Source organism: Panthera pardus, unplaced genomic scaffold (assembly GCF_024362965.1).
Source record: "Panthera pardus isolate Hobbes unplaced genomic scaffold, ASM2436296v1 HiC_scaffold_3, whole genome shotgun sequence".
Lineage (NCBI taxonomy): Eukaryota > Metazoa > Chordata > Mammalia > Carnivora > Felidae > Panthera > Panthera pardus.
The window spans coordinates 13689418-13818394 of NW_026526876.1; the positions used below are offsets into that span (position 1 = coordinate 13689418).

Below are 128977 nucleotides of genomic sequence, written 5' to 3' on the forward strand. Positions count from 1 at the left end.
CAGTGAGCTCAAAACCGCCCCCCCCCCCCCCCGGGGACAGCGACACCACCAAACAGCAGCTTTCTTTTTTTTCACTGTTGATTCTGAGCGAGATCGTGCAAGCGGGGGAGGGGCAGAGAGCGAGAGGGAGAGAGGACCCCAAGCAGGCTCCTCGATGTCAGCGCAGAACTGGGGGATCATGACCTGAGCTAGGCCCCCAGGCCCCCCACAAAGTATGTGTTATAATGGACACACAGTAGATGTATAATCAGAAAAAGTTCAAAATTTTGTAAATTTTCGGAGTGTGCGGGGAGCGGCTGCCGATGGGGTGCGGGCCTTCTCGGGACAATGAGAACACGCGTTGGCAGATTCTGTGTTTGAAAGGTTGCTCGCGGGGCGCCTGGGTGGCGCAGTCGGTTGAGCGTCCGACTTCAGCCAGGTCACGATCTCGCGGTCCGTGAGTTCGAGCCCCGCGTCAGGCTCTGGGCTGATGGCTCGGAGCCTGGAGCCTGTTTCCGATTCTGTGTCTCCCTCTCTCTCTGCCCCTCCCCCGTTCATGCTCTGTCTCTCTCTGTCCCAAAAATAAATAAAAAAAAAACGTTGAAAAAAAAAAAAATTAAAAAAAAAAAAAAAAAAAGAAAGGTTGCTCGCTTCATGACATTTGGAATCCCAAAATCAGTGCTTGCTTTCCTGGTCAATTGAAGACGCGAATAATGACCGAGTCGCCAGGTTTGCGTGTGCCCGGCTGAGGTCCAGCCAGGCGAGGCCCCGGGATGGAGACAGCCTCGGTGCAGGGCGGGCGAGCGGCTCCGGCCAGGCGCACCAGCTGTGAATCCCCACTCCGGCACCTGTTGGCCGAGTGACAAGTTCACCCGAGGTTTCTGAACCTCACTTTCTCTTCTGTAAAATAGAATCCACCAGTAGGAGTTGTTTTTCTGAGTTACAGGGCTACCTACCATCTATGTAACGTGTGCCCGCAGGCACATGCCTGTATGTGCATGCATGTGCCCCTGCGTGTGTGCACTTCCTCTAAGAACAGTGGCTCAGTATTAGCTAACTCCGTATTTGTGGCGACTCCATCCCACCGTGCATAATGGGGATTAACCTTCTGGGATTAGACAGCGGTAGTGGTTACACAACTCTGCGAATATAATAAACACCACTGAATTGCACGCTTCGAAACCATACACTTTTTTTAAATGCTTATTTATTTTTGAGGGAGAGGGTGTGAGGAAGGAGCAGAAAGAGGGGGACAGAGGACCCAAAGCAGGCTCTGTGCCGACAGCAGCCAGCCCGAGGCAGGGCTCAAACTCACAAACCACAAGATCACAACCCGGGCCGAAGTCAGACGCTCAACCGGCTGAGTCACCCAGGTGCCCCAAACCATACACCTTTTGATACAAATGATATCTCAATAAAGACGTTATTTAGAAAGTGAGCCAATAAGATTCAAAATCGGAACAGCCCATATGTATTACGTAATTGCGATGTATTAACAAAGACATTCCCACAAGGAAATATCCAAGATCAGGTGCTTTCATTGGTGAGTTCTACCAAACATTCAAGGAAGGAGTAACATCAATATTATACAAAGTCTTCCGGGAAACAGAGAAGGGGATGTTTTCCCTTATTTTGTGAGGCCAGCGTGACTCTGGCCCCAAAATCAGACAAACACGACACAAAGACATTAATCGGCTGAATCTAAAGTCTGTGTGGAAACGCTCAGCACGTGGGATCCAGAGAGCAATCTGGGAACAGGACAAAGTGGAAGGACTCACACAGCCTGACTTCAAGGCCCAGGGCGGAGCCACAGAATCGAGACAGCATGGCCCTGGTGCAGGTGGACAGGCGGCCTCAGGAGGTGCGGAGCGAAGCCCAGACGCGGATGCTCCTGGGCACCGTCGTAAGGTTTCCAACACGGTCCCCAGAGCAGTCCGATGGGGACAAGGCTTCTCAACAACAAGTGCTAGAATTAGATTATTCGTTGCTTTTACTTAAAAAAACAAGAAGCCGTCATGGAGCATTGGTCAGGACGGGCTCGGCGCCGGGCAGAAATGACTGCACCCTGACCGTGCGTCTGTCCACACCACGCGGGGGCTTGTGCGAGTCAGGACCCGGCCCCTTACCCCTGGGCCCAGCAGCTGTGGTTTCCGAGCGGCCCAGCATCGGCCAGAACAGTGGCAGAGACAAGAGTGATGAGATGCCTGACGTGCCCACCAGGGGCCCAGAAGGGACACACATTCCTTTGCCCGCGTGCCACTGGCCTGAAGTCACACGGGAGCGTGGAGAAGCGCGGGCCTGGTGGGTACCGATTGCCGGTGACGCCGAGCGTGCCGAGGCCGGTCGCGTTCCTACTGAGCACTTGTGGCTGTGAGAGGAACATTCTGGCTGTCAGCCAGCACGTGCCAGTGCGTCTGCAGCTGGGAGTCCTCCCGACAGTCGGGAGATCATGACCCGAGCCAAGTGGAAATCAAGACTCGGGCGCTCAACCAACTGAGCCACCCAGGCGCCCCATAACGTTTTGAACATGTTTGTAATACCTGCTTTAAAGTCTTGTTTGATAGGGGGGCCTGGGTGGCTCAGTAGGTAGAGCATCTGACTCTTGATTTCAACTCAGGTCATGATCCCCTGGTTCATGGGATCGAGCCCTGTGTCGGGTTCTGCACTGGCAGCATGGAGCCTGCTTGGGGTTTTCTCTCTCCCTCGCTTTCCCTCTGCCCCTCCCCCACTTGCATTCACTCTCTCTCTCTCTCTCTCTCTCAAAATAAATAAACTTTAAAAGTTTTTAAAAAATAAACTCTTATTTGGTAAATCAAGACAGTCTTTTTTTTAACTGGCTGCTTTTTCCTTGCCTGTGGATAATATTTTCCTGTTTCTTTTCATTTCTTTTACTTTAAAAAAAAAATTATTTCTTTGAATAATGTCTACACCCAAAGTAGGGCTCGAGCTCATAATCCCAAGATCAAGAGTTGCATGCCCCTCTCACAGAGCCAGCCAGGTGCCCGTTTCTTTTCATTTCTAGAAAATTTTCACGTGTACTGGACATTGCAGATGATATGCCATAGAAAGTCTGGATTCTGTTATCTTCCTCTGAAGAGTGTTGATGTTTGTTCTGGTAGACAGTTTAATTACTGACTGATCATTTTAAACTCGTCTAGTTTTGGTTTTGTGCTTTTTTAGGGTTATCTGTGCAAAACTTATCGTGTTTCCCCAGGGCCTCTGACTTAGTGGGATTCGGTCTCCGAACTGTCACCCCTGTACATTTTATTAGGGCTTCAGAGAGAGAAGAGTAAGCTTGCCTCTAGTGGCCCTGACTTATAAGGATCAGACTTTCCAGGTCTTAGGCGGATGCCCAGGGAGTGAACGAGGTGTTGACAAGCCGTGTCTACTCTGGCTGGGCCAGAGTTCCCAGGTCCCCAACACTGGTCCACAACTACTCCTCTGTCTGTCTTTAACCCCTCTTGGGTAATCTTACCCTGCACATGTACAGCCCTATCCTCGGCCGTGGTCTAGAAGGGAACCAGACAGAGACCACCCACAGACCTCTGGGTGCAGCCTCCTCCTCTCTAACGCCAGGCCTGAAGATCCCAGCCCCTTCAATTGCCTCAAATCCTGATCTGCTTCCTCTGCTTGGCAGGATCATATGTTCTTCTTGGATTCTGGCTCCCTGCCCCTCAGGTGGAGGGGCTACCCCGGGCAGAGCATCCGTGGGTCTAATCTTAGGGGTTTCTATCCACCAGGGACGGAAGTCTTGTGCTGCCTATTATCCACTTCCGGAAAACAACTACTGGGCATATTTCGTCAGGCTCCACAGTTACTTACAGCGGGAAGGGTAGTCTGGAAACCTGTTAAAACATCACCAATGGAGGGGCGCCTGAGTGCCTCAGTCGGTTAAGCAACCGACTCTTGGTTTCGGCTCAGGTCATGACCTCATGGTTTTGTGAGTTTGAGCCCCGTGTTGGGCTCTGTGCTGACAGCGCGGAGCCTGCTTGGGATTCTCTCTCTGCCTCTCTCTCTGCCCCTCCCCAACTCGTGCTCTCTAAACCAATCGATCGATCCATCGATCACCCCTGGAGGCAAATGTCTGTGGTTGTTTGGCCCCACGTTTTTAGCTCATGGAGAGGACAGTGTGTTGTAAATCTCAGTCTGTTTTTCACCTATCCTACTCTGATCCGAGGGGCGAGTTATAGCTGTTCTTGAGGAAGCACTAGCTGGTGGAGGGTCTGCTGGGGCCTAAGAGACAGAAATTCACCTAAGCTGGGCCAGCTCCCAAGGAGGTCGTCGGACTCCCCAGGGACACCGTCATGTTGGGGGAAGGGACCATCCTCTCCATGCACTGAGCAAGGCCGCAGGATGGAGAACCCAGTGCCTGCTGGCAGGAAACTTGATGCCCCTCCCGAGCTCGGCATCCCTCGTCCTAACCCTGGGAGTAGGCAAGATGGCTTTTCCCAGGAGCATTGCCTTACCCTCACCCTGGCAGAGAGCCCTTGTGCCTCCGGCAAACCCGCCCGAACACTCCCCTACTGGAAAGAGCTTAGTCTCTTGGCAAAGGAGACCCGCGGCCAGGGCTCCCCATCTGCACCTTACACATTATGCTATCATCCCGTCATAGTGGGGGGAGCAGACGTCCTCAGGCCTTTTCCCACCAGAGAAGCTGTCAGCAGTCTGAAGGCAGGCAGTGTCCCCAGGACCCAGAAGCCTCCAGGGAACGGACCCCTGCCCAATAACCCTGACACCCAAGGTCTCCCTCTTATTTTCCAAAGCCCTGGTGCCAGGCTGTGAAAGAATCAGCTTCCGGGAGAGGGGAGACCCTCTACCCTCAGGAGCGGGGTCGGGGCTTTCGGGAGACGGCAGGTGCAGGCAGCGGTGGGAAGGCCGGAGAAGTCCCGAACCTCAGCTGTGATCGTTGCCTCCACGGCCGGCTGACTCGGCCAGTGCCACTGGCTGAGCGTGGCCCCTCCCCAGGTGTCCATCACTCTCCCTCTAAGGCTCCGGGCCCCAGCGACGTGGTGAGGACTGGCCACGGTGGGTGAAGATAAGAACAAGCCCACACAGGAAAGCTAGTGGGCTCGTCGACTGGCTTCTCGGGCTGTGGTTCGTGGCTCACGCTCCAACTTGGGGCGGTGCCTCCCACGTGGCCCGACGGAGGGTGCCGGCTCCAAGGCCCTCAAAGTAAACCTTGCAGGAACCCTTTCTCTATGGTGCCCACGAGCCTGAACACCTTTCCACAGGGGGGTGCTTGAGGCAGGAGAGGCCTGGCACTGAGCCCACAGACACCCCCGGAGGCAAAGCCTCCCTCAAACTGAGCTCCTGGGGTGACCTGAGCCCTGGATCCCACTCCCTGCTGGGGGCACAGAGGCCCAGGGGGAGAGATCTGACCTGGGTGCCCCGTGCGGTCGGCGTGGGACCGTCACCCCTGCCAGCTGCCGGCCACACAGACCTTCATGCCCAGAGATGATGGGGTCCTGGAGGGCTTAGGTCTTTTCTGTCCCCTCGGCGTCCAGAAGAAAACAAAATGCGCTGTTGAGGCGGCCCTCGGCTTCCGCCCCAGTGAGGCGAGCATCCCCAGTCTTACCTCTGGGTGTATTCAAAGGCTCCAAGACCAGGCTGAGCTCCTGGCCCAGGTGCAAATCTGGCTTAGCAGCGTCCCCGGAGGCACCTGACCCAGAGCCGGTCAGAGCAGCCAACGTGCCTTGGCCCGTCCTCCCCTGAGACCGGCCTGTGTGACCGGCCATGGGGAGTGCCAGAGTGGACCCTAAACACAGTGACAGGATGTGGCTAAGCCTGACTCCTGGCTCAGCCCGGCGTCACGGATGAACCTCCGTCCCTCTGGCCAGACGTGAGCACACGCGAGTGCTGCCACACGTGTGCCTGTGTGCGCACACACGTGTCCGTGTGTGTCCCCGTGTGAGTGCCCGAGCACACGTGCTCACATTCACATGTGGTGGTGCATGTGTGCACACACGACCAGTGAGGGAGGAGTGGGGGCCTGTGTCCAGTGACCTGGACAGGTTTTCTCCCCCTCCCAGCTTTCTCTCAGCTGCGCCTGCCTCTTGCCTCCTCCAGGAAGCCCCCTCGTGCTGCCTTCAGCCTGATGCTGCTCTGGGTGGTTTGTGTTTTGTTGATCTCCACTTACGGATTCCGGGGCCCTATGTCCAGGACAGGTCACCGTCGACGGTGCTGTCCTGATAACTGTCCTATTGACTGTGACACAGTACTCCCCCCAGTCTCGGACGCGGGCCAGCTGTGGAGGCAGAGGTCTCTCCTGTGGTCATCTTGTACGTGCCCGTGCCTGTCCTTCCCTACCAGCTCGGCCACAAGCGTCCCGTGCCGGCACCCACAGCCTGTGCTCTTTGCAGCCACAAGCTGGCAGTCCCTTGTCTTAGAACGTGCCATCCATTCGCTCACTCATCGTTCCTTCGCTACGCAGCGTAGTGCTAGGGAAATAATGGCGGAGCACCCTGTCGTGCTGGGGTCCTGCCTGTCGCAAGTCACAGAGTGGATGCGGTGGGGGCGGGAGCCACAGCGGGGGTGCGGGGACCCAGAGGGACGACCCTCAGAGAAGCTGACGTGCCAGCTCGGCTTCCTGGGCCCACATTTGAGAAGGTGGACGGAGCAGCTGCGGCGAGTGGGGAGAGAGCCCGGGCCTCTACCGGCTGACGCGGCTGGGAGCCAGCGAGAGTGCGGGTGACCCGGCCTCGGGGAGAGGGAAGTGGGGGCACGGGCAGATCAAGAACTCCTCCTGAAGTAGAACCAGCGGGTCCTGGTGGGCAGCAGGTGGCCAGTGGCGCTGAGGAAAGGTCTGGAACAGATGCAGGCTCTGGCCTGAGCCGTGGGTGACGACCGGGCTGTGGCTCTGGCTCTGGGGCAGGGCCGGGTCCCACAGCGGGAGGCTGCCACTTGCTCAGCGCGACCAGCACAAGGGCACCTGCACCCCCCGTGGCACCGAAATGCCCTTCGGGAGACGGCCTTGGTTTCTAAGCACTGTGTCCACATTCTGTAGGTGTAGAGACCGTGCCCGCCCGCACCTCCCAGCCATGGAATTTTCCAGGCCCTCCCAACGAAAAACCTTCCAGCCCAGACAGCAGGGTGGGATCCGGACTGCGGGTGGCCTCCTTACAGGCCTGTCCGGTGCCCAAGCCTCCCGGAGGCCTCCATACCCTGCCTGAGCACAGCCTGGAGCCCAGCCTTTTCTAGTGGGCCTCGCAGGGGCTGGCCCTTCGGTGGGAAGTCCCTTCCCCCCACCGGGAGCCCACCTGTCCCTGATCCGAGCCAGCTCTGACTCAGTTCCGCCCCACCCCGCTCAAGTGTCCTCTTTGCAGTTCAAGTGGCCAGGTCTGGTTTCAGGCAGGTCTACTCAAGGGTGCTCTCCTCAAAGTCAACTAAAACCTCCCTCCCTCTCGAGGACCTCAAGGACAGAGCCTGAGAAGCAAGCCCAGAGGCCTGGGAACGACCTTTGTCCAGCTGCAGCCAGGCTTTTCATGTGGTGCCCCTGGGCACCCGAGGCCTCTCCCTGCCCTCCCCCCTGCCCCCCATCTCACAGCACCTGCTGCGTGATCCAGACGAAGTCCTCCTCCCAGGCCTTCTCACCACAGGGAGAGACCGAGGTAGAGCTTGGGCAGGGGTGGGGGGCAGCTTCCCACTGTCTCCTCCCCTCAGAGTCCTGACATGTGACAACGCGCGCAAAACACTGCCAGCCAGGGAGGCTTGCCTGAGCCCTCGGTGTCCAGGGTTTTTACCGCCTGTGTGGCTGGCCGACCTTTAGACCCCAGCCGTCCCCAGAGGCTGGGCCTGATACTACGTCTCCTGAAGCCCCCCGCGCAAGTCGCACCTGAGACCACCCCGTGGCCAAGGCCCCCAGGCGAGCCAAGACATGCCTGGCAGGCGGGACCCTGCAGAGGCCTGGAGGTCGCGTCCCAGGAGCAGAGGTGAGGGCGGACCTCTCTGGGCCGCGAATTCTCTACCACCCGCAATACTAGAGGCCTGGCGTTTTGCCAAGCAGGTGGGCGCCCGCTCCTCGCCCCGGCCCCGGGTGGGGGCTCCCTGCACGGGCGCCCCCGCCACAGCCTGGGTCACACCCTTCTTGTGGCCCGTTTCATCGTCCCCGTCCCCGGTGGGTCCGCCACACGCACCTCCAGTGCAGAGCACAGGCCGGCCTGCGGTGGGTGGGTGGTCATGCGGTTCGTGACCTTCCTCTCGGAGACTCTGATGAGCCTGAGTCGGGCACCGGGGCAGGTGTGAGGGCCCCTGGCAAACCTTTGCTCCACAGCCCTGCTCCGGGCATGGACGCCCCTTCCGCTGTTGCCCTGGGGTGCAAGTGCCCTCACCCTCTTGACTCAGGGCCGTATCCCTGGGAAGACAGCCTCCGCAGTCTGCCTGAGGCGAGAGGGCAGAGGGCAGAGGCCCAAGGCCGGAAGCCAGAAGGCAGAGGCAGGCCCCCGGAGGGCTGATTTGGTGAGCTGAAGAACTCAGAATCTCAGGGGTAGAAAACAGTCAGTAAAGCAGGCGTGGGGGCAAGTATATGTGTGTGTGGTGCGCCTAGGGGTGGGGAACGCGTGCGGGTGGGTGTGTACGTGTGTGAGCTGGGGCAGGTGTGCGTGGGGCTGTGCGAGGCCCCCAGGCCGCCTCGTCCCTCTGCCCGGTCTCCGGCCCCCGGGGGTCTGCCCGGCCTGCACATTGTCACCTCTGCCCCCCGACGCGGGCCCCGTCACTCACCCTCGTGGTCTCGGCCCGGCTCTGAGAGACCCCGGCGGAAGCTGGGATGCTGGGGCACATGGGGTGTGGCAGGTGGCCACTCCCGGCACAGGTCCCAAGGGCCTCCTGGTGCTGCGGGTGCGGGGGGAGGGGTCGTCCCAGCCCCAGGCCCACAGGAGGGACCTGAGTCCTAGAAGACACGCCGCCCCTCTGCGGCCGCACAAAGCCTCACCCTTACAGTGCAAACAGACCCCTCACTCCCCAGGGACCCTGTGTCAACGCTACAGCAACAGTTGGTGAAGAGCGGGGCCCGGAAGTCTCGGACCGGACACACGGACGCACGCGGTGAACCCCTAAGTGTCCCAGGAGCTCAGCGTCTCTTTGCCTGAAGAAGCGGTCACGGCGGCCCCAGAGAGGGTCCCCTGCGGAGCCTGCTGGTCCTCGCAGGTGCACGCCCCTCCCACCCCCCCTGCTCTAACCCCTCGGCAGACTCGATGGACGTGAGGTCCCGGTGGGACGTGAGAAGAGGCGGGAGGCTCACCAGAGCAATCGCCCGGGTTTGCCGATTCAGATGCACAGGAGCGGGGACACATCTGTGTGCAATGGGCGCCAGGGTGTGGGGCCGGTGCGGAAGGAGCAGGAAGCTCCACGCAGACGTGCACGTGGCTCCCTGGGCAGAGCCTGCCCGCCGCACGCGTGGCAGCCTGTGGGTCTGCCCGCGCTTGCCCGGAGGACGGGGACCGGGCACAAGGGTGGCCGCCAGAACCCTCTGGAAATGCGGGCTCCGTGGCACGCTGTGCGGGAAGGTGCCCACGGGCGCAGAGAGACTGGAACGTTCCCGCGGGAGCGACTTTGCCGGACCCGGAGCCCGGGGGACGCCCTTCTCAGCACCCTTTTGGGACATAAATTCCCATCGGGCTCTTCTCTGCGGCCGCGCTCGGTCGGAACGGTGGCCGTCCAGCCGGGCTTCCGGAGTTCAACGGGGGCAGGGATTCCGAGCGACGCTTAGTCCCCAGAGACGACGCGATAGTGATCGCCACAGAGGTAGCAGGGCCGGGGCGCAGTCAGAGCCGTGCGAGTGCTGGGCTCTTCCTCCAGCAGGCGAGGAGCCCGGGTCAGCCGAGGGCAAAGAAGCGCGGGCTGGTGGCGGGTGCACAGTAGTTGTGACCGTGTGGCCACGTGGCCGGTTGCAGGAAAGAGCGCCACGGCCATTCCGTTGTGATTTGTGTGCGCTTTCGCGTGCCTGTCAGCCCGTTTGCTTGCTCTCCCCTCCTCCTGGTCCCACCCCATCTGCCACCCTCTGAGCCAGCAGTGGCCCGCCTTCCGTGTCAGTTACAGGGTGGCTGAGCCACAAGAAGGGATGCGCCGCCCGTGCGGTCCAGGGCAGCACGTGTCCAGCGTGGGCTGTTGGCTGAATGACGTCAGGCACATCTTGCTCCTGGCTTTCCCCGGAAGCGAAGCGCTCCGTGGCGAGTTCGCACCGGTGGGTGCGTGCTGCGCACGGCCGCCCCTGGACCCAGAACTCCTTTCCCTGTGTACTTCCGAGTCCGTGTGACCACAGGGACAGTTTGCCCGCGATTCAGAGGACACACGAAGCTGCAGCAGCCACGTTCTTCTTAGTGTGAAGGACCAAGCTGTGAGGTCTAGTGCCGTCACCTTCCACCCCTGGGTGGGAGCTAACGGCACCGGTGGTGACACAGGTCACCAGCTGACGGCGCCCTGTGAGACAGGGCGCCGCCTCCCTGGCGCTCCTGACCAGAGACACGCAGCATCTAATCGCGATGGACCCCGGGCAAGGCAGAGCTGAGGGACTTTCCGCAAAAGAACCGACCTCCAGTCTCCAAAAGGTCATAAAGGCCAAGGAAAGACTGAAGAGTGTCCTGGAGTGAGGGAGACAAGAGGGATGAGCCAGCCCCAACAACGGTGACCTTGGATTGGGCCCTTTCACTACCCAGAACTGAAATGGGGCGTTTCCGGTCAGCCAGGAGAGTTAAGTTCCGGGGATGCGCTGAGTGGGGGGGGCGGGGGGCAATGGGGAGCAGTCTTCCCACGCTGGGGCGCTTGGGGGCAGGGGCTTGGGCCACGTGTTGCCACCACAAGCACAGAAGCGGCTGGACACGAGGAAGCCTGGGGAGCCGATCGGTCTGTTTATGACCCCGGTTGTGGTGATGATTTCGCGGGGCTGGGCCCCAGCTGCTCTCACTGTACGTTAAATCTGTGCAGTTTAGTATTGGTAAAAAGGAAACCGCGAGGCCCCAAATGTAGTCACTCACGTCAGGGACCCGTTAGCCAGTCAACCGGGGAATGCCCTGGTCAGCACCAGGACATGTACTGAGGGACCCCTTCTGTTCCCCTTAGGAGGGCCACCTGGCCTAAAACAATGCACTTTGCTACTAATTTCCTTTTTTCCATTCCCTCTCTTCCTTAAAAACCCTTCCTTTTCTGCAGCTCAACGGAGTTCCTCTCTGCTTGGGGATGAGATGATGCCTAATCCACGAACTGATTAATAAAGTCAGATGTTCAATATTTGCTCAGTTGAATTTCTGATTATCTATCGACTGTACCTCAATGAAGCCGTTCTTTACGACAAGAACGTCACTGGGACAATTTTTAAGACCTGAAAGGGAGCTGAGGACACATGGTGGGGACATGTGGTGTTAGTCCCTTGGCTGGTGTGTGTGTGTGTGTGTGTGTGCAGGATAATGTCCATTTGAAGGAAACAGACACTAAGCTACTTGCGGGCGATAGGGTGCTAGTTTTTCAAACTACTCTCAAAACGGTTCAGAGCAAACGGTTGTACTATCCTTGCAATCCTGAATGATTTCAGAATAAAAATGATCCGTAGCACTTGAATGTGTCTGGAATGTCGTGGTGGCCTCGGTGGAGTGGGGCAGGTGCTGCCGGGTGTCCTGATTCGGGGTGTGGGTTGAGGGATGTAGGGAGGCAATTTGAAGCTGTGGGTGTTTGGGAGAACACTCCCCAGAGGGATCTGCTAGCAGATCAGGCAAAGGGTGGGCAGGGGGCTGGGGACTGTCCCCCAGGCCACGTGGAAGCCGGACCCCAGGGCTCAGAGAGGGGCGGAAGCAGGTGTGCTCTCTCCTGGGGATCTCAGAGACCTGCGGGTGGGTCCCGCAGATGAGAGCTCAGCCCCGCGCTGCAGAAAGGCGCTTCCCAGGCACCTGGCTAACGTGCTCTCTGGAGCCTCATTCGCACACGGGACCGGCTCCTTGTCCCACCCCCACAGGTGGCACCGTGAGTCCCTCTTGGGAACAAATGTCCAACGGGTGTCTGGGAAGAAAGCCAGACCGCATGAGTTACCTGTGTCAGGGCAAGGAGTCCCTCCATTTCACTCGCCGACGATTCGCCAGCCAAGGACGCGCCCAGAGGGCAAGCCCAGCTGGGTCTGCAGGACTGAGGGGGTCTCCGAGAGGCAGGATGGGCTTTAGGACGGGAGCCTCTCTTCCTGGGGCGCTGGCCGGGTCTGAGTGAGGGGGCGACGGTGGGGCACACCTCTGGATCGGGAGGGCCTGGTAGACCTGTCACGTGCCCTGCCCTGACCCCCGACCCTGTGGACAGCGGCATGGGTCCCGTGAGGCCCGGGACCGGGGACCAGAAGGTGCTCAGGACAGGCCTGGGGCTTGCTGCCAGAAGTGGAATCGCCATCAGAACCCACAGGTAGCAGTGGCACAGAGGAGAAGCCCGGTGAGGCCTCTGGTGCCCAGAGGGGTCCACCGATTTGTGCCAAGATGAAGTTTCAGAGTGGGGGGAGGGAGCCAAAACAGGACGGCCGGGAGAACCACCCCCTCCCCGAGCCACACCTGAGAGGGAATGAGGCCGGTAGGGAGGCCACACCTGTGGATAGGATTGGGCTCTGGGCTTGGAAGCCAGGGGGCGGGTGTCCTAGGCCGGCCAGGGGCCAGTGAGGAAGACTCTGGAGGCCACAGACTAGGGCCGTGGTGGAGTCGGGGTCAGCAGGGCAGGAGAACGGCCTCAAACCCAGTATGCCTGGGCTATAATCCAGGGGCGCCTGCTCGAGGCTTCCAGGGGCCAGCTCCAGCCCATCCGTCCCCACCATCCAAGAAGGGCCACATTCCTTCTCCACGGTTAATTTTTTTTCTGTTTTTGTTGCTGTTGTTAATTTTTTTAATCTTTATTTTTATTTTTGAGAGAGAGACAGACAGAGCGTGAGTGGGGGAAGGGCAGAGAGAGGGAGACACAGGATCGGAAGCAGGCTCCAGGCTCCGAGGTGTCAGCACAGAGCCCGACACGGGGCTCGAACTCATGAACTGCGAGATCATGACCTGAGCCGAAGTCGACGCTTAAGTGACTGAGCCATCCAGGCGCCCCTATTTTTCTTTTCTGTTTTTTTTTTTAAATATTTATTTATTTGGAGAGAAAGTGCAAGTCGGGGAGAAGGGCAGAGGGAGGAGGAGAAAATCCCACACAGGCTCCAAGCTCAGCATGGAATCTGATGCACGATCGCAACCTGAGCCGGTCTCAAGAGTCAGACACTTCGACTGAGCCACCCACAAGCCCCTTTATTTCCTTTTCCAAACCTTGTGGTGCAGCTTTTGACCAGCACCTTTGGGTTGTGCTGGGGAGGGCAGAAGATTCCTGTAAACAAGGAAGTAGAGACTGCAATGATGCCCCGCCCCTGCCCTGTGCCTCCAGCCCCCCCCCCTTCCTTCACAGCACCCCAATGGCCCCGCCACAGGCCTTTAAAACCTCCTTGCCCTCCTCTCCTGCTGCACACAGGCTCAGAGTCAGCACCATGCAACTGAATTTCAGAGGACTGCCGGCCCTGGTGACAGGGGCAGGGAAAGGTACATATGAGCAAGTGGGTGTGCGGGAGGGGCCGAGGTGGAGAGTAAGGTGGCCAGACTTGAAGCCTCACAGGCCTGTGCTGGGGTCTGTGAGTCCCTCCATGCCTGTCACGGCCCTCCCCGCCAGTGCCTGCCTCCCTACCACACCCCGGCCCCTGGTGACGTCCACCACCCAGCAGGCTGCCCTGGGACAGGACACTGCCTCTACTTGGTCAGTGCAAGACGCCCCACCCGAGACAGTGGCCTTCAGGTTCAGGCTACGCAGACGGGGACATCCAGACAGGGTCTCTTCCCTGGGCTCAGTGGAAAGGAGCTGTTCTCTGGGGCCTCCCTTGGCCAGATCCTGGCCGGCCGAGCCTCTGACTCTGGCTGGCACCCCCTCACTGCTCTTTCCTGAGTGGAAGAGGCTGCAGCCTCAGTCCTCAGCCTTGACCCAGATGTACTGGGGTATCTGCCCACCCGGTGCCCCCCTGCAGGGATCGGGAGGGACACTGTGAAGGCCCTGCATGCCCTGGGAGCCAAAGTGGTAGCCGTGAGCCGCACCGACGCTGACCTAGTCAGCCTCTCCGAGGAGGTGAGCAGCCCGGTCACGGCCCAAGCCTGACCCCACACGCTCCGGGTGCCTCATGAGCCTGCTGGGACCACCTCCTTGATCACTGACCACTGCCTCTCCACAGTGTCCCGGGATACAGACCGTGTGTGTGGACCTGGGTGACTGGGACGCCACGGAGCGGGCACTGGGCAACGTGGGCCCCGTGGACCTGCTGGTGAACAACGCTGCCGTGGTGCCACTGCAGCCCTTCCTGGAGGTCACCAAGGAGGTCTTCGACAGGTGGGGAGTAGGAGAGCAGGTGGACTGGGGAGTGGTTGCTGAGGACAGGGGCCGATGTGGCCGTGGACGCTCTGTCTGCCCTCTGCAGGACCTTCAGTGTGAACCTGCGCTCACTGGTGCAGGTGTCCCAGGTGAGCCGGTGGGGGAGCAAGGCCCAAGGATGACCAGGCCCGGCCGGGAGTACAGTGAGATCAGGCTGCCCCTCTCCTGGTTTCTAGATCGTGGCCCGGGGAATGATCCACCGCGGAGTGCCTGGCTCCATTGTCCATGTCTCCAGCATGGTGGCCCATGTCACTTTCCCCAACCTATCTGTCTACAGTGAGTCCCTCTGCCCAGCCCGTACCCCATCCATCCATGAGGAGATCCTGGGCGCTGGGGCTTAGCGTCTGTGCAGAGAGGGCTAAGGGGTCCTCAGTGCTGCCCTCCCTCCACAGGCTCCACCAAGGGCGCAATAAGTGTATTCACCAGAGCCATGGCCGCAGAGCTGGGGCCGTACAAGGTGGGCATGGGAGGGGAGGACCTGGGGATCACACAAAGGTGGGCTGGGGAGCAGGGGTAGGGGCTGGCAATGGTAAGGGGCGGCAGACGGCATGGGAGAGGCCCGAGGACCATCCAAGGCTCTGGGCAGCGACTGACTGAACACAGTAAGCAAGTTCCGCAGGTGGTGGGGGGAGCACAGAGGCTCATCTACTCGCTGAGGCCGCCGTCTTCGCCCCTTGGCCCTAGATCCGGGTAAACTCCGTGAACCCCACGGTGGTGCTGACGGCCATGGGCCAGAAAGTCTTGACGGACCCCGAGATCGCCCGGAAACTGAAGGAGCGTCACCCCCTGCGGAAGTTTGCAGGTCAGCGGGGCTTCGGGGAGCGGAGGGCGCGAGCAGGGCGGCCGGGACACACCGCGCTGATCCCGCCGGTCCCCCGCCGATCCCCGCAGAGACGGAGGACGTGGTCAACAGCATCCTCTTCCTGCTCAGCGACCGCAGCGCCTCCACCAGCGGCTCGGGCATACTCGTGGACGCCGGGTACCTGGCTTCCTAGAGCGCCCGGCGCGGGGGAGCCGGCGCTCAGGGCACCAGGCCCGCCCCCCGCCCGCCCACGCCCCGCACCGCCCACCGCCCAGCCACGCCCCGGTCACGCCCACCGCCCCACCACGCCTTCACCACCAGGCCGCTCGCGCACGCATCTCCCACCCAGACTCTGCATCTGGGCACACACCGCATCCACACTCGTGCTGCCATGAAACCCTCCCCTGTCGCCCCCACCCACTGTGTCCTCCGCTGTGCCGGCTGGATTTCCCTAAATAAATGGAGGCCATTCTCTGGAACCATTGCGTGCCGGGGTTTGGGAGGGGAGGGTCAGGGAGGGGGAGCACACATTTCACTTGCCATGAAATGAGGGCGCAGATCCTAAAGCCAGCCGGACTCTACGGCGACCCTGTCTTGTAGCTGAAGGGCAGCGATTTCTTACACAGAGACTTTTGTCCGTGCCCCGCCCCCTCCCCCAGCCCCCCAATCAGCCCTGGGCAGAGGGCAGCCACGTTCCCTCCCCTTGAGGCTCTGGCCCCGCCCTTCAGCCCAGCACTGCTGCTCCGAGCTCCGCCGGTCAGAGAGGTTAGAGGGTCTGGGATCTGGGGAAGATGCCATGTACCCCCGGGTCACATCTATCTGTAAATGACCCTAAAGGCTCAGGAAGCAATGCTGGTTGCTCTTGCCGGCCACCGTGAACCCCGGATGACCCCGATCCTCCTATCCCATCCTGTGCAAGTTTTTTTACAGTGCTGGTGGTCTGCTAACCGGCCTGGATGATAGGGGTTCCTCTCCCTTCCAGTGTAGCAAGATTCTCACACAGAGAGTGGTGACACCGCACCCAGGCTTTTCTTTCCAGGAAGCAACTTTATTTGTGCCGCATTGCTCAGTTGGGTTCCTACCCAAAGAATTGAGCCCCGAATGCCACGTGGTGTGTTTTTTTTTTGTTGTTGTTTTTTTTGTTTTTTATGTATTTTCTACTTCTTTGTCTCCCATATATGGTAACACACACAAACATGCAGTCTGATTAAGTGGTCTCCTGTTATAGGGTCGTGAGCAATGTTGTCATGTATGCTCATAGCCAGGTTACCTTGAGGGTTTTTTTGTTTGTTTTCCTTAGGGAGGGAACCCTACCACATTCCCCTCTTTGATGCTTGGACCCCTCTATTTTGGGTTAAAGAGCACCATCTTGGTTTAAAGGCTTATATTTCTATAGCATCATTTCATGTATGGCTGTCCTCTTTTTTTTTTTAAATCATGGCCTCAGTGAGACTGGAAGCAGACCGTACAACCAAGGGAGCTAAGCACCGTAGGATTAAGCAACCTCCCAGAATTAGGAGGATAATTTTTATGAGAGTTTTGAATCCCCTGAAAGTTAGTTTCCAAATAACTCTCCGGGGTTTTAACCACTCCAGGTCTGGACAGGGACATGAGTAATCCTTTTGATTTGATCTGTGATCTTTTCTATGACTTTTTCCTCATTATCTATAGGCAGCAGTTGCTGAGGCTAAACTTTTCACAAACTTCTTCCTCAGAAGCAAGCAGGCAATCTAAGGCCCAGCGATTTTGATAGATAGCACTGAGCATTTCGGTTTGCTGCTTGGCTAGTGAGTGCTAACAGAAACCTCTCCCCCCATTCCTAGCCGGCCCGGGGCGGCCTCAGCCAATCCTATGGTGAAAAGGAGACCAAGAATCATAGTAACAGTGAAAAACAAGGCGGAAACATATAGAAAATAAGGACAGTCTTGTTTCATCGGACCGTCGGTTCCTCAAGCGTCTGCCGTGCGTAGGTCAGTCGGCTTCCAAGTGACTAAAGCAGGGCTGCAGTCTCCCGGGGCCGGAGCCTCTGGAGTTGCAGATTGCTTCTTCCTGTGGTCAGCTTGCACGGCGTTGATGAATCAGGAAGGCACTCCCAGTTTCGAGATGCCGGCTTCACTCTGTCGTAGTGAACCCAGGGACCCGCTTCAGCTACTTTCCTGCATAGGGGTGCACAAAATGACAATGAACAGTCCTCTCCAGAGGGGTTTTAGGGGTTGGACACTCTGCTCCTTCACCCATACAGCATCTCCTGGTTTAAAAGGGTGAGCCTCTGTGGTCAGACTCACAGGTAATCGCTCCCTGACCCAGTGGTATAAGGTGGTTAGGGTAGACGCAAGGGCTCACATCTGTTGTCTTAGGGTTAGATTGCCTGTCTCATTTAGATCCCCCCCTTATGCCCTTGATAATGGGGGGGGAGGGTGCCCATAAGGGATTTCACAAGGAGAGAACCCCATCTGCTTCTTCAGCTTCCCACCTGCAGCTGTAGTCTGCCTCCCTGAGGTCCCTTGTCTCTCTCTGCCTCATGTTCACCCTTTCCCTATTCATTCCTCCCCTGGAACAGGGCCTGTGTCTGCTGTGAGGGAACAGGGATGATGACCGTTCTGGCTTCTTCAAGCTTACAAGGGATGGTGTAGGGGTACAGCAGTTAGAATCTACCCAAGGGTCGGTCAAGTGGCCCACAGTGTATATTTAATGAGAGCCTCCCTTAACCTTTCCAGGAAGGCCACCGGGGTTTGATTTTGTGTCTGTAAGATAGTGGCTAATTTAGCGTAGTTTAAAGATTTGACCTTAGACCTCCTGACCATATGTACAATTTTTTAAAGATTTTTCTTCATAAACCTTTTTATAACTGTCCTTTGCTTTTAGATTTTGACCTGAGCCATTTTTTCCCCCAAACAACCAGTCTTATTTAGAACAAAATTACTTTTTTTTTGTTTACCTTTAACAAAAAATGTATTTCCATACCTTATATTTATTTATATGTCTAGTTTTCTACATGTAGAGTTACTTTCCTTATTTCCATCAGTCTCAACTACATTTAGCAGAATTTTAACTCTTAGAAACCTTAGTCTCCAGTGAAAACTAAGTAGTAATCAATTATGAACTGTTACATCAGAATTTCTTAGATGTCAAACTTACGAATCAATTAAGCACAAAGCATGTTTTTTAACAGATCCAACTATCTTTAGTTTTTCTGCAACAAGTCAAAAGCGCAAACCTACATCTAGTAATTAGTGCTTTAGCGGCGCCTGGGTGGCTCAGTCGGTTAAGCGTCCGACTTCGGCTCAGGTCATGATCTCACGGTCCGTGAGTTCGAGCCCCGCGTCGGGGTCTGTGCTGACTGCTCAGAGCCTGGAGCCTGTTTCAGATTCTGTGTCTCCCTCTCTCTGACCCTCCCCTGTTCATGCTCTGTCTCTCCCTGTCTCAAAAACAAATAAAATGTTAAAAAAAAAATTTAGTAATTAGTGCTTTAGCCTCTTGTCTCGTTAGATAGCCAATGAATTAAAACCCAATTTATCATGCAAGCAAAAACTTTAACGTTTTTGTTAGGGTCAGGCGTAAGGCAGGGTAAAGGTAGGAGTCAGAGGCTAAAAAATTTTAGCAAAGGCTTTATTTGGGAACTAAGGTCTCGGGCGAGGTTCTGTGACTCAAGGAGAGAGAGAGAGGAGCCAGGGAAGCCGCACCCAGGTGTGGTGGGGTGGGGTTTTTAAGCTGCAGCTCCTCTGGGTTTAGGTCCGGGTGGGCCTTTTTCATGTCAGGTCATGCTGTCGCTCGGTGATTGGTTGACCTCCAGTTCGTTCTGGCACCCTACTAGGGGCTTTTTGTTGGATTACACTGGCAAGATGGCCGTCCCCTCTACTGTGGTTCCAAGGACATCATAACAGTTTTAAGTTACCAAAGACTTTGAAAGCTATCTTAACAATTACTCACGAAAACTATGAGACAAAGTTAACCATTACTTTAAGTCACCCTTTTGTTAAATTGGAACAGAGATCACATGAGCTTGTTTGCAAATCTAGGTAGAGTAAAAGTTGTTTTTTTTTTTTTTAATGTTGATAAACATTGTCTCTATCAAACCAACAAACTTAAATTAACTTAAACACTGAATACGTTTTACTTGGGTCCACCGAAGACAATTTGTTTCCCGTGATTAATTGCTACTTAGAGTCCTGGTGGGGAAATCTGAAGTGTGTGGTCTCCACTCTAGGACCTCTGGGGTGGGATGGTTATGTGCCTGAGGCATTGGGGAGCCCGTTCTGCAGGCCGCCCCCAAGTGGTGCAGAAACGGGGGGGGGGGGGGGGGGGAGGGGAAGGCAGAAGAGGCGAGGTGCCAGCAGAAGGCAGAGAAAGAGAATTCCCAGTTTTAAGTCTTGTCGGCTCAGACAGAGGAGCAGACCCCAGGTTTCTTTTGTTTTGTTTTGTTTTTCACTGGTGCAATAAGGCAGTGCCTGTCAGTCCGGAGAAGACAGGGAATTTCCCTGAAACAAAGGGAGTTTTGGCCCCTTGGGAGTATTCCTTAAAGCTCCCATTCTGAGGTAAGCTAACCAGAGACAGTTGGCTCTAACTATCATAGTCATTGACCCAGGAAATGAATGAGAGACCAGTCCCCACACACGGTCACACACACGGTGACTCCAACCCGCCGCCGAGCGCCCTGGAGTTGCGGCTTTGTGCCCAGTCCCCTCGCGGAACTACTAAGGCAGCCCTGGGGGGTGACCAGGCTCCCCTTCTGCCTCTTAGGGGCAGGTCTGCCAAAACGAACCTGGGTTCATACTAGTCTGATGGGCGCTCCCTGAGCTGGTCCCTGGGCCTCACGGGCTCCGCTGGCGCACACGGGGTCCTCACCCCCAGCCGGGAGGGGTAGCCTCCTGCGGGTCAAGTGGTCCCCCGGCGCCCGGAGGTTCTATCCCAGCAGCAAAGGAGGTGGAAACGCACTGTGTCTGAATCCCGGACGAGTTCCCAAGTAATGTAGCAGGATTCTCACAGAGTCCCGACACTGAGGTTTTACTTCCCAGGAAGCAACTTTATTCCTGCCAGCACAGCTCAGTTGGGTTCGTACCCAAAGAACTGAGCCCCAAGCACCACGTGGCATAGTTTTTCAAATGTGTTTTCTACTTCTTTGTCCCCCATATGTGGTAACACACAAACATGCAGTCTGATTAAGTGATCTCATGTTACAAGGTCCTGAGGGATGTTGTCATGTATGCGCACAGCCAGGTTACCTTGAGGTTTTTGTTTTTGTTTTTTTTCCTTCCTTAGGGAGGGGACTCTACCTCACCAAGTTAAGGTGGGGCTTTGTTGGCATTGGCTTCTTCAGGCTGATTTAGTTGTCCAAACTCTTTCCCTTTGGGCACTATGAGAGAACCTGCGTCAGCCATGGGGTAGGGTGGGGGTGCGGGTCATGCGATCCCTTTTGCCAAACTTTTCTTCCCAGAAACAAAGCAAGATATGTTGGCGCTGAGTTCTGCATTTCACGTGTAGCTACACGTTCTTTCTGGTATTAACCAGCACATCTTTTCTGGAACAATCTTGGCAGGGAACCGGTGCTCTCCGGGGCTCTGCTTTCGGAAGCCGCTAAACAGCTTTCAGGCTCAGGTGACCCGCCGCCCCCACTCCCTTGCGCCTGCGGCGCCCGCCTGGGCGGTGCTATTTCCATGTCCCCGCCCCTGACCCGGACACCAGCCTGTGATTGGCCCCTCCGCGCCCCGCCTCTCCGCCGTCCCGCCCCGCGCCCTCCGACGGCCGCCACACTCAGACACTGAACGCCAGTCATGGACCTGGGGCTCGCGGGCCGCCGTGCGCTCGTCACCGGGGCGGGCAAAGGTGGGCCTGCGGGGCGGCCTGGGGCGGCGGGCGGCCGCGGCGGGGGACGCACGCACTGAGCCGCGCTCCCCGCAGGCATCGGGCGCGGCACTGTCAAGGCGCTGCACGCGGCGGGGGTGCAGGTGGTGGCCTTGAGCCGGACCCGGGCCGACCTGGACAGCCTGGTCGTCGAGGTAGGCGCAGCTCTGTCCCGGCCCCGGGGGCGGCGGGAGGCGGGCGGGGCGGGGGTGGGGGTGGCGAGAGGGCCGGGACGCGCAGGCGCGGGGCGCAGGGGCTGACCCAGGACCCTGAGCAGCCCCTCCCAGGGCGCGCGGCCTCCGGTGGAACGGCAACGCCCCCTGGGCTTGGAAGGAGGCAGAAATGGCTGCTTTGCCGGCCCGGGGCCTTGGGACGCAGGAAGTGGACCGGCCGGAGGCGGGGCCAGCCTCCAGGTCACCAAGCCCGGAGATGCCCAGGGACCGCGTTAGGTCCTCTACCACCTCCCTCAGCAGCCTGCGTTCTGAACCCCAAGAAGGTATCCTCTGGGACCTCTAGCCCCGCCCCCTGTCAGGCTGAAAGATCGGCGAGGCAGCGCCCCTTTTGGGGCGGGGAGCCGCTGGTAGCTGTCCCTCCCCCCGCTACGCACAGTGTCCTGGGGTGGAGCCCGTGTGTGTGGACCTGGGTGACTGGGACGCCACGGAGCGGGCACTGGGCAGTGTGGGCCCCGTGGACCTGCTGGTGAACAACGCCGCCGTGGCGCTGCTGCAGCCCTTCCTGGAGGTCACCAAGGAGGCGTGTGACACGTGAGCTGACCAGGGTAGACGCCCCCGGGGACAGGGCTGTCCCCTGCAGCAGCAGCCCCAGTCCCTGACCGGGGTCTCTCCATCTGCCTCCAGATCCTTCGATGTGAACCTGCGGGCTGTCATCCAGGTGTCTCAGGTGAGCCGCCTTCAGGGCTGGGGTGGGAACTAGTGGGTGACGAGTGCTGCCTCACGCTCCCTCTGCAATTCCAGATCGTGGCGAGGGGCCTGATAGCTAGGGGGGCCCCGGGGGCCATCGTGAATATCTCCAGCCAGGCCTCACAGCGCGCAATAACCAACCACAGCGTCTACTGTGAGTAAGCCCCAGACGTGCTCCCGCCCGAACCCCACCGACCCCCAAGCCTGCAGCCGTCGGGCTCCAGGCACGCCACTCCTCACAGGTTCTACCAAGGGTGCCATGGACATGCTGACCAGGGTGATGGCTCTGGAGCTGGGGCCACACAAGGTGAGCCCCCCTGGGACGCCTCCCAACACCCAGCCCTCATGCCCTGGGCGCCTAGCCTGCCTTGCTGACCTCCTGTCTGTCCTGGTGCAGATCCGCGTGAATGCGGTGAACCCCACAGTGGTGATGACCCCCATGGGCCAGGCCAACTGGAGCGACCCCCAGAAGGCCAAGGCCATGCTGGATCGAATCCCACTTGGCAGGTTCGCTGGTGAGTCAGGCAGGAGCCCAGCCGGGGGGTGCACCAGTAGCCCCCATACCCGCCTAGGTGAGAAGTGAGAGGGAAGGATGAGGGCAGCGCCCTCCACCTGTGCCCTGACTTCCACCCTGCCCACAGAGGTGGAGAATGTGGTGGACGTCATCCTTTTCCTTCTGAGTGACCGGAGCAGCATGACCACAGGTTCCACCGTGCCGGTGGACGGAGGCTTCCTGGCCACCTGAGTCTCCCCTGCCTAACGTAACCCCTGCTTCGTGCTGAGCCCACCCCTGTCCCCATCTCTCCAATAAACATGATTCTTCTGCCTGGTTTGCACACTGACTGCTAGGCCGCTGGCAAGGGGTCGGGAGGTGCAGGACCCAGTGCTGGGGGGTGGGAATGAGTCCCAGGTGGGCAGGCACCCGTTCAACTCACAGCCCAGGCCAGGTGGCAGCCTGGCTCCCGCGCCTGAGATTTTTCAGACCTGGCCAAGTTCCTGGCAGGGCCTGGGAGGCGAGGCCATCCAGGAGGCCAGCTCCTAAGCGCGGCGGTGAATTTGACCAAGGGTGGCCTTTGGCTCCGTCCGGAGGCTTGTGGGCTGGAAGCAGCGGCGTTCTGACAACCAGCTCCATGGGTGTAACCGCACGGAGACACCGGTTGATGCTTATCGGCATTAATGAACGAGTCAGAAGTGGAACAAGGAAGACGGATGTTGGAACTTCGCTAATTTGTCAGCGACCTGATCGACCTCTTTGCCAGATCAGGTGACAGTTTTCAAATACTGGAAGGACATCGTCCCACTTTTGTGGCTCACAAAGGACTCCCCACGTGAGAGCTGGCCCATGTGTCACCCGCGTGTCTTCCTGCCTTAGGCCTGAACGATTCGATCCGCCAGGCCCTGCTCGAACTTGCCGGTCTCCACAGGGTAGGGACACCCCCCCCAATCTGATGTTACTGAGGGCGGGGCTGGGCGCAGATGTGTGGGGACGGATGTGCAGTGTCCCACCTTCATGTGGCGTCCGCACCACACAGATGCCACGGGCACGAGTAACCCCACACACCTAGACGATAGCATTGTGTACAAAAACGGGTGTTTGGAGTATTTGCTCATTTTCTGATATGACTCATTGTAAGTGTATATAATTATTAATAAAGGCGGTTTAGCAACTGGCTAGCGAAACTCCTGAAAACTCTCACGGTTGGCTCTTCTGAGCCCGCGGGAGCCTGTTGTGCACACCATGGGGAGGCCTGGTGTCGTAAGCACCTGCCTGGACTGGCACCCTGTGGCCTCGGGTGAAGTCCGAGCTCCTGCACTGTGGTCCCCCGCGGCGCTCCCCGGCTGACCTTCACCTTCCCTCCCACCATTTCTGACTCTGGCACTGACACACGGCCCCCTTGCCGCTCCAGAGGAACCACACTCGACCACCACGCTTTGTCTAGACTGGCCGCTTCTCCTCCTGACCACTTCTCTTCTTGAATACTTAGTTCAGTGTGGCCCAGCCCTGGTGGGTGCGGGGCGCTGCGGAGCCCTGCCAGGGACTCCATGGGCCCTGACCGCAGGCTGTCCCCTCCCCACACCTGAGAGCTGCTGCACCGAAGCCCGCCTCCCCAGCGCGTGCCCCTCCCCGAGGCCTGAAGTCAGCACGAGGGGGGCTTTCCTCACCCCAAAGGGGCTACATGTCCTTGCTCCCATTCTGATCTGGGTCACATCCTTTGGGGACTGACACAGCTGAGCAAGGTCGTTCTCTCCTCTTGCCCAGGGTGTGGGGTCAAGCTCACCCCTCTGTACTCTCGATGGGGGAAGTGAGGGGCCAGGCACCCCAGGACAGAGAGGCAAGTAGCCAGACAGGCGGGAGATGGTGGTGGAGAATGTTTATTGTATAAAAGAAGAAAGGGCTGCCCCATCCTGGGGCGCATGAACCGGACCCATCCCCCCAACCTCCCCCACCAGGAAGCCCATCCTGGGGCTGCCCTGGACCTGCCCCTGCAGCCCGAGGGAGACCCTGCTCCCTTCCAGCCTCCCGTGGGGGCCAGGTAAAGCTGGAGCTGTACCCCAGAAGGACAAGACAGAGCAGACAGGACTCCACGGCCCCAGCCCTGTCCCCATGCTTCTTCCCCCTCCCCACCCACACCACTCCCCCACAGCAGACTCAGGGACACCAAACATCTCGACACGACAGCAAGCACGGGCCCGGGCGGGGTCGCTCCTCCAGAAGCTGGCTCTAGAAGACCGTGCACTTCTTCCCGGGCTTTTTCACAGGGGGTGGGCAGAGCACAGCCCGGATGGCCTCGTCAAACACGGTCTTCAGGCCCCGCTGAGTGAGGGCTGAGCACTCCAGGTACTTGACAGAGCCTGAGGGCAGCGAGGGAGGGGACAGTGATGAGGGGACAGCGAGAGTAGGGGACGCTGAGGATGGGACTCAGCGAGGGGGAGGACAGCAAGGGAGGCGGCAGCGGGGCGGTGGGGGGGGGGGGTGGTGTGTGCAAGTAAGGGGTGAGCACAGGTGGGGGCCCACAGGGGGCAGCACTGTGCCCTCCAGAGCAGGCTTCCTGTCCCTTTCCCGCCGGCATCCCAAGGCCCTGCAGGGCCCACTCACCGATCTCCCGGGCCATGGCCAGGCCCTGGGGGTAGGTGATGGGCGCCAGCTTCTTGTCCCGCAGCCGCTCAATGGTGTCCTTGTCGTCACGGAGGTCCAGCTTGGTGCCCACCAGGAGGATGGGCGTGTGGGGGCAGTGGTGTCGCACCTCGGGGTACCACTGCGGGGATGGAGGCTCTGACCCCTACCCCTTGAGGGCTTCTCCTCCAGCCATGCCCGTAGCAGGCCGTGGCTCCCAAGAGTCCCCTCCTCTTGGTCCCTGGATCTACCCTCAGCCCTTCCTGGAGCCGTCACTGGGATTAGTGGGAAAGTGACCCAGGACAAAATGCCTACCGGGAAGTTTCAAGGGCCTAGCGGCCCTCCCTTCTCTGAGAGCTTCACCCCCAACCCCTACCTCACCGCAGCCCCTCGTCACTGTCCCGGGTCACCTTCAGACCCCGTGCCAAGACCTCGCCTGCCTCCGAAGGACAAGCTGCCTAAGGTCTTCAGGCAAGAGCCCCCACCCTGCCAGGGCAAATCCTCTGAACAACCCCTCTCCCGCAGACAAGCCCTCCCTGCGACACTGCCCTACCTTGGCTCGAACATTCTCAAAGGACGCCGGGCTCACGAGAGAGAAGCAGATCAGAAAGACGTCCTTGGGAGAAAAGGTGAGGGGGCCCTGGTGGGAGTGGTCAAGGACCTCCAAATGGCAACCCCCCCACATATCCCGACGAGGACCCCACCCAAGCCACCCAGCTCCCGGGGCGGCCCTGTCGTCACCTACAGTTTGGGGATAGGACAGTGGCCTCAGCCGGTCGTAGTCCTCCTGCCCGGCGGTGTCCCACAGCCCCAGGTTGACCGGCTTCCCGTCCACCATCACGTTCGCAGAATAGTTGTCGAAACTGCCAGGCAGAGCGGGAAGGTCGGTCCAGGCCCGCACAGAACGCGAGGTGTGGCAGCGCCCCGGCCCCACCCGAGCAGCCCAGACCGGGGCCTCCCGCGCCTGACCTCGAAGCCCGGGGTTGGGGGGTTGGGGGGTTGGGGGGGGGGTGGGCCCACGACACCGAGACCGCGCCCGAGGCCCTGACCGGCCAGCTCCAGACCCGCCCGCCCGGAGCGCTCACACGGTGGGGATGTACTCTCCCGGGAAGGCGTTGGTCGTGTAGCTGATCAGCAAGCAGGTCTTCCCCACGGCGCTGTGGACAGAGGGCGAGCCCACGTTGCTCCCAGGCCAGGCTTCAGCCCTCCGCCCAGCAAGGGCAGCCCCTCCCGTGCAGCCAGAGGCGAACACAGGGGTCCCGGCCCGGCAGATCCGCAGCTGCCCGGAGCTGGAGGAGGACCAGCGCGGGCCGGCCTCCCCAGGGCAGGGCTGGGGCTGGGGGTGGGGGTGGGGCGAGCCGTCTCAGAGATTCCGGCACCCGGGCGGGTGGGCCCGGCGGAGGGCGCAGCCCAGGTGGGAGGCCCGGCCCCACCCACCCGGCGGCCGGGCGGCGGCAGGGCAGCATCAGGTGGGCCCGGGCCGGAGGCCCGCGGCCCGGCGGCCAGCGGGGACCTCGCCCCAGCGCGCCCTCCCGCTCCGGCCCGACCCCGGGGCGCGCGCGGGAGGGGCGTCGGGGCGTGAGGGCCGCCCCGCCCGGCCCCCCGCACCCCCGCCGCTCCCGCGCCCCGGAGCCTTGCGCCCAGCCCGGGCGGGGTCCCCGGGGCCGCCCCCGCCCGGCCCGCGGCCCCCGCGCGGCGCACTCACCCGTCGCCGACCACCACGCACTTGATGGCCTGCATGGGCGCGGGCCGGGCGGGCGCGGCCGCGAGCCGAGCTGCGGAGAAATGCCCGGCGCCGCAGCGGCCGCGGACCCGAGCCGAGCGCGGAGCCGAGCGGCCGGAGACAGCCGAGCGCCGCCGAGCGCCGGGCGCGGAGACAGCCGAGCGCGGCCGGCGGGGGGCGCGGGGGGCGCGGGCCCGCCCCGAGCCCGGCACTCGCCCGGTCCCGGAGAACTCCGGTGAGGCGTGGGGACACGGCGATCCCCAGCCAGTCCCCGAAGCCCCTGGGACCCATGCCACGGGCCGGGGGTCAGCGCAGGCAGGCGATGCCCCCCAACCAGGCCGTGTGTGGGGCCCTCTGTGTGCCTGTGGCTTCTTCCAGGAAGCGCCTGCCCCAGGGACCGCGGACAGAGGGGCTGAGATGCACTCGCCCCGCGACCAGGAGACAGCTGGTGCTGGCAGTCACCGGTCCCCCCACCCCGCCCCCGCAGCCCCACGTCCCCACAGGGCAACAGCCACGCCCGAGAGCGTCTCCTGGGTGGCTGGGGGCACAGACACATGTGGGGAAAGGCACCGGCCCAAAATGTATCACAAAGTGTAAAAGTTCTGTATTTCAAAAGAACCAGGACTCCTGGTTACATTGGGAAAGGAGCGTTTGTGGGCACACCGGAAAAGGCGATTGTGAGGGGTAGGGGGTGCAGGTCTTCTGGATTTTCTTCCCCTGTGGCTGCTGCTTCTGAAACACATCTCAGGCATGTTCCCTGGGACCCGCCCGAAGGACTGGGGTTGGGGCCCACGGTGTGTCCGCTGGGGACGTCTTGGCTGACTAGCTCCGTGCCTGCCTAGCAGGGCACCCCAGCGCTGGGCAGCAGTGGCCCCGCTCGCCGGTCCGCCTTGGCACCGATTTTCCAAGTCTCCAGCTGTAGACCCTGCCTTAAACTGCCAGCCTGATGGGCTGTCCCTTGAGAGGAAGGGACGGGCAGGGATGGGGCACAGATGTCCGGGAGATGCTGCCTTCCTGCCACTCTAGGAGTCCCCCTGCTTCCCTTCACTTCTGGGGACTCATGGCCCTCAGGGGAGACCCCTGCACATAAGCCAGGACGGCATTTTGCAGGAAGCTGGCCCTCTGGGCCTCCTCCTCCCGGATCCGGGCGATCTCAGCCTCCTTGAGCCGAAGCTTCTCCCGGAGAGAGGCGTTCTCACTCTCCCTGTCCAGCAGCGCCTCCCGGTGGTCACCTGTGATCACTGCAGGGGAAGAACCTCAGGGAGGTCGGCAGCGGGGGAGAGGGCCTGGGGGGCCCTGGCCGGGGTCCCACAGAGGCAGACCCCATCCAGCGCCCCTGGGAGCTGAGACCCAGGCCAGGCTCAGCTCTGCAGCCCGGCCGGCTGTCGTCGGGTGGCCCGCTGAGGACAGGCTGGGCTGCGAGGGCACCGGGGCTGGGGGCTCAGCTCACCTTTCAGCTGGCGCTCCAGCGCCGCCACCTTCTCTCTCAGAGCCTCCTGGGCCGTCAGTTCGGCCTGCAGGCGGCCGTTCTGCTCCTGCAGCTCCACCCGCACCCTGGTCACCTCTGCCACCTTTTCTTGGTCCTTGTTGCTCAGTTCCTGCCAGACGTGGGGGTGAGTGTGTGGCGGGGGAAGGGCACGGGGGGGGGGGCCTCAAAGTCCGAGTTACCTGCTGCAGCTCCTGTAGGCGCCGCCTCAGGCCCTCCACCTGCAGGCCCAGCTGGCCGGCCTGCGCCTGCGCCTCGGCCACCGTCTGCCTCTGCTGCAGGCAGGCGCTCTGGGCCTCGTCCCGCGCCTGAGCCAGCAGCCGCAGCTTCTCCTCCAGGTGAGCCAGGCGCTGCTGCTGTGGGCACCCAGGGGGGCTGCTGAGCCCAGGGGCGAAGGGCCGAGGCCTGCCAGCCGCTTCCTGCCCTGGCCCTGGGCCTCCCTGTGGAGTAGCCGCCTCGGCCCCAGGGTAACTTTTCCTTGCAGCGTGAAGACTGCTCGTAACTGAAGTCACTCTGTGTGTGTGTTCCGAGCAGGCTCCACCTGAACTAGCCCACACAGAGTACCCTTCCCGCTCCCCCTCCCCACCCCCAGGCTGACCACTCTGCCCTCTGGGTCCTGGCTGTGGCCATGCGATCACAGGCTGCACGGGGGCAGACCGCTTCCCCCATCCCAGGGTGGCACGACAGTGGCTCTTGGTGGGGGAGGGGGTGGGATGTGTCCCGCACCTGTCCTGTTCTGACTCTTCCCTGCCCCCGTACCTCTGGAGCTCCCCGGTGGGCACCGTAAGCTGTGGAATCCAGGCGTGTCTGGCCACGGGCTTACCTCCTCCAGACGGACTTGGTTCTTGGCCTTGATGAGCTCCTCCTCAGCCTGGCCACGCTCACTGAGAGCCGCCGCCTTCACTCGGCTCAGCTCCTGCCCCACAGACAGCGACCCACTGGGCCTATTCTCCTGCCCCTAGCCAGGACCCCTGTGGCCCCACCCGGCCACTGGGCCGGGGGTGCCCTGCACCAGCCTCCTGAGAGTGTCCCGGGAGTTGCCACGGCCAAGAGGTCCCACGTCCCACCGTAGGAAAGTCCCTCTGGCCTCACGGAGATACTGGTCCTGAACGCGGGGGGAGAGGGGGCGGGGGGGGGGGGCGGGCCTGAAGAGGTTCTGACCGACGGAAGGGGTGTCCCAGAGAAAGGCAGAGTCTAGCACCCAACTGGCATGTGCTCACCTCCTCTAGGGACAGCCGTGAGGCCTCCAGCCTCTGCACCCTCTCCTGCATGGCCTTCTCACTCTCTTCCAAGCGGCGAGTCAGGTGCTCTACCTGCCCAGGCACAGGGTGGGGGCAGGGCTGGGAGACCAACCCCCCGGGCGGGCATCCCCCGACCCCCTGCCGTGGAAGGAGGCTTCCCTCCCCACCCCAGGAGGCAGGCAAATCTTGGGGACGCTGCTCCTCCCGAGAATGGGCTGCCCCACGCGGCTTTGCAGGAAGGGTGGAGGACACAGTCCAGTGCCACACAGGGTGGCACAGGGCACACGGCAGCCTGTGCCGGGGTCCTTTCTACAGCCTGGTCGGAGTCCCTGGGTGTTATATCTGCTAGGGCTGGCCAAGAACTGCCAGGCACCCCCAAGGTAGTCAAGGGGAGCACGGCCAGGGGTGTGCTTCGGGGACACCGTGCCACCCTGAGGCTTCTGCAGGCCCCGGGCAGACAGCGGGGACAGCAGGAGGCCTGATGGGGTCACTGACAAGCACCTCCTTGGCACGCAGCCGCTCCAAGTCCTCCAAGCTCTGCCGGGACCTCTTCTTCTCTAGTTCCAGACGCTCTGCAAGCCCAGGCGGGGAGAGCATGGGTGGGACTCGCTGGGGGCGCCTCGTTCCCGGCGCTCCCCACCCACCCACCCACCCACCCCTCTCCGGGCCCCTCGGCTGTGGGCCCGCGTGCGCCTACCCTCAGCCTGGATGGCCCTGGTCTTCAGCTCGGCCGCCGTGTTGGTCAGCTCCTGCCTGGCCAGGAACAGCTGCTCTTGCTGAGATCCCACCTTCCGCTCCAACTCGTCCACCTGGGAAGCAGCACCGTGGGTGGGAAGCTTGGGTCCCGGCCCCGGGGCCCCGCCCGTTTCCTCAGGGGGCCCGGCCCCTCACCCCCACACCTGGTTTCGCAGGAGGAGGGTCTTCTCGTTGGCAGCAGATAAGTCTCTGAGGAGCTTGGACTCCCTCTCCGCAGCTTCCTGCGGGGGAGGCAGGGCAAGGGCGCCCCCGTCACCCCTGCCCGGCACCGCCTGCCCGCCCTGCGCCCAGCCCTCCCCTGCTCACCTGCTGCTCTAGCCTGTGTTCTTTTGCCTGCCTCTGCGCCAAGCTTCGCTGCTCCTGCTCCGCGGTAGCCAAGAGCTCCCCCAGGCCTTGGGCCTTTTGCTCCGACAGGGCCAGGGCGGCCTCGGCCATCTGCAGCCTGTTCGGAGGGAGACGCCAGCCCCGCCCCTGCCTCACCTCGGGCCTCGCAAAGGCCTTGCTGTTCTCACTCCTGCTGGCCACTGTTCACCTCAGCTAGAGCTGACGTCCTCCGAGAAGCCTTCCAGGATTTCCAGCCCAGCCGTTCCCCACCTCCACTCTGCACACTGAGGACTCGGGTTCCTGTCTGTCCCACTCTTTTCTGCCCGTGGGCACATCACTGAAGCGCTTTGAAGCCACCCTCCAACCACACTCGTGCCCCCCACGCCTGCTTACTTGGCCTTGAGGGCATTGATGATGGAATGTCTCTCATTCAGGGCTTCCTGCAGTTGCCCCACGCGTATAGCTGACGCCCTACGAACAGAAGGAAGGTCCAAGAAGCCCAAACCTCAGGGCCCTCCCGGGCCCCCTGGGCTCTGGAGGCAGCTGCCGTTCCCGATGCTCCCACCACGCCCCAGGTGCCGGGCCGGGAAGTTCTCGGTGCCGCCCCTCATCCTGCAGCCAGCTCCCCCCGGGGAGCACGCCACCCCCTCGTCGGTGGGCAGGTGCCGAGCATCCAAGTCTCGGGCGCCCCAGGTGAGCTGCGGTCCCGGGGCGGCGCTCACCTGCTGCTCCTGGCCATCTCCTTCCGCTGCTTCTCAATCGTCTCCATCAAGTCTAGAAACTGGGGACAGAGCCAGCCAGAGCCGTGTCAGGACCTGGAGCCTGCCCGCTCCCTTTGGTCAAGCAGGAAGGAGAGCAGACGCCCGCCGAAGCAGCAGAACAGGAAAGCACTGGCCTCATCCAAAGGGAGGCTGGGACTCCTGCACAGGGGAAGCCCGCCCGCCTGCCCGCCCACCTGACAGAGGAGGTCAGACCAAGAGGCTGCCTCTCGGGCCTAAGTGTTGGCCGCCCTGGGGGAGCACTGGTGTCTGCGAGAAGGAAAGACGGCCATGGCATGGGGACCAAGGGGAGCTCTGTCCATGCAGCTGGGGGGAGGCTCTGCAGAACTCACCTGCTTGGATTTCTCTTCCTGGAGGTGCTGCACCTCCTTGCTGAGCACATGGGTGCGGGCCTGGTTCTCTCGGAAGGTGGTCTGCCGGTCCCGGTTGTGGTCCATGGCTTGCTCTATTGGAAAGAGCCAAGTTATCCACCGGGGGGGGGGGTGGGGGGGGAGGAGGCTGCTCAGCCCAGGAGCGGCCAGCAGCCAGCCCGGCCCCGCACCCAGAAGCCAGTCATCTGGGAATCGACACTGTGTGAGGCAGCCTTACCCCACAAATCAGAGAGACCTCCCCGCAATGCACCAGAGGCAGAGGCGTGGGTAGCAGTGGGGCCGGGAGCCCGGGAGGCACCCAGTGCAAGGGGCATGCACGTGGGGAGACTGCCCAGCTGCCACAGATGGACGCTCTCCTGGGCACTTGGGCTCCACCCCAGAGGTCAGAATCCACAGCGTGACTCCCCAGAATCGAATACCACACTCCTCTCCTGTGTTCCAGAAAGATTCCGGCAAGATTTGGAGAGGAGCCAGCCCAAAGTGGCACTGAGGGTAATCATAATGGCTGAGGGACCAGGAGAAGTTCGGGACAACACCGGCCGGGTGGGCCCAGCAGGAGGTGGTGGCCCCACCCAGGATTCCAGCCCAAGTTCAGGCCCTTGGGTGGCCAGTGCTGCTGGCAGGACAAGTAACCATGGGGAGTGGCAGACTGTCCAACCGGGCCCGGGGTTGAGTTGTTGGGGTCACTGATGGGAGGGGGCCACAAAGTCTGGGTGGCTGTGCTTATACACAGCTTACATGTGTAGCCACGAACTCTGGGGTGACTCCTTCCCATCTGTGGCTGGGCCACCAAGGCAGTGGTATGGCCATCGGGGCAAGACCCCACGCCCCAGGTGACCCCGTGCCTCACAGGCCTAAGGAGCGAGCGCACATCCCGAGGCAGGCTTGGAGCAGCACAAGGCAGCAGGCTCTCCGCGGGCTCACTGCCACTGTCTCCTTCCCTTGAACCTTCTCCCTCTACTTCATTTCTGATTTAGGCTAATCTCACGATGCTTCTACGCGTCCCTGCCCCAAGCCCCGAGCTGCCCCTCCCTCAGTGGCTGGGCCCGTCCAAGGGAATCAGCTTTATTCCCGGCTCCAAACAGGGCGAGCTGTCGGCAGCCCGGAGTGCCCGTACCCACAGCTCTGAGAATGTCCCCGGGGACGTTATTCCCCGCCAGCTCCAACCTCCACAGGGTCTTGTTGCGGGGGAGACAGTTCACCAGGGCCCGGCCCCCCAGGAGGCCGATGTCATTCCAGCGCAGGTCTGGAAGGAAATCCACTGTCACCACACGTGCCTGGAGATGGCTGGCCCAGCCTGGGATGCTTTCTCTGGGGGAAGGGCACTCCCTGTGGTCGCCAACTGAGCAGGAGCCCAGCAAACCGGGCCCCTCCCCGCAGCACCTTTCCACCCACTTGCTTCCAGAACAGGACAGAAGCGGCAGGAGGGCCGAGGGAGCAGCAGGCGACAGCCCCAGACCTCAGACCTTCGGGAGAAGGCCAGTGCAGAGAGGCCTCACCCAGCTGCTGGAGGCTGGCATTGCGCGTCAAGGCCAGGGCCAGCTCCTCTGCGCCCTTGTGGCTGATCTGGTTGTTGCGGAGATCCAGCTGCCGCAGGGCCCCGTTGTCCGCCAGGGCCCTGCAGAAGGTGGCGAAGGCGTCTTCCCACGCACCCATGTTGTTCCACTCCAGCGTGAGACTGCAGGAGAGGCGGACGTGAGGCGTGTGGCCCCAAGGAGCACCCTGCTGCCACAGGGTCTGGAGGGGCTGGAGGGGAGGTGCAGGCTTCAGGGTCTCTAGCAGAAAAGCTGCAGCCACGTGAGTAACTTAAACTTGTCAGCTCCCTACCAACGGATACGAAATGCAAACAATGGGCCACGAGGGCTCAAGAGAACTCTCTCAGGCCTCAGAACGTGCCCTCTGGGGCCGACCCGAGGACCATATCTCACCTCTGAATGGACTTGTTCTGCCGGAGGAGTTTTCCCAGAGCCTCGGCCCCTGCAGCTCGAAGGTTATTGCCCTAGGGCAGGAAAAGACAGCCTGGTAATTCCCCATCGTCACACGCTGGGCTCCAAATGCCATGTCCATACCCCACAGGGCCCTGGTCAGACAGTGGATGAGGCCAGGTGGCCGGCTGTGGGCGGGAGGTGCTTTCCTTGACCAGAGTGGGCCTCCTGGAGCGGTTTGTTGAACGAACACTCTGGAACTCACATTCCTAACCTCAAATCACACACCACCCCCCAATCAAGACCACCAGAAGATGGTAGGGAGCCCTGTGTGCCGAGAGCACTTACAGATACTGTATCCAGCCACCATCCACATTTTCAGGTTGCTAGGACACTCAAATCTCCACACACACACACCCCGCCCACACCCCCCCTCCCCTCCCCTCCGGGTCTCAAGTCCCACGCCCGAGTGCAGACTTGCTCACCTTTAGATCCAGAAACCGCACAACAGTGTTGGCACACAACCCCTGGAGCAGCAGTGTGGCCCCTGTAAGGCAGCAGGACGGTCACTCTGTGCCCCTGAGCTCCTCCCCGTGGGCTCCAGCTTGGGACAGCTCAGCTTCCCAGACATAAGGGAGAAACGACTGTCCCAGTGGCCCCCACTGGTCAGGATCCATGCCCGAATTGAGTTGCCCTGCTTGCTGTGTCAGGTCTGAGACATCTGTAACCTCTGCTAGGCACAGAGCCAGGCTCCTGACCTCATGCTCACCAGCACCCTGGGATTCTCCTAAGGGGAACCTAGGACTTCTCTGTTGCAAAGAGAAACTGCCCTCTGCTGCCAGGTTTCAATTGCCAGCAGCTGTCAGGGGCGCTGCCTCTTGCTTCAACTGCCTGCAGCACAGAGTAGAAACCTCACAAAGATGAAGTGTGACGGTCGGGACGGAAGACCTCTGAGCCAGAGGCTGCCAAGGAACGTGGACCACGCGCAGCAAACCGTGAGAAACAAAGCAAGTCCAGGCTGCCCTGAGGCAAAGGGCTTGACCCCAACCCCAACCTTGCAAGGGCTGCCCTGGCCCCTGCGGGCCCTCGGGTGCCCACCTTCCTCGCTCAGCATGCAGTCGCTCAGGATGAGCTCCGTCGGCAGTGTCTCTTTCTGCAGCAACTCGCCCAAGGCCCTGCAGGTGTCCACGGTCAGGCTCTGAGTGGCCAGGTCCAGCCGACCCCGTGGCAGCCCCTGCAGTTGCTGCAGGACAGTTTCCTGGGGCTCGGCCCCACTCTCCTTGCACAGCCGGCTGTAGGAGTGCCGGAACTCTTCCATGGCACACTCCTGGGGACAGGCCTCACCATGAGCCGGCTGGGGCTGGGAAGCAGAGGGAAGGCGACTGCTTGCTCCTGCTACCCGGCTCTTCTCCCTGAGGACAAGAGGGCAGGGCCCGTCCCCTGGGGGCCTACGGTGCCGGACCGCTCAGTGCGGAGCACAGGCACTCCTAAGTTCTCGGGAGCCGAGGAAAGAGGAACAAAGTGAGTTGGTTCTACAGGAGGGAGACCCCATGAGGGCAGGGCCGGGGAGTGAGCAGGGGGCCGCTCCAGGCGGCGGGGGTGAGGACCCCTCGTCGACGGCACCTCCCGCGGCGAGGCCGGTCCGCGAGCCCCAGGCCCCAGCCCTCACGCTCCGGACCGTCCCCGTGCAGACGCCAGTCCGCGCGGCCGCCGCGAACCTCAGTATCCAGGAAGAGCAAGGCGCGCCGGGAACGGCGAGCGCAAACTGCAACTCCCAGGAGGCTTTGCGGAGGAGGAGGAGCGATCTTCGCGGGCCAATAGGGACGAAGGGGTGGGCACGCGCTTCTGGCCCAGGGGGCGGGGATGCGGAGGGCGCGCTCCGGACTGATTGGCTGGAGGGGCGGAGGCGGGACTTCGGAGGCTGCGCCCGGGACAGACTGACCTGGGGCTCCCAGGACCCTGTAGCGCGCGTGTCCCGGCGGCTGTCATGGAAGGAACTAGCGGCGGCTTCCGGAAAGTGAGCGCACCGGCGGAGCAGGGGGCGGGGACCGGGCGGGGGACCCCAGGGTGGCTCACGTGCGGGCCCCGAGCCGCCCCCGCTACGCCCGCTGGTGCTTTGTGGGGCAGGCCCGTTCCCAGAACCCGACCGCGACCCCCGCCCCGCGCGCCCTTGGCTCTCCGCGGGTGGGGTCCTGCAGCCGAGTAGCCTAGGGTGGAGTAGGCAGCCTGGTTGGCGGCCAGAGGGAGAGGGTCTGCGGGAACCAGGCAGAGGCGTGTGCCCCCAACCCTCGCCGCCCGCGGAGCCACGGGAGCTCCGGGATCCGGCGACCACCTTGCGTAGTGGTTGCGCCGGGCTCGCAGGTAGTCCCGCGGCCTGCATCCTCTAAAGCTTCCCTTTGGCCTGCTCCCTATCAAGAGTCCTGGGCTTTGTGTCTCACCTGAGTCAAGCTGAAACTTACTTTATTTTATTTTTTTATTTACTTATTTACTTATACTTATTTTTGAGAGAGCGAGAGCGAGAGAGAGAGCGCATGAGCAGGGGAGGGGCAGAGAGAGAAGGAAACACAGAATCCGAAGCGGGCTCCAGGATCAGAGCTGTCAGCACAGAGCCCCCACCCGGGGCTTGCACTGAGGTTCTGCGAGATCATGACCTGAGCTGAAGTTGGCCCCCCAGGTGCCCCAAGCTGAAACCATTTCTGTTTGTGTTCCATCCGGGGTGTGCGTGTGGCTCTGCAGTCAGTGTCATTGGGTCAGGCTCGGTTACAGGCCCTTGACTCAGATGAGTCCGTTTAGGAATTGGGTACTGGGACCCTCCTCACCTACTGGTGGAGAAACTGAGGCAGAACTAGGGTTACACTCAGGCCATTCCACTCAGGGCCTCACCCTTTGCCCTGGTAAGGGCGGTTCTGGGTAGCTGGGTGGGTACGGAGGCCCCGCTGGCTCCCGCCCCCTGCCCGCTATGAGTGGTTTCTGAGCCCCTGATAGCAGAAGGGAGGTCTGCCAGTCCCGGGGGGTAGGAGTCACTCCCTTGCACAGACACAGGGATCCTCTGTGGCTCACTTTCTGCTTCAGCCCCCTCTTCGTCACCCGGGCTTGTGGTTCAGCCCTGGCCACCCCAGGAGGGGTTGTGACCTAACAGGGAAAGTCACTGAGGCTGGAATGACTTGGCAGAGTGGTGGTCATGAGAGTGCTCCCCCGCAATTATAACTGGAGAGCTGGGGGTACGATCATTACCCTTGAGCAGGGCTGTCCCAGGTGAGGGCCAGAGGGCACCATAGTGCCTACAGGCTGTCCTGCCCAACGCGAGTATGAGTTACTTGTTTGTTTAGGGAACCACCGTGTTCAGCTGGTGCCGACCCCTTCAGTGGTCTGGACAGCACCGTCCCCCCCCCCCCCCCCACCCCGGGTGCAGCAGCCTTGCTGATGTAGGTCTTCCTGGGGTCCCCCCCCCCGGGGTCCCCCCCCCCCCCCTCCCCGGCAGGTGGGGCAGCAGGGCCTTCTGGGCCTTTCCTGGTACCTTCTTGGTTAAGCAGCAAGAAGGACCAGCAGGTGGCGCCAAGCTCTCACAGTCACTGCTGGAGGGACCCTGTGGCAAGTTCTTACCCTCCTGAGCCTGGGCCCCAAGGCATCCACTCCCTGTCCTCCCTCTGCTCTGCCCTCAGGCTCTGCCGAGTGGCACCGGGTGGAGCAGCGCCACCTCCTGTGGCTAAAGTCAAGGGCTGGCCAGCCCCCAACTCACCTTCCCTGCATGACACCCCATTTCTGGCTGCCCCTCCTCCCACCTCCCCCAGCTCTGCAGAGAGGTGCCATCCTTCGGGGGCTCAAGTCCCCTACCTTGAGGAGTCTCAGCTTGGACCCGCCCTCGCCCCACCCTCCTGTCTGGAGGCCCTGCAGACACGCCCAGGCTCCGCTCCCCTCCGCCCCTGTCCACCCTGACCCCCTATTGATGGAGCAGCCCGGCCCCCGCACAGCCGTGTGGCTCACGGCACCCGTGCCCGTACAGGAAGATTCCCCTGTGCGCTGCAGCCCCTGCACGCGGTAGACCCCAGGGAGGGACCCCAGATGGAGCTGACCTGGCGCCGAGAGCAGGGTCTGGAACAAGCTAGGCAGTGTTGGTGGTGCGGACACTCCTGCCAAGGGGCCCCTCGAGGAGAGTGCCTCGGGCCCAGGGGTGGGAGCACAGGACTGTCCTGGAGCCCAGGGAGCGGCGGGTTGGCACCCGGGCCGCTCCCACCTGTCGGCCGCGTGTCTGATTCTCCCCTGGAGGCCTCTCCCCACCCAGTCTCCCAGCTTTCAAAAGGCTCCCGGACAGAGGGTCTTGCCAGCAGCCGGAACCGAATGCCTAAGGGGTCTGCCGCAGGCAGGGCACGGTGCTGGGCCACTGACCCACCATTGATGCCTTTCCGTCCCCCGTCCCCCCCCCAGGAGCTGGTGGGCAAGCTGCTGCAGCTGCATTTTAAGGATGACAAGACCAAAGGTTCGTGGGCACTGGCTGGGAGGCGGGGCCAGACTCAGGGACCGCCAGGCACAGGGCCAGCGCCTTGGGGAGGCCGGGGTCGGGGTGGGGGTGCAGGGTGGGGCCACGGCCCCTGACAGGGGTGGCCAGAGGGACACGGATCCTGTGACTCACTCCCCTCCACCTTGCAGTCAGCGGGGATGCACTGCGGCTCGTGGCGGAGCTGCTGAAGATCTTCGTTGTGGGTGAGCCAAGGGGCCCCGGCAGCGTCCTCTGGTGTCCCCCAGGCCGGTCCCGACCATTCACTGCTCCCCTCATGTTTCTCAGCTGGGAAACCACACACACACACCTCTTTCCCATTTTCCCACCAGCCCCTAAGTTCTGTGTTCCTGGAAAGCCCCATGTTTCTGAGCTGCCAGCCGCGCACAGGGTTGGGGGGAGGTGCACCCCGTCCTCCACCCCTGCACACTCTCCTCCCGTGTCACGGCAGAAGCAGCCATCCGCAGCGTCCGGCAGGCCCAGGCGGAGGACCTGGCTCTCGTGGACGTGGACCAGCTGGAAAAGGTGTTGCCTCAGCTGGTAGGTGGCCCCCACTGGGGCCTGCGCCCTGCCCTTCCGGGAGCAGGAGCGGGGCTGGCACCTGTGGGTTCTGAGTGCTCCTCTCCCCCCCCCACAGCTCCTGGACTTCTAGGGGCTTCCACCCCCACTGCGGCCTGCTGTCCAAGTCAAGGCTAAAGCCCCGTGCCCACGTTTCGGTGGCCTCTGGCTACAGACAAGCAGCTCCTGATACCCGAGATTCTCCGCCGGCCCCAAGGGCTGAGCTGGGTCCTGGCAGACACCCCACCCTTCCTGGTGTCTCCTTTGCCTCGCTGCTGACTGCCTGGACACAGCAGACGGCGTGGGGAAGGTCGCCGAGGGGACGGGGAGGCAGGCGTCTCCCCCTCACGCCCACGGGTGTCAGGGAAGCGCCCGGTCCTCCGAATGCAGGTGCCAGGAAGCAGCGGGCTGCTGCTGGAGCAGGTGGCCTGTGCGCCTTCGAGTGAGCGGAGGTGCGCACGGTCCCGACACCCCGACATCAAAGCTGCCGTGTACCCTTTTAACCATTTGATATTCCCCTCAGAAGGTGCTTCCCTGAGCCATAAATTTGCTCTCACAAGGCAACGTCAATAAATCAAAGCCGCCTCTCGGGCACGCCTCCCTGATGCATTAATCACCCAAAGTCAAGTTGCTTCAAAGCCTGCTGGGCCGCCCCTCTCCGTGCTGGCAGGAAGGCAGCCCAGCCCTGAGAAAGGAGGACACCAAACCGCGCCTGTGAGCACCCTGCCGCGGGCCACAGCGAGGGGCAGTGAAATCCGAGCCCTCACGCATGTGGCCGCTTGCCGGACAGTGCTCCCGGCGGGGCGCGTGGCTGTGGGGCTGCCACGGCCCAGCAATGTTGCCATGGGCAGGGTCTGCCGGCAGGAGGGACCCGGAGCTAGGTCAGGGTGGCTCCGTGGCCTCAGGCCGTGCCCCGCCGGAGACTGAGCTGCATGGGACCCGTCCAGAGCCCGTCTGGGTGGTGCGGCTGCCCCCAGGCGCTCGGGGGCCTGGGCACCCCACGGCACCCACCTCCCTGGGGCTCCCACACCTGAGCTGCAGGGTGTCCCCTGGGGAGGGACAACAGCCGCCCCGCCTGCCACGCGGATCTGCGCCTTTGCGGGCAGCCTGCACCTGAGGAGGGCCCGGGCTGGACAGCAAGCCCGTCCTCCCTAATTTAGCCCCGCTGGCTCCCTCCTGCACCCCTTCCCATGATGGCCCCCCAACTTTCCTCCCCCACCCCTCTCCTCAGGGAGCGTTAGGGGCTTCAAAGCGCCGGGAGCATGTGGAAGTGATTAGACCCGAAGAGGAGGCTGGCGGGAGCCCGTGCCCCGCGGCCACTGCGCTCAGACAGGCGGCCAGGCAGTGAACGCCTGGGGCCGCTGGGGTCCTCACAGGAGGGGTAATTAACGGTGTCAGTGAGGTCAAGTCGGCGGCTCAGGGAGGACACCTGTCTGTGCCTCTGTTCACAAGAGTGAGGTCCCGGCAAGCGGCATCCCCCAGGTCCACGCGGGTCCAGGCCGGCTGCAGAATCGATGAGCCCAGGGTGGGGAGCTGCACGCAGGGCGCGGTGGGGTCCCTTTCTGAAGAAAGGACGACAGAAGCACCCCGAGAGAAGCTCACACCTTTATTCCCGCTCAGGGTGGGGAGGGGTCCCGCAGCTGGCAGACAGGGCACCTCCAGGCTGGTGGCTCTCACCTCTTGCCGGCTGCAATGCCAACACCAAGATGACCCGAGGGCCCCGGGTCGGCAGGCAGCCCCTCCCTCCGCTGCACCCTGCCACGGTACCTGGCAGCTTCAGCCACTTGGGCACCTTGCCCAGATCCCTCTTGACCGGCTGGGCCGTCTCGGGGCGGGATTCAGGGAGCCCCGCTGCCCCCGCCTCAGCCGTTGGCTCCAAGTCACGGGGTGCAGGGTCAGGGGCTGGCATCGGGGGCGGGGCCCCAGCAGCCCTGGGCATGCACCTGGGGGGCAGGAGGCCGAGATGCAGGAGGGCCGATGCGCCACAGCAGGGACTCGCCCCTCCCCGCCGCGGGCACTCACCTGGCCACCAGCAAGTCAGCCGCAGACGGGGAGACGGTGCGTTCCAGCAGCCTGGGCTCCAGGAAGAGGCCTGCGGGACACCCAGCCCACCTCAGGCCATGGAGGGCCCCCCTCCCCCTGCTGCTGCTCTGCTCCGGGAGGGGACGCGGCCTGGGAACAGGGTACTGGGCACACATCTCCCTCCCGGATCTCCTCCCCGCCCACCTGTTGGTTCCTCAGCTCCAAAGTGCACGAGGGCAGCAGGGAAGAGATCTGCCTGCAGGGAGAACAGAAGGGGGCTCGGGGCATCAGGTGGGCACCGTGGGCAGAGGCCGCGGCGGGTGGGCAGGGCGGGCCGCATCCACTTTCGTGGTGGCCTCTTGGGGGCTGCATGGGAAGCTAAGCGCCACACACCGGGCCCAGGGCTCTGCCGACCAGGGCCACGCCCCGGCCAGGTCCCCACCGCAAGCGCAGTCCGCTGCCCTGTTCCCGGGAACTGCCCCCCACCCCTCCCGGCTCTACTGGGTCCCGCTGTGCCACCCCCCACCCCCAGCACGAGCCGGGCTGGCTGTGAGACCACAGGGGTCCCTCCGGGAGCCAGCCCCAACACCAGCAGGACGTTCTCGCGGCACATGCATTCGGCATTCCTGATGACCCAGGAGAACAGGCCTAGAAGCCCCCACCCTCAGCGGAGCCTGTAAGAGGCCGACGGGTCAGGGGAGATGAAAACAGATACACGGGACTGGTGTGGAGGAAGAGAACAGGCAGTGTTGCTCAGAGGACCCAGAGCGCGGGGGTCTGTGCAGCAGCCGGTGGGCTGCCGTCAGGGGGAGGGGGAGCCCCCATACCCGCTGAGCGGGGGCCCCTCAGCCGGCCCAGGCCCAGCCATGGCGAGCGGGGGCTCTGGGAGCCAAGGCGCTTTGAAAGTCCTGGGCGGGGAGGTACCGGGTCGGCTACCTTTGAGTGTCCGCCACCCAGAACCCCAAAGCTCAGGCTCGAGGTCCCTGACTCCGCACCGGGCGGCCACCTGCAAGTGACTGGTGTGGAGCCCTGGCCACAGGGAGGGCGCCGCACCGGGGCCCCCACACCCCACCCTGGGCGTCCAGGAACTGCCTCTCCAGAGTCTCCTCCCACGCGGGGTAGTGGTGCGGGGCTCTCGCTCAGGTGCAGGACAGGGATGGGTCACATAGGCCCTGACGTGCTCCCTGGAGGCAGGGGCTAATCGGAGGGGCAGATTCAGGGCCGCCCACAAAGGGGCCCCACGGTCTACCGCTCGGGTCTCTGTACCCGAGGACCATGGCTGCAAGCCCCAAAGCTGGCCAGAGGGTCCTGGTCCTCAGCCCTCAGTGGAAAGGGCAGCCACAGGTGAGAGCGCCCCCTCTGCTCTCCGGGAGGAAGTTTCAAAGGCCAAGCCTGGGGACGCTGAGACCAAGGCCAAAGACGAGGCTGATGTGAAGGCCCCATCACTCTGTCAGGACACCTGGGGTCACAGGGACAGCCTGTGGGGCGTACAGGGGGCTGCCCCAGGGCCCGGGAGGCACAGAAGCTGGGGCCGGGAGGGGGGCAGAGACAACAGGGCTCCGAGCTTCCCTGGGAGCCTCAGCCTGACCGGACCCTGACTTGGCTGACCTCCCAGGCACCTGGACCACTCTCGGCACATTCCCAAGACCCCGCCGGAACCCACCTGGCAGGACAGCCGGGGGCCGTGGAGCTGAAAGCCCTGAAGGACCCCTCTCACCCAGCTGGGAGTCCTTCGGGCCCTTGGGGCAACTCCTCCTGAACCCAGCCTCCCTGCCTCCCCGCTCAGCACCCACCAGAAGCATCCCACTAGCTTGCTCGCGTCTCTGCGATCCCAACCAGACAAAGGGTGAAGGGACAGCACAGAAGGCCGCTGTGACCACCAGGAAGGAGTCTATGCCTCTGTTCAGGCTGAGGTCTACGCAGCTCACGGCAGTCTTCAGGACCGGCTAAGGCTGCTACTCGGGCCCTAAGCGAGGTGGTGGGAGAGGTGCCGGGGCCCAGGGCAGCACCAGGACTAAAAAGGAAGCCCATCCAATGGGCACTGGGGGCGCCTGTGCCTGCCAACCGCAAAACCCCCCCCCACATCCTCCCAGGCCTCGTCCTCAGCCCCACCTCTCCCAGCACTCAGTGCCCTGGCCCAGTGGCCAAAAAGGGCAGCTGGGCCACCGTCCCTCTCACCTACCCCAAGCTGCCACTCTCTGGAGCTTGGGACCGGCCTCCCGGCAGCCTCCCAGGCAGCCAGCAGCCGGAGCACAGCCGTGCCAGGGACATGAAAGCCGGCGGCTTCCGCGCCCACGCCCGCTCACCCACATGAGGGAGGAAGGCTTCCTTCCCCAAGCCCTGCCAGCTCTCTGATGGCGGGCGGGCGGGGACGCCACCCCGCGCGGAGGCCCCCACAGCTCCAGGCTGAGCTGACAGATGAAAGGAGACAGCTGCTGGTAGCAGGGGGCAGGGTGTCACCAGGAATCAGGCCGCTTGGACAGAACAGACAGCACCCCAGGGCTCCTAATCGGGGCGTGGGCGGGGGGGGGGGGGGGGGCGGGACCGGCGTTGGTCCCCCTCCATTCCAAAGCATCTCCTAAATTCAATGTTTATCAACAGGCTGGCCAGCGAGGGAGGGAGGGAAGGTGGGAGGGCGGGTTGGAGGAAGAGGCCCGGTGCCTCTGGGGCTCCCGAGGGCTGAGAAAGGGGAGCTGGGGGCGGGGGGCACAGCTCCCTGCTCCCGCCTGCCCTGACTTCACCCTGACTCCTTTCCTCCTTTCCTCGGAGAGCTTCCAGCCCCTGCCCCGCCCTCCTGACAATGGTGGCAGCCCCAGGCAGCAAGCACACCCCCTCGGCCCAACTCAGACCTCTGCAGGGCCTGCCAGCCACTTAACAAGGGCCGGCCTCTGTTACTAATTAAAATATCTGAAAAGACTTTGAAGAGGAAACCATTAGGCCAGAGGGCTGGGGAGGCCCCAGGCTACGTTCCCAGGGGCAAAGGGACGGGACATTCCTCCTGGCTCTGGAAGGCAGCCCAGCAGGGCACAGGATCAACACTCCTCACCTTACCTTCAGGAGCTCTGGGGGCCGTGGGGAGGGTCGGCCGAAGCAGACACCAGCTAGCGGGGAGGGCCCATCACGGCCCTGCCAGCAGAGGCAGGGAAGCAGGCCGGGCAGCCGGGTGCCACACTAGCCCCACAGCTGCCACCCCAGGGGACCTGCCACAGGCGGGTGAGGCCTCTGACCCTCCATCCGCCCCCGCCAGCCCCTTCTCACCCAGACCCCGGGGCAGGATGCAGGCGGTCCCGGCTCGGGAAGGCTGGCAGCCAGCCGGGTAGGCCCATCCCCGCCAGGGCAGGAAGCGGGGGAGGCTGGAAAGGCCCGGCACCAGCTTCAGAGGCACTCGTCTCCCTCTGGTGCACCCCCCCCCCAACGTCTACAGAGCCAGCCCAGCCACACCTGCACCCCTGGCCCCCCGCATCCCCGCCAGGGTGCCAGTACCTGAAAGAGGGTCAGCCTGTGGTCATCCAGGATGGTTTTTGGAGGAGTGATGACTGTGAAAAGATAAGTGTCTGGGCCCAGAGCCACCTCGCCCCCCACCCATCCCCGGACCCCCACAGGAGGACAGGCCTGAGGGGGAGGGGCAGGCCCCGGGCCCAAGGCCTTAGCTGGGGTATCTCCAAGGAGCCCCCTCAGCTTGTAGCCCTCTGCCTGCCTCTCTGCTACTACTACAACCCGGGCAAGGGGCTTGGGGGGTGGGTGACCCAGGGCGGGCCCACCTACAAGGAGCCCCAGCCCCACACAACTCCCCGCGAAGCCCAGTGGTCTGACCCCTCCCTACCCAGACGCCCTTGGGAGGGGAGGTCAGGGAGAGGGGGCAGGGCAGGGGTGCTGAGGGGGCAAAAGCCAACCTCCCCTTGCCTTTCCCCTCTCCTCGGACTTGTCCTCAGACACCAGCGGGGCTTACACAGTAGGCGGGCTACTGCATGACCAGCCCAGCCCACCCCACGATGTTGTTTTCTAGAGGAAAATCTCTCCAAGCCCCAGCTGGGACGGGTCGGGGGTCACCAAGATCCGGACGTTGCCGGGACGTGTCCAGCAGGAGGACTCACACAAATAGAATGGCAGCTCAGGATTCCCCAGGTGGCTTCTCACGAAGTCCCGCAGATCCCCCACTGGAGGAGGGAGGACGGGATTAAGCCGAGAGCCCCCATGGGACGGGCACGGTCCGCGTTCTGGGACGGGACAAGCCACGTCCCGCTTCTGTGCAGAGCCCCCTACACCCCATGGGACGGGCAGCCCCGGGCAGCTCAGCCGCCTCCACCCCAGGGGTGAAAAGCCAAGCATGGTCCTTCCACAGGACTCTGAGACCCTCAGCCTGGCTAGGCCCCCAGCTTGCTGCGGGAGCATCCCTCCCTTTACCACTTACCCTGCCCACCCGAGCTCTGCCCTATGGGGGCCCCGGGTACAAAGGTTTGGTTACACAGCATCCCAGGGACCGTGGGGGCCTGCCTGCCACCCTCACTGACCTGGGCACAGGTCACCAAGGAGGTCGCTGACCTCATTCAGAACTGGCAGCGTTGCTGCCTTCCTTCCAGGGGAGCCGCAGCTCCAAGCCAGAGACTCCCACGTTAGGGGGGCGGGGGCCCACCCTTCCTCTGGGTACCCCTCCATCACACCCGTGCCCTGAACAGGTGGGCGCGCGGGGGCACCACCAGGCTGGCCAGGTACACATCCGACACGAGCTGGCCCCCCGGCCCTGTGCCCACACCCCCAACACTCTCTGCAAGCTCACAGGCTGCCCCACAGATACAACCAACAACCCGGAAACGCCCGTCTCCCCCAAAGGCCCAGCAGCCGCAGTCCCATGGCCTGGAAGGAAGCCAGGCGGGACTCAGAGGGCCCCCCCCCCCCCAGACACCCCGGTGGGGCCACTGACCTGTCTCATTAGGGCGGAAAAAGCCCTGCAGGATGTAGCGGTCAGGGAACAGGACCCTCAGGACCACCTGGGCCAGGACAAGGCAACTTGTCAGCAGGAACGGCCAAAGTCCCCATCGGCTGTACCCTGGGCCCACGATGGCCGGTCCCCCAACCCGGGCCAGAAGACACCAGGCCCAGGGCAGGTGGAAGTGCCAGCCAGCACCCGCTCCCGGCTGTCCCCACCATGCTACTGGCCAGGGCTGTGGCCTCGGCTCACTGTACCGCGGGCTGCACACGAGGACTGGTCAAGCCCCACCACGCGCGTTTGTAAAAACACGTCAGCGTGTTTTCATCACGAACAGGGCTGACTGGTTACGAGCCGTGGCCGTGCAAGCCTGCAATGAGGCGGTGACCACAGCCAGCGGCGTGGTCAGACGCCCCCCGAGCCCTTCTACGCACCTTGGGGTACCGCTCCAGCTTCTCCCTCTTCTGAGCCTCCCTGAAAGCCTTGGTCACTAAGGGCGCTTCCTCCAGGCGCTTCCTGCAGGGGGTGGCGAGTCTGCGTGTGAAGGTCGGGGGTCTCCCTGGCCAGCCAGTGAGGAGGAGCCACACCCACCACCCCCGGGCTCCGAGGGACCAGGAGGCGCCGACACAGCTGGGGCACACCCACCGCTCGCTCCTGAGCTGGGCCAGGCGCCTCCTCACGTCGTCCACGGTCACCTCGAAGAAGTCATCCGGCAGCTCCGCAGGGCAAGCCTGGAGCAGCTCTCCCAGGTCCGGGTGGCACACCACGGGGTCCCGATCCACCGGCTGGGTGGGCAGAGGGCTCGGCTGCCACAGGCCCCCAGGAGCCTGGTCTCCTGACTCCGTGGGGCCGGGTCACCCAGGCCCCACAGCTGGAGCCAAGCCCATACCCTCACCGGCCCCACCCGTCAGCCCGTGACCGGGGCCAGGTGTCCAGGACTGGAGACCCTCCTTCCATGCCTCCTGCTCAGGTACACTGACATGGAGACCCCCATTCACCAGCAGAGGACGCGGCCCTGGAGTCTCGGCTCAGCCATGCCAGGCAGGCACCCTCACTGCCGGGGGACTTGGGGGTTGGGGTGACAGGCTCCCCTAGTAGCTACTTGGCTCACTTCCCGTCTCTGGAAGCCCCAGCGCCGAGAGGCCTCCGGAGCTGCCAGTTATCAGGGTCCCCCGAATAGAGAGCAAACTCAGGGAACAGCACCCCGGGCGAGGCCACATCGGGGGCTCCACAAGAGGGCAGGGGAAGTGACAGCCCCCAAATTAGAGGTTTGGCAAAAACCTGCCAGCCACTGGCCACGTGGCCAGGCTGACCCCCCCTCCCCTCTCTAGGGGAGCAGCCCAGCCCACCCACTGACCACCCTGGGGACGCAGAAAGGGACGGCATCACTCCTAATTGGCAGCAGCGACGATGGAAATTGCGAGGCAGAGCTCGCTTGGCCGGAGGCGCCTCCGGGTGGGTAATTGCCAGTGTGACCCCTCTCGGCGCCAAGGCGGCCTTGGAGCCGGGCCCGACCGAGCCGCGCAGGTCCCGGCCCTCTGGCCCTGCCCCTGAGGGGGAACCTCACCTCTTCTCCACACCCAGGCACGGGCCGGGCAGGCTCTAGGAGCACACCTCCCCAGAGGTCCCTCCTGAGAGCCCTCTACACGGTCCAGCCTGCCCCGAAGGCCAGGCTCACCGCCCGGGGGACGACCACGCTCAGGCCAATCGAGGGCTAGGGCCGCCCAGCATCTGGGGACCAGCGCACCTGCTGGGCGTCTCCGGGGCTAACTCTCCAGCCACACGTGAGGACTGTCGGCCCGGGCAGTCTCAGGTCGAGTGCCCAGCGACGCCACGCCTCGTGATACGGCTCTCCCCCGCTGAAGGGGGGGGTGGGCTCTCACCAGGAAGCCCCCCCCTGACCTTGAAGCACCGGGGCAGAGCAGCCAAGCAGGGCTGGCCAGAGCCTGGGTAGCAGGGCCCGTAGGTGGCTGGCTGAGGCCCCTGGGGGCTGCCCCTTCGCAGCCACAGGATCCTGTGCCACTGTGGGCAGTCTTCACCAGAGCTTTTTATAACAAGATGCCAGGCGCCAGGCTGCCCCCCACAGCCACGGCGCCTGCATTCCAGAAGGGCCAAGAGCCGGCCGGGGCGCCTGGGGCAGGGTGTTGGGGGGAGTGAGGGCAGGACGCGGATAGGCCTGAGCCAGGAACCGCCAGGGCACGAGCGCCAGGCCCCCAGGCACTCAAGCACGAAGCCTGCAGGCTAATGAGCAGCTCTAAGGCCACCGTGTCACAGTCTCTCCCTTGGAGGACCCAGCCCTGGGCATGAGTTGGCCCGAGAATCCAGCGGTCCGGGGCACCGAATGGAGTCTGAGCGCTTCCCCTGCGGAAAAGCCAGCCCCAGGGAGCCCTGCCCACTCGGGCCTCCCCTCCTCCTGGCACTTCCGGGGCACAGCCTGGGGCAGCCAAAAGGACTGCAGGCCCCCGGCAGTGCCGATAAGCCCAAGGCCCACAGCACGCTCCTCAGACCGCTCCCAGAATGGGGGACACAGAGGACACCAGCCTCCGGCTTCGTGCCGCTCAGGGGCCACTGACTTTTGGTCAGAAAATAAACCTGACAAAATCCCTCTCAGTGTTGGATTTACCCTTGATTCCTTCTCTCCTCCGGCGTCTCACTCTGCTCCAAAAACCTATCTGGTCAAGCAGAAGCCAAAAGCTGGGAACGAGCCACCCCGCAGAGCTCGGGGCCAAACCTCCTGAGTCTCAGGGCGGCCACCATGTCCTGGCCCAGGAGGCCCTGGCCCACGAGAATGGACCAAAGTACCATCCCACTGTCAAATGATGGAGAGAGAAGCCGGGGGGCTTCGAACACCTCCCCTTGGCCTTCCCCAGGAGAGCATTTCCCCCGCAGACAGGAGGGGCCGGCGGGGACGGGGAGGCGCAGTGGGGCTGGGGAGGCCAGAGCCGGGCGGACTCCAGGCCGAGCCCTCGTCCTGCTCACGGCCGACGCTCGGCCAGCAAGCCGCCCTCCTCTACTATTCCCTGGTCCCAGCAGTTATACGCACGGCTCCCATCCGAGGCGGGTTTACGGATGTTTCTAGACAGAGAGTGCAGCTCTGAGATGAGACATCCTCAGGGAGAAAGCGTACGTGGGATCCAGTGTGACGGGGGCTGTGGCCCTCACCTTCAGCACAGGGCGCCAAGCTCCCAGGCGCTGGCTGAGGGCCGTGGGGTCCAGGAGAAGCTGCTGGGGCCACAGGCTCGGGGGCTGAGAACAATGGAGCCCAGAACCTTCTCAGGAACCCTGACAGCTGGCCTTCAGGGCCCGAATCTCCAGGTCAGCTCCAGAGCCTGTGGGGGAGCCATGCAAAGGACAGCGGCTCCAAAGAGCATGACATCACTGGGCCCGGGTCACCCTTGCAGAGGTGCTGGTTGCCTGCCTCATGGGCTCAAGGCCTGACCCGTCTTCCTCACCCCTACCCCTTATCCTGGAAGTGCCTGGGGAGGGGCCGGGCAGAACGATGGGGGCACAGCCCGAGGGCCGAGGGTCTGTCCCGAGTGTGCGTGACAGATGGGACAACTGAGGTGCAGGTGTGACCCTGAGGGAGGAGGTGCCGACGCGCCCCAGCCCAGGGCTCTCCTGTCTGGCAAACGCAGGACCCGGCAGGTTCTAGGACTTGGCCTCCACCCAGGGTCCTACAGACAAGAGGACGTCCGGAAAAGGACAACGGAGGACAGATCAGAGAACATAAAGCTGTCCGCACAGCCGCGAACGCCGGCCAGGCGCCCCTGCAGTGGGTGACAGCCCAGCTCCCCGGCCACACGGAAAGCGCCCTGCTTCGCCAGGACGGATCGAGTGAGGGAGGCTGCAGAGGGGGCCGAGGGGGCCTCGCCCACCCCCAGCCCCACGCCAGGCTCAGCGCGGCTGAAGGCCCAGCCCGGCACCAGGCATGGAGGGCCAGGCGGGCCGGGCGCCAGCCTCCAGCAGCTGCCTCCCCGGTGGCGGAGCGGCCACCACGCACACGGGTCCCCTCCTGTCGGAAGTGGCCATGCCGCGGCTGAGGCTTCATTTTCTTGACAGTAATTTTCCGGGACGCGATGACACACAGAGAAAAAATGTAAAAACTATTTGGGGGTGACCTCAACCCCAGATTTTCCAGCTTTCCCGTGAGGGCTCTTGGTTTTCTCCCCGCTCCCGGCCCAGACTGTCCTCTGACAATGGTCTTTGGTCAGAGGGAATGTGAAGCGTCTCCCCTTGAGGCTTGGAGCTTAAATGAATCCGTACACAGGGCCGCGGGCCAAACCTCCCGAGTTACTCACAGAGCCGGCGCCCTCCGCCCTCCGCAGGGCCGAGCCGGCGCGAGGCCAGGCCTGGTCCCGGCGGGGCTGCTCGAGGGAACCGCCGAGGACACCCGAGGCCGCGGGCAGGCGGTGCCTTCCCCAGGCCGCCCACCCTGAGCACAAGAAATGGGGGGACGGGCCGAGGCTCCCACACGCCCGTGGCGTGACCAGACGCTTGCCACCGCGAAGGAGGCGCACGAACGCCCCACGGTACGGAGATACACAAATGTAAGGTGTGGTGCGGGGTCCCCTCCGCCTCCCAGCTGCCCCTGGGAGGACACGTGGCCCGAGGTCAGCAAGTACAGGGGGGCGGACGCCCACGCGGTGGGGACACACGTGCCACGCCAGAGGGCCGGGAACGGTCCCACAGAGAGCGCCCCTCGGGTCCATTCAGGATGGGGGCCTGCCAACGAAACCCCCCGGCCCATCCACAGAAGGCCACCTGGCCCTGCCGGAGCTCTGCGGACCAGGGCACCCCGCGTACCCATTCTCCACTATGGTTCGAAGGCCGGCATCTCCCCCCCCACATTCAGCTGTGGCAGAGACGGCTGGAGGGCCCTTGGCAGCCCTCGAAACCGCTGCAAGACTGGGCCAGCACCTTCCGGGCCGCCGCCCCATCTGCCGACCAACCTCAGCGGCGTTCCCGTTAAGGCCGCCGCTGTGCCTCTGGGGACAGCTGGGCCCCTGGGCTGCTGCCGGAGCCCGGGCGGCCACAGCACCGAACGCACACGCCGGACGCAGGCTCGAACCGTGCCCTGGACCCATACGCGGGGGACAGTGGGGTGTGCTCAGGGGAGGATGCTAGGAGAGGCGCCCCAGCACGAGAGGAGGGGGGCCTGCTCGGACCCCCAGGTCCTGGCTGGGCTCCTCCCAGCCCCACGTGCTCTCGCTCAACCTGCCCATAAAGCAGGGGGCAGGGCCGGCCAGGGCCAGCTGCCTGGAGACGCAGGTAGGAAGCCCCAAGGAGGCACCAAGGAGGCACCAAGGAGACACCAAGGAAGCCCCAGGTCCGCCTCTGAGGGCGGAGAGTCAGGCAAGGGAAGACTGCTGCCAGCCGCCTGTCCTGCCCGGGGCATCGGGGCCTTTGATCAGAGACCCCCGGACCGGCTGGGGGTGGGGGGCGCCTGCTGGGATTGTGGCCCAGCCGCGCACAGGGCTGTGGGGCGGCCTCCTGGGCCGGCGGAAGGACTTCAAAGGACAGGCCAGGGGCCGCCGGGCAGCCCCAGCCTCTCCCCGAGCCCGGCTCTGATGGCCAGTAAAACTACCTTCTAATAATTAATGTTCTGACATCAAAGGCAAGAGCCGCCCGGGTCTGTAAACCATCCCAGTTCTCAGCCGAGGACCTGCCTATATTTTATCCTGTCTCTTCTGACTCTTTATTTAAATCCAAAACCACACACAGGCAAAACATTAATGGAAAACTTGGAAACTCGTTTTGATTACCAAAGTGTACCTTTGAAGTTCCCCCAAAAGTTCTGTTTTGTTCCCTTCTGCCCTCCCCCCCCAGGGCTGACGTGGCCGGCCAGCCCTCCGGGTGTGGGGCTGTTAGTGACAGGAGGCACGAGGCGGGCGGGCAAGCTGTGGGGGACGCTCCACAATCAACCAGCTGCTGGGGCCCCCAGATCAAAGGCACACGCTGCTGGCGGCCAGGCGCACCCTGCCTGGGACCTCTCCTGCCTGGGGGCCCCAGGTTCAGTGCTTGGGGGTACACTGGGATCCTGTGCCCAGACAGTCACCCGCTACAGGACAGCATAAGCCAGCACCCGCCCCCTGCCCCCCAGGTGCCCACAGGGCCATGCGTGGCTTCGTAAGGGACCCAGAGAGCCAGGGAGTGCCTGGGCCCAGCCAGCCGTCCACAAGCCCCACTCACCAGTCCTCTGTGACTTCAGGATGGGAGAAAGGGACAGCCCGCCCTGGCCCCAGCGTCCAGCTCCCAAACCCAGAGATCCCCAGGAAGAGCCGGCCCACTGGGAGTCAGAACCCCAGGATGCGCTCACCCCAACCACACGGGTCTGCTTTTGGCCACTGATTCTGGGCCCAAGTCACAAAGGCCAGGAGAGCGGGGACTGCGGATGGGTTTCTAACACGGCCCAAATATCAGCACAAGGGCCGGGGCGGCAGCACCACCACCTCTCCAGGGTGGACGTCCATGAGCCTCGGGACTGGCTCGGCCCCCATCCACTCAGGTGAGCAAGCCCCAGCCTCCCGGCCCTCTGAAAGGACGCAGGCTCGATCCTGTGGCCGAGCCGTCCCCTGCCCACGACCCCCACAAGCACAGGTGCAACTGCCCCTCCGCCCTCCCCAGGTGTGCGGCCTGGAAGAACGACAAGGGCCCCAGAGGAGACAGGAACGCAGGTAGGGGTGCCAGGGCCCCACGATGCCCACGGGATGCTCTGCTTACGAACGACAGACACTACAAACGCTAACCCTCCACTGAAATGCTAACTCCCACCAACAGAGAAGCTAGCAGGGACGCAGAGCATCACAACTAGACGGGTCCCTGCAACACAAGGATGGCTCGGCGGGGAATCAACCCCAAACCTCACCAGGCGAACGCGCCGGAGGAGGAGGCCCGCCCCGCACACCGGCTAGCAGCAGCAGACCGAGGGGACTGCCAGCGCCACAGCTGCCCGCGAGGCGGTACCGGCCAGGGCCCGGGGCCCAGGCAGAGGGCGCGGGACGACGGCTCCGAGGCACGCAGGGCGGGAGCGTCGGAAGCCCGCACACGGCCAGAGAGGCCACCAGGCAGGTGGGCTCCCCCGGCTGTGACGCGGTCCCAGGGGCACGAGTTGGTCCAAACCCACCAGACCGAACATCTAAAACGGGGCCTCGGCGCAACTGATCTGAGGCCAAACAGAACCCGAACCACGGCTTCCCAGGAGAGCCGACCACGCGCCCTCCTGCCCGCCGGCCATGGCCTGGGGCTCCTTACCGGCTCCGGCTCTGACCCGGGCTCCTGGCCAGGCCTCGACTTCTTCGGTTTGGAGGGGCCTCCCGGGCTGGAGAAAGACTTCGGTGGTTTGGCTGAAGGCGACGTCAGAGACCTGGCAGACCCGGAAGAGCCCCCCAGTCGCTGTCCCCCACCTGAGAAAGGAACAAAGGGGGCGGGGGCAGGCTCCTTCGAGATCTGCTTCGCTGGAGCGTCCACGCGGCTGGCCCCCGAGGTGCCCACTTCGTCCTGATGGCTCACGTCACCCTGGCTGAGCCCCACCGAATTCAGCGGGAGCAGAGGGCCGCCGGTGGCCTGGTCGGCCGACAGGGAGGGGGCCGGGCTCCCTGGGGTCTTGGTCCGGGAGACCCCAGGCTCCTGATCGCGTCGCTTCATGGCGAACCTGGGGGCGCAGACCCGGAAAGCAAGTGAAACGCCACACGGAGCCCTCCCTTTCCTGGGGCTCACGGCCCTGAGGGACGTCCTCTGGCAAGGACCAAACCGGTTTCGGCGCCTTCCGCAGCTCCCACCCGGCTCGCCGTCCAGGGGCCACCACGCTGGCCGTACACAGCGACAAGCCACTCCCCGTGGCACCAAGCCCCCCAGGTCCCCGGGCAGGACGAGCCAGCAGGCAGTGGCCTCAGATCAAGGGGAGAGGACCAAGATGGGGCACATCTTCTCTTTCACTTTTCCACCTTTTCTTTCAGACCCCACTCTTCAGTGAACAAGACAGGAGGGCTCCCCCACCTGATGATGGCGCTGCCCCCGGTGAGACCTAGAGACTTGAGCGTCGTGCTCTGCAAGGAGGCTCTGCCGGTCACCTGTGAGGAGGAAGCAGGACTCGCTGACAGTGCTCACCCACCTGGCCGCCCGGACACGGGCACCGTGAGCCCCACCCGCCAAGCCCTCCTCACAGCAGCTCCCTCGGCCTGAGCACAGGCACCACGGGGGCCCCCAGCCAGACACCTGAGCATATGCTCACTGGTCTGCGGCCTGGGTGGGCAGGCTCAGGCCGGAGTCAGCCACATCCGGCCCGCCGACCCCCTCCGTGGGCTGACCCGACCACGACGGCCTCAACCCAGGCCCAGGTGCCCGGGGCCCCGTGGTCTGTCTCCTCTAGGGGAGGATGGGTCCCACCAGGTCCCTCCCACTAACAGCCCTGGGACCCCCGCCCTTCACGGCCCTGCGTCAGGGGACCTCGAACTGGGATAAATAAACCCCAGCATCCTCCCGGGGCCCCTTGGGGACAGTGGCCACCCCGGGCCAGAAAAGGGCACTTGGCCAGGCTCAAAACAAAAAGCCCCTGTGAGGCAGGGGACTAAGCAGCAGGAGGGTGCCCCCGTCACGGACGGGCGGGTGGGGACGGGCAGGGCCTCGGAGCCGGGCTACGCCCGCACTATGCTGCCCTTGGTTTTGAAAAAGATCAAAACACGGAGCAAAGCAAATATTTATTAAAATGAAACCACTTTTGTGACTCTCGGGCTTTGAGAAACGCTGAGAAAACAAACAGGGCGTTGAGGAGGCTTGGGGAGCAGCCCGGGCGGCCCGTGGTTAGTGCCAGCGGAGCCGGCACTCCGCTTTTTTCCATGGAACACATCACGCTTTCAGAGGCCGTCTCCCCGCTCGCTGCTTTGAAGGCGGGTCTGAGAGAGTGAATTTTCCAGATTGGAAAGTGGGGCCGGGCCCGTGTGGTGACTTGGGGCCAGGCGGGTGGGGCCGGGCCGCTCACCTACCTCGTCCCGCATGTACACACAGACCGGGCTCGCCTCGCTCGGCTGCTCCAGGCACTCCCTGCGGGGGGGGGGAGGGGAGGCAACGGAGACGTCACAGGCCAGCCGCAGGCACACCCGGTGCCCTCAGACGGCGCCCCCTGGGCACCCGGGCAGGACCCCGGGGCCGGGCCCACCCTGGCCGCCTCGGGGCCACCAGGAGGCGGCGGCCAACGCCTGGCGGGGAGCCACCGGCCCAAAGGGCGTGGGGGTGTTTCCCAGCCTCACAGCCCAGAGCAGCACCAGCCACCTCCCAGACAAGCCTCAGATCACGGTCAGCTGAGCAGGTCAACGACGAGAAAGGATCCCGGAGCCCTGGGAAGCCATCCTCTAAGAGGACTGCTGACCCCAGAGCCCCAGGAGCAGCTCAGGGCCTGCACCCACTAAGTGGACTCCAAGGAGAGAGGCCAGGCCCCCGAGGCCATGAGCAAAGGCACGCTGCCCCCTCTGCCCAGACCCCGGGGCAAGCGTGACCTCGGGCCGTGAGGCGGGAGGACAGGGAGGGGCCTCCCTGTGGAGCACACCCACTGGCCGCAGCCCAGCGGTCACACCGCACAGGGCTGGGCTCACGACAGCCACTGAAACCACAGTCACCAAAAAGGTGAAGACCGGGGCAGGGCACGGGTGCTGGCGCACAGGGCGATACAGGCGCCCCAGCCGCTGTCACACGCACAGGCTGGGCCAGCGCAACGCAGGGGCAAAGGCACCAGGTGTCCCCACCCCTCACCGCCGTCCTCCAGGTTGCCATGCCACCCTCCCCTCCATCCTCCCTCCTCTCCTCGAGGCCGTGCTCACCGGTAAGATGGCGGCGGGCACCCACCTGCACCAGACCGAGCCACTGACGTAAACGGGACCCATACACGGGAGGGAACAGGCCCAGGAAGCACAGCTGCACGCGCTCACAGGACAGCAGGACGCACACATGCTGCCCCCACCCCCCCCACGCACCTGTGCACCACCACCTGTGCTAGGGGCCCTGTGCTGACCGTGGAGGTCAGGGGGCAAGCGGGCAGGCCGAGGCCTGGCTTTGGAGCCCTCCCACTGCAGGCAGCAAAGCGTGTCTCCTACACGTCACTGAAATAAGCCCTCACAGACACCCACTGGAGACCACGCCTGCGGTGTCCTGTCCAGGCCCTCTCCCATGAGAAGGGTGAGTCGGAGGGGCAGGGCCCGCCAGAGCGGGAGACCTGGGGTGACGTCAGGCCAGGCTGCACGGCCCCACCAGGGCTCAGGGCTTCACATGCAGCCTCGGCCGAGACGACTCGGCAGCCGAGCTGGTGACCACAAGCAGCAGGGCCTCCAGCCGCACACGGACACTCTGAGCGCACGGCTGCCCAGGACCGTCCCCAAGACCCGTGATCCCATCCTCTGGGTGGGTTTTTTCTCTCTGTTCCTCCTGTTTGCTTTCCTCTGCCTGTTGCCCAGAGCTGGGACCCACAGTCCAGAGCTAGATGTTGGGACCCCCGGAGGAGTCCCTGCCCAAGCCTGACCAGCCCTCCCAACGTCCCCAAAGGAAGGTGGGAGGCCCATTAGCCCCCACGGAACTCACCCGTGGTCTCCCCACACCCACAGCTGTGAAGAAGCTGGTCCCCAGAGAAGGCTGCCAGCCTCAACCAGAGCCACGCAGGGGGCTGGCCACAAAAGGTGTAATCTCACGTGCACAGCAGGGCCAGGGAGCACCCCTGCAGACCTGGGACTGGCCCAAGACTCAGTGAGCCCAGGCCTCAGAAAAATACAGGACCCCAAAAGTGTCGGTGACGTCCCCCGGCCAGGCTCACGCACTTTTCTTACTGAAGACGAGACAGGGGAAGTGAAGGGACCTCAGCCAAGGAAGGTGCGTTCTAGCAAACCAGATCCCAGGGCCAGCGAGGGCGAGTGGGGACATGGGGTCCTGGACCACCTGGACTCAGAAAACCGGCCACACGCTGGCTGAGCCGACGCCCACCAGGTCCGAGTGGGCCCTCGCTGCTCCCTCAGGAGCCCCGGCCAGGCATGCCGTCTCCGGGACCTTCCTCTGGCACCTGACGTCGTGGTGGGGACGGATGAGCGGAGCGGAACAGGAACGGTGCCCGGGGAAGGCCTGCTCATCTCTGTGCCCTCAAGGCCCCTGGACATCAAACGCCAGCCCGGCTTTGATGTGCGGCTCCTCCAGAGGGATCCGATTCCCATTCCCATGTGGGGATCTGACGGAGAGGCCAGTAGACGTGCCAGGGGAGGGGCGCCGCGACGGCTTCCAGACCCCCCGGGCCAATGAGCGGGGCTCTCCCTCCAGAACGGCAGGCGGGGGGGGGGGGGGGGGGGGGTTGTTCCAGAGCAGCAGACCTCGGCAGCCCCAGGACTCTCTTGGAGGGAGCTGGGCCCCCAACCCAGGCAGCACTGTCATTCAAGGCCGGGCGTCACGCAGACCTTCCGCGGAGGCCCACCCGCCCCTCCTCGCACATCGCCTCGGTCGGCAGGACGGCTCTAGCCCCGCGGAAGATCTGCAAAGCCGCTCCCACTTGGGCCACGGGGCGGCGGGAGGGCCGGGCGGGGCAGAGACTCTGTTGCTACTGGCTTCACTCGCCACAAACATGCTGTCCCCACGGACACGGGATGTCTGTCCACCCAGGGCCAGCTCCTGGCAGGACGCCATGCGGGAGGCAAGCCAGACATCCGGACCCTTCTATTTACATCACCTATTTGGGACTGACAGAGCTGTGACTTCAGCCTCGGCTGCCACGAGGAGGCAAGGCCACATCCCGAGGGGCCGGGCCACTCGTATCCCAACACGGAGGTGAGGTCAGGGCCGCAGGGAGCCGCGGGGCCCCCTCCTCCAGGGCAGACCGAGCAGGGTCAGTTTCAAGAGGGAAGTTTCCTTTTCTTCCCAAGGAAAGATGGGGGACGGTGCCCCAGAGCTCTGAACGAACACCCCGGCATCCACACCTCTGGCCGCCCGCAAGCTCTGGGGCGTGGCTCATGCATCCCCTCAGTGTGACCGCAGGCTGGTCCCCAAACTCGCGGGCAGCCCCTCTCGAGGATGTTCGAGGCCCTGCTGCTTTGACCGGTCAGACGCACCTCAGAGACAGAGTCACGGGCTGGAGCAGGGGACACGGGGCACCGGGACAGAGCCCCTCTCCTGGTGGCCCTCCCTGCAGCACGTGCCCGAGGAGGCGGCGGGGGGAGGGCCGGTCAGGCCAAGCAGAGGCGGCGGCGGCGACCAGGCCCACGTGGGCACTGAGCACGGACACGGCTGCAGCCGTAGGAAGGCCGGTCCAAGTGTGAGACGCGCCAGATGTCAAAGTTCTCCATCCAACAAAGAATGTAAAAATGTCTCATTTTCCCGTTAATCACATGTTCAAAGCACAGTACTTTGGGCACACTGAGTCAAGTCCGCCATAACCTGAAATTAATTTCACCTGTTCTTTTGATGTGGCCACCAGAAAAGTCTGAATTACCTCTGCAGCCCACACGTGTGGCACATGTGGCACGTCCCGTGGCCGGTTAGGTGATCCAGACGCTGGCGGTCAGGGCAGAGCCACCGTGCACAGGAGCCACGACCTGACCCACAGCGGACCCAGGACGCGCACTCACCTGACGGCTCCCTGACAAGCCTGTTGCTCAGAGGCTTACCTCCTCCTGAAAAACCCGCTTCCCGCTCATCCTGTCCTGTGAAGACTTAGAATTCCCAGAGCTGCCCCCCCCCCCCCCCCCCCCCGCGAGCACGGGAGCTGCCGTGAGCCCTGGCGCGTCGTCCCCGCTGCGCAAGGATCCATCCCGGGACCACGCACACGTCCGCACCAGCAGTGTCCCACAGTGGCAGGCACAGCCCCTGCAAGATCCTAGCTCGGCCCCGCCAAGCCCTGTGAATCAGGCGTGGGGCCGTGACTGTGGCCACAGATGCCGCCTGCCCTCCCTCTTGTGGACCCTGCTCCGTGGTCAGTGGGCGCCAGCTTCCCAGGAAAGCGTGAGCGGAGAAGCGCCCCCCTGCCTGGAGCCGATGGGACACAGATGGGGCAGCAGCCACACGGCTGGGGCAAGGGTGCCGGGAGGAAACTTCTAGAGACGTTACGGTACCTTCGTAAGCAGCACGTAGAGGAGGCAAATTGCTCTGCTCCCACTCACACACGTTCACGGACACCCCGCGGCCAACTAAACCGACCCGAGGGGCCCAGCTCCTCCTGAAGCCACCCAGCTTCTCCCAAGAGCTGTCTCCACCCCCCCGTTGCGCTCCTCGCACTCCATCAACAGCTGACCCCACCGGCTGGTCCTGAAAGGCCAGTCCCAGAGCCCCCGGCACCCTCCACCGGAACCCTGTCTAGTTCCAGCCACCACCGGCCGAGGGACCAGATCCTACGCATTGCCGCAGGGGACAGGATCCGTCGCAGGGGACCGGGGTCTTTTGGAAACACCGGTTTCCAGGTTTCCGACGCCGTTCGGTTTTATTTGCACATACGTACTGCTGCCCGACTCTGAGCTACTCCTCGCCGCCAGCCCCAGCCTCAAGAGCAGGGAGCCAACGCATCCCTCCGTCAGGCGGGACTCTCGGCGCGCGTGTCCAGCTCCTCCCGGGTGGACCCTGCCTGCCCTTCGCTGCGGTGGCCTCGGCAGCGTCCTCAGAGCACGTGCAAGGGGAGACCGTGCGACCTTTCAGGCCTAGACACCGCTTGGTTCCATCCACGCCTCCGATATCCTGACAGATAATTCTAGGATAAACACTTTTCCTGCAGCAGGTGAAGGCACCGGTCAGCCGCCCTCCTGGTGGTGCAGCCGGGAGCCTGGGGCCTCTCCGCAGGCCTGCGGTGTCCCTTCGTCCGGCTCCAGTGCTCACGGTGGTGCACCGCAGTCTGGAAATGCGGCGTCCGGTCCTGGCACCGTTTTCCACTGCACTGCCACGATTCCCGCCCCCCCCCCCCCCACCCCCCGCTTCTCTTTCCCGGAGCCAGCTGCCTGGGCCCCAGATCTCCCTCTGCCTGTCCCATCCTGACGCTCAGCCGCCTGGCTCTGTCTCTTCCTCCCGCAGAGGAGGTGAGCTCCCTCCCGAGCCTCGGCCAAAACGGCCAGGACCCCGTACCCTCAATTCCAGGGGCGGCCGCCGACCAGCCCCGCCCCGCCGAGCCTCAGGCAACTGAGCAGGATGGTGGGTCCTCAGACCCACGAGCTTCCTCACGCGCAGCAAGGATTGTGGCCACTTGAGCCACGGGTGCGGCTGACCCATACACCTCCCTACCTGCTTCCAAGGGCTCCTCCTGGTCTCTGCACTTGCCTGTTCAACCGCACCCAGCTCTCGTTCCACCTGCCTCTCCGTCCTGAGAACGCGAACAGAGGCTGTCACTCTGTCCCCGCAGTTCACGGTCTCCTCCTCATACGCCAAAGGCTTGCTCAGACATCTGGGCTCCGAGGGGCAGTGCAGTCGGCTGTCGGTGCCCAGGCAGTGGTCCGGGGAGCCACCCACACCTCCTATAGTGGGAGCTGCGAGTGTTCTGGGAGCTACCCAGGGGGGTCATGCTCCTGCAACAGCCTGAACAGTAAGGGCACCCCTGTCCAGAGAGCCCTGAGGCTCCACACCCAGGACCACCTCCAGGGCCGGCAGCATAAAGCGGAAGGCAGCTAAGGCCCCGTGGCTCCTTACACCTCATCTACCACCTGCCTTCCCACTCTGGCCTCCTTGCCCAGCCATCGTCCGCCTCACCCATGACCCAGTGCTGCCATCGCCCGGGCTCTGAGTAATACCTTTGTAAAATCCTCTCCTATCGTTTTAGTTGCCTTTTGGGAGGGAGAATGACACCTGTATTCCAGGAATTCTTCCTGTTCCTTGTTCCTGCCACAGGGCCTTTGCACTTAATGTCCCCTAGACCCAGAGGGCTCCCTCCCAGATCCTGGTACAGCTGCTCCTGAGACCTCCCCCGCCACGCAGAAAATGCTGCCCCACCACGTCCCAAGGTGCCCTGCCTTCTCCTTTGCGAAGTCTTCCTGTGGCTCTGCAGGACTGCCTGTTAGCTCCTCACAGAGGTCAGCTCTGCGAGGCCAGGCCCCGGCTCCCTGCTTCAGCCCCGCCCGGCCTGAGCCGGACGAACGAAAGGACAAAGGAGAGACAGATACGGAGGCCTCATCTTCCCAGCAGCACGGAGCAGCAGCAGAGAGGGCAGGTGCCGGCGGCACAGGGCTCTGAGCTGCAGAAGCACCCCCACCCCCTTGGGAAAGCAAGACAGCAGGCGCCACGGGCGGCACAGTGAGGCGGCCCGCGGACTGCGTCGGGCGTGCCACGTGCTTCTACTAGCAAAGACCCCCGAGCAGGGGCTGCCAAGGCCCCCAGGAGCGCCCGCGGAGGATGTCGAGGCTGGCTGGAGGGGAGGCAGGCCCGGCCGCAGGGGCCCAGGCCCGTAGGAGCGGAGGGGAGCCCCCTGCTCTCGGCACAGCCGCCCCCACGGCCCCGTGGGAAGAAGGTCCGACACAGGAGACACGGGAAGAGGAAGCCCGCACGGGACGACGCCGGCGGGGAGCAGGAGTCCGGGTGCGGTGACGGCAGGGGCGGCGGGCACTGCAGTCAGACTAGATGGGCTTTCCTAGGCGACCCCGTCCCCGTGCGGGCCCAGACTCCCCTCTGCCGCACAGACAAACCTCAGGGCCAGGCCCTGCTCTCCCGTCCTCACACCGCCCCTGACGGCAAGCAACTTGTCCGGGGCCACACAGTGACCACTGCGCCCTCCCACGGTCCCTTCTATGCCGCGGGCCAAGACCTTCAAAAGAGAACAAAGACTTCCATGCCAAAATGAAAGACAGAAAAGTAAAACGCTACCACGTTGACGCATTCAGGACTAAGATTTAAACCATTAATTACCAGATGGAAACCGACACCTGTCAAATATCGTTAACGGTTTCTTTTCAAACGTGACCCATTTTCCTAAGGAAGTTTTATACCTAAAGCCTCTATCCACCGAGAAGCCCAGAAGCTCCCTGTTCCCCTCACCGCTCACCAAGCCCCCCACGAGGACAGAAGCATGGCTTTGTCTTCCGGGAGGGCAAGGCGCCACCGTCACGACAGGAAACCCAGGAAAAAGGATGAGCTGCGGTGGCCAGCACCTGCTGGGGGCAGCTGATGAAGGCGGCCCCCTTATCTCAAACCCGTCCTCTCAGCAAGATCGGAGAGCCCTAAGGCACACCCTCCGGCCGCGGCGAACCTCGGGCTGTGGCTCCAGACCAGCCCCGCCGACCCAGCAGCAGCCTCGCCATAGAGGGCAGGGCCCAGAACCTGCTCGCTGACGCTCACCTGGTCTGTGCAAAATGGTTGAGAAGCTCCCAGAGCGTCTGGCCTGAACAGAAAGTGTCTTGCAACCTGGAGCCATCGTCCAGCTGCAGAGCGATGCGAACCTGAGGGGTGCAGATTGGGAAACCGAGTCAGGAAGAGAAGCAGCCGCCCAGGGCACAGGTCAGAGAGCACACACCTCTCCTTCGGGGCCTCGGGATCCCGTGGGCGGCAGGACGCGGACTCTTGGGGGTAAGGAAGCGCTGTCCCCCCCGCACACCCCACACACGTTCGTCGCTGTGTCTTCAGTCGTCACAGTTTGGGCTAACTTGTTCCGCAGAGACAAATGACAAGCGTGTTACGTCTTCTGAGCGTTTTTCACAAACGAACACACTGTTCTTGAAGCTCCGTGTGCAACAACTGTTGCACCGAGTGGGGACGTAAGTCTACAGCCCCAGAGAAGACACTCCTTTCGGGTCCTTCCACTGAGTGACAGACACACCGGAGGACGCGCGCGCAGAGCCGGGGCGAGCATGTGTCCCTACGCCCACGAGCACCTCCCTGAGGCCCGTGTGTCACGGTGAGTGCTGGGTGCCCATGCCGGCATCCCTGCCACTTTGGCCAAGACACTCTTTTCTTCAAGCGTGCCTTTACATGGAGTCCCAGTAACAGAGGACGAGCCGCTCTGTGTGAAAGCGCGAGAGAAGCTCCCTACCACCCCCGGCAGCCCCAAGGAATCCCCAAGGGAAGTCAGGGTTCCTTCCATGTGAAAAGAGGGGTGTTGGGGCCGGTCCCCGCCGCCCGACTCCCGATGGGCTCCAGAGTGCTAACTGATGTCCGCAGGCCCGAGCCGCCTTGTCTCTCGACAGGGATGAACTACCTCCCCTGCGGTGTCTGGGGGGCTTGCAGAGATACACCAGCACTGTGGTTATTGTTTCCACCCACGGTAACTGTGCTGTCGTCTGCTCAATCTCTAGGTCCTAAGTAATTGATCTGGTAGGAAGCAGGCCACGGTCAAAGACTCGGGCTGTGGTCCCAGCAAGGCCTGTGAGGAGGCCCAGGGTGAAGCCTGAGCCCCTGGGCCACGTGTGCTCCCGCCAGAAGCGAGGCTGCACCACGTCCACAGGAAACCGCAGGCTCCGAGGTGCTTGGCTGACAGCACAGGTAGCCCCCCGCCCCCCAAGACCAATTCAGAGCAGAGACCGAAAGACTCGTTTCCAATCAACCACCGACCCTGAGAAAGTGGTGAGGGTGTGAGGACACGAGCCTCGCCCGGCACATCCCTCCATTCGCCGCCCCCTCCTACAATCACGGCAACAGCTCGTCCCACCCATTCAGCCTGCTACAGCATCCTGTCGTCCCAACAGCCCGGACTCGAGAGCCACAGGCAGCGCTGCCGGGCCCCTCCAGGGGAGCCACCTACCATGTTCTCGGGCCCCTCGCGGCTCCGGGAGACAGGCACCATCTCCAGCTTGGCGTTATTGGGCAGGTTGGCAAATCTCCACTGGAGAGAGAGGTCAAGAACATTCCTCTGAAACCTGCAAAACAGGCCACAGCTCACGGGCTGCCCTGCAGATCCTAATACAGCCCAGCTTGCACACAGTGCCCAGCACAGCCCTGCTGGGAGCAGGGACTAAGCCGAGCGGTGTTCGCGTCCACGTGGCGATTCCCCAGCCAGTGCCCCCAAGGCTGCAGGAACACAGGTACAGCCTGCCAGCTTGCAGAGACAGAGTGGATGCCTGTCTGCGGCGGATCTTTCAAAGGAAAGGAAAAGTAGACACTGACTCAGCTTTGAGCTAACAAGGACAGAGCAAGAAGGAGAAACCAGAAATGGGTCACCCTCGTGGACAGACCAGGGGGCGCCCCAGTCCCCTCCCCAGGCATGAAGCAGCAGCAGGCCCAGAAGATTCAGAAAATAAAAATGCACCCCAGAGCTACTGAGGGGTGTATGTGCCTAGCTCTGCTCGGGAAAGTTCTAACCTGCTTCTGGCAGGTCGGGGAAACCAGAAAGAGCTCGAAGCTCTGTGAGTGGATGCCAGGGCACAGCCCGGAGCCTGGAGCAGGGCCCTGGGATTCTCAGTGGCAGCACAGGCTCTCCTCTGTCTGAGGTGAGGACAGCCACACCAAGACAAGTCACTAAGGGGAGAAGTTCCTCAGGTGGGACAGAAACCCACAGGCCACCAAGGAAGGGTGCTGATTCCTTTGTTGTTTTAGACCACTTGAGGGGCGCCTGGGTGGCTCGGTCGGTTAAGCGTCCGACTTCGGCTCAAGTCATGATCTCGCGGTCCGTGAGTTCAAGCCCCGCGTCGGGCTCTGGCTGACAGCTCGGAGCCTGGAGCCTGTTTCAGATTCTGTATCTCCCTCTCTCTGACCCTCCCCCGTTCATGCTCTGTCTCTGTCTCAAAAATAAATAAACGTTAAAAAAAAATTTTTTTTTTAATAATAAAAAAAAAAATAGACCACTTGAGGACGTGCCAAGAGCCCTCTCCTTAGAAACACGCCCGCACGCTAAGACCCAGGCATGCAACTCCGGGGCACCGCGAGGCCACCAGGATCCACACAGTTGTTTGCGGGGGAAAGTTTGCAGGTTTGCCCACATCTGCACGACCACTTCCTCTTCCCTCAGAGCCCCACCAAGAACAGATACAAACAAACACACGGAAACCCTCCGCAGAGACCCCTAAAAAGACACATCCCCATCCTAACCCCCAAAACCCATGAATGGGACCTTACTTGGAAATAGGAACTTTGCAGATAAAACTGAGTTAGGGATCTCGAGATGAGGTCATCCTGGATTTGGGTGGGCCCTAAATCCAATGACAAGTGTCCTTATAAGAGACAGAAGAGGAAAAGACACACGACACACAGGGAGAAGGCCACGTGAGGAGGAGGAAGAGGCCGAGTGCAGCCACAAACCAGGGAGCAGCTGGAGGCCCCGGAAGCTGGGACAGGGAAGGAAGCTGCTCTCTTAGAGCCTCAGAGGGAGTGTGGCCCTGCCCCACACCTGGACTTGAGGTTTCTGTGAGACAGTAGGTTTCTGCTGGTTTACACCCCGAGGCAGGGTCCTGGGAGGGGCGGATGGCCCCGACAGACCCGGACCGGACCCTAGCACACTCACTTCAGATCGTACTCGCTGGGGTTGAAGTTCTGCCGCTGGCATGTGTCCTCCAGAACCTAGGAGTCAGACGACAGGACTGTGAGCCACTGGGTCTGGCCTGGTGACTTGGTCGGCAGGCACAGAGTCCAACTCTTGATTAACTGGCTTCCAGGCCAAGCCTAGTACAAACCACATGAGGGACTGTCCACTCAACGGATCCACACGCCTCACCTGCAACCCGTGTTCACTCTCCCTCTCCTCACTGGGCCTGCCTCGTCACCCAGCTCCCGGGACAGCCTCCACCCTGGGTCTCCAACAGTCCACCGCCACAAACCTTTCCCTCCGCACTTTGGGACACTCGCCCCACGCAGAGAGAGTAAAGTTCAAATTTGGGCCCCACTGCCTGCAGTGCTTCACCGTCCTCTCCATGAGCCACCCGCACACACGGCCAGCGCAGGTGGGTCTTGGGGCGCCCGTCTGGCCCGGGAGATCCCCGCTTCCGGGCCCGGCAGACACACTGAGTTATTCGGGTCGGCTCAGACCGCCACCGCCCCACAATGGGGGCTCCTCCCGGCAGACCGTAGGGCGAGCACTGGCCCCTGAACCGCGGGGCCCGATAAGCCTTTTTTAATGCAACAGCTGCCCCGGAGGGAAGTGCAGCGAGTGACTCAGCAAATCAGTTTCCAGACGCCACGGCCGCACATCCAATGGACACCTGGCCGAAGGACGCCCCAGGATGGGGACACGGCTCGAGGCTCTGCGGCGGACTCGGAGGGGTGGAAGGACGTGCCTCCCCCCGACTCCAGCCAGCCCAGACCCCGGCCCCCGCTGGGACCCGCGGAGTCCCGGAGGCAGGAGCCCGGGGCTGAAGGGGGCGGGCCCGCCGCGCCAGAAGGAAGCTCATTGGCCCCCTCAGGCCCCGCCCCTGAAGGCCCCGCCCCCGCAGCGCTCCAGAGCCAACCGCAGGAGCGGACCCGGCGCCGCGCCCCCGCCGCCCGCCGCCACCGCCCGCCGCCGCCGCCGCAGCCGCCGCCGCCGCACCTGCAGCAGCACGGTGCTCGGCGTCACCTTCACCGTGTGGCGCCGCCCGTTCGGAGCCAGTACCGACACCGCGGAGCCCCCGCCGCCTGCTGGGGCCGCCATCTTCCGCTCACGTGATCCGCCGCCGCCGGCTCGGCGTCAAACCACTTTATCGCCAACAGCCCGGACGCAGAGCCACGCGGCCGCGGGGCGGGGCCTGGGGGCGGGGCCTGCGCACGCTTCCGGGCCCGCCCCGGCGTCCGGGCTCCGCCCCTCGGCCCTGGCCCCGCCCCGACGCCGCCGCTGAGCGCGGGAGCGCTGGGATACCGCGTGGCCCCGCGCGGGCACCCCAACGGGCGCAGCGTGGCTCTTGGGCCCGGCCCGGCCCTGCGGGCTGCGAGCTCGCCAGGCTTGGGCTCCCGGTCCCGCAGGGTCACCGCGCCCAGGCCGGCCTGGGCCTCGCTTGCCCTTCAACCCTGGCTCCTCCACCCCAGTGCCCGCCTACCTGCCCCCCTTCCTGCCCACTGTCCCCCAGTCCCCAATGGTCACCTACGCCTGCGGCCCTGGGGGGTGGTGTGAAGGCCAGGGACCGGCTCAGGGTAAAGGCCGGCCACGAGCTCAAGAGCAGAGCAAGTCTGACACCAACATTCTATGTGTTAGGTGCTTGCCCTGATTGCAGCCCGGCGCAGTGGGAGTCTGGAAGGTTGCAGAGGAGGGGCGTGTCGGGTCCTACTGTCCCACCTGTGTGGGTGCTGTCTCACCTTCATGTGGGTGACACATTCATCTCACACGTACCCGTATACTGACAAATACACATGTGCATGCATATGTAAGAAAACGGGGCAACTCCAGGGACACCCCTGATGGTCCTGCCTGACTGTCCAGGCAGCAGTCCTTTATGTTCAGTGTGACCTGAGTGTCCCACTGAGCCCTCAGTACGCCCCTCCCCTGAGGCCAGGGAGCATCACAGGACATTGGAGGTTTCACATGGGAGGCACTTGGGAGGTCTTCTGGTCAAGCCCGGTTACCAGCCACTGCCAGGTCTTTGCTGGCTAAGAGACAACGTCTCTTGCTATCACCTCGTGCTGTCCACTCCAGCCTGCTCACATCGGCCTCACTGTCTGTGAGCAGACACTTTTGGGGCATTTCTAATCACTGCCTGGCCAAGCTCTCCACCCCCACTCTTTAACCCATCGGAGCCCCAACGGCAGTAATGTGGCGGCCAAGCCCGTACACCCCAAGTCTCCCTGAGCCCAGCCTTTTCAGCATGTCAGCCTACAGGCATCCCCTCGGGATCCCCTGTCTCCAAGGGACAGGACTTTGCTGCTTGCTCACTGGTTTGCTGCTGTCCCGACCCGGAGCAGGCCCGGCCCTGGGGCCCTGCCCTGTGCAGGGACTCAGAGCAGAGTGCGTGGAGCAGAGCCTGGCATGGGACAGGTTCTTGGCAAATATCCGTTTGACCATTGATAGTACAACAGACACATAGTCCCCTGCAACTGTGCCTGCCCCTCCGGCAGCCCATCCTCACCTGGCAGAGGCAGGGGACCCCAGACTCAGTGACATCTACACTGGGGCACTGGCCATGGGAGGTAGGAGAGTCAGGGCAGACCACCTCCCCTTAGTAGCCTGGCTGGGCCGGACCTGATGCAGACCAGGCAGGACAGACCAGGTATACATCGAGGCACCTATGGAAACAAGCCCCGGGGATGAGCACTGGATGCTGGCTCAGAGCCCTGGTCTGCCAGACCCACGCTTGACAAGCCTCTGAAGGCAGGAAACACCCAAAACTCCAGGTCCTGCACGTGCTAGCTCACCACCCCAGTAGGAAGACCCCTCACCTGCCTTTGGCGTGTGTGCACGCTCAGGGTTGAACACACACATTAGGGCCGTGTATTTGCTCTACTGGGAGGGAGGCTGCTTCTTTCTCTGTGCCTGCCGCCCTCAGCTCGTCTCTGCACCTCAGCACACTTATCTAGGGCTCCGTCACCTCCTACGGGCACTTCAGACACAGCCTTGAGCTACCCAGATTCCAGGGAGCAGTCACGGCGGAGGCCGTGGAGGAGACTGCGGGGTCAAAGGGCATCTTTGGGAGGTATGCGAGGCCATGAAGGGGAGTCTTTACTTAGGTCTCTGTCGGGCATCTTTTTACAGTTCGTGTTTTTCTTTCCAAATCTGTTATCTCAGAAAAGGGCAGGTCTGTACCTCAGTGTTCACAGCAGCTTTATGTGTGGTGGCCCAAACCTAGACCCAGATGTCTGTCAGGGGGTGAGCGGCTGAGCACGTGGAGGCCCGGCCGCGCCACGGAACACCACCCCTCAATCCGGAAGAACGAGCTCCGGGTACAGCCACCTGGGCGACTCCCCAGGGCAGTGTGCTGCGTGAGAAAAAGCCGGTCCCCTAAGGCTACGGGCATCCCAGTTCCGTGGATGCAGCTCTATGGAAAGGGCAGCATCTTAGAAATGGTAGACAAACGAAGGGTCGCCAGACGTTAGGGCCACTGGGTTGGGGGAGGGAACGAAGCCGGTGTAGATCTAGGGAGACAATGCCAGGGACCCTCGTGGAAATGGGAAGGGGGGGTACACAGTACCCACGTCCCCGTCCCGGCTGTGATCTCGTCCATGGTTTTTGCCAAATGCCGTGATGGTGGGAAAGCAGGCAAAGTGCACGAGGGATAGCTCTGTATTATCTCTTACGATTCCACATGACTCTCTAATCACCTCAGTAAAATGCTCAATTAAAAAATGACATCTGCGGGTGCCTGGGGGGCTCAGTAAGTTAAGCGTCCGAGTTCAGCTCAGGTCATGATCTCACAGTTCCTGGGTTCGAGCCCCACATCGAGCTCTGTGCTGACAGCTCAGAGCCTGGAGCCTGCTTCGGATTCTGTGTCTCCCTCTCTCTGCCCCTCCCCCCCTCTCAAATATAAACAAAACATTAAAAAATAATAAATAATAAATAATTTTAATGACCTCTAGGGGCACCCAGCTGGCTCAGTCATGCAACTCTTGATCAGAGTCATGAGTTCAAGCCTCACATTCGGTGTAGAGATTACTTAAATAAATGAAAACTGAAAAAAAAGGACATCTATAGACAAGCTAAACACTTAATAAAGCACTGCTCTCCAGCCCTTCTCTACGCGTCCCTCTAGATGCATCACTGCTAACATCATGTCACGTTTGCCTTCTTTCTGTGCATTTATATTTGCATATGTGCTGGGGCTCCCGGGTGGCTCAGTCACTTGAGCGTCCGACTCTGGATTTCAGCTCAGGTCATGATCCCGGGGTCGGGGGATCGAGCCCCGCATCAGACTCCGCACTGAGTGTGGAGCCTGCTTAAGATTCTCAATCTCTCCCTCTGTCCCTCTCCCCATGTGCTCTCTCTCCCCACCCCCTCTTCAAATAAATAAATAAATAAATAAATAAATAAATAAATAAATGTATATATCTGCATATTTGTTTATATTGAAAGTAAGTTGACAATATCCAGGCACTTTCCCTCCAAACAACTCAGCAGCACCCCCTAAGAAGCAGGACCTTCCCCTACTTAACAACAACCCACCCCTGCGCCCGCCAAGCAGACAGTCATGGACAGAAGGATATTGTCTAATACACATCTCACTGTAGAATTACCCTTGTCCCCAAATAGTCCCGTACTGCTGGCTGTCACATTGTGTCTGTTCATCACATCTGCCTACACTCTTTTAATCCACAACAGACCCTCGATCTTTTGTTTTGCTTGTTTTAATTTTTCATGACACTTGCATTTGGTAAGAACCCAGACCCGTTTCCTTTGGACTGTTCAATAGTCTGGTCCTGCCTCAGCCCTTCCGGGATTAAATGTTCGGATCAGTGAGGCAGCAAAGGCGACAGCCCATCAGGAGGTCCAGGACATCAGCTTGTCCTGTTAGTGGGGAGTGAAGTCTGAACACTCAGCCAGGGTGGGTTCTGCCAGCTTCCTCCGTGGCCAAGGTCCCTCACAGAGTGAATAAACCATGTGTGGGGTAGTTCCTTGAGACTGTACATATGTTTTTCAATGACCTTTTACCCAATGGTTCTAGCATCAGTCGACGGTTAGTGTCTGAATCCATCGTTACGTTTATGATTGCAAAATCATGACTTTCTAACTTTATCATTTCCTTCACATTTACTAGGCATTTTCTTGGTCAAGAAATGCCAAAAAAATTCTTAAGCGTTGGGGCGCCTGCATGGCTCAGTCGTTTGGGCTTGTGACTTTGGCTCAGGTCATGATCTCGCTGGGCTCATGGGTTCGGGCCCCACGTCGGGCTCTGTGCTGACAGCCGGGAGCCTGGAGCCTGCTTCGGATTGTGTCTCCTTCTCTCTCTGCCCCTCCCCACTCATGCTCTGTCTATCTGTCTCTCTCTGTCTCTAAAATAAACATTAAAAAAAGTAAAAACAAATTCTTAAATGTTAATATGAATTCATAGATTCTTTTTCCATTCAATTACTCTTTTCGATGGTCAAATTGATCCAAATTTAGCCAGTGAGACCTCCTTAAAGCTGGCTCCTATGTTCCCATTTTATTTATTTATTTTTTTTTTGAAGGGGGATGACTTTTATTTTTATATTATTTCAACTTAGAAGAAAGTTGCAAGGGGGCACCTGGGTGGCTCAGTTGATTAGTGTCCAACTCTTGATTTCAGCTCAGGTCACGATCTCACGGTTGGTGAGTTCCAGCCCCGCGTCAGGCTCTCTGCTCACCGTGAGGAGCCAGCTTGGGATTCTCTCTCTCCCTCTCTCTCTCTCTCTCTGCCCCTCCCCCACTCATTCCCTCTCTCTCAAAATAAATAAAACACTTTTTAAAGAAGAAGGAGGGGGGGCGCCTGGGTGGCTCAGCTGGTTGAGTGTCCGGCTTCAGCTCAGGTCACGATCTCACGGTTCATGAGTTTGAGCCCCGCATCAGGCGCCGTGCTGACGGCTCAGAGCCCGGAGCCTGCTTCGGATTCTGTGTCTCCCTCTCTCTCTGCTCCTCCTCCGCTCATGCTCTGTCTCTCTCTCTCTCTCCTTCAAAAATAAATGAAAACATTTTTTTAAAAATTAAAAAGAAAAAAAAGAAGGAGGAGGAGGAGGAGGGGGAGGAGGAGGGAGGGGAGAAGGAGGAGGAAGAGGAGAAGACAGTTGCAAGAACAACACAAGGAGCTCCTGTGTGTCTCTTAGACTCACCAATTATAACATGCCGGCCACTTGTTTTATGATCTCTCTCTCTCTCTGTAGATACAGATACGTAAGTTTTTGATGAACTATTTGAGAATAAATTGGAGATACCGTGCACCTTTGCCGCTCAGTGCTTCGGTGTGTGTTTCCCGAGAGCCAAGCCAATCTCTTACAAATCACCGAACTTCTACACACCATTGGGAGACCTAACATGGATACCATACTCTGAGCTGGTCTGCAGGCACCTTTCTCAGTGACATCTTCCCTGCATCCTTTTGAGTGTTTCCATTCTGCTCTGAGCACTTCACTTCTGCCACTCAAGATGTCCTAGGTTCACCCAGGATGTTCCCTGCCCCAGCCATTTAAATCTGCCATCTCTCAAGGAAGCCCCAGTCTCCATGAGAAGGGAGTGGGCTTTAGAAGCCAAGGCCTGGAGCTGAACGTGCTCAGCGTTATGGAGCCCCTCTGCCTTCTACGACCTCGCCAGGGACAGAGCTGGCGTCCTGATGGCATAGAATGTCTCTCCCTCCAAACCACACCTCAGGCTTCTTCCTCTCCCCTCATTCCATATTTATATTTGGTTGAACAATATGAAATTACCAATATTCAACCATTTTTTATTCTACAAAAGAAAAAAAAAAAGCAAATCTACATGGTTCAACCAGGTATCCCTTTCCCCACAGTGACAATGCTTGTTTTCAGTAACATCAGTGTGTTTACTAACGTTCTCTGTTCCAGGGCACCTGGCTGGCTCAGTCACCAGAGCATGTGACTCTTGATCTTGGGGTCATGAGTTCAAGCCCCACATAGGGCATGGAGCCTACTTTAAAAAACAAAACAAGGGGCGCCTGGGTGGCTTGGCCAGTTAAGCGGCCCACTCTTGATTTCGGCTCATGATCTCACAGTCCGCGAGTTCGAGCCCCACGTAGGACTTTGCAGTCACAGCACACATCGAGCTTCGGATCTTCTGTCTCCCTCTCTCTACTCCTCCATCCCCACTCTCTCTCGAAAATAAATAATGTTAAATTAAAAAAAATTTAAAACAGCAACAAACAAACAAACAAACAAAAAACCCATTCTGTCACAAAATTCCCTCCAAATAGCTTCGGCATCACCACAGCAATCTGGCTATTAACTACCGACCTACTAAGGAAATTTCAAGATCTCTTTGTAGTTATTTTTGTCCTCAGAACAGATACCGCTAGAGAAGTACAGAGAATAGTGTTCAAATTTTATTTGAATTAATTCTCTTTTTCTGTGCAGTTACGGTCATCCGGTACATAGGTTCATTTATTTCTGAATCTTAGGGTCTTTTTTTCATCTTTTTTGATTGAATGCTATGTTTGGTTATACAAGATATTTATGGGCATCAAAAGTTGCAAGTTTAACACAAGACAGCCAGAAAGGATCACTCCCTCTTGGTCCGTTCCTACTCACCCCATAGAAAACCATCCTCTTTCAGTTCTGGGGTAGCCGTCCCGTGTTTCTTTTTGCAAAGATAAGCAAGTGCATGTATCGGAATGCTAAGGGACATGGGTGTAAATTCTTCCCCTCCTTCCTTCTCACCCAGCGGGTGGCACGGATGTCCCCTTGTGTGTTATTTTCACCGCAGCCCACATGACCCTGTTCGAGGACCAGTTTGACCTCCATACACCGCACCCAGAGTGTTGAGCGTCCCCAAGAGGATGTGGTAGGGGAGGTCACAAGCTGGACAGCCTAGGGAGGGGTCGGGGCATGAACTCCGGGCTGCATGGAGGGTGGGGGTTGGTTCTTCACTTGTAAAAGGACAGCGGCAGCAGCCCTGACTGCCGAGGAGACGGGGCCAAGCCATAGAGCACATCACAGGCAGTGAGTGCCCCACAGTGGGCCTCCGCTGGCCCTGAGCCAGGCCGCAAGACCGGGTTGGGGTCCTCGCCCCAGGCGGACAGAATCTCCTGGCCTGGCCCAACCCAAATGCTGAGGGAAGAGGAGAGCCATACAGGTTACCTTCCTGGGCATTGCAAATGGGGCCAAGGCTGTATTTTCCAGAGAAATGATGGCTCAAAGAAATGATGTGGTTTTATTAGGACCTCAGGTCATATGTTGTAGGTTACAAGCGCCTGGCTGGCCTGGGAAACAAAGCTCCTGTTACCTCTAGGAGCAAGTAGTTTTTGAGGGTTCACCTTGTGCTGGGCCCCTGGGGGAGGCCCTGCCCGGTGCCATACTTACAATTCAGCAAAATGCATTTAAAAGATACGTATAAGGGCACCTGTGTGGCTCAGCCGATCAGATGTCCGACTCTTGGTTTCAACTCAGGTCATGATCTCACAGTTTGTGAGTTTGAGCCCGCATCAGGCTCTGCTTGGGGGCCGTGGAGCCTGCTTGGGATCCTCTCTCTCCCCCTCTCTCTGCCCCTTCTGTTCTCTCTCTCAATATAAATAAGTAAAAAAAAAAAAACTTTAAAAAATATATGTACATATGTGTGTGTGTTTACGTGCACATACACACACGATCGTGGTTACATGGCATTTTTAACTTAACCAGCCTCATCTATTTTCCAACATAGATCTTTCTGGAAATTATCTGTGTTATCGTTAAGGCAGTGACTTCTCACTGCCAGAGAATGAAACAGTGACTCCGGGCGACCTCCACACTTACCACTCTGCTCTGAGTCATGAGGGTCCTGGGGCAGCTGTTTTCCTATCATCTGCCCCATCCCCCAGAAGACAGCCTAGGGACAGGGCTCAGGTGAGCCAACAGGGTCCCTGCCGCCCCCCCCCCCCCCCCCCCGCATGGAGCAAGGTGGGTGGTCCCCAGGCACTAAGAACGTCACACACACACGCACACGCGCACACACACACACACACACACACACACACACACACGTGTTAGAATGATCAGAGTATTGATTTCATGAAACAGTTGAGTTTCTAAGTCGCCACCCTGCCGGCTGGCAAAGTGACATACTCAGCTCCAGTGCCCTCTTCTGAAATCTGGAGGGGCCCCAGCACCGTCCCTACCTACCCTCTCACGGGTTCTGAGCAGCGAATGCCGTGGGCTGGGAGGGCAGGGATCGCTGCCTCCCCGCTCCTTCTGGCCCCTGTCCTCCCTCCTCCGACAACGAGGACGCGGTAGCTAGACAGCTGTTCCCAGAATCTGCTTTGAATTAAAAAGTGGTGTGGCCCTTTAAGAGAAGCATCTGCCGCCCCCGCCCCCGCTGCCCCCTTTGATGTCGCTGGCGCTGAAAGGTTCCCAGTGATGAGATCTGAGGGTTTGTTTCTGCCTCCCTAGAGGCCACGTGCAGATCACAGGGTGGGAGGGAGGACGGGCCGAAGGTCACATGGCCCGGCCTCCCTGGCCTCCAGCCGCTATTGCAGCCGGCACTGGGGACCAGCAGGCTGCACGGATGGGGACCAGCTGGCCTGGAGCTCATTAGGGTGCAAAGAAGCCAGCAGCTGGCAGGGCCGAGGGGGAGCCGGCTCTGGCCCTCCCCATGGGGCCTGACCTCCCCAGGCCCCTCCTCACCTGTACGGCAGGGGTGGGGCACGTGCTGGCGCCCTGGGGACACCTGCGACACCCTGGGAAGCCCCATCTCCACAGATCTTCCAGAAGCACCTCCCATCCCCATCCCCTTCCTCCTGCCAGCTTTGGAGGGTGGCCGTTCCCAGGTGGGCCCTGACACTCCAGTTAGCCCAGGGGGCAGCCACAGGCCGGCGTCCGGGAGGGTCCTCCAGCCAGGACCATCCACCAGGCAGCTGAGGCTTTGCAGGGAGGTGGTGGGGGGGGGGGCAGGATGGGGGAGGGGCGCAGAGAGGCAATCAGGTCTTGCCAAATGACCGTGCATGGGACCCAAGGCCCTCAGGGGTTGAGTCTGGGGCCAGGAAAGCCTGCACTGGCCCTCTGTTCGCTGGGATGGGATGGGATGGGATGGGAAGCGGTCACAGGAGGCACTATGATGTAGCTTCCTCTCGCAGCCCTGGGGTCCCTCACCCCTACGTGAATGGGGCTCTAATTCCTGGGCTCTCTCAATCCCAGGATAAGGGATATATATATGGTCCCTTCTGCCAAGTGATCCCAAGGCTGCTCAGGGCAGGCCTGCGAATGGCCACCTGATTCTCAGGAGAGGACATGTCCCCGCATCGAGCCTAGAAGTGTCTGTAAAGGGCCTAGACCCACACACCCCCGCACCAGGCAAGCCGTTTTGCTAATCGAGGTCTGGGAGTATGAGGCCAGGGGGGATTTCCTGCTAATGAATGGGGGGGGGGGGGGGACCCTGGGGGAACCCAAAAGAGGGTTCAGATTCTGTGACTGCAGGCTCTGGCCTTGAGGCCCCTTCCCTGGCTCAGAGCTGGAGATGGGCTCTTGCCTGGCCAGGGAGCAAGGCCTCCTCTCAGAGCAAGCCCCTGGGGGGAGCAGGATTGTGTGCCCTCTGGGGCCTCAGGGGCCAGCAGCTGGGGTGTGGAGCTGCCCAGGTGGTGGAGAGCGAGGCGAGGCGGCTGAGGCCGGCAGGCGGCATCTGGGCCCCAGACGGCAGGCAGGCCACAGCTGGAGCTCAGAGCAGCCCTCCTGCTATGCAAAGCCAGACTCAGGGCCCTCAAGGGGCCCCAGGAGGGAGCCAGCCGTGCGGTGTAGGGCGGTCCCACATCTGGGCAAGGGCGCCGGGTCCACAGCTGCCGCATGACCGGAGGTCCTGGAGGCCCGGCCCTCTGGCCGCGCTGTTGGTCTGAAAGGCCTCACACGGGGTTTCAGGTGGGACCCCCGCACCACGGACTGCCCTCCACCGCGCCCTCTTCCCTCTCCCTCAGTGGCTTCGGCCAGCCTGGGCCCTGAACCTGCCCCGGCTTGGGCCCTAGCTCTGTTTTTCCCAAAACGTTCATTCATTCTCTGCCTGCCGCTTCCCAGGAATTGGGCACATGTTCACACGCGGAACACAGCTCCCATCAGTTACCCGTGTACTCACCTGAGGTCTCCGGCTCCCTCCCCCACGTCTTCCTGCCCAGGCGGCAGCCCCTGCACCCCCAAACCGTGTCTGGGGATACCCCTCCTAAAGAAAAGAAACCCCACTCCAGGTTCTCAGTTCCCCAGCTTCCTTGCAGCTGAGCATATGCCAGATCTGAGCTTAGCTGGAAGCACCTGCCCCCCTGAATGGGAGCCAGGAAGCCAAGAGGCAGGAATAAAGCAAAGTCTACTGCACGTGGCCGTGGGGAGAGGCCAGAGAAGCGCGAGCCCCACATCCAGCATCTGTGGCGTCCTTGGTCTGTGGGCCACCGCGGGAGGACGATTTGTTCCTGCTCCTCGTCCCCAAACCTAAGTTCCTACCCTCCAGACATTCCATGAGCCCTTGGTGCCATGACCTCAGTCTACGTTGGTCCCTCGGGGATGGCCACCACCCACGCCAAAGTAATAACCATCATATATCACATGCCCCCTGGCTTCTGCTGGTCCTGCCTCATTTCCTGTTCTCACGACCCTGGGAGGCACGTGCTGTTCTTGTCTCCACTTTACAGGTGAGAAACCTGGCAATACAAGACCCAGCCCCAGGCGGGGGGGGGGGGGGGGGGCAGAGAGCAGGTGCTGGGGGTTCTGCTGCTCCGTCCCCCACCATGTGGGGCCCCTGGACGTCCACGTAGTGAGCAAGCTGGGGGGTGCACATCACATGTCCTGGGAGAATGTCCCACCTGGACACTCAGTCTACCTGGAGCACATCCTCAGTCACGTGGTGTCCTACGTCCAGCCTGGTGACCACCATGGGTCACACCCCTTGGAGCTATAGGGTTTGTTTGTTTGTTTGTTTTTCCCAGGTAAAATTCACATAACCTAAAACCAATCACTTTAAAGTATACAATTCCGCGGCATCGAGTTCACGCACAGGTGCAACTGCCACCTCGACCGATTTCAGAATATTTTCGTCACTCGTTCCCTCTTCCTCCACGTGCCCTGGCAACCAGCAGTCTGCTTTCTGGCTCTGTGGACTCGCCCATACCGGCCATTTCACACGAACGGAATCATAAAATATGTGGCCTTTGTATCTGGCTTCTCTCACTGGGCTTCGCGTTGCTAAGATTCACTCATTACGAAGCACGTGTCAATGCTTCCTTTTTATGTCTGAATGGTATAGACCACGTCTTGTCCATCCGTTCACTTGTGGATGGACGTCCGGGTTTTCCACCTTTTGACGACTGTACGTACTGATGCCACGGACGGTGCCATACAGGCTTTTGTTGGGACACCTGTTTTCAATTGTTTTGAGACTATACCTGGGCATGGGATGGCTAGATCACACGATAATTCCGTTTAACCCACCGAGGAGCCACCAAACCGTCTCCCGCAGCGGCTGCCCCATTTTACGTTCCCGCCAGCGGCGCACACACGTCCTCCATGCGTCCCCGGCCAATGCCTGTCCTTTCCCGTGTTTCTGACCGCGGCCCATCCTCCTGGCTGCGAGGCGGTATCTGACCCGTTGCTGCTCAGCCGAGGGTCTGCCCTCCTCCGTGGACTCGGGGCCGGGTGCGTCTGCCTGGAAGCGGAGGCCCAGCGCTGGGCAGCCTGAAGGGCCGGCTGGCCTGGGAGGACCCGGCAGAGTGCAGGAGCTGCAAACTCTGAGCGCGGGAGTCTGGGGCGCAGAAGGTACAGCTGGCCCCTCGGGGGCCGGCAGGGAGAGGACAGAGTCAGTGTGTCACAGCCAACTGCCGCGACAGGTCAGGGTCGCACGGAGCAGGAATGGCGAAGGCGGAGACACAGACAGACAGACGGGCAGGAACGTTCTGGGGAAAGCTTTTCGCTTCTGCTAGTTATGTCGAATAAACCAAAACAAGAACTCATTTTGGTTCAACGTGCAGGCTAAAACGCATTACGGCAAACACCGGCGAGCACAACATACATGCTCTCCCCTCGTCCCGGAATTTCGTTGGCAATCACCACTGCCGTCCTGGCCGCCCACCGTGCTGAGCACTTTCACGCATGGGCTCCCATAATCCCACAAGAGAAGCTCGGATAGAGGTACGGTCATTACCCCACTTTAAAGAAGAGGAAACGGAGGCACAGAGAGAGGTCACAGGTCCTGCCCTGGATCTCCCAGCCAGGAAACGGCTCAGAGCCGGGTCAGTGTGGGGCACGACCCAACCCGATGATGCCACCCAGCTGGAAGCCGACCTTCCCCGCCTGGGACTTGGAGTAATGGGCTCCTAGAGGTAGGGGGCTCCCAGGCAGGTTGTCCCCAATACCTAGGTCAGCGGGGGCGGGAAGGTGGAATCCCTCTGGATGGAATCTGTGCGAAGCTACCACCTCTGGCCGGCCAGTCCCAAGCCTTTAAACTGACCCAACCACGTGGGGGTGGGACGGCCAGTGTGGATTTTTGAGTGAACAGAGCTCACTCTCGGCACGTCTGTGAGCTTCTCTGAGCCTCAGTCCCCCTCATCTGGAAAATGGGTACACAGCTTCCCTGAAGGTGCCCGTGGGGAGGACCCGTGCTTATCACACAGCCTGCCCTCTCTTAGCTGAATGACTCCAGCCCAGGCCAACCTCTGGGGCCCCTAAGACTCATCTTAGGCTTTGAGGGTTCCATTACACACCTCACATCCCTCGAGTGCCCCAACACCAGCTCTCAGGGGCCCTGTTTGGTCTTCCTGAGAGCCCAGCCAGAGCTGCCTGCTGTGTGTACAGCTCAGCACTCAGCCTCGGGCCTGGTGAGAAGGACAGAGAGCAGTGGGGCCAGCAGCAATCCAGGGGGGCTGGGGTGGGGTGGCAGCCTCTAATCTCCTGCCCCAGGAGGGGCTGCAGGTGCCTCCCGGGGGGGGGGTGTGAACACAGCCTCCCCGTTGCCCTGAATTAGGAGACGGACTCAGGAAGCCCCCCCGCAACCCAGTTCTGGACCCCTGTCCCCAAAGGCAAGGCCTGTTCCCTATCTTTAAAATGGGCGTGATGGCATCCGCTGGACTGTAGATGGGAGGGGAAAGGAGAAAAGGTCTACTAAAGCAGTCCACAGCACTTTGTGGGTGTGGAGGGTGAAGAAACGCTTTTTTTTCTCCCCACCCACCCGTAGAAGCCTCCTAAGCAAACACCTGCCCCCCCACACACACCCCGTTTTGATTTCTGAGAAAGAATCTCCTTCTGTCTTCGGTGAGGTGCGCTGGGAAGGTGAGGTGATGGGCCAGACAGACTGGGCCGCATGGGGGGGTCACTGAGGGGAGACCAAGCCGGCGGCTCATCGATCCTCGCCCCCTCCCCTCCCCATCTCCCAGTGGCGGCTGGGGCACGGAAAGGTTCTTGGGGGTCCTCGCGTGGAGCACTCAGCCAGGGCTCACGCAGGGAGGATCCAGGACCCCACCCCGAGGCCCGCCGACCTCGGTAAGTGGCAGCGCCCCTTCTGGCCCCACTGCCTCCCAGGGCCGCCCAGAATCCGTCCATCCGGGCGCAGGATCGGGCGACTCCCCCGTGGCGCCGTGCCGGGACGCCCGGTGCCTCCCCGCAGGTCGCCGAGGGCGCCGGGGCCCCGCGCCACACCTGTCCGCTCCTCCTGGAGGCCCCGGCGCCGCTGCTGCCGGCCCCTCGGCGCGGGGCCCTGTGTCCGCCGTCGCTTTGATCCCGGGGGCCCCGCTGGATAAAAGTCCCGGGCGGCTCCGCGCCAGCGCCAGAGGGGGAGCGCAGCCGAGCCGGCGTCCCAGCGGGCTGGCGCAGGGCGAGCGACGCCGAGGAGCCGGGGCCGCGGGGCCGGCCGCGGTGAGCGCGGGGCTCGGGCGCGTTCGCGGCGGGCGGTGGGAGGGGGTGGGGGTGGGGGTGGGGTGCGGGCCGGGGCCCCGGTCGCCCGCCGGCGGCTCCGGGCCTGGGCAGCAGGGTGAGGGGGGACCCCGGCGGCTCAGGTGAGCGCGCCCGCCCTGCGCCCCCAGGCCCGTCGGGCCCGGCCCCTGCGCGGCAGGCGGAGTCCCGGCGCGGAAAAGCCCCGCTCCTGCCCGTGGCGTCCCCCCTCCCCTCGGCCCCCGCCGCCCCTTCCAGCCTCCCCGGGACGGGGGTGGGGGTGGGGGCGGCGGCGGCGGCGGCGCCGGGCCGGCCGCGGGGGGAATGGAGCTGCCGGGGACCGCGGGGGCCGCGCTGCCCCCCACGGAGCCGGGCCGGGAGCGCCTCCGGCGGCCGCGGCGGGGTAGGCCAGGCCCCTCCGTCAGGCTTGCGGTTTGGGAAGAAAAGGCGATGCCTCCGCCAAGAAAAGAGCGAGCGCGGCCCCCTCCCCCTCCGCCGAGCCGGGCGGCGGCGGCGGCGGCACATCTAACGCGCGGGCACCCGGGCCGCCGCGGCCCCCGCAAACTACGCCCAGGCTCGGCCCCCGCCGCTCATTGGCGCGGGCCGGAGCCAGCGCACCCAGACCCTGCGCTGCCCTCGCCGGCCGCGCGCGGAGCCCGAGCAGCCCAGGCCGACGGCGCCCGGCCCCCCGAGCCTCGACGCCGAGCCGCCCGCGCTTCCTCCGCCGGGCCCGGCGCGGGCAGCCGGTCGGGCGAGCAGGCGCGGCCGGCGCCCCGCGGCCCCGGCGCCCCCGGCCCGGCGCCCCCACCCCCGCCGCCGCCGCCTCAAGGCCGCCCGCTCTCCGCAGGTGGCCGCGGGCCCGAGCGGCGCGGCCATGGGCCGAGGGTGTGCGCGTGCTGCTGCTGCTGCTGGGCCTGCTGCACTGGGCCGGGGGCGGCGAGGGCAGGAAGACCTGGCGGCGCCGCGGCCAGCAGCCGCCCCCGCCGCCCTCCCCGCCTCGTGCCGAGGCGGCACCCGCGGCCGGGCAGCCGGTGGAGAGCTTCCCGCTGGACTTCACCGCCGTGGAGGGCAACATGGACAGCTTCATGGCGCAGGTCAAAAGCCTGGCCCAGTCCCTGTACCCCTGCTCGGCTCAGCAGCTCAACGAGGACCTGCGCCTGCACCTCCTGCTCAACACGTCGGTGACCTGCAACGACGGCAGCCCCGCCGGGTAAGGCCTGCGCCCGCCCGCCCCGACCGGCGCGCCCCTGCAGGCCGCCCCGCCGGGCTCGGCCGCCATCCGCCTCCGTGCCCCCCTCGGACGCACGGAGTCTCGGCGCTGGTCGCCCGCCCCCCCCTCCTCGGGGTGGGGGGTAAGAGGGCTCCCGTCGGGCTCGCAGAGGAGCTGGCCCTGCGGAGGACCCGGGGCGGGCACCCGCAGCGGGGGTGGGGTGGGGTGGGGTGGGGTGGGGGCAGCGCTCGGAGAGCTGGCCTCTGGCCAGGCCGGGCACTGACCCCTCGGCCACCGGTGCCCTGCCCCGCTGCTCGCGTCCTTCGGTCTCTGGGCGGGGAGATGACCCTGGCTCCAGCAGCAGGAGGCGACGCAGCGGGGCGGGGAGAGTCCTGCGGTACCCCACCCCCACCCCAGCTCCACAGCGACCCTGTCCGCCCCCTGCTGCTGCCGGGACTACCTGAGATCCCAGCCAGCCAGAGGGACGGGGAAGGGGCGCAGGTGGGATCGAAGGACCTGGGCTGCGGCATTCACCCCTGTCCAGCCCCGATGTATACGAAGGAAGGATGTGAGGCTGAGGGTTGAGGAGGGGTCGGGGCCCTCACACCCTCAGCTAAGTCGACAGCCCGAGGACCGGACGTTAGGTCGGGCCTCGGTGGTACTCGCGCCCTTCCACGCCTTCCTGGCGGTCCCAGGGCCCCCGCCCCACGTGCACGCTCCTCTAGAGAGGGTGCTTTTCGGTCTCCAAGCACCACTGCGGGTCCCGGGAGATCCCGAGCCCAGCAAGACCGCCCCCACCCCTCTCCGCGCCCCGCCGCCGGCGCCGAGGTTACAGCGGGTCCCGCGCGGGGCGGGCCGTGGGGATTTTCCACGGACCACACAGCCCCTCGAGGCCCTTCCCGCCCCACGAGCGCCACCTCCCGGGACCCGCCACCGCTGGCGGGGCCGCGCGCGCTCCGCGGGGCCTGGCCGCTGGCGCCCCCGTGCGGCCGGCGCGTGCGCCGGGCGACAGGTGGAATGACCCTTTCCTCCCCAGAGCTGGGTCCTTGCGGGCCCCAGCTGACCACCCGCTCCGCCCGTCCCCCTCCCCCTCCTTGCAGCTACTACCTGAAGGAATCCAAGGGCAGTCGGCGGTGGCTCCTTTTTCTGGAAGGTGCGTCCCCGGAGCCGAGGCGGCGAGGAGGGCCGAGGCCCCTGGGCGTGCGGGCCCTGACATGGTGGCTGTGCCCGCAGGTGGCTGGTACTGCTTCAACCGGGAGAACTGCGACTCCCGCTATGACACCATGCGGCGCCTCATGAGCTCCAGAGACTGGCCGCGCACCCGCACAGGTCAGCAAGTCGCCGATCCCCCCCTCACCCCACCCCCCACCCCAGCTCCCGCCTGAGGGGTAGGGCAGGGTAGGGTAGGGCTGACAGTTCCAAGTTCTGGAAGAACCCTTGCCCTCCTCACTCCCTAGAGCCCTAGGAAAGCCCCCACCGCGCCCACCCCCCAGTTCTCCCACCCTCCTAAGGTCAGGGGGCACCCACCTATCATCCTTCACTCTGTTCCACAGGTAATCTCCAGAGGCTGGGGGAGGGGGCTTACTATGGCTGCTTCTACACCCCTCATCCCTAGGTCACAGCAGCCAGTGCTGGGTGGTGGAGGTCGGGGGTCACGTCCAGATGGCTAGTCTGGCCTACCTCCCTTGTCGTGGCCAAGTAGGATCCCCCACCCCCCACACATTCCCGTAGCTCCCATCCCCACACACCCCTTCCCAACAGAAAGACCCACTGCCTCTGCCCTCCGACACCACAGGCACAGGGATCCTGTCCTCCCAGCCAGAGGAAAACCCCCACTGGTGGAATGCCAACATGGTGTAAGAGGGAGCAGAAGGGTCCTTCCCTGGGGGGAGGTCCTTCTGGGAGGGGTTCTTTCTTGGCGAGTCCCATGGGGGGTGTTCCTCCCTGGGGAGGGTCTTTCCTGGGGGGGGGGGGGGTCCTTCCTGGGGGCGGGTCCCACCTGGAGGGTCCTTCCTGGGGAGATTCTCCCTGAGGGTTCCTACCTATGAGGGATTCCTGTCCTTGGGTGGGGGGGGGGGGTTCTTTCCAGGGGAGTCCCATGGGGGGTGTTCCTCCCTGGGGAGGGTCCTTCCTTTTGGGGGGAGTCCTTCCCAGGAGGTCCTGTCCTTGGGAGGATCTTGTCCTCCGAGAGGTTTTTCCCAGGCGGTCCTGTCCTCGGGACCCTTCCTGGGGAGGGGTCCTTCCTGAGGGCCTTGGGCAGCAGAGGACTATGGCAAACTCACACCGTCCGTTGTCACAGCTTCATCCCCTACTGCTCCAGCGATGTCTGGAGTGGAGCTTCGTCCAAGTCTGAGAAGAGTGAGTCCCTTGCTGTAACTTCTGTTCTCTGCCCCGAAGGACACGGCAGGAAGGACAGGGCCCCTGTTTTGTAACTCCTTCTAATCCTCTGACCGTGTGTCCCGGGATGCCTGCCCCAAGCACCCACTGCCTGTTGTCCAGGGCTGGCTTGGCCCCTTCGGAGGTCCTCACTCCTGCGTGTCCCCTGGGGAGGGAGGGGCCCCATCTCTCACGCACCTGACAACCTCCCTTCAGTTCACCTCAGCCCCTGACCCTATCCCCCGGAAGGACCTCCAGACCCCCAGCTAGAATTCTTCCTCCTTCCAACCTGGCGCTGGGAGGCCTTGCTCCTGTCCGGGCCCCCCGTTGAAGCCACGGTCCTCCTCCTTGCAGACGAGTATGCCTTCATGGGTGCCCTCATCATCCAGGAGGTGGTCCGAGAGCTCTTGGGCAAAGGGCTGAGCGGGGCCAAGGTGCTGCTGCTGGCAGGGAGCAGGTGGGCCAGGCAGGGCGGGGGCCTGTGTGTGCAGGGGGTGTGGCGGGATTAGAGGTGTGGAGGGCAAGGAGGGGCCGCGCCTTGGGCTCCAGGGAGCTCACGCCTCCCCAGGCCTGGGAGGGCACCTAGGAGGGTCTGTGTTACTGGAGCGTCGCAGGGGTTCTGCTCCACAGTGCTGTGTAGCTGGAAGCTTTCCGGAGGATGCTTCTGGACTCCGAGGTTGCTGGATGCCAGGGAAGCCTTGGATGACGGTGGCCTAGGTAGTCGGTTAGGGGCTAGCTGTGGACCGGTGTACCTTCTCCAAGGCCTGGGGTCCCTGCAAGCGGGATCACGCCTGGTGGCTGCACCCCTGCAGGCATGCAGGGCCCCGAGGACATCGGTAGAATACCTGAGGGGGTCGGAGGCCACATGTTTTGTCTTCGTTTTCAGATAAGGAAACCGAGTCAGAGACAGAGGAAGGGAGAGAGGAGGGGGAGGAAGCGGGTGACCTGCCACTTAGCTCAGTGTCGGGAGCTCTGCCAGCCCCTCCTGTGCCTCCGTGACCCCCAAAGGCCTGTGGGTCTTGCACACGAACATGGAACACGGAGCGTGTTGGCAGCTGGGAAGCATCGGGATCCCGGCCCCTTCTCGGGCCTAGGCTGGGGCAGGGCGGGCTCGGGGGAGGCGAGCGCCCCACCGCGGCCACCCGGCCTCACGTACTGCCTCCTCCCCAGCGCGGGGGGCACGGGGGTGCTGCTGAACGTGGACCGCGTGGCCGAGCAGCTGGAGGAGCTGGGCTACCCGGCCATCCAGGTGCGGGGCCTGGCTGATTCGGGCTGGTTCCTGGACAACAAGCAGTACCGCCGAACCGACTGCGTCGACACCGTCACGTGCGCGCCCACGGAGGCCATACGCCGCGGCATCAGGTGCCAGACCCGGGGGTGCCTCCTGGGCTCGCCGGCTCGGGGGCGGAGGGCCTGGGGCGGGGCTGCGGGGGGCGGGGGGGGGGGGAGGTGCCGGGGCGGGGCGGGGCGGGGCGGGGCTGCCTGACCCCCAGCCCTGGCGCAGGTACTGGAACGGGGTGGTCCCGGAGCGCTGTCGGCACCAGTTCAAGGACGGCGAGGAGTGGAACTGCTTCTTTGGCTACAAAGTCTACCCGACCCTGCGCTGTGAGGGGCCGGCTGCGGGCGGGACTCGCGGGGCAGGGTGGGGAGCAGGGGGTGTGGGTCTAGGCTTCCTCCAGCCTGGAGTCTAGAGCTGGGTGCAGAGACCGCAGGCCACCCACATGGGGGCGGGGGAACTGAGCCGTCCAGGTTTGCCTGGGACTTGCCTGGTCTCAGCACTGAAAGTGCACTCGGTCCCAGGCCGACCAGGACAGTGGGTCACCCTGTCCACAGTCACAGTTAGGAATGTGCTTGGCAGCTGAATCCTAGTGCCGCCCTCGGTGGGCCTCGGCCGGCCCTCCTCAGTCCCCCACTTGAAGGGTCACCACCACCAAGTTGTGGCCTGGGAGCCAGGCCAAGGTTGGTGGGGGAGGTAACAAGGTACTTCTTCAGACAAGCACACTGTGAGGGGGCCGGTAGCCAGCACTCCAAGGGCCCGTGAGCCTGCCGTGGAGCTGGCTGGACCTCAGCGGCCCTTAGCCCGGGGTGGAGGGTAGAGTGTCGAGGCAAGGCCCAGCTGAGCTGTGCCCCCCAGGCCCCGTGTTCGTGGTGCAGTGGCTGTTTGATGAGGCCCAGCTGACTGTGGACAACGTGCATCTCACGGGACAGCCGGTGCAGGAGGGCCAGTGGCTCTACATCCAGAACCTGGGCCGCGAGCTTCGAAACACGCTCAAGGATGTGCCGTGAGTGTCCTGCCCACCCCACCCCACCCCACTCCCGCCCCTCTAGGTAGGCGGTAAACCATTTGACGTAAAGATAGCGGCCTCACAGATGGCAAAACAGGAAGCGGCCTTGCGAGCAGGGGTATTGCCCAGTGCTGAACAGAAATGAGCTTCTGATCCATGAAAAGACGTGGAGGAAACGTAAACGCACGTAACCAAGAGAAGGAAGCCAGTCCGAGAAAGGCCACATAGCGTATGATTCCAACTCTGTGACATCCTAGAAAAGGCAGAACTGCGGGGTCCGTAAAAAGCTCATTCGGTACCAAGGACGGAGTTGGGAAAAGGGGGAGGGATGCACAGACACAGGGGATTCCTAGGACAGTGAGACTACTCGGTGTGAGACCGTGATATGGACACACGTCAGCATCCGTTTGTGCAAACCCTTACGATGTCCAGCACGAGAGTGCACCGGGGCTCTGGACTCTGGCGATAGCTGTGTGTCACTGAAGGTTCGCAGTTGCGACGGACACGCCATCTGGTGGGGGATGCCGATAATGGGGGAGGCTGTAGGTGTGGGGGCAGGGGGTGTGTGAGAAATCTCCATACCTTCCACTCAATTTTAATGTGAACCTAGAGGGGCGCCTGGGTGGCTCAGTCGGTTAAGCGTCCGACTTCAGCTCAGGTCACGATCTCGCGGTCCGTGAGTTCGAGCCCCGCGTCGGGCTCTGGGCTGACGGCTCGGAGCCAGGAGCCTGCTTCCGATTCTGTGTCTCCATCTCTCTGCCCCTCCCCCGTTCATGCTCTGTCTCTCTCTGTCTCAAAAATAAATAAACGTTAAAAAAAAAATTTAATGTGAATCTAGAAATGAAGCCTATTAAACAAACAAACAAAGCAAAATATTCACCTGTCCGGGTCAGCATCCCACCATGGCCCAGGGGCCGTGCCTGGAAGGGGTGAACTCTGTGCCGGGTTTGGAGGCAGAAAGAGACAAGGGTTTGTAGGGGAGCCCATGGGTTGGTGGGGACAAGGCCTGGTCCAGAGCAGTAGGTACAGGAAGGAGGTGGGAGCCAGAGAGAGGTGCCCAGGGGGGTGGGCTGGAGCGTCAGGACCTGCGGGCCCCGGGGTGGGGAAGATGCTGGAGGTGCTCTCTGTGAGCTGACCGTCTGCTCCCCAACAGGGCCAGCTTCGCCCCCGCCTGCCTCTCCCACGAGATCATCATCCGAAGGTCAGTGTCCCCATGCCCTGGATAGATCGCATCCCTGGCTCTCGCTACAAACGTCCACAGCCCCACCCCCCCACCTGGCCGCCACCTGCCTTCTCTGGCTCTGCATGAAGGGCTTCTGTCTCGGGCTTCCGATGCCGCTTACACAACCGGCTGTGTGGCAAGAATTCAGAGTCAGCCCGCCTCCGGTGGTAGCAATGCCGAGCGAGCCCCACCTGGATTTCTGTCTGCAGCCACTGGACGGACGTCCAGGTGAAGGGGACCTCGCTGCCGCGGGCGCTGCACTGCTGGGACAGAAGCCTGCACGACAGCCACAAGGCCGGCAAAGCCCCCCTGAAGGGCTGCCCCGTCCACCTGGTGGACAGCTGCCCCTGGCCCCACTGCAACCCCTCCTGCCCCACCATCCGGGACCAGTTCACGGGGCAGGAGATGAACGTGGCCCAGTTCCTCATGCACATGGGCTTTGACGTGCAGACCGTGGCGCAGCAGCAGGGCCTGGAGCCCAGTAAACTGCTGGGGATGCTGAGCAGCGGCAGCTAGGGGTCCCGCCCCGGGAGCTGGCACTGAGGGCCGGCCGCCGCCACGGGCTCCCCACCCCAGGGCCACCTGCCTGGCCTCTCCTGCCCCTCCTAGGACAGACAGGGCCCTGGCCATCCTCCCAGCAGCCTTCGCTGCCCCTCTACCACTGCCTTGGGAGGGGGGGACCCAGCCAGGGGAGACCGTGGACCTGCCCTCCAGCCCCAGCCCTGCCTCCCGCCTGCCCTCGCTGGGGAGCCCGAGGCGCCGGGTTCCAGCCCGCTGGCCCAGCCCCAGCCTCAGCCTCTCCTGGCCTTTTGTATTATTTTATAAAATGACTTTTTTTATTACTTTAATTTTTTAAAAAAGGAAAATAAGAAATATATGATTAATGATATTGTTTTGTAACATATTTTTTTTAAATAATGAAAAAAAAGATAACAAAAGAGCCTCCCCCTGCAGGCGTGTTTATTTGAATGGGCACTTTGCCTGTTTCACACCCCCTCCCCCATCCCCAGGGCAGCAGGGGTACTGGGGACGGGGCCATAGGGAGCCCTGACCTCCGACCCCTTCGTGGGGGGCACGGACCCCACCTCTGTCCTGTTCGTCCACTCAGCAAATACCAGTCACGGGCACAGCACAGGTGAGACTCCAACATGGCAATCACAGCTCCCATGTCTCTGTTTTCCCGTCTGGGGACGTTCACACGGCGCGCACCGAGGCCACTCAGAGTGCTTGGCGGGGCACCTGCCCCTTCGGCAACACACCACCACCCCCAGCAATCTCATTTCCAAACTGTCTCACCCCGGAAAAACACTCCCTATCCAGCTAAAGCGTTCTTAAAAGCTTGCACTGCATTATTGGTTCTTATGAGGTCACCCGTGCACACGCCAAGATGCAGATTCCCGGGCGGAACCCGCTGGGCCCAGCCCCCACCCTGCCTCCCAGAACACAGGGGTAGTCTTCCCGTGGGTGGTCCCGGGGACCCTGCACCCCAGCAAACGCACGCACGCACACCCTCTGTTGTGGCCTCTGTTTTCACCACGCACCGTGTCTGAGGCCCACAGAGCTGTGTACCAGTGGTGTTCCTGTCGCCTCGGTCTGGACGATAGACATCACCTCGCGTGGGGCGGGGGGGGGGGGGGCAAAGAGCCCAGAGGGGTTACTGAGGGGAGCCGGGCACTCCCTGCTTCGGGCACCCCAGCATACCTGCATGGTGACAACCCCCCCCCCCCCACACCGCCCCAGCTGCCCTCAAGTATTACAAGCCCCAAGTGACAGATGAAGGAATTGAGGCCCGGAGAGGCCGCCTCTGTGACAGAGGGAGGATCCCTGCCAGGCAGCCCGGGCTCCGCACCCACCACACGTGTCAGGAGCCCAGACCTGTTCCCAGAACAGGAGAATCTCAGAGGCCCGGCACCCTCTGGCCCAGCAAGGTCGGGGGCTGTGCCCTGGGGTCTGGCTAGCTCTGCCAACACATCAGGGCCACCGTGGGGCGGAGAGGGATCGGGGCAGAACCCGAGGGCCCGTGTCATCTGCCGAGCAGCGCCGCGGCCCCTCCCAGCCCACCTTGGGCCCGCTCATCACCAATGTTGGCTTCCCCAGGTGGCGCTGAGCGGCCCACCTGGGGTCTCCAGGGACCGCGGCCCCATGGTCTTCTGTGGGAACCCATGCGGTCCCAAGGGCAAAGGAGACAGTGAGCTCAGGGATGGGGTGGGCAAGGGCTGTAGACGAAAGAAGGGGAATCCAGGGGGGACTGTTGGCTCGGGGGAGCGGCCCTTCCTCAGGCTCCCCGTGGATGGGGGACTCCCGGTGGGAGAGGGGGCTGGGAGGGGCCAACAGGGGGGGCTTCACTGGAAGGGGCCACAATCAAGCCGGACAGGGGACTCGAGCGGCGCCGTCTAAACCCCAGCTCTTTGTGCAGAGAAGAGCGGGGGGCGGCAACATCGGCACCATCGGACAGATGTCCGAGGCGGGCTGGGGGGTGAGCAGGCAGCTCCTCGGATGCGCTGTGCACCTTTGAACGTCATACCTGTGGGTTATACCCGACGGGATTTCTGTCACCAAATGAACAAACCCTTCTCCACGCGTTCCCGACAAGGAAGAAGAGAGAGAGGAGACCTACCACCGGCCTAGTGGCCTGTCCGGGCTGTGCTTCACTGCCGGACCAGTGACAAAACGAGCCCAGGACACTCAAGGACCGTGGGGCGGCCAAACCTCAGTACTCAGCAAGTGACACGCAGCGCTCTCCACACTGAGTTCTCGGCTTTTCTAGAAATGGTGCTGCTTTTACTCTCCCATGGGAACAAAAATGTTCAGGACATACTTTAAATACAGGGGGGTTGGGGGCTCCTGACTGGCTCAGTCGATAGATCACACGACTGACTCTTGATGTCAGGGTTGTGAGTTCAAGCCCCGCATTGGGTGTGGAGCCTACTTAAAAAAAAAAAAAAAAAAAAAAAGACCAGGGGCGCCTGGGGGGCTCATTCGGTTGAGCATCCGATTCTTGAATAAACTGTGGTCCATCCAAACGATAGACAATTACTCAGCACTAAAAAGCAATGTGCTACCAAGCCAGGAAAAGACCTAGAGGAACCTTAAATGCATATTACTGAGTGAAAGACGCTGGTCTGCAAAGGCTCCAGGCTGTGTGACTCCAAGTGCCAGGCACCCTGGGAAAAGGCAGAGCTGTGGGGACAGGACAAGGATCCAGGGCTGCCGGGGTGGGGGAGGGACGAGCAGGCGAAACGTCCCTGCACGAGGCGGGTACGTGGGCAGGCTGTGCGCGAGGGGCGGGCACGCGGACAAGCTCTGGACCTTCCCGGCAGTTTTGCTGCGATCCTGCAACTGCTCTAAGATGTAAAAAGTTGATTAAAAAAGTGCTCAGAACGTTCACTCCAAACCCATGGCCCTGCTTTCCGGTACGTGATGACCAGAGCATAAGCTTTGCTGCCCGGGACCTGAAGCCTAGAACTTCAACTCCACACTTCAAAAAAAGCCAAAAGATCCGGGGCGCCTGGGTGGCTCAGTTGGTGAAGCGTCCGACTTTGGCTCAGGTCATGATCTCACAGTTTGTGGGTTCAAGTCCCACGTGGGGCTCTGAGCTTCAGACTCTCTGTCTCCCTCTCTCTGCCCCTCCCCCGCTCATGCTCTGTCTCTCTTTCAAAAATAAATAGAAATGTAAAAAAAAAAAAAAGCCAAAATATCTGACAGCACGGGCAAGATGTGCACACAGACGCTCCCCGTGGCTGCCATGAGAGTGGCTGGGACCTCCAGAGCCTCCCTCCCAGCTGTCCTGCCCCCACCGCCGGCCCTCGTGCCCAAATTCCAGCTACCAAGCCTCCGTGTCCCCTGAGCACACACAGCAGCCACCCCTGCCTTTCTGTCGTGTGGACACCTGCTCGTGGCATCACTCAGCTCACAGCCAAGTTGTCCCCTCTTCAGAGGGGCCTTCAATGACCCCCCAAAAAAGGCTAAATTCACTGAACATTTAGTTGCTGTTTCCGCACTACAAGAAGCTAGATTCTCAGTGGTTTTTTTTTTTTTAAGTTTATTTATTTTTGAGAGATAGCGACAGAGCATGAGCAGGAAAGGGGCAGAGAGAGAGGGAGACACAGAGTGTGAAGCAGGTTCCAGGCTCTGAGCTGTCAGCACTGACCCTGACGCGGGGCTCAAACACATGAACCACGAGATCATGACCTGAGCTGAAATCAGATACTCAACCGACTGAGCCACCCAGGCGCCCTCTCGGTGTTTTTTTAATTGTGACAAGTGAGTGGAGGCTTGAGAACAGAAGACGTCACCACCGAGCAGCCTTGCGCCAAGCAACTGGGGAGTCTGTGTCTGGAATTTGGAACGTGTCCCATGTCAGGCTCCCAGGGGTCCCGGCTACCGTCCCAGCCACGAAGCAGCCCCCCAGCCTGGCCTCTGTTCCCCAGCGTGGCCACGCGGACCGAGTCTCCCGCTGTGGGCAGCAGAGCCCGACTGCAAAGCAAAGGAAGCCGATTTTGCTGTGATCTCTCCAGCTCTGTAGGCCCCTCCAGGCAGGGAGCGGTTAAGAACTGGCAAGGGGAGGCTTGCAGGGCCCAGGCAAGGGGGCTGCCCCTGAGCAGACCCCCCACCCCGCTTCTTCTGCCTCTGCCTGTGTTTCAGGCCCGCCTGCACAGAGAACTCAGGGCCGGGCTCCACGCGCAGGGAGCTAGGGAAATGCGGGACTAAGTGGCCAGAAGGGGCTTCACCCAGGCTCAGACACAGCGCCTGCTGCTCTGTCCAGGCCCCTGGCCGGGCCACGCCGGCCACAGCTCTCTCCTGGGCAGGGCCACTGAGGCCCCCCGTGCTCTGCAGGGCCAGGGGGCCGCAGGGGCGGGGGGATGTGGGACAGCCATGGACGCTGGCCCTGGGATGCTGCCCTACTTGGACTCCATGGCCACTATCAGGCCATGTCCCAGCTTGCCGGGACACTCTCGCTGCTGCCATGCCTGTCCCTCTCCAGCATCTCTCGTTGCATCTTGGCCTGATTTCCAGGCATCTCCGTGCTGGCAGCTGGAAATCCAGCAAGGTCTGTGCGGTGTCCGGTCTTCAGGAAGGGAGTCGACTTCTGCCGAAGCCCACAGCGGTGCCCCCTCACTCACCGCACCTGCCACAGGGTGCCTGAGAGGCTGCCTGCCGCCCGCACAGGTGTGCTGGCCGTCCCTGAGCGCCCAGGGCCACCCCAAGGCGCTGGCCACGCCGGGCCTGGTCTTCCCAAAATGCTCAGGGTTTCGCGTGCGGCAAGCTGGACCCCTTCGGTTAGGATGCGGGGGGTTGTGCCCCAGCCACCGATTGAGCCGTTGAGGAACGCGGCTTGGTTCACCGTTACCACTTGCTGAGGCATGAACTTTGGCTAAAGCATGGTCCGCTTGTGGTAAATGAAACTGTTCCGAGCAGAGGATTTCCTTCCAGCTCCCTGGGGTCGCAGGGCGGTGGGAGCTGACCCATCTTCCCTGCACCCCCAAGCCGGAGGCCCATGTCCCCTTGCTCCCTGGTCCAGGGTCAGCAGAGCACGTGGCGGACGCCTGGAGGGACGAAGCAGAACCCTTCCCAAGGGCGCACGCGGGGTCGCCTGCCTCCTGAGTGTCAGTGGACTGGAAGGTGTACCTTTCGAGGCCTTCCTCCCCCAGCCTGCAGCGTCCAGACACCATCTCGGAGGACTCACGACCTGCAAACCAACATGAATCCTTTCTTTCATGATAATATTAACTCTTCCAGAAAAATCATAAACAGGCACATCGGGTCAGAGGACCGTTACGAGTCTACTTGTAAAGGGGGTGTGTGTTCACGGAGAATGCTGCCCACGAGAGACTCCAGAGGCTGCTGAGAGCCTGGGAGGACTGCGGGGGCCACGAGACCCGTGCTGGGGACACCACCCCAGCGACAGCCAGGCCTCCCGCTCTGGACTCATCCCGTCACCATTCTCTCGACGGGCACCCTGAGGCCACGTGCGTCTCCCTGTGGTTTTCCTGCCAAGAGCATTTAGCAGAATCTATAACCGCGAGGAAACAGCCAATACACGTTGAAAGACAGTCTATAAAACCACTGGCCTGGAATCTTCAAAAAGACGGTGTCAGGGGCACCCAGGGTGGCTCAGCGAGTCGAGCGTCCAACTCTTGATTTCGGCTCGGGTCATGATCTCACGGTTCGTGGGTTTGAGCCCCGAGTCAGGCTCTGTGCTGACAGTGCGGAGCCTGCTTGGGATTCTCTCTCTCTCCCTCTGTCTCTGCCCCTCCCCAACTCACTCTCTATTTCTCTTTCATCAAAAAAAAATTTTTTTTAAACAATAAAAAGTACGTAAATAAATAAATAATAAAATGGGGGGGGGAGGGGCGGGAGATGGACACTATTCCAGAATAACTGGGAGACACGAGAGACCACTGCAATGCATAATCCCCATCAGATTCTGGTGCAAATGTTTTAAAAGATTTTAAGTGTATTTTGGGATACAGGGGGAAAATGGAATAAGGACCGTGTGAGAAGTGATCATTCTTAAATCCCCTGTGTTCAGGTTCTATGAACCTGAGGGAGAATGGCCTTGTTCATAGGAGATGCCCATGGAAGTGTCTGGGGCAAACTGTCATATCTGCAGAATTAGTCAATATCATTAATTATTACTGGTGTGGGGAAAGAGAACAAATAGGGCAAAATATTAACAATTCTTGAATCTGGGTGTCTGAGTGTTCATTGTGTTGTCTTGCAATTCTTCCATAAATTTGAAATTTTTTTAGTGTTTTTATTTATTTTTGAGAGACCGAGAGAGACAGAGCATGAGCGGAGGAGGGGCAGAGAGAAGAGGGAGACACACGATCCGAAGCAGGCTCCAGCCTGTGAGCTGTCTGCCCAGAGCCTGATGCGGGGCTCGAACTTGTGAACCGCAAGATCACGACCTGAGCTGAAGTCGGACGCTCTACCAACTGAGCCACCCAGACGCCCCAAGTTTTTAATTTATTTTTGAGAGAGAGAGAGAGAGAGAGAGAGAGAGCATGGGAGGGGGGAGGGGGGCAGAGAGGGAGGGAGGCACAGAATCTGAAGCAGGCTCCAGGCAACTGGCTGTCAGCATAGTCCGATGCGGGGCTCGAACCCACGAACCCGCAAGATCGTGACCTGAGCGGAAGTCGGACGCTCTACTGACTGAGTCCCCCAGGCGCCCCAAATTTTATAATTTTCTAAATGAAAAGTCAAGAGAAGTAGGCACACATACAGGAGACATTCATGGTCAGGCAACAGAATTACAGGCGATTTTTCTTTGTCTTTTCCTATATTGACTGGGCCTCCAAGGTACTACTTTTACAGTTAGAAAGTTGTTTTCCATCGTCAAAAGCATTTCACACATTATGAATACTTCTGCCCCAAAATGGGAGAGCTGAGTTTTCTCTAGTTTACAGGTTGAGGAAGGACGAGCGAGGAGCTCCGTGATGAACCCCCAAATAGAACAAAAACTCTGCGCTAGGGTCAGCCCCAGCACCTCCAGGAGATCAGGCTGAGTAGGAGCCCAGGGACGCTCTCAGCAGGGTCCGCCCTGAGGCCACCTCAGCTCTGAGCCAAGCCTCCCTCCAGGAGGGGGGGGGGACAGCCCGCGGAGCCCCCGCCCCCAACCCCCCCTCCCCCGTCCCTCCTCCCTCTGCCTTGCGGTCCCGCCTCCCGGAGATCCTCCCCAGCAGGTGGTCCGGGAGGCTTCCAAGCCCACCTCCGCTCTCGGCTCTGCCCTCCTCCCTCCCCTCCCCCGCGGGCCCTGGAGCCAGCTGACCGACAGACAGACGCAGGTGCTCCGGAGGTGGGGCAGTGCCAGCAGCCAAGGAGTTAACGGACAGTGCTAGCGGGGGCTTGGCGGGGACGCAGGGGTCAGATGACCCTCTGGGATGGGGACGGGCACGCCCGGGCTGCTATTCCGGGGCTCAAATCGTGACCACCTATTTATAGTGCTGGGGGGGGGGGGGCGGGGGAGCCTTGGCCCGCCCCACACAGGCAGCAGCGAGGCTGTCCTGCGGCAATGTCAAGGCGGCCGCGGCGGCGGCGGCGGCACGGCTGCTGCAGGCTGCCGGCACCTGTCACGGCTGCCGGAGGAGACAGAGGGGCCGCAGGCCCGCGGGGACCCCAGCGCCAGCGGGCACTGTGCGAGGCGAGGACGACGTGGCCGGCCAGATGGGCAGCACCATGGAGCCCCCCGGGGGCGGGTACCTGCACCTCGGCGCTGTGACGTCCCCCGTGGGCACGGCCCGCGTACTGCAGCTGGCCTTTGGCTGCACCACCTTCAGCTTGGTGGCCCACCGGGGCGGCTTCGCGGGCGTCCAGGGCACCTTCTGCGTGGCCGCTTGGGGTTTCTGCTTTGCCCTCTCGGGCCTCGTGGTGGCCTGTGAGTTCACCCGGCTCCACAGCTGCCTGCACCTCTCCTGGGGCAACTTCACGGCGGCCTTCGCCATGCTGGCCACGCTGCTGTCGGCCACGGCCGCCGTCATCTACCCGCTGTACTTCACCCGGCTGGAGTGCCCGCCCGAGCCCGCGGGCTGCGCCGCCCGGGACTTCCGCCTGGCAGCCAGCGTCTTCGCCGGGCTCCTCTTCCTGGCCTACGCCGCGGAGGTCGCCCTGACCCGGGCCCGGCCGGGCCAGGTGGCCAGCTACATGGCCACGGTGTCGGGGCTCCTCAAGATCGTCCAGGCCTTCGTGGCCTGCATCATCTTTGGGGCCCTGGTCTACGACAGCCGCTACGGGCGCTACGTGGCCACCCAGTGGTGCGTGGCCGTCTACAGCCTGTGCTTCCTGGCCACGGTGGCCGTGGTGGTCCTGAGCGTGACGGGCCACACGGGGGGCCTGGGCTGCCCCTTCGACCGTCTGGTGGTGGTCTATACCTTCCTGGCCGTGCTCCTCTACCTCAGTGCCGCGGTCATCTGGCCCGTCTTCTGTTTCGACCCCAAGTACGGTGAGCCCGGACGGCCCCCTGACTGCCCCAGAGGCGGCTGCTTCTGGGACAGCCAGCTGGTGGTGGCCACCTTCACCTACGTCAACCTGCTCCTCTACGTCGCCGACCTCGCCTACTCCCAGAGGATCCGCTTCGTGCCCCCCCTGTAGCCCTGTGGGCAGCAGTCCACCCACCTGTGCTCCCCAGGGGCTCCCGGCACCTTGGGGGGTGACCGGGTGAACCCAGACCCCGAAGGAGCAGGCTGGAGGGAGGCAGGCAGGACAGGTGCTCCTGGACCTCGGGCAGTGCTCCGCAGCTAGGCTTGGGGAGGAGGGAGGGAAGACAGACGGGCTGGCAGCCCCGAGCAGGACACAGGCGAGGGTCCTCCCCGAGATAGCTCCCAGCCCTCTCTGTCTCTTTCTATCTCCATCTCTCTCCCTCTCTCTCTCTCTCCCTCTCTCCATTTCCTGGCTTTCCCTGGCTCAGTGCTACCCACTGTAACACAAGAAGCCTTTGAAGTAGGCGCTGTGGTGACCCACTTTAGAGATGGGGCCACTGAGGCTAGGATTTTGGAGGCAGCCCCACGTGCACGTCAGCGTCTGGAGATCACACTCAGGCTGTGTGACCTAAGCAGAGTTGGAAAGGGGACAATTCCTGCAGGTATGGGAAGTGGATGGAAAGGAGCCCAGGAGAGGGCCAGAGCTGGACCAGCAGAGGGACAAGGGGACCTGGCTCCTGTAGACTTGAGGGAAGGGTTCCCAGGGCCCTGGAAGGAGGCTGTCTCAACAGGGCCCTGCTGGGGAATCTGTGTGCCAGCTCAAAGAGAAGGAGCCAGGACTTGGGGCCCACCTTGCCCACCTCCACGTGGCTATAACAAGGACAAGGGCCACGGTGTGGTCACACAAGGCAGCCTCAGACGCACCACAATGAGCACAGAATGCTGGGGGGGGGGTGGCGGGGAGAGGTGGGTCCCCACCCAGGGAGGGAGTGCCCGCCAGGCGCTCACCATCAGCCCCGGGCATCAGCTTCTGCAGAGCTTGCGGGGGGCGGAGGGGGTGCCCCGGAGGCTAGTCTGGAACCACTGGGGGAGGGCCCAGCCCCTCGGCCACAGCGCCTGGGCCCCGGGTCCCTCCCTGGTACTCCCAGGCCCATGACCTCCACTCAAGTATCCGTTCACCTGGCCGCTGACCACCAGAGCCCATCGGGACTGTCACCCTCCACGCTCTAGCCAGCTTCTCCTGCTCAAGAGCCCAGACGGGGCCACCCCAGAGTACAGCAGCCCCTTGGCCCGGCGAGGGGTCTAGGGCCTCGAGCAGGAAATAAACGCCAATGTTGACCCGCATCCTGGCTCTGGTTAGCAGTCTCTGCCAATGGCCAAGGGCACCTCCTGGGCCATCCCTCCAACGTGAGTCGGAAGAAGGGCTGAAACTAGGCTTGACTGAGGGAGGACGTGGCCGGGGGACAGCCTCTTGGGGAAGAAGCAGGCGGTGTCCTCCTCCTCAGTGGGCAGTGGGAGGGGTGAAGGTGCCGCCAAGATCGTCTCCCCCCCCTCCCGGTGGGGCTCTGGGTCACATCGCCCACACCGCTGCCGGGGGCTGCCAGGGGCACAGCCTTGGGCAGAGGGGCCGCTGTGCCGGGGCAGCCGAGCCCAAGCAGCTTTTAGGCGGGCTTCCCAGGGTTCCCTTGCGCTGGCGCCAGGCAGAGTGTGAGACAGGCGGCTGACAGGACAGGGGTCCTTCACCTGGAGGGGCGGGTGTTAGGGCTCAACGGAGATCCTCAAAGGGGCCAGGAGGCTGCTTCCTGGAGTGTCCTGAGGGCCTCCACGGGCTGAGGGAGAGTGAGGGAGAGCGGGGGCTAGATGGTACCCTCTAGGGTACGTCTCCAGGTGACAAAGGAACATGGGCGCCACGTCCTTCCTCGCCCACAGGGAGGCCTGGACACCGACCAGTCTTCCTTCCTTTTCTGGCCACACTTCAGAAATGGTCATCGGTCGCCAACTCCCCAATTTCCTCACTGCCCAGGGGCCTTGTGCCCCCAGGGCACCACCCACCCTCAATTGCAAAGGTCCTGAGAGGGAGACAGAGGCAGGGAGGGATCCAGGACTCAGCATAAGCATGGTGGAGTCCCCCAGGAGGAGCCTTGGGATGTTCTCCCAAGAGTCACCTCCGGGGCAAGAGGACTTTCTCATTTTGGAGGAGGGAGTTATTTGTTTTTATCACTTGAAAAACAGTACTTTCCAAAGGAGGGGGTTCTGTCCTTTGATTATACAGTCAGGCAAAACTCAGCGGGACTGCTGGGTTTTCTGTGTATGGGCTTGAGTCTGGGCCACCCCCAGACAGTCCACGGTGGACAAGAGGAGTGGGCTCGAGGCCAGATGTCGGTGGGCGGGAGTCAGGGGCACGTGGGTCCTGAGGTAGGGGTTCCGGGGGGTCAGAGGTGTGGTGGGCATGGAGCCTGGGGGCGCCGACCGGGGAAGGGCTTCTTACGATGGCCCCTTCCTCAGAGGGTGAGGGCTAAATGCCCAGATACAGGCGTGCGGAGGAGGCCAGGAAGTCCACCTCGCACACACGGTCAGCACACGGTGGTCTGGTGGCGTTATCGTCAGTCATCGCTCTGTCAACAAGAGCTCACAGCCCTGCTTCCGAGGTACGACATCCGGGTGATGCTGAAATCAGGTTTTAGAGCAATCTGTCACCATTGAAGATACAGAACTGAAAAAATAGAGCAGCTCACCCCTTCCCCGGGGCTGGGGGCAAGGACGGATTGTCAATGATTATAACTTCTTTTATTCGTTCATTTTTTTAGAGGGAGAGAAAGCTGGGGAGGGGGGCAGAGACAGAGAGAGGGAGAGAGAATCTTAGGCAGGCTCCATGCTCAGTGGGGAACCTGATGTGGGGCTCAATCCCTAGGATCATGACCTGAGCTGAAATCAAGAGTCGGACGCTCACCCGACTGAGCCACCCAGACGCCCCAACGATGATGACTTCTTACTTTGCCCTTAACTCTGCTGCTGACTGAGACCCTGGACTATCCTGAAACCCAAATGCAAACTCAACTCGGATGAGTTCTGAGCGAGTCCTCAGGGGAAAAATGACCCGTTCTTCCAAATGCAGGGCCAAAGATGTCAGGATTTCAGGTGACCAGATGTCAGGAGACATGGGGGTGCTCCAGGGGAGCTGGGGGGACACTATGGGATCTCATCTTCTATTTACTGGTTTATCACCACCCACCCGAAGCACCTGTTTGGAGCGGTTTTACACGGTAACTGGTCTATGGCTTCTGTCACCCCAGAGCCCTAGAGAAGACTCACAGAGAAAACCCCAGTTGGGAAGAAGAGGGTCTGGATGTCAAAGGGGATTGACCTAGACCTCCCAGGTGCCCCTTAATTTTAAGAGCCCAAAAAGGCTTAGGCTATCCTTTCCAGTTTCCAAGCCTCTTGGTACAAAGAGTAATTTTTGCCTTTTTTTTTTTTTTAAGTTTATTTATTTTGAGAAAGAGAGAGAATGAGCAGGGGAGGGGCAAAGAGAAGGGGGACAGTGGATCAGAAGCGGGCTCTGGGTTGCCAGCAGAGAGCCTGATACCAGCCTCCAACCCACAAACCACGAGACCATGACCTGAGCCATAGTCAGACGCTTAACCAAGCGCTCCTACAACAAAAATATTTTAAATCGACAAAATACACTATCAAAATTGTATGCTTTAAATGTTTCCATCTTGCAAATTGTTTTCAACTCTCCCACAAAACAAAAAACAAAAACAAAAACCAGGACAAAAAAAATCCCTAAGCAAACAAGCAAAACTGTTACACGGTTGGGCGTCTCCAAACAGGATGATCCAGTAGCAGCCATCAGCCGCCGCGCCACTAGGACACCAGCCTGGCGTGCCCGAGCTCGCGTGGTCCACCCAGGCCCCGCGGGCAGAGCTTCCGGCCGGGCGGTCCCGGCGCCCCAGGCCCCACGCGCAATCGGGGGCGCGCAGACCCGGCGCGCGGGGACCTCGCGGGGTGGGCGGGGGCGCGGGGCAAGCGGCTGATGCAACCGCCCCTCGGCGCCTCCCGCGCCCCTCGATTGGCCGGCGTCTGGCGGCCGCGCTGCCGATTGGCTGCAGCTGCGGAGGCGGGGCCGGCGGGGCCCGGGTGCCGCGTGGCGGGCGCGGTTCTGGGGAGCCGGGAGACCTGCGCGGGGTAACTGGGTGAGCGCGCGCTGGGCTGGGGTCCTGCGGGGGCGGCGGTGCGGGGAGGGGCTGCGCATCCGCACACCGGCTCGAGGAAGGGGAGGGGTAGCTCGGACGTGGGGAGCTTCCGGGCCCGATCCGTCGCCCCCCGCCCCTCTTCGACCCCTTCCGGAGGTCGGCGCGCCCCTCCCTGTCTCCTTGGTCCGAGACCCGCGGGAACAGGTCGGAAACGGCACTGTGGGCAGGGAGACTGGAACAGTTACCACGTCGGGGCTGCCGGGCAGCAGAGGGGAAAGTTGGACCAGCTGGGATGGAGGGGTTGGGGGGGGGGGGGTGGGGAATGGGCGCAGGGCCAGCGGCCCAGTGGCCAAGCCTGGCACTGCACACCTAACTTCTTGCTGTGGATCCTGCCCCATCTCGCCCCGCAGCTGCCCCTGCGTATCCGGTGCCAGCTGCGAGGGCTGTGGGCGGGGCCTGCGTCCAGCATGAGCGTGGGCTTTATCGGGGCGGGACAGCTGGCCTTCGCCTTGGCCAAGGGCTTCACAGCAGCAGGTAGGCTCCTCAGCCGGGAGGGCCCCTTGTGCAGGGGGGGCGGGTGGAGGCAGGGGTTTGAGTCCTGTGGGAAGTGGCAGCCTTGGGGTGTCTGGGGTGGCTCAGGGATTGCTGTTTTACTCTGAGCGGTGGGATTTCCACTTTCCTTCCTGGGAATGGGAGGGAGGGAGGCCGGGCCAGGCCTTGAGGAAGGAACTCTGTTCCCCGCAGGCATCCTGGCTGCCCACAAGATAATGGCCAGCTCCCCAGACATGGACCTGGCCACAGTTTCTGCCCTCAGGGTAGGTGCAGGGTGGAGGGGGTCAGGGAGGCAGTCGCTGAAGGGGCTAGTCAGTGTGTCTGGGGAGAGTGTGTGATAGCCTTGACCCTAAGGGCCGGGGGTGGAGGTCCCGGCGGGAGACACCATGCCACCACCACCCTCCCACCCCCCTCCCCCGCTCATGAGAGAAGAGCCTTGGGGGGAGCATGTCACAGACCCTGCCTCCTGGCCTGCTGATAGCCCCTCTGGCTTAGCTCTTGGGACCCAGGTGTCGCTGGTGGGGAGGGTGTGCTGGTCTGGAATGGGGTTCGCCAAGGAGCCTCCACAGGGACGGTGGGGGCCAGGTCAGACACATCTGGGGACTGAATACGTTGCCTCCAGATCCAAGGGTGGGGTGGGCTCCAGGCTGGAGACTTTCCACCCGGACACCAGGGGGATGGCAGCCCGAGACAGGGTGGGTCAGGGCTGTGGCAGGGATGCGGCACCCCTCTTCTGTTTGCACAGGGGACCTATTCCGGGGCCGAGTGCTTCTTCCACTTTGGGGCGGGAAGGGCGGCTGGGGGCCGGCAGAGCTCCACACCCTGAGCCCTCGACCCTGGCCGTCTACATTCTCAGCAGCGTCTGTGCTGTTCTCTACGTGGGGCTTGGGGAGGACACTGGGCGGGGCAGGCTGAGCCCACGTCTGCACTCCCCGCAGAAGATGGGCGTGAACCTGACGTCCCACAACAAGGAGACCGTGAGGCACAGTGACGTGCTCTTCCTGGCCGTGAAGCCGCACATCATCCCCTTCATCCTGGACGAGATCGGCGCCGACGTTGAAGATCGGCACATCGTGGTGTCCTGCGCGGCTGGTGTCACCATCAGCTCCATCGAGAAGGTGGGCCTGTGGGTCCAGGCCGGTGGGATCTGCAGAGCGGGTGGAGGCGGATGCTGCCCGGTGGTCAGGAGCTCTGGCTGTGAAACGGGCGCACTGGCCCGGCCCACGGGGAGGGCGGGGACACGCTGCTTGCGTGAGTGTGTTCACACGCGTGCCCCGCACACCCTGCTGGGTGGGATGGACGCACAGCCGGTTTCTCCTCCAGAAGCTGACGGCGTTCCGGCCAGCCCCTAAAGTCATCCGCTGCATGACCAATACACCTGTCGTGGTGCGGGAGGGGGCCACCGTGTACGCCACGGGCACCCACGCCCAGGTGGAAGACGGCAGGCTCCTGGAGCAGCTCATGAGTAGTGTGGGCTTCTGCACCGAGGTGGAGGAGGACCTAATCGATGCTGTCACGGGGCTCAGTGGCAGCGGCCCAGCCTATGTGAGGCCTGGGGGTGGGTGGCAGCTGGTGGCGGTGGGCAGTGCGGGGACCTCAGGGCACATCCTCCCTACTCCTCCCTGCTCGGTTGCCGTGGGCAGAGCTGCTGGACCCACCGTTGCCTGGAGGAGAAGGAGGAAAGGCCTAGGGCGGAGGTTCAGGCGCCTTCTCCCTGCAGGCGTTCACAGCCCTGGAGGCCCTGGCCGACGGCGGCGTGAAGATGGGGCTTCCGCGGCGCCTGGCCATCCGCCTCGGGGCCCAGGCTCTGCTGGTCAGTGTTTTCCTTGACGCTTTGTTGGGGGCCACTCCTTGCCAGGCCCGATGCTGTCGCCCCCAGGCGGGTGGGTGGAGAGTGGACGTGCAGGGGGGCCGGGGGCAGGGGTGCCCCCGCGGCAGCCAGCTCTCTCTCTGGCTGCAGGGGGCCTCCAAGATGCTCCTGGACTCGGAAAAGCACCCTGGCCAGCTCAAGGACAACGTCTGCTCTCCCGGTGGGGCCACCATCCATGCCCTGCACGTGCTGGAGAGCGGGGGTTTCCGTTCGCTCCTCATCAATGCCGTGGAGGCCTCCTGCACCCGCACACGGTGGGCCCCCGCCGCCTACTCGGGGCTGCGCGCCCCAGCACAGGAGCCCCCACACGCTGTGCTCAGCCATCGCTCAGCGGATGCTTATCGAGGCCTGGCGGCGGTGCCCCTCACCATCCGTTGTCCTGTGAGGACGGGCTGCCCTCGGCGCCTGCCCTCTGCTCCCCACAGTCTCCCCACTGCGGCCCTCAGACCGGGGGGCGGGGGGGATCGCGTCCAAGCCGGGGAGGCAGGCCTGGGGGAACCGGAGGGGATCCCTGTGGGTCTGACAACACCTTCCTCCCGAGCTCCTCCTCCTGGGGAGATTAAGCAAGTTAGACGGCAGGCCGGGCCCAGGACGTGCCTCTGTGCGCTGGCACCGGCTCGGTGAGACCAGGAAGGAAATCAGAGAGGAGGGAGGCAGGGTTAATATCTTGGCTTGGAGCCATTGTCCCTAGTCTGGATCTGCCGGATGGACAGGCATCCCTCTCACATCCCTGCCGGCCACGGCCGAAACCCAGAACTTCTCCAGGCGCCACGACACGACGGCAGAGCTGGGATGCAGCCCCCCCGCCCCAGCCTTCAGGGGATACAGATGAGGCACATGTCCCACACTTGGGGCACGATGGGCTGGGGTCTGGGTGCTGTTAGTGGATCCGGTGACCCTGAGCTGATCTGAAGGAGGGGTGAGGGAGGCAGATGGCCATCTGGCGGAGGGGTGGCTGGTGGAGGGAACCGTGGGTGCGAAGGCCGCGAGGTGGGTGTGACTGTCCAGCAGTGCCGGGGAGGCAGGCGCTCGTCTTCCCCGGGGGACGGTCGGGCTCAGGAGGGAGACAGAGCCTCGGACCGAACCCTCCCCACTGTCTCCTCAGGGAGCTGCAGTCCATGGCCGACCAGGAGAAGGTCTCGCCGGCCTCCATCAAGAAGACCGTCCTGGACAAGGTGAAGCTGGAGTCCTCGCTGGCCCCCTCCGGCCACTCCAAGCTGCCGCCCCACAGCCTGGCCCCGGCAGGCAAGAGGAACTGAGGTGCCGGACAAGCCCGCGCCGCTCTCCCCTCCTCTTCCCTCCTGGGCCTGCAACCCTGAGGCTGTGTGTTCTTAGCCCCAGGCCTCAGTGTGTCACCGCGGCGGCCTGCCTCCCACGACTCTGGTCAGCTCGGGGGTCAGCTGGGGTTGTGACCCGGGATGGGGCACATCACGTCCCAGTGGGGATCTCCAGTCACTGAGGGCTTCCTCCCCAGAACGGAGCTGGGTTCTCCGACCTCAGCCTACCTTTCCTTTGCCCCCACACCGGGTCAGGACCACTTCCTCTGGAGCTCAGGAGGCCTGAGCTAACTCCCCGTGGTCAGCTGGCTTGGGGCCTGGCCCCTTGCTGAGTACAAAGGTCAAGTCCCCCTCTCCCGCCCCGCACCCCCGACTCCCGTGAAGGCCCAGCCAAGGAGAGAACTTCGTCCGACTCCTGCCCCTTCCCCGACCTCCACTTGGGGGGATGCCTCCTTCTCCGTGTGAGAAGGACCAGAGGGTTCGGTCCAGAGAGCAGGACCACTGCCCCTTATCTCCGTTTGGCATTTGAGAAAAGGGCTCTTCGATAGTCCCGACCGTTAAGGCCCCCGTCTCCCATTCCTGACCCAACTTACAAGCCTGTCACTTCTCTCCTGACCTTTTAGGTTAAATACATTGGTTTCCAAGTCAGTGCCTTGATTCTACCTCTGTCACCACGTGTGAAGGGAAGGCCCCAGCTGCCCTAGAGGGTCCTTGTTGGGTGTAATCTTAGAGGCCATCAGCAGCCCACAGGTCCTGGAGCCCTATTTTTGCACGGCATTCTGGCTCGGGCAGGGGGTGGGGGGGCTGGGTCTCCCAGTCAGCAGTAGTGGAGGGAGCTTCTGGGGAAGAGTGTACTGCTTTGGGCCCCCATCACAAGTGTTGTGGCCAGAGGCCGGCACCGAAGGCTGGGCTTGGTGGGCCCTGCTCTGGGAGGGGCGCCGGCCTCTGCACCCTCCACATCTCCCAGTGTAGCAGGGGCACATGTCTCAACCCATGCTGGCAGGGGCAGGTGAGGAAGGAGCCCCCTGCGGAGGTACGTCGGGCTCTCCAGAGAAATAGGACTAGTAGATGTATATACATCTGGGCCTGGAATGTCTGTGGGTCCCTCCTAAGGTGTGAGCCCCATCATAGGCCCTGTGTGTGCAGGGGTGGGCAGTGAGTGCCCAGAATCACCCCTTCCCTGACAGCACCTTGTCACCCTCCTCCTGGGAAAAAGATGTTCTCAGAAGAGGTGGTGCCACAGGCCTGCCCAGGACCAAAGCTGGTCCCCAGCTAATCCCTTCAAGTCAAGACCAGTCTCACTGGGCGTCTGCTGTGTGTTAGACACCGGCCAATACGACGAGGGGCAGTGCTGCCCCCCCCCCGCCCCACCCCCCGTGCTGTGGGTCTGAGGAAAGTGAGCTGGTGAGTCTGAAGAGGGGAAGAGGCACATCACGGCCTAGGAGGAGGCACAGGGGTCCAGATGAGCTTTGCAGGGAGGCTTTACTCTGACCCACGAAGAATGTGCTGGGTTCCAGCAGGCAGGACTCGTGAGCCTTCCATCTGTGGTTCTCCATCAAGCCAAAGTTCCACAGGTGGGGAAGCAGGAAAGGCAAATGAGCCTGAGGGAGGGGAGTGGCCTGGGCAGGAAGGCTGCGGGGGCGGGTGAGGCCCCCGAGGGTCCTGTGGGGACAGGTGTCCGGGGAAGGCGTTGTAAGCGGGAGCACACTGTGGAGGGGAGCGGGGACGTGTTGTACATGCGATCAGAGCAGGTCAGGGAGGCGGACGGGCTTCAAGGGCCAGGGGCCCACAAGTGCCAGGTGGGAAGCATTGCGGTCCTGCAATGAGTCCAAGCAGGAGCCTTGACAGGGGTCTCAGTGGGTGAAGGTCAGTCTGGCGTACCTTCCTGGCCCCCGTCACTGGTAGCTCTGACACCCACCACGCCCTGGGCCTCCCCAGATGGGGCAGAGGCTGGAATGAATTTACCGTCCTTTGCCCAATGGGCCAGGTGAACCCTGGTGGCAGAGCCACCTCCCTCTGCTTGACCCAGCTTCTGCCTCAGTTTCCTAACTGCAACTCTGCCCTGGGCTCCTGCCTGCCCGGATGGGGCCTTTGCCCTGCTCCTCTCTGCCCGTCCTTTCCTGTACCAGGCTAACCCCTGTCCAACTGGGCTCAGGCTCCAGAACAAACAGGTCAGCAGCCCTTGGCCAGACAGAGAAGGGAGACGTCCATCCTAGGAGGGCCCTGGTGAGGGCCCATCTCCCTACCTGGACACCAGTGGGAGCAGGGCCGGTCAGTCTGGGTTTGGACACCAGCCACATCCTATATGCCCGGGGCCTCCTCGAAGTGTCAGGTTGGGGCCTGCTGAACTCCAGAAGAAGCCAGTGGGGTCTAAGATCTGCCCACGGAGGGTTCAACCTGGAGGGGGGCTGTGGGGCTGGAGGACATGGGGGGTGGGGTGGGGGTGGGGGTGGTGCCAGCATTCAGCTGCAGCAGGAAGCAATGTACTAAGGCCCAGAGAGGGCCAGGCCAGACCAGAAAGCCAGGTCTAAGCGTCTGCCCCCTAGCGGCCGATCTGGAAGCTGGTCAAGGTGGTGCTGCCTGGACCAGCAGGGACGCTGAAACCTGGGCCTGTCCCTTTGCAGTATCACTCCCCGGCAAGGCTGTAGTGCTATTCCCGGGGGACAAATGTCCTGCACCGTGGGTGGCAGTCAGCCAGACTTCTGACAGGTGGGAGAGCAAGCACGCACTCTCTTGGGGCCTTTAGCTGGACCCTAGTACAGGTGCCGGGGGCTTGGCTATCTTGATTGTTTCAACAGGGCACCTCCTCTCCCTCGGTGGCCTCTCCCAGACATGCAAACAAACCCCCTATCGGTTATTCTGCAGGTGGTCGGGACACTTTTCCACATACTCTCCCATATTCCTGAAGAGTCTGGGAGGGGGGCAGCAAAGAGTCTGGGTTGTCTCCCAGAGCATTGACCTCCCAGGGCCGTAGAGCTGACCCCCATCCCATGGCCAGAGGGCTGACCTCAGGGCCCAGGGCCATCTCTGTGGGAAGCATCCCTGACATCCACACTGTCACTGGCCTCCAGGTGAGTTGGGCCCCGATTCGCTTCCCGACCTCTCTGATGGCCCTGGGTGGGTGCATCCCCATGCCTGCTTGTCCCTCTTCCAAGACAGAAGAGGTGGCTGGGTGTGTTCCCAGTGGGGAGGAGGAGGAGGGGACTCCTTGCTCACTTGGTGAGAAGGAGCAGAACGCGAATGACTGATAAATCAGCCTCTCAGTCACCTCCCACATGTCAATGGCAGCCAGACTCCCTCCCATGAGGACTGGGGAGTCAGGGGTGTGGGAAGACGAGTGGGGATTAGCCAGCGAGCTTCCACCCATGGTGACCCCCAGCCCCAGGCCAATCACCGGTGTTTCCTGATGGCATCGTGGTTCTGGCGTGAGCTGGGTGGCACCAAGTCAACCCCATGTGGTCTGCCAGGGCCCTGCTTCGTGGACTGGCTCTTAAGGTCCAACAGTAGCTCAGACCCCACATCCCTGCCAAGTGGGACCAGGAGAACGGGGCTGACATCCGGTGGTGAGGAGGCTGGAGGAGCTGGAGCCCACAGGACTGCATTCTTATCCTCAGGGGCCTTTGTTGTTCTGTAGATTGGGTTGACTTTAAGTCACACCGTTGGGGCACCTGGCTCGCTCAGTCAGTACAGCATGCAATCTTGGGGTTGTGAGTTCGAGCTCCACGATGGGTGTAAAGACTAAAAATATAATCTCAAGGCCCCGGAGTATGTGAGATTCCAGCGGAGCTCAGTACAGTGTCACGCCCTGCCCTTAAAGAGCAGCTTGGATTAAGACAACCACGCCCAAACCTGCAACGCTGGTGACAAGGCACTGTGGGATTCAGAGAGGTTACTGGAGGCAGGCAGGGGGTGCTGTGGTGCCCTTCTGCCCCCAGCTTTGGGGGCCTCCTCGAGTGGCCTTCATCAGTCAGTGGCACTGAGTTCCTGTGAAGCCCCGGCCACCTGTCCCTCACTCCTCCCTCTGCCGGCTGAGTCCCACTGACCCGCCTGGCGGGGTGAGTCACCCTTCCTGACTACACACGAGAAAGGAAATCCAGAACTTGGAAGTGGAAATGGAAAGGATCCCTCCAATTTCCCCTCTTGCCCTGGGTTGCCCCGTTCTCTGGGAATTTTGAACAGCAGCGAGAAGTCCTTAGAGAAAAGGCAGGCGCAGCCACGGACTCCTGTGAGCTGAGCTCCAGGCAGATGTGGATGGAAGGGGAAAGGAGCAGTTGGTGCACCAACTACTCCACACTTGTTTACGGCGCACCCACTCCTGGGCTGCCTGACTGCCCCTCGCCCGGTGTGGGGTCTCGGGCGTTGGGTGATGCCAGACCACCCTCCCCGCAGGATCTTGGAGGCGGCCTTGAACACGCCTCAGTTTGCCTCCTGGACAAGACTGTCGGGTCCTCCGTGAACCAGGCCGCGGCTACCTGGCAGGGCGGAGGTCGGCTCGCAATTAGGCGAGGTCATGCCTGCAAGTGCCCGCCAGGCAGCCTGGGAAGCCCCGCGAGGACCCTCCTGGCGATGCCCCGGGACCGCAGGTCCGCACGGGTCCCCCGGGCCAGGAAGGCGGCGGGACAGTCCCACGAGGCTCCCCGCTCGAAGGCCGGAGCCTGGCCCGCAGAGGTGCGCGCGCCCGGGGCCAGTCCCGCGAGACCCCGCCGGGGCAGGACGGCGGCGGCATCGCCGGGGCGACAGCTCCGGGCGCGCAGGCGCAGTGCAGGCGCGTCCCGCCGCGGCGGCCGCCGCCGCCGCTGCCGCCTCCGCCGCCGCCGCCGCCGCTCCTTCCCCTTTAAGCCCCGGCCGGCCGCGTCGCCGCTTCATGAATGGAGCCCACGTGACCAAACATCATGTGACGTCTGTGGAGCGGCGGCGGCGGCGGCGGCGGCGGCGGCGGATCCCGAGCCTGATCCGGCCCGGCCTTCCCAGCGCGCTCGGCCCGGCCCGCGCAGGCGGCGAGCCCCCACCCCGGGCCCGGAGCCCCCGCGCGGCCTCGGAGCGCCCCCCGCCCCGCCCGCCCCGGCCTCGGCCCGCCCGGGCCCGCAGTGTGGTGGGTGAGTGCGGCGGCGGGCCGGGCGGGGGGCTCCGGGCCCGGGGTGGGGGCGGGCGGGGCCGCGGCTCCTCCTGGAGGGCCGGGGGCGGCGCGGGCCGCGCGCTCCCGGCTTCGGGTTTGCCCCGCGCCCTGCTGGGGGCCCGTGCCTCGATTTCCCCGCGGCTCAGAAGCAGCTCCCGGCCCTCGCGCCGGGGCTGCTGGGGGTGGGCCGCGGGGGCCGGAGGAGGGCGGGGCGGGGCGTACGCGGGGCTCGCTCGGCGGAGCCCGGGGCGTCCCGGTGGGAGGGGCGGCCGCGGTGGCGGGAGGAAAGGGTGGGGTCGAGCGGGGCGCCTAGGGCTCCGCGGAAGAGCCTCTGGGCCCCGGTTCTCGCTGCTGATTCATCAGGTGTCTGTGTCCGCCCGCCCGGGCGCGGGGGTCCTCGGCGGGCCGGGGCGGGTGGGGGGTAGGGGGCGGCACGTGGCGGGGCCGGGAAGACCCTGCTCGCGGTGGCTTCGCTCCGTCACACGCGTGCCAGAGCCCAGAGGGAGACTTGCTGAGTCATCAGCATGAGGTCACTCGATGCTCATTCTGATGTCTGGGGGGGATTTGAGCAAGGGGCCTGGGGTCTAAGGGGCCGGGAGATAGGCGCAGGAGGGAAACCGGGGAAGGGCTCAGGCCCAGGGACTGGGGCACCGGTTCAAGTTTGGGCCGGCGTGCGAGTTGAAGGAGGAGTGGGTGAGAAGACAGTGGAGGGGCCTCGGGGTAGGTTTTCTTCCCCCGGCAGAATGTGAAGCCCCCGGCCTGCCCGTCCCCTCCCCTCCCCTCCCAGGCATTCTCTTCTCAGGCAGCTGGTCCCTGACCAGCGTCTGGGACAGTTCCCCAAACTGGGAAATAGTTCTCTGAGTGAGAGGAGGGGAGGAGCTTAGGGGGGCCGTGCTTGCCAGGCTGGGAAGCAGGCTTTCCCTGTGACTGGTCTGGTTGGCTAGGCTGGGCAGCCCCTGGGCGGGGAAGAAAGAGAGGAATACACCCTGGCCAGAGAGGGAGTCAGTGGGAGAAAGAGGGGTGCCTTTACTCAAGTCCTGGAGGGCAGTGGACAGGGCAGGGACAAGCAGGTGCAGCTGTACCAGGAAACTGCCAATGAGAGGAAGCGGCAGGACTTTGACATCTGGGGAGTGAGGTGTCTGGTGAGCAGGCCCTGCCCCTTTGCACAGCCTGGCTTTGGGGTTTGGGTCAAAGCTGCAGGTGGTGGTGGCTTTGAGGGTGCCTAGCCTTTGGGGCACAGCAGGCGGGCTGGTGTGGAAGGCATGGAGTGGAAGAATGTGGTTTCCAGTCACCCCAAAATTGTCCTACTTGAGATTGGGGCTCAGTGTCGAGCAGGTGTTAGTAAAGATTGTGGCCCTGATGGATGTTGGGCCTCTTGGGGCGGGGGGGGGGGGGGAACAGCCTGAGGGTGGTGTGGCCTGGGCCACCTTTCCTGAATGTATGGGTGCTTCCTGGCCTCCAGGACGGGGGCTGTTTTGTCTAGATCAGAGCTGAACCTAGGGGTTCATGGCTAGGTCGGGCCGCCTTGTGGTTTGTTTTCAGGGACACCCCCTGCCCCCAACACACACACACACACACACACACACACACACACACACACACACACAGAGGCAGCTTTGTGTAACACTTCAGCTCATCTTTTGGCTGGAATTTCTTCCTACCTTAGGAAAATGCAGATTCCTGAAGGGGTATTTCTGTAAGTCTTGTCATTATTTATGCTTAGGTGGAAATGAAGTTTGAAACTTTTTTCAGAATCGCTTTCAGTGGCTGAGAGATTTTGGAGAAGGTGGTTCTGAAGGGCAGGGCGGGAGTAAGGCTAGGCTAGGTTGGGGCCACGCCTGTTGGGGACATTTGGACGCTAGAGTTTGCAGGCCACCAAAAGGAGCAGGAGGCTGTCTCGGCCTCCTGCCGAGTGTCCACATCCTAGAGTTCGGGCCCAGATACAGGGGACGGAACTCTCGGAACCTGTTTTCCCATCCCAACCGGCTCTCAGCCTGAGTGGGTGGCGCAGGGTACCTTGGTGGTTTCAGGCCCTGGGGACTGCCCGTGCCCTCTCCCCAGGGTGGCCCGGCCTCTGGGGGAGTTGAGTTGGGAAGGATGACCAGGCCCCAGCTCTGGACCGGCCCTTGATGGGGAGGAGAGGAAGCTTCTCCTCAGTCCCGTCTCTGGGATACTCCCCGTCTGGCTTCTAGAGGTGGCCTGAGCTATCCCTAGCCATCTATGTCCAAAGGCTGTCTCTGTCACATCTGTGTGTGTCCCCCGGTGGACAGAGGCCGGGCCAGGGGGCTGAGGCCCCGGCTTTGCAGAGGCCTGCCCCTCCCCCACAGCACGCGCACGCACACGCACACGCACCTTTGACTGGGAGGCGAGCGGCTGTGCTTGTGCTGAGTTCAGGCCTTCTGCGGAGGGCGAAATCTGTCGAGGAGGCACATTTCAGCTCCCAGCCGCCACGCTCGGCACTTTTCTGTGTGATCTCTTCAGGAAGTCACCGTCGTGCTCAGCATTTGGAGGGGAGGGAGCACGGCGAGTGGGAAAAGCTGGTGGCAGCCCTTTTCCTTCGGGCTGACAGTGGTTGGACCCAGGGCGGTGTCCTTGCACCCTGATTCAGACTCAAGACTGGGGGCGCCCCTCTAGCTCTGCCATGAGGGCTTGGCTTCCAGGGTGGGTTGGGGCCCTGGGGCTCTTCTGACCTCCAGTTCCTATCTTTTCCATCCTCTGCTCTGGAACATCCGGGAGATGCCAGCCTCAGGGCCTGTCTGAGAGCCCGGATGCCCTGGCTGTGATGAGGCACCGCCTGGGGCAAGGCTGGGTGAGGCGGGGGCTCCCCCTGGAGCCAACTGCACCTCCACCCCCCTCCCAGCCCATGCTTTATCTCCCCAGTGGGGTAAGAGACCTCTCCTGCGGCAGGGAAACTGCAGTCTGGCTTGGTCCTCCAGCCACGTCTGACGTCTTTTTCTGCGTCTAACCTGGAGAGCAGGGGGCTAGGGCTGGGTGGGTGGGGGGTGGCTGAGCCAGAATTGCCAGGATTAGGTGCACAGAAATGTCCTTGGCAGGGCTTCAGGAAGCAGAAAGTGAGGGCAGAGTGTGGGAGGGGCAACTGAGTGGGTGCCGGGCGGGGGTGGGGGCCTTCGGTCCAGCCCCCCACCCCTCTTGTTTTTGTCCCCTGCACTGTGGGCAGTGACCTCAGGTGGGGGGCTGGAAAGGGCTGAGCAGGCCCCTGCGTGGCTAACTGGGCACTCTTATGAAACAGCGAGGATGGGGTGGGGCAGGGGTGCAAGATGCTGCAATCTGAGGCCACAGGAAGGTTGCTTCATCGGCAGCGGAGGTGGGCTGTGTGCAGCCCGCGCTGGAGTGCCTGCCACCTGGAGGGGTGGGGGGCTCCCACCAGTGCTGGAAAGAGTTGAGCTGTTCAGAGTGAAAAGTCTGTGGGAGATTCAGGGCTCTCCTGCATTTTCCTCTTGGCCTGAGTCCCCACTGGCTCCTAAGCCTTCGCGGGGGCAGGGCCAGCTGAGGGGAGGTGGCTGCAGCAGGTAGGACCCTGGAGTAGACGTGTGCGGGGTCGCCGGCCCCAGCCCTACCTGCCGTTGGCCAGGCTGGCCTTCCTGGCCCAGCGGTGCTCTGCTCAGGCTCCGGGTCCCCTGGGGCTGTGTTGGCTGGCTGGCAGCCTTGGGGAGTGCCAGGCCAGGCCGGTGAGGGAGCGGGAGCGGGAGCAATGTGCTGAGTCAGCGTGACTGGGCAGGAACAGCCGTGCTCTGGGGCGCACACTGGGGTTATTTTTAAAGCTCCCGGCTTCCTTCTGGGCCGGCCCCTCCTGCATGCGTCTCAACTCTTCCCAAGCCCCTTTTCCTGGTCTCTGCCTTTCTAACAGCGCCTCGGTTCCCCTTTCCCGCCTCAGACCTGCTGGGTTCTCTAGGGACAAGGGGGACGGGGAACAGCCTAGCTAAAGGGTGGCGGGTGGTCCTCGGGGTATTGGGGACGGTCAGCTGAGAGGCGAGGCTGGGGGCGGGGGCGGCTGGGCCTCTCCCCCAGGCTCTGTATGGACTGGGGAGGGAAAGCGGGGTGTTCTCCAGGGTCCTGACCTCTGCTCCCTGTTTCGCAGAGTGCCTGCGTGCTGTGCCCCCGGGTTATGACGACCCCCAATAAAGGAAACAAGGCCTTGAAGGTGAGCAGCGGGGTGGATGGAGTCTTGAGGCGGGGGTGCCTCCAGGGTGGGCGGCCCCCCGCTCAGCCTTGACCCCGTGCACTGCCCTGCCCCCAGGTGAAGCGGGAGCCAGGTGAGAATGGCACCAGCCTGACTGATGAGGAGCTGGTGACCATGTCGGTGCGGGAGCTGAACCAGCACCTGCGGGGCCTGTCCAAGGAGGAGATCATCCAGCTGAAGCAGCGCCGGCGCACGCTCAAGAACCGCGGCTACGCCGCCAGCTGCCGCGTGAAGCGGGTGACCCAGAAGGAGGAGCTGGAGAAGCAGAAGGCGGAGCTGCAGCAGGAGGTGGAGAAGCTGGCCTCGGAGAACGCCAGCATGAAGCTGGAGCTCGACGCGCTGCGCTCCAAGTACGAGGCCCTGCAGAACTTCGCCAGGACGGTGGCCCGCAGTCCCGTGGCGCCGGCCCGGGGCCCCCTCGCGGCCGGCTTGGGGCCCCTCGTCCCTGGCAAGGTGGCTGCCACCAGCGTCATCACGATAGTAAAGTCCAAGACGGACGCCCGATCGTAGGGACGCGCGCTTGCCCGGGCGGGTCTGCAAGGGGCCGTTAGGCGCATGGCGAGTTTGGCAGCCCTGTCCCCTTCTTCCTCCTCTCCTCCTCTTCCTCTCCTGCCTCCTCCCTTCCCTGCAAAGCACAACCTGCACCCCGGGGCGCCGGGCTGAGCCCCTTTGATCTCGTCGTTGTCATCGTGTGTTTTGTACGTTGGGATTGGTCAGTTCGGCGGTGACGTGGGGTTGCCTCGGCCCCCTTTGTACCAAGGCCGTGCAGGCTTGGAGTCCAGAGTTGGCCCTGTGGCAACAAGAGAAAGATCGGATGAGCTCTCTGGGGCTCGCGGTTCTGAGTAGGGAGGGCTGCTGTCTGCTCCCGGGTGGCCCACAGGCCCCAACAGCTGCTGCCTGGCAGGGGGCTGTGATTCACTCTCAGCGTGGCCAGCAGGCATAGATGGGCTCTGCTCCTGAGAGTAGGGTGTCCTTGGGGGCCCTGGATGGGCCTGGATGGGCGGGCCACCAGCCTGGGCGCTACGGCCGCTGGGAGGGACGGGGCGTTATGTGGCTTTGGGCCAGGGCCCACGGCGCTCAAGCCTGACGCATTGCACTGAACAAGACCAAATCACTGGTTGTGAACATTCGTGAAGGGTGTGTCCAGTGTCCTGCGACGGGTCCCGTGTCACTGTTTACATGACCTATCTGTGTGGTTACGTGGCCCTTTATTTAAAAGAGAGGAGTTCCTTTTACGAAGTTATTAAATTATATGTTTAAAAGCTAAAGAAAAAAAAGAGCTGCAGAGTATTTATAAAACTGTCTTTTTAAAAAAAAAAAACAAGCAAGAACATTTGACCATATATATGGAAAAGGGAAGAAAGTATAATAGAAACTTTGCTAGTTTAACAAAAGAAAAAAAAAACAAACAAAAAAAATCCCTTTCTTGTAAACTTATGGACAAGTCTTTGTGGCTGTTGGAGTTTAGTTTTTATATACACAGAGTTATCAGACGTTATTTATAAAACTTAGTTTTAAAAAAGACAAAAAAAAAAAAAAAAAAGAAAAGCCAAGCTGTGGGCGACCACAAGGCGCATCCTGGCGCCCTCTTTGCTATCTCTCTTGCAATTGTACCGAAAGTGACTTACTCCTTTGCCCTTCCTGCTTCCGTCTCTTGCCGGTGCCGTGGTGTCGTCCGTGCCTGGTGAGGTCTTGTGCAGCGTCACGTGCTGGTGCTTCTGGTGACCTTTGACCTGTGGGTGTCACTTCTTGTGTCTGTTATTCCTGTGTTTGTTTTTTGGATTTGGTTGTGTGTTTGCTTCTGCCAGCTTGCCGGCCCAGACTGGGGCGCTGGGCGACTCCCGCTCCGGCAGAACGCGGGAATCTCCCCAGCAGCCCAGCCCCCACCCCCGCCTCTGCCTCGGTGCCTGACCCGGGACCCCAGAGGAGCAGATTGGGGGCTCTGCCGCTCCCACCCCTGCACAGCCTTGGCTTCGCATGTCTGTCCTAGGCTTGGGCTGATCCAATGGCCGGGTAGGTAAAACTGGGGGCCATCCCAGACGGCGCCCCTTGCCTCCATGCCCACCGCCTCTGGCCAGGGGTGGCAGATTTGCAGGGACCAAGGAGTCACTAGGGTACCCCCGGGTGTCTTCCTTCTGGCCTCTGGTCAACATGCTTGGGCTCTGGCCTCCAACCCCAGCTTTGTTCCTGTGGGCTGCACGGGGGCCTCATCGGGACCCGTGGATCCCACGTGGGGGTCGCGAGGCCTGCTGCCCACGTGTCCTGGCAGTGCTGCTGTGCTGTGAAGTGGAGCTTCCCAGGCAAAACCAGGTGGTTTGAGGACTCACCTGGGGCGGCCCCTTCACCCTGCCCATGAGGCGGGGGGGGGGGGGGGGGGTCTCCGCCGGTGCCAGACAAGGGCTCCAGTGCCCAGGGCCGGGTCCTATCTCTCACCTCGCCCTGACTGGGCTCTGGGCCTTCTTTCGCCTCTGGGATCTGTGTCTTCCAGGGATGCGCTGCTCAGCTCAAGGGGTGCTCCTCTGCGGGGCTGAGCCTACCTTCCCGTGGCCCCTCGGCAGAGGCAGCCAGTCTTCCAGACTGGGCTTGGGAAGCTCCTCGGAGGCCTCCTGCGGTGCCTGCCCTCAAGAGGCTACTGCCCCATCTCTGGCCACATGGGCCTTGGCTCCTCTGGGGGCCCCGAACCCCTGTAGAGCACAGAAGGGTGGGCTGGCGAAAAGAAACACTGTGCGGCCTCGCAGGGTGTGACCTCGTGGGCCGCAGGGAGGATTTTCATCCCAGAGTCTGACCCGGTGTGCCCGTGGGGTAGGAGCAGGGGCACGCTGTCAATTTCTGTCGTGTTAATGGGCTTGGCCCTAGAGGCTCAGTCATTCCCGGTTGTACCCGGGTCGGCCTGCGATGGAGATTTTGACTGTTGGCTCTCAATACTTAGTGGCTTCCTGCCCCTCCTTGCTGTCTGGCTTTGTCTACCTAGGGTCTAGATGAACGTTGTTGACATTGGTTGTGGCAGCAGTGAGCTGGAATCGCGTCATAAGAATCACTGAAGAGGGGTCACGTCCATGTTCTCCATATCCGCTTACGGTCCCGACACTTTCGTCCTTGCTGGGAGGTGGTTGTCCATCTGCAGGCTGGAGACGTGGAGAGGAGAGAAAGGAGGTGGGTTGGGAAGTCCAGAGGCGGGTTGGAGGGTGGACACAGACGGAAGAGAAATTGCAGGTCCTTGGTTTAGGTATCGGAAGAAGCTTCTGGAATTACTGAGGCCATGCTTCCCTTCGGAGTTTTTGGATTTGGAGCCACTGTTCCTTGGGTCTGGGAGTACATCCTGTTCCCATCAAGCCAGCCCCACGGGGCCGCTCTGCACTCTGCCCTTTCCCCCTTCCCCTTGGTTTCTTGACAGTAGAGCCTATGTCCACATGTGACTGGTTGGTGTCTTTCTGATTCTTGTCAATTCAGTTTTCCTACTGTGAGGGTGTTGTGTTCTTTTTATCCTCGACTTTTCTGACACAGCGAATCGAGGGCTTTGGCCGAGGCCAAATCTCCCAAACTGGTCCGCTAAGTAAACCATGACGTGTACCTTCCTTCCCATCACGCCTGAGCCCTACTCCCCCCTCATCCCGACACGGACACTCAGATTTCAGAGGAGAACCCTGTGGGAACAGGTCAGCTCCTGCCCTGAGTGTGGCCCCAGGGAGACTTCCCTATGGCCCTGGCTGCTGTTCTGGGCGGCACCGCTGTTTGTAAAGGTGGGAAGACACGGCTGCTCGGCCGTGTGGTGTGCTGGTTTCTGCCGGATACCAGGTCTCCCCGGAGGCTTTTCTGCCCTTGGTCCAGGCTTCAGGTCTGTGTGCACAACCCTGCCCGTCAGCAACAGCTTCTATGGTCAGTTCCTGGGCCCACAGCTCCGATCAGCTGCAGCCTGCTTTCGGATGGCTGGTCAAGCCCCCTCCTGTCCCTGTGGCCTCCCTTTCAGAGGTGGCCAGTTGGCTAAAGCTCCCATCCACAGCTGGGAAGCCCAAGCCACAGCCTGCAGCACCGTTTCCGCTCTGGGATCTTGTAAGTTACTTTTTTAGGCTGTGGTTTGGTGAAAGGAACCAACACAGTAACGATTTTTTTTTCCCCAGAAGCCACTGAATAATTCTTTTTGGCGCGTTTTTGCCTTCCTGTTGGCTGTCTAGTTTTGGAGCAGGTGGGGAGAGTGGAGGACACACGGAGGCAGGGGTGTGCCCTGGAGACTGATGGCCTGTCCTGCTTCTGGCCTGTGTGTGTTGCGCGTGGGCTGTACCTTTGGGCCGGTCACGCACATTTCCACCCCACGCTGGAACAGCAGCCTTGGTACGTGGGTGTCTGGTGAGCCTGAGCCGGAGTGTTAGCAGAGCGTGCCCCTGATGGACTGCGAGGGGGCGGCCCCTCCAGCACCCTCGTGTCCCAGCCCCTTCCTTCTCCCCATCCCCTCAATTTGCTACTCCCTGAAGCCTTTAACCAAACGGGAGTGGGTACAGAAAGCCTTCTCCTGGCATCTTAGGGCAACAGGACAAGGGCTGCCCAGTGCGTCCAGCTCTGGTGCTCTCCTGGCGCTGAGAGGCTGGGTCCAAGCGGAGTTGATCAGACCCTGCCTGTCCTGCCTAGGGCTGAAACCAGGGGGAGGTGGTGGTACCCTGGGACCTGCCGGGGCAGGCAGGGGTTGTGGAAGATCCAGGTGAGGAGGGGCCTCCCTGGGGCGGGCTGTGGCCTCAGCGCTCACCCCGCCCTGTGCAGTATTTATTGCTAAATTATTGTCCAGGGGGGGCGGCACTGGGCCGGACCCCGGGTATTTATTGCTGTACATAGTGTATGTTTGTGATATATAAGGTTTTCTTTATTTTGTATATGATCAATAAACACCTTTTAAAGAGACCGTCAGGTGCTTCCTTTGCGCGCCGCGCGGGCGGGGCCGGAAGGGCGGGGCGGACCTCGCGCGCATGCGCCGGTGCACGGCCTGCCGGGAGGCGGAAGCGGAAGCGCGGGTCTCCCGGGAGCGATGGCAGCCGGGGGTCCCAGCCGCTCGGAGCGCAAGGCGGCGGAGCGGGTCCGGAGGCTGCGGGAGGAGCAGCAGCGGGAGCGCCTCCGTCAGGTACGCCGCCGCCCGCCCCGCGCCGCGCCCCCGCCCCGCGCCGCCCTCACCGCCCGCCCCGCGCCCGCAGGTGTCGCGCATCCTGAGGAAGGCGGCAGCGGAGCGCAGCGCCGAGGAGGGCCGGCTCCTGGCCGAGAGCGAGGACCTGGTGACCGAGCTGCAGGGCCGGAGCAGGCGGCGCGAGGGCCTGAAGCGGCGGCAGGAGGAGGCGAGTCCCGGGGCTCGGTCGGCGCGGGGGCTCGGTCGGCGGGCCGCCGGGGCCGGACCTCTAGCCGGGCGGGGGCGGGGGCGGGGCTTACGGCCGGCCTCGGCGTCTCGGCAGGTGTGCGACGACCCGGAGGAGCTGCGGAGGAAAGTGCGGGAGCTGGCCGGCGCCGTCCGGAACGCCAAGTACCTGGTCGTCTACACGGGCGCCGGCATCAGCACGGTACGGCGGCGAGGCGTGGGCGGCCGCGCCCCGGCGTCGGCTCCCAGGTCCGGGAGAAACCCGGAGCGCCGGGGGCGGGTGTGGGGCGCCCCCTTCTGGGTGACTGACCCAGGACCCAGGACCGAGGAGAGCACAGTCGAGAAGCTCGAAAGGACTCAAACTTCATTGAGGGCATAAATACTTGTAAACACTTGCAGTTTTTGTGATGCCCCGTTCGAGGCAAGGAGGGAAGAGGAGTAAAACAGGACATAACACGTTAGGGCTTGCAGGCACCTCCTCGTTTCAAGTCCGGGAGGTTAACTCACTGTCCCAAGGTTATGTGGGTAGAGTGAAGCCCCAGACCGTCTCCTGATTCCGCGTTCGTTGTTATTTCCTGAATGTTGAAGGAAATTAAGTAGATCGCGAGGTAGTTAGAATTAGAGTACACCAGGTAAAGAAGAGAAACGCGTTGGGTTTGGGGACATTTTATTGAGAAGCTATCTCGGGCCATTGAACACGGCTAGCTTTGAGAGTGTTACCTGTCCACCTGATGGGTGCCTGTCGAGCGTGAGCCACGTGTGGGCCCGGCAGAGGTGAACACGGAGGATTTCTGGCCCCGGGGAGGCCGCGGGTGATGAGGGGATGCTGGCCGGGCCGGGTTGCCAGAGCAGACATGCAGACACGCCCTCCGCGGTCTCAGAGAGCTGGGACATCCGTGCAGCTTGCTTCGTGTGCGAGGCGGCGTTGAGGCCGGGCCTTGAAGGTTGAGTAAGGTTTTACAGGAGAGGGCCAGGGGAAGATCCAGCGAGATCGCGTAAGGCGCGCTGACCGTCCTAACTTGCAGACCCTGATGGTCGGGTCTCCGTCCTCCAGTCATTCCTGTCGTCTCTGAAAGTCCTGCTCTTTAGTTTGCTCTGAGCATCACTGTTTGAGGTTTCTCTTGTCAGTGTGATTCAGAACCACACTGCTTGGGGTGGGCATTTTTCTGAGCCTAAACCGCGGGGAGGAGACAGGGCTCCCCAGAAGGGATGTCATTCACAGCCTAGGGAATGTAAGACTCCTTGCTCTGAGCACACCTTCTGGCTTGTCTCGTGGTGGTTTCGTTTCTCTGCATCGAGAACTAAGGACATTCAGGGTGTTCAGCTCGTCTGGAGAGGTTGGCTGTCTTTGTCAAGGGAGGTCAGGAAACACCGTATCGGGTGTCAGAACTGGGACAGACCAGCACTCCTACCTAGGGTGCCACCATTTGCTAAGTGTTTCCTGAGCACTGGCTCGGCCCTGGGGACACACAGATCAGCCTGACCCGTCCTCTCCCTTGGTTTGGAGGACAGATGGGGCTGCAGAGCCCAGGTTGTACTCGTGGTGGAGAGGCTCCCGGAGGAGGCAGGACTCCTCGGAAGCCGGAGGGAGGAGCTAGACGGGGTGGGGGCAGGGGTCCGGGCAGAGGGAAGGAGCCACTCCATCTGGGTTCAGGCAGGTTGGACTAGGAAATGCTGAGCCTGTGGAATGAACGGAGGCCAGGGCACAGACGAGTCTGGAACACATCAAGAGAAAAACGTTGAGTTTTCGTCTGGGGGACTTTTGCCAATTCCCGTAGTGATGCATTTTCACTGGCCTCGTCCTTCTGAACATGCAGGCAGCCTCTATCCCAGATTACCGGGGCCCTAATGGAGTGTGGACGCTGCTTCAGAAAGGGAGAAGCGTTAGGTAAGCAGCCTGATGCAGCCTTCCCAGCCAGTTGAGCAGGGGCAGCTTGGGCCTGACCTCACAGCTCCCCACGCCTTTGCTTCCCTTCCACCTGGCAGTGCTGCTGACCTGAGTGAGGCCGAGCCAACCCTCACCCACATGAGCATCGCCCGCTTACACGAGCAAAAGCTGGTAAGAGCCCGGTGTGGCTAGCTAGTATACTTGCCGGGTCCCTGGCACAGGACCTGGAGGGCCACCTTTGTGCCCACATGGCAACTGCATCATACCTCTGTCCCAGGGACCCCTGGGAGAGGCGCCCACAGAGTGTTTTAGACTCCGGTGCTGCTTTTTCAAGAGAAGGGTAGCCTCTCGCGTGAATCGTAGGGCCGGCCTCAGGCGCAGAGCCGCTGGTGGCTTTTCCCCCCTGTGTTTCTCTCACATTGTCCCCACAGACCTCAGAAGCCACCTAGGTCCGGGGGAGGCTCGTGGGAACCCTAAAGACCCTCTGCCGAGCGCTTTCAACCAAGTAGGGAAGGGTCAGTCCTCCTGGTCCTTCAGTGACCTGAAACATAAGGACCCAAGAGAGTGTCACTTGGGGCCCCGGCCCCTTCCCTGCCGAGAGCAAACAGCTGCACTCCCAGCTCGCTAAGTGCTTCCGGGTTGGTCGTTGGTCGGGGGCAGCTTGGGTTCCCCCCACCCCCACCCCCACCCCCCTCGACCTGCTGCTGGGACCGGCCTGCCGCTCCGGTTTTGCCTGTGAGGCTCCACACGGGGTCGGAGCTGCCCCGGTTTGGGGACTCTGGGCAGGGTCAAGGACTGCTTTCGCTACTGAGCACAGCCCCTCACAGGCCACCTGCTGACTTGCCCTTGCTTGCCCCGCAGGTGCAGCACGTGGTGTCTCAGAACTGTGACGGGCTCCACCTGCGGAGCGGGCTGCCGCGGACGGCCATCTCGGAGCTCCACGGGAACATGTACATTGAAGTGAGCGGTCCCTCTGGGATTCGCGGGCCTGTGCGGGCCAGCGGCTCCTGCTCACGGCGCCCTCTCCTCCTCAGGTCTGTACGGCCTGCACACCCAACAGGGAATACGTGAGGGTGTTTGATGTGACCGAGCGCACCGCCCTGCACCGGCACCAGACGGGCCGGGCCTGCCACAAGTGTGGGGCCCAGCTCCGGGACACCATTGTGCACTTTGGGGAGCGGGGCACGCTGGGGCAGCCTCTGAACTGGGAGGCAGCCACTGAGGCTGCCAGCAAGGCAGACACGATCCTGTGTTTGGGTTCCAGCCTAAAGGTACGTGAACAGCGCCGCGGACGGGACCGGGGGGGAGGGGAGAACTGCCAGTCCCTGGCCAGTTCAGTGTTAGAAGCTAGCTTCCTGTAGCTTCGTTCGCTGTTGTGCATGTGGTCTTTCTGTCCGTCCGTCCATTCCTGCAGGTTCTAAAGAAGTATCCACGCCTCTGGTGCATGACCAAGCCCCCCAGCAGGCGGCCCAAGCTCTACATTGTAAACTTGCAGGTAACTTGAGCACCCAGAGACACCTCCTTAGACCTGGGCCTTAGGACAGGAGAACCAGAGAGTTCCTGGATGCTCGTGTGCTGGGCCACAGAGATATGGCAGGAAAGGGCCATTGGGAAGAAGTGAGGTATCCTCACTCGCCTTCCCCTGTCCCCAGTGGACCCCGAAGGATGACTGGGCTGCCCTGAAGCTTCATGGGAAGTGTGATGACGTCATGCAGCTCCTCATGGACGAGCTGGGCCTGGAGATCCCCCCCTACAGCAGGTGAGGGGGGCACGGGTGCACCCCCCCCCTTCCCTGCCCTGTGTGGATGGACCGCGTCTGTCTTTTCTCGTGAACTGAGTGTAGAGAATGCTCTGAGTTGTCGCAGATGGTGTCTGAGGCGTGACCCCAGCTTGGTGGCCTCTGCCAGCAAGGGGGAGTGGCAGAGGCATCAGCTGAGGCCCCCCGGCTGGTGTGACTCCCCGTGGGGAGAGAGAATGTGCCAGTGTGTGCCTGGAGAGCCCCCCTCCTACCTCCGACAGCCTGGACGCGAAGGTGCCTTGAAGGGACGTGGTCTCGGCATCTCCAAACAGGATCTCGGTGCACTCGGTTCGGGGAGCTGGTGTACTTTGGGGAAGCTTAAACTGTACCTTAATACAGAATTTGTGATAATTTAGACGTGGTGTATGTATTGAGTAAAAAGTTTACACTTTCTTTCTCTGTGAATTTTCAGGGTCTTATAGGGGAAATCAATAACTTCTTTTAATCAAAGGGTTCAAGAATTAAGGATCCCTTCACCTTCTGGGCCTGGCAATTCTTGTATGTTATGTTTGTGCTGTTCTGTAATGTGGGCCTATTGTGTACTGTATTTTTTTTTTTACATTAACTTAGCTCATTTTCTTTATCAGTGCTTATCTGTATCTTAAGTTTATGATATGTGGTTCTACATCTCCGTCAGACACATGATCTCTTCACGGTGTAGTCTGTAGGCCGCGCCTCCCTAGTCAGCTGGCCTTTCCCGCCCCCCCCCCCCCCCCACTCCCCCATCAGGTCTGGCAGTCTGGGAAGAGGGAGAGGGTCTGGGCCACCCACCCCTGACCGTACAATTGAAAGGTGGGACCCAGAGTTGCTAGTGACCAACCGCTGCCCCACCTTGGGCGCGCACAGCCTGCTCGATCACCAGCAAGGACACTGAGTTCTCGGGGGCCGAGCTGGTCTGAATCACTCAGGAACCTTAGCCGTCCGGCAGCTGCTCTGTAGCTCGGGTGTGACGGAACTGCCGCTAGGCAGAGCCTGGCCACAGTTCAGACCCCAGGGGAGGGCAGCAGGGTGACCGCAGTCAGCTTTCCCGCCCTGGGGCAGGTTGTGACTGAGGGGCTCCCAGGCACGTCTGACCCAGCTTTCCCTTTTCGGTAGGTGGCAGGACCCGATCTTCTCCCTGGCGACCCCCCTGCGTGCGGGTGAAGAAGGCACCCACAGTCGGAAGTCGCTGTGCAGGAGCCGCGAGGAGCCCCCGCCCGGAGAGCGGGCTGCGCCACTTAGCTCCGCCCCGGTGCTGGGAGGCTGGTTTGGCAGGGGCTGCACTAAACGCACAAAAAGGAAGAAAGTAACGTAACCCGGTGCTTGACGGGAACAGTTGGCACTTTGCAGAGGGCGGAACGCCTGTTCGTGGGGGGCCCGGCCAGGACTGCCCCGGGGTCCAGCCAGAATCCTCTGACCGGAAGCCCCCTTGCACCGCTGTGCGCGTCTCCGGGAGGACGCCTCGCCTGTGCAGCCTCTCCATAAAGCGGCGGCGGCCGTGCCGTTCTTTGGGGACAGAGCTCGGGTCGTTGCACAGCTGGCCGGCCGAGAGGAAGCGCGGCTGCCTTACCTCATTCACCAGGCTAGTCTCAGGGGCCTCAACCCTCTTTCTACTACTTCGTACTGAAACCTGTTAACTTTATAGGAACCTCTTTCCGTGTGGGGTTTGCGGCAGAGGGGTGGTTTTGGGCCTCGGCTCTCAGCAGCCCTTTTTATTGTTATTAAACATCTCAGCACTGTCCCTCGAGTGTCCTGTGACTGTCCAGCTGGCGCGTGGTGGGGGGCGGGCGCCCCGCCGGGCTCGTGGGGCTGGGGGACAGGACGGGGCGGGGACGCTGGGCCCCACGTGGCCCTGCCCCGCCTCTTCGGCCAGGTGCGCTGACGCTATTGGCCGCGCGGGGGAGACGGACTTTCCGGAGGCCGCCGGGCGGGGCGGGGGCGGGGCTCGGCGGTGGCGGCTCACGCCATTGGCCGCGCGCCGAGGGGCGGGGGCTCGGTTCCGGGGCGGCCCCGTAGCTCACGCCATTGGCCGCGGGCTGTGGGCGGCGGGCGGGGCGCCGGGGGGCGGGACGGTGCTCGCCATTGGCCGCGCGCGGCGGGTGAGGCCCGCGTGACGCCGCGTGCGCCGGGTGGGGCGGGGCCGCCGGGCGGCGGCCGCTGGGAGTCGGGGCACCGGCCGGGCCGCGCCGCCGCTGCGGGGCCATGATCCGGAACGGGCACGGGGCGACCCGGGGCGCCGAGCCGCCGGGGCCGGGGGGCAGGCGCGCCGTGCGAGTGTGGTGCGACGGCTGGTGAGCGCGGGCGGCCGGGGCGGGGGCGGCTGGGCTGGGGCCGCCGCCCGGAGACGTGCCTGTGGCCCTGCCTGCGCCCGGTGTCCGGGGCGGCCGTGGATCGCGAGGGGCGGGCAGCGAGTCGGGGCCGACCCGCGCCCGCCCCGCCGCGGACGGCTGTGGGCCACAGCCCCCCGGCGCTGCCGCTCCCGCCGCTAAGCCGCCCGCCCGAATCTTGGCCGGTGGCAGCGCGGGGCGAGGGTGTCCGGTCCCCGCGACAGGAATCACGTTGGTGTTGTGAGGTGCGCCCCCTCGGAAGGAGCCGTGTGCTGCCCAGCTCGCCTATCGCTAGATCGGAGAGATTCCCCTGGGTTGACTGGGCAGGGATCAGGGCAGGACTTGCTGGTGTCCCAGACCCCCCAGTGAGGCCCCCAGGTCCCCGGGGCCATCCCAGGAGGGTTACAGTGCCCCCTCCCTTCTCTCTTCTGGCCAGCCAGACAGCTGGACTTGTTTCAAGATAAGTTTGGGGCTGTCTACAGATAAGAGGAAGACTGACCTCTACTGAGGTCTTGCCACCTAGAGTGCTTTCTCCCCCTTTACCTAATGGAATCCGAGAGAGGGCAGCCCCCATCCCTGCTAGCTTACAGCTTCCAAGGAGAGCAAGAGGGGCTGCCGTGACTTTGCAGCTGCACCACAGTCACCCGGGGCAGAGGGAGCGTGGCTTCTGTTGGTGGACTCTGACCTTGGCCCTGGTCGGGCCGGGCCCCTACCCCAGCAGGCCACCCATGGCCACACGGGCCACAGCAGCTAGGACACACCCTGCACCCCTGGCCCAGCCCGTGCAGTGAGCTTAAGGACCGGTCGTGCCTCTGGATTTGGACTTTTCTTCCCTCACCCCAGGGCCGGAGCCATGTGACCCCACAGGCTTCTGTGCCGGGACTGGTGCACTGTGGCGGGAGTAGCAGGTGGCATGGAGTGGAAGAGGGTCACCTGGAGAAGCGGGGGGCAGTGTCACCTACTCAGGAGACAACATGAAAGCTAGAAGGAAACAAAGCTCCTGTGGGGCTAACTTGGGGCCCCCAGAGAAACGTGCGGGTTCCCCTCGGCACACGCGGGGAGCCCGTGAGTCTTCAGCTGAGAAGTTACTCTTAACCAGGCCTAGACCAAAGGATAAGAGCTCTACAACCAGAGGCCAGGGAGGTGGTGGTTGGCCCCAGAGAGCAGAGGCTCGCTGAGTTTCCGGAGGCCAGGGGGGAACGAGCAGGATTTCCGAAGCTAGCAGTTGCCTTTGCTCATTTTTGGACTTTATTTGGTGTTGGCTCCAAGACTGTCCACCTGCCCCAGAGTGGAACAGAGTCCAGCCCACTCCTAAGTTACTGTCAGTTTAAAGCTTAAAGGGATTGCCTGCCGCAGTTGGCGTTTGGACAGCGGAGGGGCTGAGAGCAAAGGGCAGAGCTCCGTGGCAGGTCTGGGGCGCACAGTATGTGCCGTGTGCTCCCCGGCCCTGGGGACCAGCAGGCCTTGCCCCTGGGCACAGTCCGGCCCCTGTCACGCTTGCCGAATGTGGCCCAGGGTGCGGTGCTGTGGAGAGCCGGGTACCCCCCTCCCCCTGAAAGCCCAGGCTCAGCCCAGGCCCCGGGGAGCAGCTCCCAGTGGCGGCTTGTCAGAGGCTGCACCCCCCACACCTCTGCTTCCAGCTGCTCACTGCGCGTCCTCAGCACAGGGACTCAGCACCCTGTCCTTTTCACAGCTACGACATGGTGCATTACGGCCACTCTAACCAGCTGCGCCAGGCACGGGCCATGGGCGACTACCTCATCGTGGGTGTGCACACCGATGGTAAGCTGGGGCCGCCGCCTTTCACTAACTCTGCAGGGCCCTGCGAGGGGTGAGACCAGACCCAAGGCCGTCTTTCTGAAGATCACAGCTCAGCATGCTCACCCCGACTCCAGACCCAGACTTAGCGCCCCCAGGGCTTTCCCGCTGTGCGTCTCACATTGAGCAGTGCAGCCAGCGGACCGAGCCTCCGGCTCTGCCGCCCACTCCGCACACACATCCGCATCGACCTGCTTCCCAGGGCCTCCGAGGACTGAGCACCCACTTGTCAAAGGGAGCGCTTGGCTACCTGGAACCCGATGAAGGGACCGTGTAGTTGTCCAGCAAACGCATCGTGAGCACCTGCGCTGGCCCGTAGAGGACAGAGCGGTGTCCGCTTGGGTGTGTTCCTGCCCTGTGGGCCGAGGGCGCAGTGACAGAGACAGCTGCCCGCGACGGAGCTCACGCGTGGTCAGAGACTGCTCGGTGCCGGGCGGGGGCTCCTGTGGCCCAGCCCCCCCAGAGCTCACAGGCCTCATCCTTGTCCTTTCTCCGGCTCTAGAGGAGATTTCCAAGCACAAGGGGCCCCCGGTGTTCACTCAGGAGGAGAGATACAAGATGGTACAGGCCATCAAGTGGGTGGACGAGGTGGTGCCAGCCGCTCCCTACGTCACCACGCTGGAGACGCTGGACAAGTACAGCTGCGACTTCTGCGTCCATGGCGGTGAGCGGGCGGGGCTGGGGCTCTGGGACCTCCGCACACTTGGGGCAGCAGCACCGAGCCCTCGGGGGATCTGGGAAAGGCCTGGCTCCTTCCCCACTAGCGAGTCCCCGCGTGCCAGGCGGGCCTGGGAGGAGGGTTGGGGGTCCTAAAAGTCTGCGTGGCTCTGGGTTGAGGATCCTCGTTCCCGCGCGGTGTTGCCCCTTAGATGACATCACACTGACCGTAGACGGCAGGGACACCTACGAGGAAGTGAAGCAGGCTGGGAGGTACAGGTGAGCCGCAGCAAGGGTCCCGCCTTCTCGAGGAGTGGGGCTCGAAGCTTCCCCCAGGCTCTGGCTGCCCGCGAGGAAATTGGCCGTGGCCCGCGTCTAGCCGGCAGGGCCGCAGCGTGGGGGGCTGGCGTGTCGTAGGCCTACAGCAGGCGCACGGGGCCGTGACCGGGGAGCGGGTTCTGTCGCCGGTGACTAACTCAGAAGGCCGGCGCGGCCCGGCACGCCCTTGGCAGAGAACGCGCCGCAGGGCGAGACCTGAGAGTCCGGGGTGCGGCGGGGGCCGGAGCCGCCGCCTCCCCGAGGCTGGCCTGCCCACCCAGCGCCTCACGCTTGGGGTTCAGCAGCGTTTTTCCTCTATTCTGTCATTTCCTTCGGTTGATAAAAGCACAGCGGCCCTCCCGCTCTCTGGTCTGCACGCGGCACGGCGGGGGGCTGGGGTGAGCCGGAGGTGGGGCCTCGACCGTGTCCGGGACGCGAGCCCTGACCCCACCTCTGTCCCCAGAGAGTGCAGGCGCACCCAGGGCGTGTCCACCACAGACCTCGTCGGCCGTATGTTGCTGGTGACCAAGGCGCATCACAGCTGTGAGGCGAGTCTGGGGGGGGCCCGGGTGGCATCCTCGACGTCCCGGGGCTGAGGACACCGCTGGGAGCGAGGGAGCACCCAGCCTGCCGTGTCCTGACCCCTGTGTGGGCTCCAGGACAGTGAGTCTTGGGGGTCCTGGGGTTGGTCGTGTCCGGAGGGCGAGGCCCCTCAACATCCCGCATCCTTCCGTTCAGGAGATGTCTTCCGAGTACCGGGAATACGCAGACAGCTTTGGCAAGGTGAGCACTGACGTCCCCCCGCCGGGCCGCCCCTGGGGAAAGGCCGGCCGGGCCCCTCACGCAGCCCCCTGCCTTCTGCGCCCTGGCTGGGCACTGACCACCGGGCCTGGCGAACTGGCCGGTCACAGCGGCCCCTGTCCGGCGGCCTCTAACTGGACGGCCTGGTCCTCTCTCCCTTTGTAACCCCCTCACCTGACACCCGGGAAGGAAGGAGACGCTTTCCTCCGAAGGCTCCTCCCAGGTGACCAGAAGGTGGCCTCAGGGTGCTGGATCCCCACAGGGGCCGCGTCCACCGGCGGGCCAGTTGTCAGGCCGTGGCGGTGTTGGCCGCGGTGCCTGCCGTGGCCATGGGGTGGAGCCATGTCCTGCTGGTCACAGGGACCTTACCCAGCCTGGCCCTGGAATGGACTGGGCCTGGCCCGCTGGGCCCCCACCGTCCGGCACACAGACGGTTGAGCGAGCTGGCAGGCTGCGGCTGGGGCTCGGGTTCTGGTCCACGGTCCCTGCTGCCTGCTCCCAGAACAGCCGGGCAGGCAGGTGTGGGCAGCCCCAGGCTCAGAGGAGGGGCTCGGGGGTGGGGACAGGTGAAGGACGTGCCCGCGAGGCGTGTCACCGACCAGACCCCTCTCGGCTTACAGTGCCCGGGGGGACGGAACCCCTGGACGGGGGTGTCACAGTTCCTGCAGACGTCCCAGAAGATCATCCAGTTCGCTTCTGGGAAAGAACCCCAGCCAGGGGAGACGGTCATCTACGTGGCTGGCGCCTTTGACCTGTTCCGTATCCTCTGGGACCTAGTGGGAGGGTCGCCCCCGTCCTGGGCCTTTTCTTTGCATAGCCACGTCTGTACCACCGGGCCACGGGACCCAGAGGGGCCTCACTGACTCCACGGGCCCCCAGACCGGGGGTGGCGTGTGAGGGAGCCGGCCGGGGCCCCCGGTTCTCTTACCTGCTCCTTAACTGCGGCAT

The 128977-nt window shown here is 62.3% G+C and overlaps 12 protein-coding genes and 1 long non-coding RNA gene across 37 annotated transcripts in view; 10 read left to right on the forward strand and 3 right to left on the reverse strand.

Annotated features, from left to right (window-relative positions):
• Nucleotides 1-7356: 7356 nt before the first annotated feature.
• Nucleotides 7357-11526, forward strand: LOC128774255 (uncharacterized). Its single transcript, XR_008418791.1, has 2 exons — nt 7357-7907; nt 8320-11526. It is a non-coding gene; the product is annotated as an uncharacterized LOC128774255 (long non-coding RNA).
• Nucleotides 11527-13362: 1836 nt separating this feature from the next.
• LOC109276755 (carbonyl reductase [NADPH] 2-like) lies at nt 13363-15651 on the forward strand. Its single transcript, XM_019465874.2, has 8 exons — nt 13363-13496; nt 13973-14070; nt 14174-14328; nt 14417-14459; nt 14547-14646; nt 14763-14827; nt 15055-15172; nt 15262-15651. The coding sequence occupies exons 1-8, from the start codon at nt 13373-13375 to the stop codon at nt 15363-15365; spliced, it is 807 nt and encodes a 268-aa protein (XP_019321419.1). The 5' UTR covers nt 13363-13372; the 3' UTR covers nt 15366-15651.
• Nucleotides 15652-20863: 5212 nt separating this feature from the next.
• On the forward strand, nt 20864-22759 carry DCXR (dicarbonyl and L-xylulose reductase). Its single transcript, XM_053892830.1, has 8 exons — nt 20864-20995; nt 21071-21168; nt 21623-21777; nt 21871-21913; nt 21988-22087; nt 22176-22240; nt 22331-22448; nt 22575-22759. Exons 1-8 carry the CDS (start codon nt 20944-20946, stop codon nt 22676-22678), a joined length of 735 nt encoding a protein of 244 aa, XP_053748805.1. The 5' UTR covers nt 20864-20943; the 3' UTR covers nt 22679-22759.
• Nucleotides 22760-24554: 1795 nt separating this feature from the next.
• RAC3 (Rac family small GTPase 3) lies at nt 24555-26889 on the reverse strand. 2 transcript variants are annotated; one of them, XM_053893377.1, is made up of 6 exons: nt 26754-26888; nt 26134-26205; nt 25794-25911; nt 25602-25664; nt 25031-25190; nt 24555-24786 (listed from the first exon to the last, which is right to left on the reverse strand). In XM_053893377.1, the coding sequence occupies exons 1-6, from the start codon at nt 26786-26788 to the stop codon at nt 24656-24658; spliced, it is 579 nt and encodes a 192-aa protein (XP_053749352.1). In that variant the 5' UTR covers nt 26789-26888; the 3' UTR covers nt 24555-24655. The 2 variants fall into 2 exon arrangements, with proteins under 2 accessions (XP_053749352.1, XP_053749353.1); XM_053893378.1 differs by having other exon boundaries at nt 24602-24786; nt 25027-25190; nt 26754-26889.
• Nucleotides 26890-27353: 464 nt separating this feature from the next.
• Nucleotides 27354-35409, reverse strand: LRRC45 (leucine rich repeat containing 45). Of its 3 annotated transcripts, none has more exons than XM_053893373.1 (17): nt 34752-35409; nt 34139-34200; nt 33657-33727; nt 33228-33406; nt 32846-32974; nt 31690-31802; nt 31301-31359; nt 30972-31049; nt 30561-30696; nt 30398-30475; nt 30196-30307; nt 30000-30070; nt 29478-29570; nt 29081-29173; nt 28440-28610; nt 28222-28369; nt 27354-28012 (listed from the first exon to the last, which is right to left on the reverse strand). In XM_053893373.1, the coding sequence occupies exons 1-17, from the start codon at nt 34969-34971 to the stop codon at nt 27816-27818; spliced, it is 2010 nt and encodes a 669-aa protein (XP_053749348.1). In that variant the 5' UTR covers nt 34972-35409; the 3' UTR covers nt 27354-27815. The 3 variants fall into 3 exon arrangements, with proteins under 3 accessions (XP_053749348.1, XP_053749347.1, XP_053749349.1); XM_053893372.1 differs by having other exon boundaries at nt 28440-28613; nt 34752-35408; XM_053893374.1 differs by lacking the exon at nt 32846-32974 and having other exon boundaries at nt 28440-28613.
• A 134-nt stretch (nt 35410-35543) lies between these two features.
• Nucleotides 35544-39297, forward strand: CENPX (centromere protein X). 2 transcript variants are annotated; one of them, XM_019465892.2, is made up of 5 exons: nt 35544-35670; nt 38079-38130; nt 38301-38354; nt 38600-38688; nt 38786-39297. In XM_019465892.2, the coding sequence occupies exons 1-5, from the start codon at nt 35641-35643 to the stop codon at nt 38798-38800; spliced, it is 240 nt and encodes a 79-aa protein (XP_019321437.1). In that variant the 5' UTR covers nt 35544-35640; the 3' UTR covers nt 38801-39297. The 2 variants fall into 2 exon arrangements, with proteins under 2 accessions (XP_019321437.1, XP_019321438.1); XM_019465893.2 differs by having other exon boundaries at nt 38603-38688.
• Nucleotides 39199-66231, reverse strand: ASPSCR1 (ASPSCR1 tether for SLC2A4, UBX domain containing). 13 transcript variants are annotated; one of them, XM_053893376.1, is made up of 17 exons: nt 65326-65861; nt 65013-65068; nt 64628-64701; nt 63318-63432; nt 61919-62019; nt 54637-54694; nt 53651-53724; nt 52907-53306; nt 46301-46440; nt 46090-46171; nt 45650-45716; nt 44823-44885; nt 44212-44264; nt 40933-40984; nt 40729-40798; nt 40474-40649; nt 39199-40268 (listed from the first exon to the last, which is right to left on the reverse strand). In XM_053893376.1, exons 4-17 carry the CDS (start codon nt 63357-63359, stop codon nt 40123-40125), a joined length of 1524 nt encoding a protein of 507 aa, XP_053749351.1. In that variant the 5' UTR covers nt 63360-63432; nt 64628-64701; nt 65013-65068; nt 65326-65861; the 3' UTR covers nt 39199-40122. The 13 variants fall into 13 exon arrangements, with proteins under 13 accessions (XP_053749351.1, XP_053749350.1, XP_019321432.2 ...); XM_053893375.1 differs by having other exon boundaries at nt 64628-64722; XM_019465887.2 differs by having other exon boundaries at nt 65223-65335.
• Nucleotides 66232-79310: 13079 nt separating this feature from the next.
• On the forward strand, nt 79311-87873 carry NOTUM (notum, palmitoleoyl-protein carboxylesterase). The gene is made up of 12 exons (XM_053892851.1): nt 79311-79504; nt 80739-81101; nt 82202-82254; nt 82335-82430; nt 82897-82957; nt 83401-83459; nt 83832-83934; nt 84648-84839; nt 84982-85082; nt 85612-85759; nt 86916-86963; nt 87194-87873. Exons 1-12 carry the CDS (start codon nt 79326-79328, stop codon nt 87498-87500), a joined length of 1710 nt encoding a protein of 569 aa, XP_053748826.1. The 5' UTR covers nt 79311-79325; the 3' UTR covers nt 87501-87873.
• Nucleotides 87874-94936: 7063 nt separating this feature from the next.
• On the forward strand, nt 94937-97246 carry MYADML2 (myeloid associated differentiation marker like 2). The gene has a single exon (XM_019465895.2). It carries the CDS (start codon nt 95151-95153, stop codon nt 96072-96074), a length of 924 nt encoding a protein of 307 aa, XP_019321440.1. The 5' UTR covers nt 94937-95150; the 3' UTR covers nt 96075-97246.
• A 3268-nt stretch (nt 97247-100514) lies between these two features.
• On the forward strand, nt 100515-104442 carry PYCR1 (pyrroline-5-carboxylate reductase 1). Of its 3 annotated transcripts, XM_019465896.2 has the most exons (7): nt 100522-100629; nt 100840-100910; nt 101586-101765; nt 101971-102192; nt 102368-102460; nt 102608-102771; nt 103623-104442. In XM_019465896.2, the coding sequence occupies exons 1-7, from the start codon at nt 100563-100565 to the stop codon at nt 103774-103776; spliced, it is 951 nt and encodes a 316-aa protein (XP_019321441.1). In that variant the 5' UTR covers nt 100522-100562; the 3' UTR covers nt 103777-104442. The 3 variants fall into 3 exon arrangements, with proteins under 3 accessions (XP_019321443.1, XP_019321441.1, XP_019321442.1); XM_019465898.2 differs by lacking the exon at nt 100840-100910 and having other exon boundaries at nt 100515-100629; XM_019465897.2 differs by lacking the exon at nt 102368-102460.
• A 4200-nt stretch (nt 104443-108642) lies between these two features.
• MAFG (MAF bZIP transcription factor G) lies at nt 108643-118002 on the forward strand. 6 transcript variants are annotated; one of them, XM_053892241.1, is made up of 3 exons: nt 108643-108886; nt 113010-113072; nt 113169-118002. In XM_053892241.1, exons 1-3 carry the CDS (start codon nt 108659-108661, stop codon nt 113619-113621), a joined length of 744 nt encoding a protein of 247 aa, XP_053748216.1. In that variant the 5' UTR covers nt 108643-108658; the 3' UTR covers nt 113622-118002. The 6 variants fall into 6 exon arrangements, with proteins under 6 accessions (XP_053748216.1, XP_019321446.1, XP_053748218.1 ...); XM_019465901.2 differs by having other exon boundaries at nt 108782-108890; XM_053892243.1 differs by lacking the exon at nt 108643-108886 and adding an exon at nt 109234-109273.
• A 52-nt stretch (nt 118003-118054) lies between these two features.
• Nucleotides 118055-123849, forward strand: SIRT7 (sirtuin 7). 2 transcript variants are annotated; one of them, XR_008418565.1, is made up of 11 exons: nt 118055-118218; nt 118289-118426; nt 118541-118645; nt 120261-120331; nt 120430-120502; nt 121193-121291; nt 121366-121602; nt 121746-121826; nt 121984-122090; nt 122542-122627; nt 123225-123339. XR_008418565.1 is itself a non-coding variant. In XM_019465905.2 (10 exons), the coding sequence occupies exons 1-10, from the start codon at nt 118126-118128 to the stop codon at nt 123421-123423; spliced, it is 1203 nt and encodes a 400-aa protein (XP_019321450.1). In that variant the 5' UTR covers nt 118058-118125; the 3' UTR covers nt 123424-123849. The 2 variants fall into 2 exon arrangements, 1 of the variants encoding a protein (XP_019321450.1); XM_019465905.2 differs by lacking the exon at nt 122542-122627 and having other exon boundaries at nt 118058-118218; nt 123225-123849.
• A 388-nt stretch (nt 123850-124237) lies between these two features.
• PCYT2 (phosphate cytidylyltransferase 2, ethanolamine) overlaps nt 124238-128977 on the forward strand; it is a 6799-nt gene continuing 2059 nt past the window's right edge. The window contains exons 1-7 of the mRNA XM_053892244.1: nt 124238-124399; nt 126129-126217; nt 126756-126917; nt 127123-127189; nt 127692-127776; nt 127967-128011; nt 128650-128790. Coding sequence (XP_053748219.1) covers nt 124311-124399; nt 126129-126217; nt 126756-126917; nt 127123-127189; nt 127692-127776; nt 127967-128011; nt 128650-128790 — 678 coding nt within the window. The 5' untranslated portion in view covers nt 124238-124310. The remainder of the gene's footprint in view (nt 124400-126128; nt 126218-126755; nt 126918-127122; nt 127190-127691; nt 127777-127966; nt 128012-128649; nt 128791-128977) is intronic.

Coding starts and splice junctions, on each gene's coding strand:
- LOC109276755 (XM_019465874.2), top strand. CDS start 13,373: ATGGCCCCGCCACAGGCCTTTAAAACCTCCTTGCCCTCCTCTCCTGCT. Junction 14,329..14,416: donor ACCAAGGAGGTCTTCGACAG/GTGGGGAGTAGG, acceptor TGCCCTCTGCAG/GACCTTCAGTGTGAACCTGC. Junction 14,647..14,762: donor CCCCAACCTATCTGTCTACA/GTGAGTCCCTCT, acceptor CTCCCTCCACAG/GCTCCACCAAGGGCGCAATA.
- DCXR (XM_053892830.1), top strand. CDS start 20,944: ATGGACCTGGGGCTCGCGGGCCGCCGTGCGCTCGTCACCGGGGCGGGC. Junction 20,996..21,070: donor CGTCACCGGGGCGGGCAAAG/GTGGGCCTGCGG, acceptor CGCTCCCCGCAG/GCATCGGGCGCGGCACTGTC. Junction 21,914..21,987: donor CTGTCATCCAGGTGTCTCAG/GTGAGCCGCCTT, acceptor CTGCAATTCCAG/ATCGTGGCGAGGGGCCTGAT.
- RAC3 (XM_053893377.1), bottom strand. CDS start 26,788: ATGCAGGCCATCAAGTGCGTGGTGGTCGGCGACGG. Junction 25,912..26,133: donor GGAGAGTACATCCCCACCGT/GTGAGCGCTCCG, acceptor TCTGCCTGGCAG/TTTCGACAACTATTCTGCGA. Junction 24,787..25,030: donor GGCCATGGCCCGGGAGATCG/GTGAGTGGGCCC, acceptor CGCTGCCCTCAG/GCTCTGTCAAGTACCTGGAG.
- LRRC45 (XM_053893372.1), bottom strand. CDS start 34,971: ATGGAAGAGTTCCGGCACTCCTACAGCCGGCTGTGCAAGGAGAGTGGG. Junction 31,803..32,845: donor GGACATTCTCAGAGCTGTGG/GTACGGGCACTC, acceptor TCTTTCCAATAG/AGCAAGCCATGGACCACAAC. Junction 29,571..29,999: donor AGCGGCTGCGTGCCAAGGAG/GTGCTTGTCAGT, acceptor GTGCCTGGGCAG/GTAGAGCACCTGACTCGCCG.
- CENPX (XM_019465892.2), top strand. CDS start 35,641: ATGGAAGGAACTAGCGGCGGCTTCCGGAAA. Junction 38,131..38,300: donor TAAGGATGACAAGACCAAAG/GTTCGTGGGCAC, acceptor TCCACCTTGCAG/TCAGCGGGGATGCACTGCGG. Junction 38,355..38,599: donor GCTGAAGATCTTCGTTGTGG/GTGAGCCAAGGG, acceptor GTGTCACGGCAG/AAGCAGCCATCCGCAGCGTC.
- ASPSCR1 (XM_019465879.2), bottom strand. CDS start 66,134: ATGGCGGCCCCAGCAGGCGGCGGGGGCTCCGCGGTGTCGGTACTGGCT. Junction 65,069..66,032: donor CGAGCACCGTGCTGCTGCAG/GTGCGGCGGCGG, acceptor TCTGACTCCTAG/GTTCTGGAGGACACATGCCA. Junction 44,265..44,822: donor TGAGCTGCCATTCTATTTGT/GTGAGTCCTCCT, acceptor ATCTTTTCACAG/TCATCACTCCTCCAAAAACC.
- NOTUM (XM_053892851.1), top strand. CDS start 79,326: ATGGGGGGGTCACTGAGGGGAGACCAAGCCGGCGGCTCATCGATCCTC. Junction 83,935..84,647: donor CTGCTGCTGGCAGGGAGCAG/GTGGGCCAGGCA, acceptor CCTCCTCCCCAG/CGCGGGGGGCACGGGGGTGC. Junction 84,840..84,981: donor GCCATACGCCGCGGCATCAG/GTGCCAGACCCG, acceptor GCCCTGGCGCAG/GTACTGGAACGGGGTGGTCC.
- MYADML2 (XM_019465895.2), top strand. CDS start 95,151: ATGGGCAGCACCATGGAGCCCCCCGGGGGCGGGTACCTGCACCTCGGC.
- PYCR1 (XM_019465896.2), top strand. CDS start 100,563: ATGAGCGTGGGCTTTATCGGGGCGGGACAGCTGGCCTTCGCCTTGGCC. Junction 100,911..101,585: donor CCACAGTTTCTGCCCTCAGG/GTAGGTGCAGGG, acceptor CACTCCCCGCAG/AAGATGGGCGTGAACCTGAC. Junction 102,461..102,607: donor TCGGGGCCCAGGCTCTGCTG/GTCAGTGTTTTC, acceptor CTCTGGCTGCAG/GGGGCCTCCAAGATGCTCCT.
- MAFG (XM_053892241.1), top strand. CDS start 108,659: ATGAATGGAGCCCACGTGACCAAACATCATGTGACGTCTGTGGAGCGG. Junction 108,887..113,009: donor CCGCCCGGGCCCGCAGTGTG/GTGGGTGAGTGC, acceptor CCTGTTTCGCAG/AGTGCCTGCGTGCTGTGCCC. Junction 113,073..113,168: donor AAGGAAACAAGGCCTTGAAG/GTGAGCAGCGGG, acceptor CCCTGCCCCCAG/GTGAAGCGGGAGCCAGGTGA.
- SIRT7 (XM_019465905.2), top strand. CDS start 118,126: ATGGCAGCCGGGGGTCCCAGCCGCTCGGAGCGCAAGGCGGCGGAGCGG. Junction 120,503..121,192: donor GCTTACACGAGCAAAAGCTG/GTAAGAGCCCGG, acceptor CTTGCCCCGCAG/GTGCAGCACGTGGTGTCTCA. Junction 122,091..123,224: donor GAGATCCCCCCCTACAGCAG/GTGAGGGGGGCA, acceptor CCTTTTCGGTAG/GTGGCAGGACCCGATCTTCT.